We start from the raw sequence: 144,179 nt of genomic DNA on the forward strand, positions 1-144,179 counted from the left end.
CTAAAATTTCTTGTGTTTAAAGCGTTCTTAGAAATGAATAAGAGACAAAAATACAACATGAAAATAAGAGATATCAACAGAATGTGCACAGAAGAATTACAAATAGTTTTTAAATACGTGAAAAGATTCTCACTTATAGTACGGCAAATGAAAACATAAAGTACATACAGACTGCTAGAATGTTAAAAAATCTAAGTGTTAAAAAATCTAAGTCTGATAATATAAAACATGGAAAAGCTTGGGGAATCAGTCATCCGTAGATTTTACTGGTGAGAGTGGAATTTCCTACAGAAAGCAATTTGGCACTATCTATAAAAATTAAAAATGCTTATAATTTTTACCTTATAATTCTACTTGTACAAAATAATACTTGAAATATACTGTAAAATATGTAGAATGAAATGTGCTTCCAGTAATTCACTATGGCATTGTTTTCTTTCCCTAACTTTTCTTCTTTTTTCCCTTCGTTTTTATATACAACTTTTTAAGATACAACTTACATACCATAAATTTTACCCATTGTAAGTGAACATACAATTTAATGCTTTTTACCAAATTTACAGAGTTGTGCACGCCCAAGAAAATGCAATTTGTTAACATTTTCATTCCCCCCAGAAATTCCCTTGAGCTTGTTTGTGGTCAATTTCCATTCCTACCCCGACCCCATGCAAACATTGGTCTGTTTTCTGTCTCTGTAAACCTGCATTTTACAGACACTTTATTTTTTAATTTTTTTTGCATGAAAAACTCAATTTATTATGATTGATAATGCATATAAAATAGTTTCATTATTTGAAATATGTAGTCAGAATCAATAAAAATGATGTTCTAGTGATTTTGCAAATCTTATACCAAATTTACAAGACTGTTTTATGGGGATTTCCTTTTGTTGGTACAGGGAGCTTTTCCTTTTGATTGCCTATAATGAAGAACACAAGACATGTAAATTAAGAAAGATTGGTAATCTTCTAAATAATCAGATACACCTGACACTACATAATATTCAGGCTCACAAAGTATAAACAAATGCTGAAAATACATGTTCAGATACAAAAACTTAGAAATGATTTACTCATTCAACCATATATATTGCCTTAAATATATATATATATATATCTCTTATCTCACTTGTTTATTATTCTTGAGGAATATATATATTTTTAAAATTTTTTCTTGAAGTATAGTTGATTTACAATGTTGTGTTAGTTTCAGTTGTACAGCAAAGTGATTCAATTATACATTTCAGATTCTTTTCCATTATAGGTTATTACAAAATATTGAGTTTAGTTCCCTTTGCTATACAGTAGGTCCTTGTTTCTCTATTTTATATGTAGTAGTGTATATCTGTTAATCCCAAACTCCTAATCTATCCCTTCCCCTGCTTCCCCTTTGGTACTATAAGATTGCTTTCTATGTCTGTGAGTCTATTTCTGTTTTGTAAATAAGTTCATTTGTATCATTTTTTTTAGATTCCACAAATAAGTGAACTCATATGATATTTGTCTTTCACTGTCTGACTTACTTCACTTGGTGTAATAATCTCTAGGTCCATCCATGTTGCTGCAAATACTTCATTCTTTCTATGGCTGAGTATTATTCCATTGTGTGTGTGTGTGTGTGTGTGTGTGTGTGTGTGTGTGTGTATGGAGATAGATAGATAGATATAGATAAATAGATAGATAGATCCATTCATCTGTCGATGAATGGATAAAGAAGATATGGTATACCAACTATTTTTAGTTTTTAAGCAACCTCCATACTGTCCTCCATAGTGGCTGCACCAATTTACATTTCCATGAACAGTGTAGGAAGGTTCCCTTTCTTCCACACCCTCTCCAGCATTTACTATTTGTAGACTTTTTGATGATGAGACTTCTTGGTGATGGAGAAAAGACAGTCTCTTCAGCAAGTGGTGTTGGGAAAGCTGGACAGACACAGGTAGTGAGATGAAGTGAGAACACTCCCTCACACCATACACAAAAATAAACTCAAAATGGATTAAAGACCTAAATGTAAGACATGACACCATAAAACTCCTAGAATAGAATATACACAAAACATTCTGTGAAACAAATCATAGCAATGTTTTCTTAGGTCAGTCTCCCAAGGCAAAAGAGGCAAAAACAAAAATAAATAAATGGGACCTAATCAAACTTATAAGCTTTTGCACAGCAAAGGAAAGCATAAACAAAATGAAAAGCTAACCTATGGAATAGGAGAAAATATTTGCAGCGATGCATCTGACAATGGCTTAATTTCCAAAACATAAAAACAGCTCATACAACTCAATATAAAAAAACAAACAGCCTAAACAAAAATGAGTAGAAGACCCAAACAGGCATTTCTCCAAAGAAGACATACAGATGGCCAACAGGCACATGAAAAAATGCTCAACATCGCTAATTAGAGAAATGCAAATCAAAACTACAATGAGGTATCACCTCACACAGGTCAGGGTGGCCATCATAAAAAGTCTACAAATAATAAATGCTGAATATTTTATATAACTGGAATCATACAATATACAGTCCTTTGCATGTGACTACTTTCACTTGGCATACTGTTTTTGAGATTCTTCTATGTTGTAACAAGAACAGCATTTTGTTGTTTTTATTTCTAAATAATATTGCACTGTATGAATATATATCTTTTTCTTATCCATTCCCCAGTTGAAAAACATTTGGATTGTTTGCAACTCTTATTATCAGAGAATCATGTTTCTATGGACATTAACATTCAAGTTTGTGAAAATATATACTTTCATTTATTTTGGATAGAGCTCTAGAAATTCAATCACTTAGATGTAAGTTAAGTTTACCTTTAGCATTTTTTAATTTATTTTTTTATACAGCAGGTTCTTATTAGTTATCCATTTTATACATGTTAGTGTACATATGTCAATCCCAATCTCCCAATTCATCACACCATCATCTACCCCTGCCACTTTCCCCACCTTGGTGTCCATACACTTGTTCTCTACCTCTGTGTCTCTATTTCTGCACTGCAAACGGGTTCATCTGTACCATATTTCTAGGTTCCACATATATGCGTTAATATATGATTTTTTTTCTCTTTCTGACTTACTTCACTCTGTATGACAGTCTCTAGATCCATCCATGTCTCTGCAAATGACCCAATTTCGTTCCTTTTTATGGCTGAGTAATATTACATTGTATATATGTGCCACATCTTCTTTATCCATTCATCTGTCGATGGGCATTTAGGTTGCTTCCATGTCCTGGCTATTGTAAATAGTGCTGCAGTGAACATTGGGGTGCATATGTCTTTTTGAATTATGGTTTTCTCTGGGTATATGCCCAGTAGTGGGATTGCTGGGTCATATGGTAATTCTATTTTTAGTTTTATAAGGAACCTCCATACTGTTCTCCATAGTGGCTGTATCAATTTACATTCCCACCAACAGTGCAAGAGGGTTCCCTTTTCTCCACACCCTCTCCAGCATTTGTTTGTAGATTTTCTGATGATGCCCATTCTAACTGGTGTGAGGTGATACCTCATTGTGGTTTTGATTTGCCTTTCTCTAATAATTAGTGATGTTGAGCAGCTTTTCATGTGTTTCTTGGCCATCTGTATGTCTTCTTTGGAGAAATGTCTATTTAGGTCTTCTGCCCATTTTTGGATTGGGTTGTTTGTTTTTTTAATATTGAGCTGCATGAGTGGTTTATATATCTTGGAGATTAATCCTTTGTCCGTGGCTTTGTTTGCAAATATTTTCTCCCATTCTGAGGGTTGTCTTTTTGTCTTGTTTGTAGTTTCCTTTGCTTTGCAAAAGCTTTTAAGTTTCATTAGGTCCCATTTGTTTATTTTTGGTTTTATTTCCATTACTCTAGGAGGTGGATCAAAAAAGACCTTGCTGTGATTTATGTCATAGAGCGTTCTGCCTATGTTTTCCACTAAGAGTTTTATAGTGTCCAGCCTTACATTTAGGTCTGTAATCCATTTTGAGTTTATTTTTGTGTATGGTGTTAGAGAGTGTTCTAATTTCAGTCTTTTACATGTAGCTCTCCACTTTTCCCAGCACCACTTATTGAAGAGACTGTCTTTTCTGCATTGTATATCCTTACCTCCTTTGTCATAGATTAGTTGACCATAGGTGCATGCGTTTATCTCTGGCCTTTCTCACCTGTTCCATTGATCTATATTTCTGTTTTTGTGCCGGTACCATACTGTCTTCATTACTATAGCTTTGTAGTATATAGTCTGAAATCTGGGAGCCTGATTCCTCCATCTCTGTTTTTCTTTCTCAAGATTGCTTTGCATATCCAGGGTCTTTTATGTTTCTATACAAATTGTGAAATTTTTTGTTCTAGTTCTGTGAAAAATGCCAGTGGTAGTTTGATAGGGATTGCATTGAACCTGTAGATTGCTTTGGGTAGTATAGTCATTTTCACAATATTGATTCTTCCAATCCAAGAACATGGTATATCTCTCCATCTGTTGGTATCATCTGTAATTTCTTTCATCACTGTCTTATAGTTTTCTGCATACAGGTCTTTTGTCTCCTTAGGTAGGTTTATTCCTAGGTATTTTATTCTTTTTGTTGCTATGGTAAATAGGAGTGTTTCCTTAATTTCTCTTTCAGATTTTTCATCACTGGTGTATAGGAATGCAAGAGATTTCTGTGCATTAATTTTGTATCCTACAACTTTACCAAATTCATTGATTAGCCCTAGTAGTTTTCTGGTGGCATCTTTAGGATTCTCTATGTATAGTATCATGTCATCTGCAAACAGTCACAGTTTTACTTCTTCTTTTCCAATTTGGATTCCTTTATGGTACGTGGGCCTCTCACTGTTGTGGCCTCTCCCGTTGCGGAGCACAGGCTCTGGACGTGCAGGCTCAGCAGCCATGGATCACAGGCCCAGCCGCTCCGCAGCATGTGGGATCTTACTGGTCTGGGGCACGAACCCGTGTCCCCTGCATTGGCAGGCAGAGTCTCAACCACTGTGCCACCAGGGAAGCCCTGGATTCCTTTTATTTCTTTTTCTTCTGTGATTGCCATGGCTAGGACTTCCAAAACTATGTTGAATAATAGTGACGAGAGTGGACATCCTTGTCTTTTTCCTGATCTTAGAGAAAATGCTTTCAGTTCTTCACCACTGAGAAGGATGTTTGCTGTGCATTTGTCATATATGGTCTTTATTATGTTGAGGTAGGTTCCCTCTGTGCCCACTTTCTGGAGAGTTTTTATCATAAATGGGTGTTGAATTTTGTCAAAAGCTTTTTCTGCATCCATTGAGATGATCATATGGTTTTTATTCTTCAGTTTGTTAATATGTTGTATCACATTGATTGATTTGCATATATTGAAGAATCCTTGCATCCCTGGGATAACCCACTTGATCATGGTGTATGATCCTTTTAATGTGTTGTTGGATTCTGTTTGCTAGTATTTTGTTGAGCATTTTTGCATCTATATTCATCAGTGATAATGGCCTGTAATTTTCTTTTTTTGTAGTATCTTTGTCTGGTTTGGGTATCAGGGTGATGGTGCCCTCGTAGAATGAGTTTGGGAGTGTTCCTTCCTCTGCAATTTTTTGGAAGAGTTTGAGAAGTTTGGATGTTAGCTCTTCTCTAAATGTTTGATAGAATTCACCTGTGAAGCCATCTGATCCTGGACTTCTCTTTGTTGGAAGATTTTTAATCACAGTTTCCATTTCATTACTTGTGATTGGTCTGTTCATATTTTCTATTTCTTCCTGGTTCAGTCTTGGAAGGTTATACCTTTCTAAGAATTTGTCCATTTCTTCCAGGTGGTCCATTTTATTGGCATAGAATTGCTTGTAGTAGTGTCTTAGGATGCTTTGTATTTCTTCTGTGTCTGTGGTAACTTCTCCTTTTTCATTTCTAATTTTACTGGTTTGAGTCCTCTCCCTCTTTTTCTTGATGAGTCTGGCTAATGGTTTAGCATTTTAAATTAAACTGAAAAAAAGCTTTCACAAAATAGCAGCTCATTTATACCTTCCCACAAGCAATGTGTGAGAATTCCAGTTTTTCATATTATCAGACACCTTTGGGACATATACCCAGTGTGCCGACATACATGCAATGTCAGTCTTAGAGAGGAGAGAGAGAGAAAAGTCTTTAAAATTTATGATAAAAATAATGGCTGAAAACTCCCAAATTCAAAGAAACATGAATCTACAAATCCAAGTTCAGAATGCCCTAAGTAGGATAAAAGCAATGAAGTCATAACCAAACTGTTGAAATCCAAAGACAGAGAAACACATGAAACTAGCAAGAAAAAAACTACTCCTCATATACATAGGAAAAATGACAAATAGGTAACTTCTCATCAGAAACAGTGGAGATCAGAAAGCAATGAAATGAAATATGAAAAGTGTAAACCAAAAATTCTATATGTAACAAAATGATTCCTCAAAGATAAAGAATGTTTGATTTGTGGTATAAAAAGATTTGCACATATTCATTTAATCTAACCATTGATTCTAAGATGCCCATTTATTTAATATTCTAATAACTAAGAAATCTATGTATATATTTTTTAATCAATGACATCTTAATATCAGTGGTAGTCAGTGAGCAGTTGTGACATAGCAGTTTGGCCATTTGACAATGAGCAAAATCACTTGATACAGTGGCATGATTGGATAACTACAATCTCTCCTTGGCTTATTATAGACAATTTGAAGAAGAAATCATCATTATTTTCAGAAATATGTTTACTTTAAAATATCAGAGAATCAACTGAAAAATTATTAAAAATAAAAACATTGGTTAAAATATCAATCACCCTTAAAAAATACAGAAATATAATAAAATTTCCATGTAAACAATCATCTGTTAATAGAAACAGACATAAATGAGACAATGCACATTAAAAAGAAAAGCTCAAAAAAATAAATTCTTAGTTACAAATTTAATGTATATGGCTTATATAGGGTGAAAACTGTAAAACTTTGATAGAAAGATATGGCTTTTTCCTGGAGAGGAAGACTCAATCTTGTAAAGATGTAAGTTCCTCCAAAATGAAACAATAAAATCAAATCAATGTATCTAAAGTACTGACAGGACTTTTCTTTTTCTTGGAAGAATGTATTTTCAAATTCTGTAGAAAGAATAAACAATCAATGATACAAAAGTCCTCAGAAACAGGAGTAACACTACTGTAATTAAATTGTATGGGTCTAAATAGAAATACATAGTAAGAATATATGAACAAGACCTTGAAAAGTTCTTTGCGGAAGAATCCTGCACTAAAAAAGCACGTGTCAAATATGTGTATGTACAAGTAGAAGAAATTATGATTATTGGTTAACCCAAACACTACAAGTCTTAAACTTTGTTATATTTTGAAGTAACAAGAGAAACTTTAAAAATATTGTGCAATAAGAAACATTCCCAGTTATGATATAACTGTCTTGGGGGCAAAACAGAGCCCTGCTATTTGAAATTGGCATGGGAAACATTAAGTTCAAGTAACGGATTTGTTTCAAGGCTGCAGTTTCAAGGCTGCAGGTGAGATGCATAAAACACATGTTTTTACTCTCTGACCTTCCCCATAAAGTCCCATGTTGGAGACATAGTTCAACCAGGTCTCCACTGTTAAACTCCTAAACAAAAAATCCTAGTATGAAGTCCAGGACTAAAATCAGATGATGATGGTATGAGTGTCCTCTCTTTGAACTATTATAACCCTCTTGCAGTATAATAAACTTTAATTGTATAATTAAGTGTACACTGTATAATATATTTTAATTGTTCCTCACAGCCAGGGAACCACTTCTTCTGCTACTAGTGAAATACTACTTGGACCATCCATGATGCATATTAAATAAACAGAATAGAAAGCTCAGAAATCAACAAAAGATTTCAAGGACATTTTGTATATAATGGAGGTATATTCAAAATCTTTAAGGATCTGATTAATTATTCAAAAATGAGAGTTAAGACAATGAGCTAGCTATTTTGAAAATGAAACCTGGATTCCCAGTTCACTGTTCAGTTCAAAATAAATTTCACATTCATAAAAATGACAATAATAATATGAGAACACCATAAGAAAATGTTGAACATGTTTGTGTCAGTGGATAGTAAAAACTCCAAAATAAAACCAGAAACGATATAGTTGAAAGCCAATATATTTGACAATCTAAATGTGACTTTGTCACAATAAATAAAATAAATATAAGTAAAATACTAATAACGAAATAGTAAAGCGATTGCAAAATACATAAAAATATCAAAGAAAACATTAAAATTCTCATGTACAGTTTTTACGAATAAATTATGAATTTAATTTAGAAACATGACAAAAATGGGCAAAGGAAGAGACAGACAACTCCTAAATTAAATGAATTAGCTAACAAACATGAAAAGATATTTATTGTTGCTAACATTCAAATAAAAGCAAATAAAATTTGATAGTAGAAAGGCAAATTATTATAGCCTTACTGGTAGGTGTTTTTTCAGCTTATCTAAAAATATAAACTACATATACTTTTTGATCTTGTGAACTCACCCTAGGAGTATACTCATAAGGAGAATAATTACATTAGTACAAAAAGATATGCATCATACAGTACAGTTTCTCATAAAAAGTTGGAAAAAAGCCTAATGCACATGAACAAATAATTGATTATATAAATTATAATATAAAGATACATTAGATACTATGTAACCATTTTAAATGGAATTCATAATCTCATTAGAAGACAAAATCAAGAAAATTTTTTTAAAGGAATTAATAAAAAACTGGCTTTCACTTTGTTATCTGATACAATGCAATAAAGAAATGGCTACGAAAAAAGTTCCCTCTGGAAAAGTTCTCCTTTTAACTTCCAACAACAGAGATGATAACTTGAAAAGAAAATCCAATATCAAAGGTATTTAAACCTCACACTCACACACACACACACACACACACACACACACACACACACTCCCTCTCTCTCTCTCTCTCTCTCTCTCTCTCTCTCTCGCTCTCTCTCTCTCTCTCTCTCTCTCATTCATCTACTACATAGTTACATATGCATGAATTTCTGCAAAGCTTCTGACTTGCTAGTTATTTGCTAGCTCAAGTTTTCTATGTGTAGCCTATAGGTCAGCTGGGTTTTCCCTGCCCTGACAGTTCTTAAAAAAGTACTTGACTCACAGGAAACTCCCCATGCCTTAGAGACAGTCCAGATTTCTATGATACATATAAAGTCTTGCAGGCTGATATGTTCTTGTGCCCTTTCTATAGTGCCTGCATTTCACATGCTCCTCCTACTTTTCTCTAGTGTCAGACAGAATGTAAAATATAGCCTCTTTACAGTTTTAAGAAAAATTAAATTGCAACAAGCATTTTGTGAATTTAGTAACTTTACTCAAGACTTGAAGATTTATACAAAGAGGTCACCTTTTTCAGGGTTTGTACTCTGATACATCTCTGACTCTCACCTCTTGTCTAGAGAGTTAAAAACTTCCTCTCACACAGAGTAGTTTTGGTTTTTTTTCCCTTGTCATCTGGGAGCAAATTTATCATCCATTCCACAAACAGACACACCTACTGCTAGAAAAAAAATTCCCCTCCCCAGAAATGGGTTTCAACATAAAAGCAATTTTCTACCAGATGCAGCATTTATCAAATATTTTCAACTTTTTATTTCTGGCAACAGGTGACCCCAAATCAATAAATCCTCATCCTGTGGTTTGCTTATACTAGTGATTGCAGATCGTGTGAACTTGCAGCTCTGACATTAGACACACTGCTTTCTCTCTTGCCTTCCTTAAGTAGGTGGAAACGTAAATACTAACCTTCCCAGATCCTCATGCAGTTAGGGGTGACCATATGACCCAGTGTTCACTATGAGGTAAAAAAATCAGTACGTGGGTAGAGCTTCATCCTGGAAAGCTTGTTAGGCAGTTGAAATGGCACATCAGCCATCAGCTCTTTCCTTCTTTACACGTCTTCCTGCTTGAAAAGCAAAAGCAATATCTGGAAGACTGCATCAACACTGATTCTACAAAGATGAAAGTCCACACACAAAAAATGGCAAGCCAGGATGGCAGGAGGATATTGAGTCCTAGATGTCGTTGCTGAGCTGCCATACAATCCCAGAACTATCTCGCCCTGACTTTTTTTTTTTTTACATCTTTATTAGAGTATAATTGCTTTACAATGGTGTGTTAGTTTCTGCTGTATAACAAAGTGAATCAGCTATACATATACATATATCCCCATATCCCCTCCCTCTTGCGTCTCCCTCCCACCCTCCCTATCCCACCCCTCTAGGTGGTCACAAAGCACTGAGCTGATCTCCCTGTGCTATGCAGCTGCTTCCCACTAGCTATCGGTTTTACATTTGGTAGTGTATATATGTCCATGCCACTCTCTCACTTTGTCCCAGCTTACCCTTCCCCCTCCCTGTGTCCTCAAGTCCATTCTCTACGTCTGCGTCTTTATTCCTGTCCTGCCCCTAGGTTTGTCAGAACCATTTTTTTTTTTAGATTCCATTTATATGCGTTAGCATATGGTATTTTTCTCTTTCTGACTTACTTCACTCTGTATGACAGACTCTAGGTCCATTCACCTCACTACAAATAACTCAATTTCATTACTTTTTATGGCTGAGTAATATTCCATTGTATATATGTGCCACATCTTCTTTATCCATTCATCTGTCGATGGACACTTAGGTTGCTTCCATGTCCTGGCTATTGTAAATAGCGCTGCAGTGAACATTGTGGTACATGACTCTTTTTGAATTATGGTTTTCTCAGGCTTTATGCCCAGTAGTGGGATTGCTGTCGCCCTGACTTCTTAATGAAGGAGAAGCACAAGTACTTCCAGCACAAATCCATGTTAGTCTTAACAGATGCAGTAGGTTTCCATAAAATATGTGATAATCATGATGTCAGGTGCAATATTTATAAAGAAGCTCCTAGTTTCTTTTACTTCATAGTTACACTGAATATTCCATCTGCACATCTTATTTCATTTAATTGATTTTCTCCTCATAGTTCTAAAGTAGCAATCTTATTACACTAATTTGCTTGGTTATCTGATTATTGCTGATTGTTAGCATATGCAAGTATTAATAAATGCACTAATAATGTAAGGTCACATGTGATAATTACATAATGATTAATTTCATGTCATTTCAAATGCAACAAACTGCAATGACCTACAGAACCTCATAACACTGTCTGCATTGGTTAACATATTGTGTTAGTTATTTCTCGAAGTAGGCTTGTAATAAAAGCAACAATAACTCAAAGCCTAGTTTGTTATAAGATTCTGATAACATTTGTATGTCTACCTTCTCAAAATCATAGTAATTTGAATTATAACAAGGAGAGGGTCATTATCATATTGGGAAGTCAGGCCTCCCTTTCACCTCTAGTTTAAAAATAAGTCATCATCAAAACACGTAAATGTAACACCACATTCACACCACAACCTATGATGATTTAGGTCAGATGTACAGTGTGTCAACATTAGGAATTTTATCTCCTTTTGGTGTGTTATGTTATACTGGTTAATTTCTTAAATTGACATTAGAAAAACATATCAGAAAAGGAAGTCAACACAAAGCTCATTTTTTTGAAATGTATTTACCAGGAAAAAAAAAGCCATGTCAGAACCTAGTATGTCTTTGGAAATAATCACACGATACAAACTGAAATTGAGGAGGGGAAATACATCACCATGTCACTAAGGTGCTCTGTTTTACAGTGTAACCAGCACAATCCTTACTACAGGATAAAGCTTTAACCTTCTAATGATTTAATAGTTTAAGAACTTTTGCTTGTTTTCTTCTGAGGTACTTTTTCATTGTTACTATGTGAACCGAATCCTTAGGATTCTTCCTTCTTATACTAAAATTCCCCTAAGTATGGATATATATGTAGTGAGATATAGATAGAAGTTTGCATGACAGACATTAAATTAGTTTTACTTTCCGAAGCTCATTTTTTCCTGTTAAAAGCAGATAATACACAGAAAAGTATATTCCTGCAGGTGTATTCCAGGACTCTAAAAAGAATTAATGTTACTCTCAGATGGTATGTCGTATGCATAAAATGCCCATGGTATATTAAGCCTAGAGAAAAGACTGGTTTAGTGGATAATATTTTGATTTATTCTCTTGTGTATTTTTTTCCCAGTAATACCTTTAGCTATGTGTCCCTTTTTTGAATTTAAACTAGATTTTGAGGTAATACTCCGTCATCCAAAACTATAACAAAAATAGTGTTAATTTCTTGGTCATAAGGTCCAAAACAGTCTTGAAAACATACTCACCTTCTAGACTTTTGTTCAGTAATAGGTGACCATTTTATCTCCAGGATCAGTACTTGAAAAATATAATAACTGTTTGGTATTCCTAAAGTTTGGCTTAGAATATCAAAAGCAAATCTTCAACAAATTATAGCATAAAGTTTACACTATAAACCACAGATTCCCAAAACTTTAGCAAGAGTACAGTTATATTCCAAGAATGGGTCATAAATGTGCCAGGAAATATTACTGGCTGTAGAAGTTTTAGAGTGATAAGTTAATAGTTATACAACAAATTTAATTTTCAACCATTCAAAAATTTCCAGCATTGAAATAATAATAAAAGTCTATTTATGGGACAATTAAATTTCCAACCATCAAAAATGTAACTGGTATCTTATGTGATCTCCAACTATAAATAACTATAAAATCAGGCAAAATATATGAGGATTTTTTAATGTACTGAACTATAGGCAAAGCAGTACTGTCAGTTTTAAGAGAAGGGACACAGCAGTACTCTAAGTACAGATACTTCCTTTACTTGTATCAGGGGAATGGAGCCCAAGTGACGTAGTGGCATTGCTGAGCTATAGAAGCAGAGATCAGAAATCTATAGTGCTGAAGTGGATGGAATTTTCAGGGCAGGTTCCTGGAAAGGAAGAAGTTGAACAAAGGAGCCAGAGAATTTTCTGTGAGGGTTCACCCTGAGTTTTTGGCTGAAGGCTATGCTATGCATGCTGACAGAAAGACCCTACTTGCCTCGGCAGAAAGTAGATAGTGCTGGACTAAGACTGAATGGAGAAAACAGTGGTCACACAAGGATCGAAAATACTGCAGTTATGGCCCATTTAGAGACAAGACACATTGCTGAGGATTTCAGATACTCAACTGAGAGCTCAGAAAGGACATTCTTTTGGAATAAAGGTAACACCCTCTAATTAAGGACAAAATCAAATAGACCTATCTTGACAAAGTCTAAAACCACACTAACAGAATCAGTAAGAATCCACAAGTAATTTAACTGCCTACCAAATAGGTAAAGTACAGAGGATTTTTTAGAGCCATGATTCTATTCTGTATAGTTCTCTAGTGGTAGATAGAAAGAGTGAACCGTAATGTGTACAAATTGAAAAAAGAAAAGATCAAGTAGAGGGTGGTGGTCTAGAATGGAGTGCCCAATGGATTTGTGACAAACAACTCTGTGTTAAAAATGTATGATATAACCTAACTATAGGAGGTGGAAGAAGAGAGGTGCTGACCTAATAACTTTGGAAATGACTAGATCATAAGACTGAAGACAAAAGAAAATGTACATAATCTTTACTCCAGCTCTACAGTTATTTTCTCATGATGGTACAGGTTAAGAATTTTGAAACCACCGTATGTGTGTGTGTGTGTGTGTGTGTATAGAAATAATTATGGATACAGGTTTATACATCGGTTAGTATACATACATATATGTCCTAGTTATGTCCACAAGGAGGGCCTAGAACCAATGACTCAATAGCAATGAGTAGACCTAGAAGCCAGATGTTAAGTTTTAATACCATTCTTCAATAAAAGGAACCAAGGCTCCCTGAAGAAGAGCTGAGTCTGGAACTGTGGCAGATAACATACGAAATGAGCCTGGAGCATTTTGTAGTGCCAGAAAGTAAGTGCTTAAAATCCAAAATGTTGGGGTTAAGTCAAGGGACCCTGAAAGTTCCCCCAACAGCCAAAGATGGAACAGTGTGCACAACAAAATAAATATCATAGTATTGTATTATAACTTAAAACATAAAATAAATATCCATGAGTCAATATTGATATAAATTATTTAGTAAATCAGTAAATTTGGGAGTAAAGACAAATCTAAAGATAAAGACAAATAATTTATGTAGATTTTCCCCTCTCAAGGAGGTGGAATATAATTCCCACCCAATAAATGACTTTCAAAGAGTAAACTATGAAAGGTGTTTGTGTGTGTGTGTAGTTTACAGTACAGAAACCTGGCAAACACCACCTTAGATGGGTGATCAACATTAACATAACCAATGGTAAATCATGTTGATAGCTTGTACCCTTTATATGATGTGCTATGGTCTTCTTCCACAAAACCACTAAGCCTTGTTTAACCATAAGGAAATCATCAGACAAATCCCATTTGAGGGAAAGTCTAGAAAATACCTGACCAGTACTCCTCAAAAGTGTCAAGGTTATCAAAAACAAGGAGAGTCTGCAAAACTACCACAGCCCAGAGAAGCCTAAGGAGACATAATGATTAAATGCAAAGTGGTATCCTAGATAAGATCCTGTATTAAAAAAAGGATATTAGGGGAAAACTAATGAAATCTGAAAAAAAGCATAGAGAGTAGTTGATAATAATGTATCAGTATTGGTTCATTAGTTCTGACAAATGTAGCATGCTAATGTAAGATGTTAATAATAAGGGAAACTGGGTGTGGGGTATACTCCTTGCACTATCATTGCAACTTTTCTATCAGTCTAAAACTATTCAAAATTAAAACTTTTCTAAAATATTAAGCAAAAATAAATATGCAGCAATAGCAGCGATTGGCCATAGTATAGACAAAATAATTCACATCATGGCTGAACTCGGTGAGAACAGAGAATAGCCCAAAAAGCAAACGCCCCTTCCTTAAGGTCACCTCCCTACCTCCATCCTGGATTTAGGTGGCCTTTGGAGATTAAAGAAAGAGGAATAGGAGAGAATCATATTAGTCCTAAAACTCTCCATTTTAAACTGGAAGAAGCTAATATACTTTGATTGGCAAGATTATTTCTAGTGCTAAAGGAAAATTACTGTTTAATTCACTTATGGGTGATACAATAATGCTCATTTTGGATTTTGTGGCAGTCATAAATTTGAAAGTATATACCTTCTACCCAGAAATCAAAGGAAAAATTGATGAAGAGTACAAAAAGGGAAGGTTGAGTGTACTATATAGAGTCAGAACACTGGGGGTTAACCCGCTCTGCTGATTCAGTAAAGATCGCTCCTATTTGTTCGATGGAAGGACTTGGGTTTAGCAATAAATGAACTATGGTGAGACAGCATAAGTGAAATAAGTATATTGTAATGCCTCAGAAAAGCAGGATTAAATATACCTGGTGGGCTTCCCTGGTGGCGCAGTGGTTGAGAGTCCGCCTGCCGATCCAGGAGACACAGGTTCGTGCCCCGGTCTGGGAGGATCCCGCATGCCGCGGAGTGGCTGGGCCCGTGAGCCATGGCCGCTGAGCCTGCGCGTCCGGAGCCTGTGCTCCGCAGAGGGGGAGGCCACGGTAGTGAGAGGCCTGCGTACCGGAAAAAAAAAAAAATATATATATATATATATACACACACACACACACACACACACACACACACACACACACACACACACACACACACACACACACACACACACACACACACACACACACACACACACACACACACACACACACACACACACACACACCCCTAGTAATATAATTTGGGGTGTTGTGTAGCATCAGGAATCCAAGTCCATGGTAGGGGGAAGCAGCTTGTAATTTTAAATGGAGCAGTCAATGAAGAACTCATGGAAACACACTGGAACAAAAACTTGAATGAGATTTAAAAGTTAATAATATGGAGATCTGGGGTAGGTTTTCTTGGTAGAAGGAATAGCCGATGAAAAGATGATAAGTCAAAAGTGAGTGTGGTATGTTTAAAGAACTGCAACCAGAACAGTGTGACTTAAGAGCTAGTGAGAGAAAGAAGTAAGTGATGATTTCAGAGAAATGATGGGGGTAGATACTGTAGGGTCTTGAAGGACAAAGAATTTTAACTTTATTCCTAGATAGAAAGCCACTGGAAAGATTTCTCTAGAGGAGTGACATGATTTAACATTTTAACATACTCATTTATCCTAGAAATGATTTGGGTTGGTTTAAGAAAATATATGTGGAAAACAAAGAAACAGCTAGGAGGGATTATTTTAGAGTACACCTAATATAAGCATGGATATATTTAACCATATGCATCCTGAAATGTATAATATATAATTTCCATGCAAGGAGACACATTTCCAGGAAATAAGGGGAACAATTGCTTCTATGGATATTACATTGCTTTCCCTATCTTTGACCTTGTCTAACTCTGATGATAATTCCCCGTTCATTTAATAAGTATTTGCATATCATAATTGCAAGTAACACCAGTAAAAATTAAGTTCTTTAGAGTGTGTTTAGTTACACCACCACATATGAGGATTACATTGAAGAAAGTTGGTGAAAAATATAAAGCATATATCAGGGGTTGAGATTGTGCCCACATGAAATCAGTAAAAATAAATAAAAATCCTCTAACAAAAATGCAGATGCGTATTTAGGCAAATAGGGAATATACAACCACCCATTTTGAACTAAAAGTCTAACTTTCGGTTCTAGCTCCTACCTACCTTGTCAAATCTATTCCCAATTGAATTGATGAAATCTTCAGACAAGACAACCCAAGGCAGAGCATCTCTATGGACTGTATCATGTTGAAGTCCCACAGAGAGCTCTCATTTTCTTTCTTGATGGCCAGAGGCTGAGAACTTGCACTACCACACATGTAAGACTGCCTGGTACAGCAATAAGCAGGCCATTGAAGAATGAGCTATTCCCAATAAGCAGCCATGGGTTTCTCCCTTCTCACATATTTCTGTATGTCAAGAAAATTAAAGAGAGGGAGAAAAAAACATAACCCAAAATTATATGAGCAACAAGCCATTAGCTTTGATTTTGCTTTCTTCCTAACTAGCCCAAGGTAAAATTGCCTACTATGGAGAAAACTGAAGGATCCATTGAAATTCAAATTCGAGACATAGCTATGAGAGAAAAGATCTATTAAGGGACACAATGAAACGATGAAATGTATTCTAATAATAAAAACATTTACACAGTACATTAAAATGTACAAATTTTGTTCTGTATTCTGCATTTAACATTTACCACAACACTATGAATAAGGCATAACTAAATCAAATTTAAATAAAGTTATTGCAACTCTGTGAAGAGATTTATCTCGAATTGTCCCTTACATGATAATGTTACAGCTATCATTTCCGCCCTGAAATTAAATGTATTTCCATCTCTCTGTGTTAACGTTTCCAGCTATATTTAGAGATAATAAATTTAACAAGTTTAGCTCAATATTTCAAGTTGCCACCATAATAACAAGCCCCAACCTAATGCTTTACTAGAGCATCTCCCTGAAATTCCTTCCTTGATAATTTCTCCGAAGAGAATAGCACTTTTTTTTCTTTCTTTTTTTTTAATTGAATGAAAGATTCTTTAAATCCTACACTGGCACTTTTCAAGTTGTGTTGTTCCTTGCTTGAACCTTAAGGCTGAACATTGGTAACCTGATATGGGAAGCAACGATAAGGAGATACAGAGCTAGATGAACCTTCTCTTGAAAGTTTATACATGTTAAGTCTAGGTTTCAAAAGGTGGATATGTATATTTCCTTGTGGATTGATTTTTAACCCACAGAGAAAATAACTTCTTTAAATTGTGAGTCACGACAATTAAGGCAATGATGCCTAAGATCAGGATCCCATTTTCACAAATTACTTCCATGGAAAACAATTCTCAAAGATAGCAATTTTCAAAACAGAAGTAAAACACTAAAATTGGGAGTAGGAGTTGGTTAATAAAATACTTTAAAAAAATCATAATTGGAACAAATCTTTGTGCAAGGAGGAGAAGCAAGAGCCTACAGAGTTGTTAACATTCTCAATAAACAGCCAAGGGACTGCATGGTTTAACATATAATTTATTTGATGAGGTATTTTATTCTTAAAAAAATTTTAGTATCTCAGTTTCTCCATTTCTTATAAAGTTGAATGGTAATCTTTTTGGACTTTAGTCTGCTTTGAAAGAAATACATGCATTTTAATACACCCTTACTCATGATATTACTAATTGGCTTTCCCCATATATATTCAACTTTTTCAGATATACTACTTTCACTGTAACTTTGAAACAAAAGTCAATTTTTCATCTCTCAAGCAATTATATGTACACTATTCAAAATGAAGAAAATAAGGCAAATTGATCGAATTGATGTACTTAAGGTCACAGAGCAATATAAAGGCAATAATCCCAAAGCACCTATACATGCTTCACACATCCTGCATGTCTGATTCCTATGGTAGAGTATAAAAGTAAGAAACGAAAGCTGAAAAATTAATTCCAGATAAAGTTTGAATTATCCATTAATTCATGCATTCATCACTTATATTTTGAGTAAGATATAACAATTACCAAGAAGAAGTGTCTGACCTACTTTTACTTAAATTCTAATGAGGGGGATAAAGGATAATACATAAACAAATGAATTGTTGCAGATAGAAACTGGGTATACAAATAAATTAAGCAAGATAAAGTGAGAGTAGAGAAAACAAAGAGGAGGCTATTTTAGGTAAGTTCATTGGAGAAAACCTCTCTAATGAGATAGGTGAGAAGAACCTGAATTTTCAGAGAGAAAGAACCCTGTAAAGATGTGGGAGAATTGTATTTCACACTAACTGAATAACTAGTTTAAATTGTCTGAGATGAGAGCTAACTTGTCAAGGAACAGCAAAAAGGACATTGTGGATGGAGCAGAGTGGATAAAGGTCAAGATGGAGTTGGAAAGGGAGCCAATTGTCATATTATACGGAACACTGTGGCCTAAGAGTTGAGATTTTGCACTAAATGTCAAGGAAATATATTAGAACTTTAAATGTGTGTGTGTTGTGTGTGTGTATGTATGTGTGTATCACTCTGTCTGTTCTAGGTCAAATGAACTATAGAGAAGAAAGTGTGGAAGTAGAGATACCAGGTAGGGGACTATTGCCACAACTGAGGTGGGACATGATGGTGGCATGGTCATGAGGTAGTGGTAATTCAAGGAGTGAAAAATGGTAATGCATTTGGGTAATACATCCCCAAAATGGGATGCATTTTGATGTCAAGTGCACAGGATGCTAAAAGATGGATACAGACATAATTAACAGAGAGAACTCAAGATTGAGTCCTAGACTTTTGGATTGGCTATCTGGTTGAACAGTGTTATGAGCTGGAACAGGAAAAACAGAGAGAAGCATTTTTATGACAAGGATGGAGGGAAAATCAAAATTTGTGTTTAAGACATGTAAAGATGTTTGAGATACCCAATAGATAACCACATGAGGATATCATCCAGGCAGGTAGACGTGCTACTCTGGAACTCAGTAAAGTGATCGGAACTCAGGATCTAATTTAGGAATTGTTTGAACAAAAGAGAAATCAGATTCTTACTCTAAGTCTTTAAAACACACATATGAGAGTAGAATATATGCTTAAATATATAAATTGAGATTATTAGAGAGGAAAAATACAAACCCTATTTGGAACTTTCTTGAGTTTAAAAAAAAAAAGGTTTGGTTAAATTCCAGAGCGGTGTGTCAGAGTAAATGTGTACGTGTTCATGTGTTTACTGAGTCCGGGGGAGCTGTTTTACCAAAGTATCTCTGGACATATTCTATTCCTTCTGATGGTGATTGATGCAATTCCATTTATAATATATATTATTTTATTATTGTTATTATTTTGTTATTGTGATTCCTTATATTTATTCCAAGTAGTGTTACATTTTACCACAAGTTTTAAAAGGTATTTTACATTTTTCTTTTATAGGCATAAGTTCACTTTTCACTGAGGATCAATAAAAATAATCTAACTCATTTGATGCACATCATATTTTTTAATGAAGTAACGTAAATATAAATCCAACAAACTTCTTTGTATAGGAAAAGCTAGAAGCTTTTCTTCCAAACACTCGCTTTTCTTTCAGTAGACTGAAAAGTTGTCAGAAAGATTGTTGAAGATTAAGGGAAGGAAATTTAATTAAGACCAGATTTTTTGACCTGTGGACTCGATTGGGAATTTCATTCAATCCCAACAAAAGATATTCCTCTCAGTAGGACAGAATCAAACTCCATGGGGAAAAAAAAAAAGGTTGTTCCAGCGTCCATATTAAGAAAGCATTGTACACAGATGTTTTCAGCCATTTGAACAAAGCATTTGTCAAAATTTTTCTTAAAAAATTCCCAATTTAACTTTAATGTCATTTGAGGATAGTTTTGTGTACATTCCAATAAATTAAGATATGTGCCATGGGCTTCCCTGGTGGCGCGGTGGTTGCGAGTCCGCCTGCCGATGCAGGGGACATGGGTTCGTGCCCCGGTCCGGGAAGATCCCACATACCGCGGAGTGGCTGGGCCCGTGAGCCATGGCCGCTGAGCCTGCGCGTCCGGAGCCTGTGCTCCGCAAGGGGAGAGGCCGCGGCAGTGAGAGGCCCGCATACCGCAAAAAAAAAAAAAAAAAGATATGTGCCATTCTATCATTTAAACCAACAATGATATATATCATTACATCATTTTAAAATACGTATTTTAAAAGTCTCATCTGAAGACTGTTGTTTACTGTGTAACTGTTACCAATCAATCTTTATTTAGAAAGCTGTTTTTATTCACATCACATCTTAAAGGCTGCAGGATAAAAGGCGTAAAAATACCATTGACAGATAAAACAGAGAAAATTGCTCTGAACAAACTTTTCTAGATTAGTGTGGTGCATATAAATTATGAAAACACTAAAACTTGATCAAAAAGGAAAGTCTTTAACTTTCATTTAAATGCATGAACAGATGTGGCAGACCTAATGTCAATGGATAAATGGCCCCAAAATGTGGAATGTGAGAACGAGATCTCTGAATGTTTTTAAACTCATGCCAGGCACGGCTGGATTCCTCTAACAATAAATGAGTCAAAGACCTAGAGTTCATGTAGGGTAGTTGTCTGTCAAGGTTTATAGGATTTTGGCCACCAAAGGTTTTAGCTAGTGCTGTGAAAAAAACAAATGATTATCACTTAAAAATTAACTTGCTGCTTCCTAGTTACCTACGCAAATGAAGACAAGTCAAGCCTCACTTTAAAAATGGGTACGATGTGAATCCATTTTGAATTATGCCTCCAATTTTATTCTTATAAATTTTATTCTTATAGCTAAAGCACTATGAAAATTTGTCTGTAACTCTACTACTTCAATAATTCCTTTAGTTTAACCCGATTGTGTGTGTGTGTGTGTGTGTGTGTGTGTGTGTGTGTGTGTAAACATGTTGTATCTTCTGGTAAAATCTTAAGGCTTGGTAAATCTGATCAGATGTTGTAAGTATACAAGAAGCTTGAATTACGTGGAAACAGTTATCGAGGTGGCATATGTTCCCACAAATATACTAGGATTATTAGGACAGTCTCTAGACAAAGATTGAAAGATTGTATTTTAAAATACAATTTAAAGCCTTAAAATTTTTAAGAGTAGACAACAGTTATATTTTGTCGGACAAATATTGTGTCTTTAAAGTCATTGATTATATAATCTTGAATGTGGATAACAACTGAAAATCATACACAGCTTTATATTTTACAAAGCACTTTGATTTAAATATCTCATTTCATTTGTTCTGTCATTTTGTGAGGTTTTTCTTATTGCAACCCAAACAAATCCTATCAATTTGATGCCTTATGTATTTACCACAATTTTTCCTTTCCTCCATCTTCAGTGCTATTGTATTAGTTCATGAATCTATGATTTCTCACCGGACTAAAACAGTCTTCGTGTTACCCTTCCTGCCCATGGTTTTATAACATTTCATTTCACATTCCATTCCTCCACATTGATTCTAGATAACCTTTCCAATATAAAAATCTCTAAAAACCCTTCAATGACCACAAAATTTTTTCCAGCCTCTCCTCCATCCCATCCTCAGATTGTAGACACGTTTTCTTCCACTCTAGCTATAATGAGTAACACAACAGATAACGAATACAATGTTATTTCATACCTCTATTCTATCATGCTCCTCTCTCCACCTAAAATATCCCTCACTCCACCTGTAACTACTGACAAGCAATATGTATTCCTCTTCTAAGTCCTAAACAAAGGGTCACATTCCCACAAAATTTTCCCTTCTCTGCACACAAAACTGACAGCTTCATTTTGAGTATGCCTACTGAATTCTATGCACATTTTTATGAGTTCTCATAACCCTTAATTATATGAGTTTATGTTTATCACTCGATCTCCACTAAGTAGCTCCTTGAAAGAAGAATTGGACCCCTTTATCACTGTACCTTAACTTCCAAACACAAAGAAAAAAAAACCCTCAATATTTACTGAATATAGGAATAAGTGATTGAAAACCAGAGTCATTTGAGTTCAAAGATCAGTATTTCTCCTACATCACTATAAAAATACGTTGTGTTTACTGAATACTTAATGCCCAACATTCTTTTAAGTAGTTTACATTTTATTTTGCTTTCACAATTCCTTATAAGGAAAGCACTATTTCAATGCCCATTTTACAGATGAACTAACTAAATCTGAGCTGTTACTAGAATCGCCCAGGGTCATACAAATAGTAAGTGGCCCAGGTTAAAACTTCAGTGTCCCTGGATTTAACTGCCATTTATGCCTTTATAACAAAAATGAATATAGAAAAACTTACTGCTGAAAGAGACTAGAGAGTAGATGTAATGAGTTTACTGTATTGAGACCTTAATGCAAGCAGTTATTGGCATCAAATCAGAAACCAGTAAGATCTCTCCCACCTTTCTCCCATTTCTTTTCTTCTTCCATGTTGTTGTTCCTTTAAAAAACCAACATTATACAGTGAGATCTGTATAGAATTATAATGTATTCTGTGTAGGGAAGAGTGGTAAAAAATGAGTAAATCTTTGTCAGCTTGCAAACTGCCTACTTTAAGCCTGAAACTATTAACTTGACCTGTCTCCCCTGCATCAGCAAGTGTCAATATGTACAGTACCAAAGATTGGCTTGATTATTTCAGGTGTAAGAAGAGAAGTTTAAGTTTCTTTTTCTCTTAGCTCATCTTGATTTAAGGGTATATATATATATATACTTTTTCTTGTATTCTACGCCGTACTTTGTTTATATATGTAGGATTTATGGGAGCAAGTATCTGGGGGCTAAGAAAAAAAGCTGCCTTGTTATTTCATTAAAATTCCTGAGGAAAACTTATCAAACCAGAGGTAAACACATGAAAATATATCTAGAGAAACATCTGCTTGAATTAAAAATAAAGTGAAAAGGCAGGCCCACAAAGGAAAACTACAAAACAAAGTAACTCCAGGAACCTGACATCTGATCTAAAGAAGATTGGTGGGCTTCCCTGGTGGCACAGTGGTTGAGAGTCCGCCTGCCAATGCAGGCGACATGGGTTCGTACCCCGGTCCGAAAAGAACCCACATGCCGCGGAGCGGCTGGGCCCGTGAGCCATGGTCGCTGAGCCTGCGCGTCCGGAGCCTGTGCTCCGCAACGGGAGAGACCACAACAGTGAGAAGCCCGCGTAAAATAAAAGTTGGTAAGAGCACTATTTTTGACCAGAAGAGAATTTCACTGCACAGACTTATTTCAAGGGCACATGCCACTTGTATGTTTTAAAAGAAAGCTTTTTTATAAAAGCCAATAAATTTATTTACATTGGAATCCTTGAGATTGTGCGTGGGATGCAGACAGGCTCTCTCTCAGAGAAAAACGCTTAACATAAATACAGAAATATTACATTAATTTTTAACAACGACTTAAAACCGCTAAATCTAACTTGCCTAAGTTCATTCCTTTTTATTTGTTTCTTCTTTCTTTCTTGTCATTAATATTTAGCCCTCAGTATATCAAGAAAATTATCACCATCATTTTTTATGTGGACCCAATGAACTCCTAAAAATAATTTTTTCATTTAATAAATAATTCACAGAGGTAAGAATAAAAAGATAGTCGAAAACAGCTATATTCAAAATTTTTAAATAAATTTAAACATTACAAACTTCTTTGTAATATGTAAATTTTGGCACACGAACATCATAAAAGATGAATAAAGATGAAAACACCTACTTTCAGCAAAATAGGATAGTCTAGGTCCTTACTGTAAAACATTGCCTGATGAAGTATTTCCTATTTAACAAGAACTGGATTAAATCACCTACTCCCTTTGTTCTTGGAAATATATTGTTCATGTATATATTCTAGAAAAATTCATCTAGATATTGTCATCTGAAGACTCATTGTCTAATTGTCTAAGACTCCACTTACACGATCCATTTCACATCCATAATCCATTTCACCATTATCATTAGAGTACTGTTATCTGTTTCTTTGAATTTATCTTCCAATTGATCTAATAATTGTGAAGCATCCTCCTCTGTCAATTTTCTTCCCTATGCTATTAAAGGTAGAAAATGAAGATTTCTGAATTCTCAATTGTGTTCAATAAAAGCTAAAAGCAGATTATAGAGGTGGTATCTCCAGCTTCCTCTTATATCCTCCAGAAAGATAATGCAGTAGTCGGGCAACAAAATAATAAAAGTGAAGGATAATAATAATTCTTTCTCTATTATTTTGTCCTTCTAACAGAACCATAGCAGTAAACTTTTTCTTAAAGGACTATATAGTAAATATTTTAGGCTTACAAGCCATATGGTCTCAGTTGCAACTACTCAACTCTGCCTTTGAAGCAAAAGTAGGCACATACAATACATAAATAATGGTGATGTTCATATGGAGTGAGTAGTAGTAAGATAACAGTAGACAGTGATGTTCATACAGACTGAGAACTGGGTAAAGTTAGGGTAAGATAACATAAGAATGATGTTTTAGCAAATATAAAAAAGTGAGGCTAGAAGACAACTAATGATCTCTGACAATAGGGACAAATCAAGTTTCTGGAATTCCTCTGAGAATTGAAAAGCAAAGAGCGGTTTCAGGTAAACGAAGGAAAAAGAGGTAATATGAAATGAGTTTAAGTCAAACAAGAGAAACCAGAGTTACTTTAATAAAAAAGAATCTATAATTAAACTGTGAGAGATTCTGAGATACCCTCATGTTAGTACCTAAATTTGCTCTTAATTCTACATTTACCAGGATTTTTGAGAAGAAAATTAATCTCTCACATGGTGGCCATTGCCAGATGCCTGTCTGTGGACTATAAGAAGTAAAAGCATCCCACCCACCAGTCTAACAGCTTGACTTAAGAAAATATGAGACAGTTCTCGATGGGAAAAGATAAAAACAAACCTAATGGACATTAGTCAAATTAGAAAAAAGTATGGTCAATTAATTACAGGAAAACTTCTCTATAACTTGAAAGCAAAGAACTACGGAAAAAGAAGGAAAAAACATAGAAAGAAACAATGTTGCACTGAACAACTTAAAACCAATTTGTTGAAAAACTTCTAAAAATATCACTACTTTCAGGCAGTAAAAACTTTTCTCTGAACATCTGATTCTTAAAACTCTCTCAAAATACATTTCTAAATTAAGTTTATGATCTTTTGTGGAATACATGGTTTCTTAATCTGAAAAATTCTCCTTTTAAAGTTCTAGCATAAAAAAAATTAAAGAGCACATTGTGTAGAGCATCACTTTATGAGTTTTAGCACCTTGTGGATAAGCAAAGAATGATTAAAAAATATTTTATGCTTTTGGCCGCTGGTGCATGCTACATTAGCAGTAAGATTTTTTTTTTTTTTTTTTTTTTTTCGGTACACGGGCCTCTCACTGTTGTGGCCTCTCCCATTGCGGAGCACAGGCTCCGGATGCGCAGGCTCAGCGGCCATGGCTCACGGTCCCAGCCGCTCCGCGGCACGTTGGATCTTCCCGTCCCGGATCAGGGCACGAACCCATGTCCCCTGCATCGGCAGGCGGACTCTCAACCACTGCGCCACCAGGGAAGCCCAGCAGTAAGATTTTGATGTATTACATATTAACACTGACTCTAAAGTGTTTTTACCAAATACATTATAGGAAGTAGTCACTACTGACTTTTTTGAAATTAAAGTATGTACTGGAGACACCATTGTGTAACAGAAAGAAAATTCGGAGTTAGAAACCTTAACATCTAGTTCTAATTCTTCCACCAACTAGTTGGACAATTCATTTAACATCTCTGGCCTTAATTTTTTTAATCAGACTTGAATATATTATTATAGTTTCCTCCTTTTACTACTATTAGACTGCTTAGTGAAGAAAGCCATGATTTTATTTTCAATGATTCCTAAGTTTAGATGTTACTTTCCATTGGTTTACTCTGATGTGTACTAGCAACCAAAAGGCATGTTTTACTAATCAGGACAGGCCCAAGCAACAGTTTACATCATGATAGAAACTCTTCGTCAGCCTTGAGGGTTATATTTCTGAAAAGTACTGTGCTTGGCAAAACTAGAGTTAGCGAGATCAAGATCTCCTGAAGTACATGCGTTAGCAGGGAAGGAATCAATATTACTGTCATTAAATATATCTAAAAATGGATGTAATAGAAGTTCCAGAAGGCATCTATGTCAAAAAAAACCCTGACATGTCAGCATTGCAAACTTACCCTGGTAGATAAACTTTCTTCATCATCAACTTTATTTTCAAGCAACATTGCTACAGCATCCTGATCTGCTAAGATATATTTTTACCATAATCAAGGCTTTAATTAGGGAAATTGCATGTCTTTAAAAATATTTTTTATTCTACTTATATTCTATTGAAATGGAATGTATTTGAACTTGTGTACAATATCCTTTTATTCTCAAAATTCTCTGCTATATAACTCTTCCAGATTAAAGGAAACTGAATAGACACAGTAAGTAAAGGCAGTATGTAATCTTGGATTAGATCCAGGGGAAAAATTACTGTAAAGGACATTATTAGGACAATTGGAAATATTTGTATATGAAGTTTATTTTAGACTTAAGATATTAGGTAATTCCTAAACAAGTCAAAATCCTAAATTCGCTCATTGTATTGTGGTGATATAAAAGAATGCCTGTTCTTAAGGCACACACACATTGAATATTTAGGGATAATAGGGAATGATATGTGCAATTTACTGACCAAATAGATTAGGAAAAATAATAGTTCAGAGTAGTTTGTGAAAAGGAAACCTCAGCGAGGAGGGGGCAGCGGTGGGGTGTGGGAGGGGAGATAGAGAGAAAGAGAGAGAGGGAGGGAGAGAGATGGAGAAAGTAAAAGGAGCAAAATGTTAAGTAAACTTGGGTGAAGAGTAGGTATATAGAAGTTATTATTTGTAATAGTCTTGCAACTCTTTTGTAAGCTTGAAATTCTCCTAAATAAGGTTTTTTTTTTTTAAGTCTCTGTTAATTGTTGCCATATCACATCAGCATTGCCTAATCAGAAATTATTTTCAAGGACTTCCCTGGTGGCCAGTGGTTAAGAATCCGCCTGACAATGCAGGGGACATGGGTTCGTGCCCTGGTCCGGAAGATCCCACATGCCGCACAGTCTAAATAAATAATTTTTTTAAAAAGAAATCATTTTCAGTGTTTAAGTTTAAATTTTTCTGGGCCCATCCTTATATTCATATATAAGGTAAACAGATATCCTTCTCTGCACTACCAGGCCGACTCTCTCACATAGGGAGAGGCCAGCAATAATTATTATATTTTTATTTAAGAAATAGCTTATAATCTTCAAAGGCAGTGTCACAAACACTTGAAAAATATTTTTAACATTTTCCTGTACATGCAAATATGTGGAAATAATTCCAGAGAGCCTTTCCGTAGATCAAAATGATGCTGATCAATTATCTATCAAAAGATCAATTTTTTAAAAAAGACTGTGTTATGCTAAGTCCTAAAATGTTATTTTAGATTAGCATACTACCCTACTTACTAACTGTAGTTAGCTCAGGAGTACAGGGTTTTCTTCTTTAGTAGAGCGTAAGCCAGAGTTGTCATAAATGCCAAAGTTCACTGTCACCTTGATTTCACAATTGAGTAGGGCAGATTAAAATCATAAATTTATTTTTGACATTGCAATTTTAGCATGGCACCCTTATCTAATATCAAATTTTGGCATCTCAGAATCTCATGCAAGTCATGATAATCAGTTTTTAAATGCAAATCCTGAAGAATGTATTTAAGCAGGGGATGGATTTGAAACTTCAAGCTGGTCATGCCTAGAAAAACATGTGAGTGTTTACTGTTGAGCTATGACACACATATATTTCTTTTAGCAAATTACAGACAAAAAGGCATAATACTATATAGCTTATTTCTGACATAAAGCATGGTCCTGTGAATAAAAGAAGACAATATAGTCAAATGTTCTCTCTCTCTCTGATTTACTATTCACTTACCTTAAAAACCTAGGTAACTAAAGAAAAGGAAGTAAAGTTTTAACTAATATTTTATAGATGAAAATGGATTTCATAGGAGTCAAAATCACTAGATAAAATCAAATTTTCAACTAAAAGTGACCACATACAGGTACAGGCAACATCTTCAGATGTTAGGCAAGATAATTACAACACGCACCCGGTATTCAGTAGATGAATAATGCCCTTAACCCAAACATGTGGAGATGCTTCAAGATGCCCTAGGTAGTACAGCAGATTAGTTTGGGGTAAGAAAACCCTCAGGATCCAACATTTGAACTTTGTTGGCCAGTACATAAGAAGTGACTTGACCCTTCATTTGGTGAAATCTATTTCCTCAGATTTCTTTTTTTTTTTTTTTTAACATCTTTATTGGGGTATAATTGCTTTACAATGGTGTGTTAGTTTCTGCTTTATAACAAAGTGAATCAGTCATACATAAACATATGTTCCCATATGTCTTCCCTCTTGCGTCTCCCTCCCTCCCACCCTCCCTATCCCACCCCTCCAGGCTGTCACAAAGCACCGAGCCAATATCCCTGTGCCATGCGGCTGCTTCCCACTAGCTATCTACCTTACTACGTTTGTTAGTGTGTATATGCCCATGACTCTCTCTCGCCCTGTCACAGCTCACCCTTCCCCCTCCCCATAACCTCAAGTCCGTTCTCTAGGAGGTCTGCGTCTTTATTCCTGCTTTACCCCTAGGATCTTCATGACATTTTTTTTCTTAAATTCCATATATATTTGTTAGCATACGGTATTTGTCTTTTTCTTTCTGACTTACTTCACTCTGTATGACAGACTCTAGGTCTATCCACCTCATTACAAATAGCTCAATTTCGTTTCTTTTTATGGCTGAGTAATATTCCATCGTATATATGTGCCACATCTTCTTTGTCCATTCATCCGATGATGGGCACTTAGGTTGTTTCCCTCTCCGGGCTATTGTAAATAGAGCTGCAATGAACATCTTGGTACATGACTCTTTTTGAATTTTGGTTTTCTCAGGGTACATGCCCAGTAGTGGGATTGCTGGGTCATATGGCAGTTCTATTTGTAGTTTTTTAAGGAACCTCCATACTGTTCTCCATAGTGGCTGAACCAATTCACATTCCCACCAGCAGTGCAAGAGTGTTCCCTTTTCTCCACACCCTCTCCAGCATTTATTGTTTGTAGATTTTTTGATGATGGCCATTCTGACTGGTGTGAGATGATATCTCATTGTAGTTTTGATTTGCATTTCTCTAATGATTAATGATGTTGAGCATTCTTTCATGTGTTTGTTGGCAATCTGTATATCTTCTTTGGAGAAATGTCTATTTAGGTCTTCTGCCCATTTCTGGATTGGGTTGTTTGTTTTCTTGTTATTGAGCTGCATGAGCTGCTTGTACATTTTGGAGATTAATCCTTTGTCAGTTGCTTCATTTGCAAATATTTTCTCCCATTCTGAGGGTTGTCTTTTGGTCTTGTTTATGGTTTCCTTTGCTGTGCAAAAGCTTTGAAGTTTCATTAGGTCCCATTTGTTTATTTTTGTTTTTATTTCCATTACTCTAGGAGGTGGGTCAGAAAGGATCTTGCTGTGATTTATGTCATAGAGTGTTCTGCCTATGTTTTCCTCTAAGAGTTTGATAGTTTCTGGCCTTACATTTAGGTCTTTAATCCATTTTGAGCTTATTTTTGTGTATGGTGTTAGGGAGTGATCTAATTTCATACTTTTACATGGACCTGTCCAGTTTTCCCAGCACCACTTATTGAAGAGGCTGTCTTTTCTGTATATTCTTGCCTCCTTTATCAAAGATAAGGTGTCCATATGTGCATGGGTTTATCTCTGGGCTTTCTATCCTGTTCCATTGATCTATCTTTCTGTTTTTGTGCCAGTACCTCCTCAGATTTCTTGATTCACAGAAATTTGGTTTTAAAAGGGATATTCAGAAAACATGAGTCCATGTTTTCACAAATGTGAATTCGCCTTTTTGCCAAAGGTCACCTGATAAGTTAGTGGCAGAAAAAGGACAGCAACTCAGGTCTTTGGGCTCCCAGGTCTATTCCTGAATGCACTCTGCTGTCTCACTGTTTTATTTTATGTGAATACAAAAAAAAATACATGGAATTTCAGTCTTTAATAAAAACCTTTAAATAATTTAAAAGATGCTCCTCTTTGCAAAACCTGATTCTCCCACTGCATATATTACAGTTATTGAATGGGAAGAGAATAATCAAAGACAATTAAATTTCACAATACGATTTTACTTCCCTTAATTTGTACACTAAATGTTTTAAGCATATATGATGTACATATTCTTTGAAGATCACTCTTTTATGAAGAATCAACCCCTGTTACTTGCTTTGTATTGAGAAAAATGATTTAGATAATGGAGAGTTTCTATTTTAAAAAATATTTGCATACCAAAGGCTTAAATACCTTCAACTCTATTAATTGCAGGGGAACGAAGTTCTTTCTAACTTCATTTTGTGACATGTCATTGATTTAACATAAAGAGTTTCAGTACGTTTTAACAAGAAGTAAGGCCATCTTAAGTGATACAAGTAGAAGAGAGGTGACAAGGTGACAATGAGCATAAGTACACATTTTCAGTGTCATGAGAATGTTCTTTTTCTAAGAGTAAATATAATAAAATACAGGAAATCTAAACCTAGGCATAGTCCTGATTATCTGAATTTCAATTAATATTATGGTCTCTTGTATATATTTTGAAGTAAGCTTTATTGACTACCACTCTGCATTAAATAAATTGCAGATTTGAGTTCTAACTCTCATAAGGAGGATTTAAAGGGTAGAAAAACAATCACTTATTCTTCTTCTGTCAAAATTAAGCATGCAAAGTCTCTCATGATAATTTGGTGAGAACAAATTTTATCGGAGTCAATCACTATGAAGAAAAGTTGCCCACTATCAAGCCCTTTTAATTCCTTGCTACTCAAAGTACGGTCCACGAACCAGCAGCATCAAATATGTTAGAAATGCGAAAACCCAGGTCCTACTCCAGAGCTAATGAATCATAATCTGCATTTTAAAAGGATCTCTGAGTGGTTTATATACACATTAATATTTGAGAATCATTGCTTTAAATTAAATTTGGAGAAGGCATGGGAGAGGAGTGAGTGGAAATGATTGTATTTACATCTGTATCTTCTTACCTAACTAGACATGTAATAGATAGGTAAACAATATTATATACTATTTGTCAGACACTTTGTGAAGACTTTTAAATTCATTGTCAAGTTTAAATCTCACAGCAAACTTTTATGATGGGAATTGTCATTGACATTTTACAATGAGAAAACTGTGATTTACAGAAGTACATAAGGCAGGTTCACATAGAGAGTACCTGGTAGGAGGGAGGCAGTCTGACTCAAGAACTTATGCACTTGATCATTATATTTTGTGGCTTAGCACATGGCTATATGCAGATTTCAACTTATATCAAAACATGATACCAATTTTTGAATGGAGAATGTATAAATTACACAAAGGCTGCAATGGAGGAAAAAAAGTTATGTCCCAGATAAAAATATTCTTGTCATGCATGGGTCTTAAATAGCTTAGGCTTTCAAATTCCTCCATATCTGCCAGTTTTTGTTTTTTAGGATGATAAAATACACAATCAGAAAATTTGTATGGGTACAAGTACCAGCTAAGTACTCCTAAACCAATAAGTTAAACTGGTACTTAACCTTCTACTCATAAAAATATAGAGTAAGATATTAAGAATGAACTCTAAAACTAATAGTGTTCGGATGATCATATACATTAGAAAGTTTTTATTTGTATCTGGAAAGATACATGTCTATATTTTCCTTTACTCTGGAAAGGAAATTATAGAATCAGACAGATACAAATATGTATTGTTTTTTAAATTTTGTTTCTTTGGCTAGAGCTATATTTTAATAAAGTATAAAGGTACAAGAGGCTGCTCTATTTCACAGTGGTGGGGGTGGAAACTAACAAGATACAGGAAAATTTTCTTATATTCAAGTCCATAACTGATATGATTAAAATAGCTGACAGTTACTGAATGCTTACTTACATGTAAGAAGCTGTCACAAGAAGATTTTTTTAAATATCATTTAATTTTAACTATTAAATGGGAACTAGCTTTATCCAGATGAGGAAACAGAACTGTTAAATGTTGGATCTAGGATTTAAACCCAGGTAGACTGGCTCTAGATCCCACAATTCATGCAGCACAATTTTAGGAAAAGATTCCTTTACCTCCCAGTGTATTTAACATATTTCAGGTTTCCTCCCTCTTCAATAGAAAATATACATATAATTTTCTCTTTGAATTATTTTAGAGATGTACAGTATATGATGATCTAGTTATAATCACACTGACTTAATGGTCTTATAAATGAAATAAATGCCTTAGGTTCATGTGATCAATATATATGAATTATGTCTTTAGTGCCTAGTTTTTCTTTCAAAAGAAGACAGAAAGATAAACTCGTGTAATTTGTTTCCTTGCACCATCTAGTGGATTTAAATGACAACTGCGGCAGTAGTATAAATGATTGTAAGTCAATTATATGTCAAATTTTCAAACGTATCCGTCAAACGTATCCGGAGAACTAGTCCTAAAACTGTACTTCAGATCATTACCACAAATGTGCACAGTTGTCATTTGCCTTTTTCAAGAGGGAATCGATTAAGCATGGACAAAGAATTCATTAGCGAGTGTTTAAATCTGCAAAAAAATTAACATAAAACAGCCTCCTTATCATCTTTTTACAATTAAAGGTAATGACAGTCTGATACGTTTTAGTTCTTCCCATTCGTTTTCCTAAAACTACAAGGCTTTCCAGGCAGCTGCGCGTAGGGAGGAACCTGGCGAGTCTGCGCGGGGCCAATGCGCAGGCGTGCTGAGGAGCGGAAGTGGGGAGGCTGGGCTAAACCCGGACCAGCAAGCGGAAGAGGCCGGGGTAGCGGAGAGAGGCTCCGAGACCGTTTGGCGGCGGTGAGTCTGGGGCCAGCCCGAGCTGAAAGTCCCAGATCCGGGGAGACGCCAAAAGAAACGGAGATACCTGGGGTTCCGGAGCAGTCGCTGCTGGTTGCTGCAGCTGCCCTGCCGCTGCCACCGCGACGCCTCCGCCCTCCCTGCTGAAGACGCGGCCCTGACAGGCCTGTAGGCCTAGGCGCGGCCGGCCGAGCCCGACGTGTTGCCGCCCGTGCAGCTGTGAGTAATCCGAGCGCCCTCTCCACGGTCGTGTACAGATTAAAATGGAGGAAATTTCGTTGGCTAACCTGGATACTAACAAGCTAGAGGCCATCGCTCAGGAGATATACGTAGACCTAATAGAGGATTCCTGTTTGGGCTTCTGCTTTGAGGTGCACCGGGCAGTCAAGTGTGGCTACTTCTACCTGGAATTCGCAGAGACTGGTAGCGTGAAGGATTTTGGCATTCAGCCAGTGGAAGATAAAGGAGCGTGTCGCCTGCCGCTTTGCTCCCTTCCTGGAGAATCTGGGAATGGGCCTGATCAGCAGCTGCAACGCTCACCTCCGGAATTCCAGTAGCTGCAACATGAGAGTCTGAGGGTGACCAGGACAATAACATAGACCAGTCCTGTGGTTTTGAGAAGTTAGATAGCTAAGTAAAAAAAAAAAAAAAAAAAAAAAAAAATCAGACAAAAGTCCCAGTTCCCATTGAAGAACCTAGCCTTTAAAAACTTGGAGTGGAGAATTTAGGAAATCGGATCCTTGTTTAAGTGTATTACCTTTGGATCAGCTTTGAAATCCTGGACAGGAGGAGCTGTGCTGTGCATCCTGCAAGCCACGCAGTGGTTGATTTCTAAACACACCAGAAAGTGCACAAGAACCCTGTACTGTCCCCAGTGCACAGGTGAGCATCTGTGTGCTCAGCATGTAAAGTTCTTTGGTTCCTCAGCCTTTCTGTCTGCCTTGATGTCAAGGGCTTTCTGGATAACTGACCGTTTGGACATAACTGATGGTCAGGCCTTAATTGTTGGGCCTCAGTGGGACTGCACCTCTGATCTCAGAGCCTCTGATTTGGGCTTCTCCAAGACAAATGAAAGTCAGTTATGAGATCTGGATATTAATCATTCCAATCTGGGAAAGGCAAGAAAAAGAATTCCCAGCTGAATCTGGTAGGAGAAGCTCTGTGTCTTGATGCCAACAAGAAGAAAAGCTCAAAGCCACCAGTTTCCCAAAGGTCCAGCATTTAACAGTGACTTCAGCGGAGTTGGGGACATGGGCTAGCGTTTTGCTGAACAAAGCCCTGTTTCTTGCAACCCACCTGGTGGCATAGGCTTAGCAGATGAATAACTTGGTTATCCAGGCAGGCTGAGGATTAAGTTATGATCCCTTGGGGAGGTAGCAGGGCCTTCTGCGACTATGCACGATCTTTCAGACTGCAGGATTCATATCTGGATGTATTATGCTGTGGACAACAGTTCAGTGGGGCGTTTTCCTACTCTGAGTTACTCGTGACCTAGCCAGTCCATGGGTCTGACTTGGTTATTGTGCCAGGTCACTACCTGCCTCCCATTTTCGGGGCAGGAGTGAACTATGGAAGAGCATCATGGCTGTGCAGGAGGCTGTGGTTTGAAAGCTGAGCCCAGAGGGGACCTTTTTCAGCTGCACTCACTAATGTGAATGGGTCAGTGCTAGGAGCCAAGGAGCAGGACTGGGTCAACTCTCATCTGACTGTGCAGCATCCTATTGAATGCCCCTGTTCCTTGGGTTGGGCAGTCACAGAGCTCCGTTGCAGTGAACATCTAGACTGTCACCACCTTCTCTGCCCCTCCCGAAGGGCAGCCCTTTCCACTCAGTTCCCTTTGGACCTCTTGACAACAAGAGCTGTCCTTTTGTTGGAAGTCAGGAAATGGCCCCCAGAAACCCTCTGGTTTTAGGCAATGGGATAGGGGAGGATAGGAAGTGTGAGCTGGGTATCAAAAGTACCCTCCACTTGACTCCCTGATTGAAGTTTATGAAGTGTATAGGGGTGGGAGCCCCAAGGTGAGCGGTGCTGCTTTATTTGAAATGTTTTCTTACCTCATTCTGTGCCCCAGTAAGGGGCCCAGCCTTCTTTTTCTGGCTTGGCCCCATGTTCCTCCAGTCCCCTGCTCCATGCCTATCTGGTGCAGCTCATCACCCCGGGTGCTGCCTGCCGCTCTACATTCACGCTGACCAGTTTCAATTTCTCTCTCTTGATGCTCCTACTTCTGAAGCCTGCCCAGTTTCCCTTTCCTTGGCTTCTCTTAAGTTTGTTTTGTTTTGTTTTCTTGTTTTTGAGAGAGAGTCAGAGCAGAATCTTTCTTACGGCTCCCTCTATTGGGATTAGGATGGGAAGAGAAAGTAATTTTTTGTGTATGAAAAGCAGTGTCATGCCTAAGCATTTCCTCTGTAGGACTGCCTTGCTGGTATGCCTTCCTGCTGTGTCTTACTTCCTGAGGAGTTACATCTTCCCACCTCCACTTGGATACTGCCCCTTAGGACCTAAGCAGAAAAGCAGTAAAGGCTGAGTGACACAGGGACAGAGTAGGTTCTGATCCATTTTCTCTAACCCTTGCTGTGCATGTATCCTTCCTTATCCCAGAAGGAACTTTTTGGACTGTATGGACTGATTCGGGTTACATACTCTAGAGGGTTAAGAGGGAAGCATAGTAATAGGGCCTCAAGACTGTTTCTTATTGCATTCTCCCTCTAGAGTTGTCCCGCTCAGGGTGAGGGCCTAGCTACAGATTGGTCTTCAATCCAAGAGTTGTAATAACTGTTTAAAAAGTCAAACCTTGGCAAGAACTGAAATAATTTTGGGTTATCTGCCCTTGCCTTTTTTAGAGACATCTCCTTCTGAGGGGATGCAGAAGGAAAGGAGGGTCTAAGTGAGACTCTGGCCTACTTAAAGATAATATCTGGGAAACAGGCTGAAGGTAAGGCCATGGTCCACTCCTCCTTCAGAGAGGGAGCTCAGATTGTGACATTACTGTTTCCTTGGTCTTTTCTCCTGGTTAGAGGAGGGAGAAGTGGAAATAGTTTTGAGTAATGGTTGGTTCATATTACCTCCCTCTTGGTTTGTGTTTTTGTTTTTTTGCTCCCCGTTATTAGGGCAGTAGCCCCCGGTCCTGGTTGGGTATGAGGTGGGCTAGGTCCAACAGGTGCCCTGAGGGGACAAACTAACTCTTCTTTTTGGGGGAGAGAATGCTCCCTACCATATAGTTAACAGTGGTTAGGAATTCTCCCTTTCCCTATCTTTCCTCTTAACAGCAGAATTCCTGTCCTAATCTCCTCAATTAAGTGTATTGATCACCCTGTAATTCTATTATGTATCTGAGTGTGTGTGTGTATGGGGGGGAAGGGGTTCTTTACAAATTTCTGTGGTTTGTGGCTTTTTCTTCCATACATTAGTTCACACCACCGCATGCCCAGGGGCCATTGCCTGGCATTATCGCATGCTGGGATCATCGGGGAAGTGTAGTGAAGCTCACCATTGTCCTTTGTTTTGGAGAGTCTTATTTTTGCATAAGTAGTCCATCCTATACAGGTTGCTAACTAACTGTGTATTCCCCTTGCCCCATGGCTGCTGGTGTAAATAAACTGCGTCTCCCCATTGGTAAACAATTACAATAAACAAAATTTTAAAAAATGACTTTATTTGGACTCTATGTTCATCTTTTAAAATTGTACGTTTCTTGGGTATTCACATAGTGAAATAAATGTTGAACCTTAGTTACTTTCTCCTGAATGAGTTTTATCAGATAGAGGAATTTTGCCCAACTTTGTTTCTCCATCTAATACTGCACATTTAGCTTTCTGCAACATCCAGTGAAAGAAACAAACTGTATACAATCTTCCCTTTACCATAACAAGAAGGTGGTAAAATAAATACAATGCAGTCCTGTCACTGAGTCCAGTGTGAAGGATAGTTCAATTTAAATGGCACTCAAGCTATCAATATATACACTTTGCCACGATTTTGATCTAATACTGCTCTTGCTCTCAAGAGGCAAATGATTCATAGCAAAGATGAGTCAGCCTTTCTAAAGGTAATTGTTTCCAATACTTTTCATTTTACTCCAACTATTTAGGTCTGTCATTTTGTTTTTAGATAATTCAGAGATTTTTCATTTATTCCAGTTCCTATTCCAAAGTTGGAGCACTTCCCTAGAAATTGTACATATTGCTCCTTAGTGTTGATCAAATCACTAGTTTGCTAAATGTTCTAGTTCTTTAAAGAAACAGTCCCAAATTGGAAATAATATTTAGATGAATAAAAATTATAGAAATGGGATCAGAGGAAACCAGTTGCAGTAGGATATCTCAGGGGACTTCATTGACATGTGACATGGTGTTAAGTCATCTAACACTCATACGCAGCTGCAGCAAATCCTTTTGGATCCTATTTCATGTTTAGATTTGAATTGATATATTTCATGCTAACCTACTTTTCTGAAATGAGGTATTTGCAAGACCTCAGTGCTCTACTAAATCCACTTGACAGTACGACTTTTGAGATTATTTTCGTGTTTTCTAACTAATGATCATTATATTTAAAAAGAAAAAGAAATCACATACCTTTTAACTCCCTACATACTTGGTTTTAACTGGCGGGTAGCATGAGGTCAGGAACCTAATACATGGTTGCTTGATGTTGACAAAGAAAATGAAGTATGCTCAAGTAGTTAAGGATTCTGGAAGAGCTTTCTTTAAACATCTTTTCATATTAGTCTTCAATTATCATGGTTAGTGAATTGCTGGTTCTCAGAGATAACATCACATGTGAAAGTTTCACCCTGCTGTGGAGGGCACAAACTTTTTGATTCTTACACATGTTCCCAAAGATGCCCGTGATGCTCTGAAAGAAAATATTTGTTATAAGGGAGGCAATTGTTCAGAAAGCTATTGTAGACAAACCTGTAAATCCTTGGTTTTGTTTTTTCCATTTTGAAAACTTCAATCATTATTACTTGAGCCTTAGTGGAAATATGTGAGCTGGAAAGGAAATACTAAATTCATTTCAGAAATGAGAAAATATGTTTGGCAGCAAAGACTTGCCCACAGTTCAAAAACAAAAGTACAGAAGCAACAGAAGCAAAAGTAGAATGCTAGTGCAAGGCCAGTGCACTTTGTTGAAGCAAGAAAATTTTTAATAAATGAAAGGACTAATTTTTTTAAAAGACAAATTGCAGAGTGAAAAAATTGTGATACTGATGAAAACTTTAAGACTGAGTGAAAACACTGAAAATGGAAAATATATTTAACAATATAATTTATCAAAAGTGACTCAAGGAGTTTTTATTTTTAACCTTAAAATTTAATAAATGTAGTAATTTAACTACTAGAACTTAAAAAAAAATCCCATCTCTACCCAAATATACAAAAAAACTCTAGACACTGAGTTTTACAAACAATATAGCAAGAAACAAAAATCATTATAGGCTAAGTGTATTATGAAGATGTTAGGCAACCAACTCCTTTAAAATATCAAAAATAAACTTTATCAACAAATCAGGTTAACCCTAGGAAAGATTTTGACTCAGAAAATCATTGCATCATGGGGCGGGGTGGTGGTGGTGCTGTGATGAATGATATTGGGATTGACATATATACACTAGTATGTATAAAACAGATAACTAATAAGAACCTGCTGTATAAAAAATAAATAAAATTCAAATCAAAAAAACCATTGCATCACCATTAGAGAAAAACTATGTGAAGATTTCAATACAGAAAAATAGTTTGTAAAATTCAATACCAACTATTAACTTTAAAAATACTCATTAACCATATAGAAACAAGGCCTAAAGAACTTCCATACACTGATAACATATGTATCAAGATCTACAACTGCTTTGCTTAATGGTAAATACTTGGAAGCATTCCATTTAAAAGCAGGAATGGAAGAAACAAAATTCTCATTCTCAGATGATACCTAAATGGATAATTGTGTACAATCTATGAACATACCACTGCAGGTAATGATAGAATGCAGTAAAGTTGCTGGATATTAAAGTTGCTGGATATAAGATCAGGATCCAAAATCAGGACAATAAAAAATTTTAAATGGTGCATTTATAATGTAATGCAACAAAAGTACATATGGTCCTATGTAATACTAATGTAACAAGAGTGGTATAAAATTTTGTGGAGCAAATGAGAAAAATTTCATCTGGAATGTTAAAGGAAACTCAAATGAAGAGTCATAAGAAAGGAAACCCAAATAAATGGAGACTAATGGGATGTTCATGGATAGGAGGCTCAGTATCATCACTCCAAATATATGTAAGTAACCTTGATTAAAATCCAAATGGACATTTTCATGGAACTTGATAAGCTAATTTTAAGATTTATATGAAAAGCAAGGCGCAAGTATCGACAAGATCTTTTTGATGAACAGCTAGTGTGGTTGTAGTGCAGAAACAAACAGGAGAATAGAAGATAGTTCAGAATTAGATGGAAAAACAAACACATTTTTGTCATCTTGATGTATGACTAAACTGGTAGTATAGTCAGTAGACTATAAACTGTTACATTGTTCTGGAATAGATTAGCCATAAATACTAAAACTGTACTCCAGACACAAAAATTAATTTCCGTGAGGATTTAAGACTTACTGTAGTGAAGTAAAACATCAAACATTTAGAGGGACATATACGAGGATATGTTCATAATTGTAGGCAAGGGAAATTTTCTTAAGTAAATAAAAGCATCAAACATAAAAGATTGGTATGTTGAGCCGTAATAAAAGTAAAACTTTCTATGCACTGTCATACTAGAAACACACAACAACAAAATGCCATAACATGCTAGTAGAAGTGTTACAGTTCTTATAACCGATAAAAGATTATGGGCAAAATAATTATACAATTGACAAATGGACGAAGTAAAAGAACAGCTCATTTATAGATTTAAGAAATCCAAATGACAGAAAAGATGTGAAAACTTCACTTAGTTTTGAAGAAATACAAGCTAAAAGCAAATTAAATACCAATTTATACCACTCAGAATAGTTAAGAAAGGGTGATGATATCAACTCTGACAGGTACATGGAGCAATTAAAAGTCTCGTACATTGCTGGTGGACTGTAATATAATAAAAATATTTGGGAAAGCAATTTGGAAATATCTATTGCAGTTGATATGCATAACCAATACACCAATATTTCCACCTCTTGTAGCACTGTCTGTAATAGGAAAAAATTGAAAGTGGTATAACTACCCATTAAAAATATATAGTCCCATGCAGAAGTGAAAATAACCAGGGCTGCACAAATAAAATATTTAGTAAAATATTTGTTCTTATAATTTGATACCTTTCATTTGAAGCTTAACAATATGCAGAACAATGCTATATATTGTTTAGGGATATGTACATATGTAACAAAATGTATACCAAAAACGTGAACTAGACTTCCACTTCTATGTGTATCGTGGTCTAGATATTGGAAAAAGACTTCTCAGTGCAAAAAGAACCTGGATGCTGATTAAACTGGAACAAAGATGCTATTAAGTGTTTTGCTATCCTCCCAAGAAAGTATGGGAAATAGCTCTCTCTTCTACACACATACATACACACACTAAACACAGAGCAGAGACACAAGTGAAAACAGAAAATGGGGCTGCACGGGAGGACATACGGAAACCAGGAACTTCCACATGAGAATGGGAGATTAGGCCTCCATCATCACAAATTGAGACCACTCATTACACTCCCCATAAATACAGGATACCTGAGATAATCTTTACATCCTTAGTGAAAGGATGGGCAGAGTAAAAGGAGAGAAACAGAGATCTTCCTGACTGCAGAAACAACAGATAAGAAAGCCTCTGCCCTGGCCTGAGGTGAAATAAATAAATTAAAATAATAACATTATCATCATCATCATTTCCTCTGGAAATGGTACTTATACTCTTGCTTTCACATAGTTACCCTACCCTGTTAGAGAAACCTCTGCCTGAAAATTATATAATGTGCCCAAGATAATATACTTCTTGGCCACCTAATAGAGTTTGGGTCCCTCAGCATTCTCACAAAATATAAATTTGCAATAAAAGAAACATCTATTTTTCAAAAGAGTTTACTTACCGCTATCATGTTCTGCATCTAATCATTCTACTTTCAAGAAAAGAGTTCTAATTTTGATAACACTGAAAGTGAGATTTGATGAGATTAGGAGATGGCTGATCATAGGAGTGGTTGACACTGCCAGCATCCTAGAGACCCAAGGTATGCAGCCAGAGGAACTTAATGAAGGTGGAATTACCAACATAAGTGAGGAAACTGGTTGTGATAAAAAGGACAAAGATGTTTCAGAGGAAGTGAAGTGCCCAGTATACTTGACCTTAAAGGATGTTGCAAAGATATTTCAAAATATCGAGAGTACAAAGAATGCTCTCAGTATTTTGTGCCATAGATAAAATGTTGTGTGGCAAGCAGAATTCTAAAGACTGTCCCCTGAGATTCTTGTCTTCTGGTTATTCAGTTAAACAGTAATCTAAATATTGCTGTAAAGGGATTTTGGAGATGTAATTAAATCCCAAATCAGTTGACCTTAAGATTTGGAGATTATTTGGCTAGACTTGTCCCCAGTCAGGTGAGGACTTAAAAAACTCAGTGTTCTCCATCTGGTAGGAGAAGACATCACAGAGATTTGAAGTGTGAGAGGGGTTTGATGCACCATTGCTAGCTTTGAAGATGAAGGGGGCCAAGTGAGAAGGAATGTGGGTGCATCTTGGAGCTGAGAGTAGCCACTGGCTGCCAGCTAGCAAGGAAACAGTACCTCAGACCTACAGCCACAGAAACTGAATTCTGCAAACAACCTGAATGAGCTTGGAAGCTGATTCTTCCTCAGAGCCTCCAGATAAGAGCCCAGTTTAGCTGACACTTTGCCTTTGGCCTTGGAGACTCTTAGTAGGCGGCTCAGCCAAGCATTCCCTGACCTCTGACCTAGAGAAATGTGAGATTCCTAAGTGAGGACTGTCTTAAGCAGCTAGATTTGTGATAAGCAGTTATGCAGCAATCGAAAACTAATACAGTCATGAACTGATACAGACTTAGAAAGGATTATTCCGTTAGATGGTCACCCTTATTATTGGCATAAACCCCTTACTTGGATTTTATCAGGTAAATAGATAAATCATAATTAGGGATATAATTCCACAGAGCTCTAAGAAAACAAACTCACATCAATATAATAACACCTTTCACCTGCAAGTTTAACCTTAGATCAGCAAGATGATGTGCTGATTTTTAAATACAAGGTGACCTCTCCACTTCTAATGTGATTTTATCACCTAAAGTTACTCTGCTCCCACTGCATTCTTATCCCCCAGCTCCTTCTGTTTTCAGACATACACGCACAAGCATGCACATACCCGTAAATACACACAGGAGTTATAACTTTAAATCCACCCAGTTCAGAGAAAGGCTAGCTAAGCTGCTTCCGCTCTTGCTGCTGTATGAATTATTACAGTTCAAGGCCTTATTTGCAGAGCAGCCATTTCTATAGTTTGAAGGTAGATGAGTGCTGGTCTCTTAAGTACTTCCCTTACAGCTAAATTTTCTTTTGGAATTAAATGTGCTTGTTGTGTTATGTCTGCTTAGTACTGGATTCAACAGTGATTCAAAAGCTGATTTAGATGTTGTATAACAGATGGGAAAAAACATTATGATCAGTTTGACAACAAACTCTGTGGCCCCAATTAGGTCACTTCATCTCTCTGGGCAAGTTTCTTCACTGATAAATTAATAAGCTCGAATGAAACGATTTCTTGGTTGCATTCCACCTGTGACATTCTCTGATTCCATGATAAAATGTTGAAAATAACTACCCAAGTCATCTTATTCCCAAGATCAGTTTTACCATCTAAATGCAGAGAATTTGGCACAGTTAAGTTATGGGCTCCTTCACATGAGTCTTTGTAATTCTGCTTTGTAAATTGTTCTATGGCTTTTGCTCTAGATCTCAAACACCTCTTTTTGGTTAGAAATGTGCCATTCTAAACCAAGCTCCCATCTCTGCTTCAGATCTGCCTGTCCAAGGAAATACTATATATTTCCAACTGTGTGTCCCACAAGCACCTCATATTTCATCTTATGCAAAGTGAGGTCTGAGAAGCTGCATTTTCAACGTATGCCTCAGTGCATTCTAAATGTCGAGAACTACTGCCCTAGAGAGAAAGCAGAAAATAAGTCTGCATTCATCCTGTTTTTTAATCTCCAATAGCATATCCCTAGAATGTTTGGGACCCTGGAATTTTTTTTTTTTTTTGGCTGAGCTCTTCTATATATAAATTATGTGATTTAAAATTATGAGAATTTAAAAACATGATATCATGCACATTGTAATGCCTTTATAAAGGTTGATGTTTTAGAACTATTTATTTCTTAAATTATAACCCTGAGATTTTTTTGCCTCTGGAATGATAAGAGAAATATATCATCCTTCTGCCCCTAAGCATTTAAAGGCAATATATATTCCAATAGATGGCACTAGTCTTCTGTTTGCATATCTTTAGATCAGTTGTAAAGGATCCATCCTTTTGTTAAAAAGTTTAATGTTCATTTAAGAGGGCTCTACAGTGTGGACAGAAACGGCAGTCTGAAAAGATAAGTGGAAAGTATGAAGTAATTCAGTTTATCATTTTATCACTTCAGAATGACTGCCTATAATGAACTGCTCAGTTGCATTTGCAGTGTAGCAGTTAAAGTATTTTTTAACTTGTCTCATATACTATTTCCCAGTTTCTCAGCATCAACATTTTTCCCACTTCCCATTCAGCTAAAATTTTAGTTCAAGAGCTTTGTATTTACAGTCAGTGAATTACCCCCAATAGATTTAATGACTCTTCATAAAATTTTTAGAGACTTTGATTTTTGTCATCATCAATTTATCAGCAACATTATCTGTAATAACTCTTTTCTTCTGAGTAATGTCAGTGGGCCACAAAAACAGTAGTTTAATAAAACCATTGCTATTAGAATAATATTCTCACAGAGAATATATAAAAAAGTAAAAACTCCAACTGGTTTGTCTAGTGTTAATTATAGGTTGTTTCTTATTAGCTAGGGAAAGAATAATCCATAGTATAGTCCAAAATCCACTCCCCATAAAAGTAATGCTAACTGATCTATAACAGTTATAATTTTTACTATTGGGAAAGCTATGAGATAGGCCTAAGGGGGGACTTCAGGCCCAGAAAGTGGTATATTAGGAACATTTATTAGGTTCAGGTGGAAAAAGATAATTAAGCTACTTTATCTTGTGGGTGTGTGCAAATATTTATCAGACTTCCTGCCTTAACAAGACCCAAAGAATGACCACATATCCTGGTCTTCCTGGGAGAGTCTTGGTTTACAACTGTTATTCAGTTATTATTGATATCGTCCCCCTGTCCTTTCAAAAGTGTTATGTTTTGGAAAATAAGCTATCTGTTTACCCTAGTTGTAACTCACAGAAGAATTGAGAGATGTTTTTAAAAGAGATTGAGGGCCAAACTGTGATGAAGGTTGTGAGACCAAATCTACAAAGAAAGTGTTGTCTACTTGTAACATTCTGTTTTGAAAATAGTATGTAATCAGAAGTTAGAAATAAAGGTATGAACTGCATGGACATACAGTCAAAAATGTACAGTGGATTAGCTAATGGAGTAATTTGAAATATATGGAAAATCAAAGGGTTAAAGATATCTGAAGCTGGAGCTTCCGTGCTTGATGTGAGTAGGAGTGAAGAATGGACAGGGATGAATTGGAACAATCTAACCTTGAACCATTATTATATGCTCTGGGAGTCCCATATGAGCACTTGTGAGTGAACGCAAATTGTTCAGACTTCAAGCTTTACCTGTGTCTAGGTGGCAAAACCACAGGCAGTTTGTAATATGAGACCAAATCACATAATTTGTGGTGATACTCATAAACAATGCTATACGGCAGGTAACACTTAGCAACTCATAGGTATTGGCAGGCAGTGTCATTAAGCAGAGCTTGGGCAGGAGTAATTCAGAACAGCTTGTTATATTCAGTTTATGGTTAGTCATGGTGCTTGGATGAGGATAATGTTCCAGGCCTTGAACGTTACCTTTTATTGATGGACATAAAATACTATAGATTGTGTTATTTAATAAAATTTTCTGCGAAGATGGTAAGGCTCTGTGTCTAGAGCTGTGCATAACTGTGAGAATGCAGAGAAAGTTATGGCTACTTCAGAGGTAATGGTATATCATGCAAGTAGAGAGGTGGGATCAGCCTTTTTGTCACTCTACCCCTCGCCCTCTCCCAAAAAAAGTGGCTCTCGGCTTCTAGAGCCCACCTTCCCATTCTCTCACAACACGAAAGCTTACAGCCAACAAGAGAACATCTCTGTTGCTTCACTGTCTTTTAAGGACTGACATGATTAGGTCAGGCCCACGCGGGGTAATCTCCCTTTTTATGAACACAAAGTCCACAAGTAGCTTAATTGCAGGAGTGATATCCCATCGTTTTCACAGCCCTCTCTCACCCCTTCAAGGCGTTGGTTATAAAAAGTGTGTAAACCAGGGGGCAGCTGCCATGTTTAGAAGCCACCCGTTTACAGACTGTGCTTTCACTTTGCCCCTTAGTACCCTGGTTGCTACGCTGTTATGAGGATAAGGATGGAGTTTCCAAGGACAGCATCTCCTGTTTACTCTCTTTTCTGGTCTTCAGGGAGCAGGGTTGTACAAGTTCAGTGTGACTAGGTGTCATATAAGTAATACACAAAAAGCCCCTATCTACCAAATCGTGGAGTTCTCCAGAGCGTTTATGTTTATGGAAAAACAGTGTTATCCCAGGACCTGCAGCCTTGTTTTGATCGAAGCAAGATATTTAAGACTCTTGGTTGGGGACTTTTATTTCCATTCATAGGGAAAATTTATCAGTAATATGTGAGATGGGAATAACAACAGATTGTGACAGCACCACTCTTTGTGGCACTTACTTGGGCACTTTTGAATCATCACTCCCCTGCCCACAATACCACACCACGCTACCACCTCAGTCTCAAAAGTTCTACCCACATCACTCTCATCTCCCCCATTACTAATGGAGATGAGCATATTAAGCACAACTCCTTACAAACTCTAGAATTTTCCTTTGGAATTTAAATTTCATGAGAACTGATGATCGTTGTCTTATATACTGCTCAGCACAATATCTGGCACATAATAGATATTCAATAAATATTGATAGAAGAAATGATAGAATAAAAAGTAAATATTGAATTGAATAATATTCTGTTATGTTAATTCCAAGAGTAAAACGATGGATTCATTTTGCTCTTGTCAAGGAGGAACAAAATTCTTTTACCATTATTTTAATTATAAAATCTTCCTAGATATTTGTATATTCCAGGCTTTTATTCTGCAGAATTTAAAAATTAGGTTTTTTGTTTTTAATCTACTTTTTTTTTTACAAATGTAAGATTTCACACATTTAAACAAATTCAGTATCTCTTAAAAATCACGACATTTTAAAGTTATTTTTAAGAAATAGCAATGTACTACTTGTCCTTTTTTGCCTAATACATTGTGAATTTAAACAGTGAAACGTGAAGGTTTCTGTTTGGTTGCAAAAAGCAAATGAGATAATTTACTATTCATCTCATAACTTTCATTTTCTAAAAAGTATCTTGGCAATTAAAGTTTGATTATTTTCTCTTTTTTGGGGACAGCATTAATGAGATCATCACAACTTTTGTAAAAAGCTGAAGTGCTAGGTTGCAAAGGTAGACTATTATATGATGATTTAGTCACAAATTGTACATTTTAATTTTACATAGAAAAACAAACATGATTTGGTAGCTGAATACTACAAAAGGAAAGCTTATAACAAAACATACAACACCACAACAAAAGCAGCTAACAAATCTTAGAGAGCTACAATGAAACCATTGGAACAGGAAAAAAAACTGGCTTTAAAACATTTCTCCATTGATCTGCATTGCTTATATATCCTACTGTTTATTTTTACAGTTGTGCTTGCTAAAATTAAATTACTCCTAAGATTTTAACAATTCCAGTGTATCTGTTCTTGCCATTATGGAAACTGAGTGAAATTTTAAATCTTGATTCACTTCTTTCAGTGACCAAATAATAGTGGCCAAATCTCAGGTCTATTTAGAGCAGCAGATAATTTCATGTGCCTGATAAATGTCATTTTTGAATAGAATTTTTTAAACAATTACTTTTCAAAAGTGTTCACACATTGGCAACATTATTTCTGAGACTTGAGAACAAAGACAATTCATTTATTATGAAGATAATAACTAGATTATAAATCACTTAAGCTATGATTTTAAATGCTCTCCGTTTTCCCCCAACGATTTTGTTCTTTCTTTTTAATTCTGTGGTTTTGCCACAGGTCAACCAATTACTGAACAGTTCAGCTTGAGAATCAGTGAAATGGTTTCTGAGTGTCATTTAATGAAAAGAGCCTCTGATCTAAAAAAAAAAAATTCAAGTGCAATCACACAGAGGGATCAAATCAATTTATTAGATTATTTCAAAGTAAAGGTTTGGGATTGAGTGAAAACTCCAGAGTAGTCATAAGGAGCATGTGGTAGTCACAGCGCTGCCACAAAGGAGTCTTGTGATCTTTGGCATATCGTCTCTCAGACTCAGGTTTTCTCACTTCTAAAAGAGGGATAAGGATTTCAACCGTTACACCCTCACAGTGATGTCAGAATTAATTACGGACTCAGATATGACAGGACTTCAACCTGCTTTATTCTTGTTATTTGCCTCAGGCCAGCCAATGCACATGAATATTGCAACTGCATATCTGATGTTCACTCATACCTTCAGCAGGAGAAATCTGCTGGAACATTCACGAATTACCCTTTATTGTGATGTTATCTTTCATTGAATTTTAATTGTGCTCAAAGGCTACATAACAATTATATTCTCTAGAGGAAAAAAAAGTTAATTCTCTGCATGTATTATTTCTTTATTTGGTAACAGACATGTATCCATGTACTGCAGTGATTTCATAGTGAGATTGTCTAACAGAAGAATCTTTCAGAGAGAACTTGACAATTTATTTTGCTCTTAAAATATTTTTTTAAGTGTGTAAGATGTGTAAGTATAATTATAAAACAAATTTTAGTGTGTGACATGGGAAGGAGCACAGCTTGTGGCAAAGAGAGCTTACTCACTCTCCTTTCCCTTTACATTTTCTCCATTAAGTACTCGGCTTATTCTAAAGGCCTATTCTACTGTTGTCACAAGATTGCCAATATCTGTGCTATTCTAAGTGTCTAGCTCAAAATAATACCAATTTCAGTAAAATGTAACAAGTTGACTTACCCCTTTCATCATAATTTTTGTCCGTGTATTTTTTTTAAACATGGAAAAAGTACAATTACATAATTTGCATAGTTTCCCTCTTCTGTGTTTCCTCTCTTTTTCTCTATGGACTTGGGCTGTGTAATGATTCCTTTTATCAATAATCCATTCCATTATCACTTAGCAATATGAAAAGTAGGTGGTCTCTTGTAACCAAAATATGTAAATGTACAAACCATAGTTTGGAAATCTAAAAAAATAATGTTTTCCTACATGCACAGTTCAATTAATCCATTTAAATATTGCATAATATTTACTGTAATTTTTTATAAGTGTAAATATTGCAATTATGACATACCTTCGAGGAAAGATCTCTCAAAAACAAGTTTCGGGCTTCCCTGGTGGCGCAGTGGTTGAGAGTCTGCCTGCCGATGCAGGGGACACGGGTTCGTGCCCCGGTCCGGGAGGATCCCACATGCCGCGGAGCAGCTGGGCCCATGAGCCATGGCCGCTGAGCCTGCGCGTCCGGAGCCTGTGCTCCGCAACGGGAGAGGCCACAACAGTGAGAGGCCCGTGTACCGCTAAGAAAGAAAAAAAAAAAAAAAAACAAGTTTCATTTCCCTAGTCTTATACTTTTTGGGGAGAGGTCATTGAATTCAGTTTAATCATTCATGCTAAAGTTTAAATGGAGGAAAACCTTAGGATATAAATATCATGGGGTTAGAGTATCTCATTTAAGATTGTACACTGAGATAAATATGATATTTTTCTGTTATATCATGATTTTTCGCTACATAATCATTCATTAATTTGCAAGTAATTTCCTGTTCCATCACTTGTCACTTATAACAGAAGTCATTCTTTCTGCTTTCAGTCTTAACAGACTTTCTTCCAATTATCAGGACTGCTTTTGTGTAGGTGCAAGATACTCGGTTATAAATATAATCTAAAGTGAAAGGATTACATAGCATATCCTTTTATTTAAAACTTCTGGCCTACTCAGCACAATTAGAATTGGCAATTCTTATTAACTCTACCTCTCATGCTACAAATATCTCTGTCCAAATAAGAGGAGATTTTAACTTCTCAGTTTGAGTCACCAAAATAGTATTCCTAAGAATATGTCACGGTGACTATTGATCTGGGGGTTCTAGATAAAATAACGATGTTATTTATGGCATCTCAGTAAGTGTTGCATGTGTCTTTGTACAGGCAGTCTCACAACCTCTATTTATATTTCTATTACACTACAGGATAACTATCTCATCCCTTGAGATAGTTCTCTCACAGATCTCAAAGCAAATTTTTGTATGCCGAACCATTACAAATGTATTTTCCAATTTTGGGAAAAACTGTCTGGCTCTTTTTGCCAGATGTGATTTACAGACAAATGGACAAAAACTTCATTTGTAACAGAGATCCTATTTAAGTTGAATGGTTCTAAATTAGTGTGGCTTTAAGATGCAGGAGAACCCTGCTATTACCATCGGTAGTAAGCACAGGTGGTCTTATTTGCTGTTCCCTTGCTGAGATTTTAAGTCTTATAACCTCTTTTGACTCTCAGCCTACCTGAACTGAATTTCTCAGTTGAGTCACCTCCATAAGTTTAACAAAAGCACTAGGTTATTGCCTGCAAATACGAAAGATGAAAAGAATATTTCAGAGAGTCTCATTTAATAATTTTCTCATGAGTTTGGTCAAAACTGAGTTTAGGCTTTAGAGACATGGTCCTATGCAATGGCAAGCGTAAGGATTTTGAAATAATAGAAATCTGGTTTTTAAGTCCAGCCCTATGCCTATCATCTTGCCATCTTTCACATCACATAATTTTCTACGCCTTGATAGTTTTATGTGTGCAGTGGGATTTATAAAACCAACTTTTTATGTTGGTTGTAAAGATAAAAAATTACACACATACATTCATGCAAACAAACACACTTAGTGTATAATGGCTTTATTAAAACTTAACATATGTCGGTCCTCTAGAGTAGCAAAACTGTCTACTCATTGATTTCTTCCCTTTAGCCTCTGAAAACCATCAAAGTCATCTGCTTGTAGCAGAGGCCCTTACTTGAGTTTGAGGCACGCTGGGTACGTCTAGATATTTAGTACAGCAAGGCCATCAAGATTCTTCTAGGAGCTATGTCATGAGGAAATACTATTGTTATAGGCTGAACTTTTGTCCGCTCAAAATTTATATGTTGAAGCCCTAACTCCAGTACCTCAGAATGTGATTATATTTGGAAACTGGGCCTTTAAAGAGGTAATTAAGATAAAATGAGGTCAGATGGGTGGGATAGATGGGCCCTAATCCAATATGACTGGTGTCATAAGAAGAGGAGATTACGACGCAGACTCACAGACAGATGGACGTCCACATGAGGACATAACACAAAGATGGCCATCTGCAAGCCAAGGAGAGAGGACTTAGAAGAAATAAAACCTGCTGATATTGGAATTCTAGGCCACAGAAGTGGAGAAAATACATTTCTGTTGATTAAGCCATCCAGTCTGTGGTATTTTTGTTATGGGAGTCCCTACACACTAAAGCCAAGAGTTTTGGTTTAAGGTTGAAAATTCAACATCTGAAGAGAGGGAGGATTCTCAGTACAGCCTGGTGCTTATAACTCAGATTGGTACTGCCAAGTTCTCATAGCATTATGACCAACGTTCATTGATTGCACTGAAAAATGAGTGATAAAAATTGATTTTTTTTTACCATATTTTGTGCAAACGTTTGACAGCTTTAACACCGGTAGCAGACCCAGAAGCAGAACTCAGGACACCAGATGGATCACACGCAATACATTGAAGAAATACAAGCACATGACTAGAGTAGGGAGAAAATCAGAAGCATCAAAAAGAAGACAAAGTGGATGTCAAGTATTTTATTTGTAGATTTTCAATGAATCTGTTAGTTCTGATATCTTAGAGAGCACAGTTACATATAATTACGGTTCATATTGAAGATGGATTACTATCTAACATAAAACTTGAGTTAGTCAAAGAGCATGTCTGTAGAGTTGGTAGTAAGGAACACTGAAGTTATTAAAATGTATCTGTAGCCAATTTGGCAATGATTTGATTTTGACTTAGCTATCAATCTGGAAGGTATTTAGAAATAAATGATCCTAATAAATTTACACAGATGAGCAGCCTGATAAAATGAAGTTGTCAAATTCTGGCATTATTCCCCATTCATGAAAAGCTAGAAATGGCCTTTTTAATGAGCAGTATGTTTGTTTGGAAAAATACAAAGTCTCTGAAGCCAAGTAAACAGCATGAGGCTATTGGGTACAATAAAATATAAACAAAGAAGTGGGGCTAATCAAGAACAGATTGGTGAATTAAAGAAGTTTTCTCATGTTAAATGCTCAAGCTATTTTTCCTCTCCTATTGCCATTTTGGTAACATTTGACTTCCATTCACCAACGCCTGGTGCCTAAATATTGTTCAGTTTTCGTTCATGTACTTTTTCATTCATTTATTCATTCAACAAGTGGTTATTGAACCCTTCCTACGTGTCAGTCACTCTCACAGTTCTAAGATTTAGGGACTTTGAGATAGCATAGAATCTCTGTTATAATAGAGCTAAACTGGACTTCTTGCTAAGACTAGAACAGTCTTATTTCTATTTCAGGGCATTTATACTTCTTACTGTCTCTGCCTGGACCACTCTGTCCCCATATCTTCGCATTTCTTTCAAGCCTATCCCTATATTATTTTAGAATACTCCAACAAGTAAGAATGCTGGAGGCCTGAGGACCATACAGCCAGGTCTCACAGAAGAAAAGGATGAGTTTCATAGCCAGAATTATAATTTAAGGATTTAGAAAACCCTGTGAAATAGAACAGATCTCAGTGAAAGTAGCTGCTACCTACTGTCCATTTCTGGTACTATTATGACTCAGTCACTTTCCCAGATTTTCTCTCACTACTACAGGTGTTACTGAAGGCAATACGGTCACAGTGCTCAAGAGTATGGGTTCTGGGGCCAAAGTGTTGGGTTCAAACAGCTATATAATCTTAGATGTGTTTGTTTGCCTGTTTTTAATGTCCCTGAACTTCCGTTTTCCACATCAATAGGATTTGGACAGATTCTATAATACTTGTAGGAGTGCAGTGATAACTGAATGAGATGGTATATGAAATGATCTTCCTACAGTGTCTGGCTACATATCTATGCCATTATTATAAATTAGCAATTCACTTCTCGCTCTTTTGCTCCACTTGAATTTTCTGTTTATTTTCAACCACTTCTGCTTCACAGATTTTACTTACTACTTTCTCTGTTCATTTTTAGCCTTCTGCCTACCCTCGTCCTGCCTTACTCCTTATATGCCTTTATTCATCCCTCAAAAAGACAATCTTGATTTAATCATTACCACCCACGCTTGGCCAAGCTTTTATGGGAAGTGGGGCCAGTCCCTAGTTTCCTGTCTACTCCTGGCCTCATGGCAGCTGTGACTTAGGAGCCAAAGACACGTAGCCTCCCATCCTAAAATCTACTTCAGGCACTGAGACCCTAATAGGCTCCTCCCCAAGATGTCACCACTCATGAACGACACACATTGCCAGAAGTCTAAATAAAGTTTACATGTGCTGACTCCTATTACTCAGGAAGATTGTGTGGGTGTTGGAGATACTCCTAAAAGAAAGAGGTGTCAGAAAACTAAGGGAAGAAAAGAATAATAGAAAATGAGATGGAAATAAAGCAAAATGGGAAGTTTTCTTCCCCCTACCCCCAGAAAAAGTAAGTTATGTTTCCATAACTTACAGCTAAAAACAGCTGTATTATCTATAGCCTATTGAATGGAGATCAGTCATTAATATTTTACTCATGTACACACTTCATTTTGATGCAATTTTCCTGTATAACCAGCCAGAATCATTTGCAGGATATTTAACAAAAATGATGGAAATACTCAGCTGCATCTGTTCATCATTTGGCTAACCATATTTTTGCATAAATTTAACATGGGCTTACGCCACTGCCATTATTTTCCTCATCCTTTTCCTTCACTGTTCAAATCTGCATGCCAAAATTTATTATTATTCCACGCTGCCATCCCGGCTACCAAGTCAAAAGCAGCAAAGAGAAATGGAGAAGCTGTTTTCTAAAACTGTGGGCATGTACAGTACTTCCCTGAGACAACAACCAGTGGTTATTGCAATGACAAACAGCTTTAATAATGAAAATAGACTCTTGGTTTTACCTACACAGATGCAGTTTAATTTTCTTCTTCCTTGTTAGAATCCTCACTAGCTCTCCTCCCCCACCCAGCCCCCAGTTATGAAAATGAGTTGGCAAACACAACAGTTCTATTCATCCTCAGTTTAATATACAACTTCTCATATACACAAGGGGGTGAAACGGTTTCTAAAAACATTGGTTTGTAAAGATGACAGTAGAATCTAATTCCCTCAGGTGCTCGCTTAATACTTAACTCTCCACTGGAGAGTGTAATAAGGTCATCAGGATTATTGAAGTTGACAGAGCACCAAGCTCAGATTAATTACATCACAGACTTCAGAAGGAATCAGAAAAAGCAACAATACTGCCCCTGGCAAGTGCATATATTTTTTATAGCTCTCTAAGCACTCTGAGTATAATATAATACAAATGAGTGAAGGGTGGCTGGTATATTGATTGTAGATTTTGTGATACAGATTCTGAAAGATTAATTATTCTGAGAGCAAGGAATCACCATCACAGATTCAGAGAAGATACTCAGAATGGAATATCTTACATAAGGGACGAGTAATTGAAGGGTGAGTAAAGGGTACTAATATATATAAATCTTCTTCTGAATTTCAGAAGAAGATTTATATTCATTGCAACATATAATTCTTACGAACAGGCAAAATAGATATTGTTCTTTAAATAATGGAAAGTGAGGCTGAAATAAGTTTAAAAAATCTTTCTCCAAATCTCATATCTAGTAAGTGATCAAGCAGCATTTGAAGTTCTAACACAAATTCCAATATCTTTCCTCTTAAAAATAGGGTATACCAAAGCATTGTCCTTGAAAAGGTACAATGTTAAAGGAAGAAAATTTTACATAGGAAAAACTCATATGCTTAATAAATAAATACATGTTGAATGTCTTTTCCAAACAATGCTGAAAACTTAATATATATTTTATTTGATTACAATATAAGAAATTTTAAGAATTCAGTGAGTCACTTATAATTAGCTTGGGGTTTGAGACATAAATCTAAAATGTTAAAAAAAAAAATGATACAGGGAAGCCTACACCATTACACTTACCAAAAACTAGAAACGTATCAGTACTGCAGGTTTGAAAATCTAAAATACACCAGGATATAAAATAAAACAAAATGAAAAAGGCTTCTGGGAAACTAAGATATTACAAAGTAATTGCTCCTTAGTTCACACAACATACTTGTAACTGGGTATCAAATGGGACTATTCCTATTGTCTAGGGGGATTGACTGAGGCTGCAAAGTTCAGGACAAAGAGTAAAAAGTCCAGGTCTGCATTTTAAAGAGAGGTGATCACACATTCCAGAGTAGTCATTAAGTGGTGGCCAAGCTGGTCCTTGTCAGTAGCCATCTAGTCTCCAGGTGGTTTTTAAAAAGGCTGGAGACTCATTAGAGATAGAAACTATTATGGCATTTTCATTCCTCCCTCTCCCAGGGAGGCAGGAAGGAGAGTCCTTCCTCTACACATTAAAAAAGTAAAGGATCCTCCACCCCAAAAACAAACAAATAAACAAAAAACTACTCATAGAGCTCAGAGTTGTCGCCACAGAAGAGACACAGCCAAGCTTCAGAAACTTGCATGTGTTCTTGGGAAAATAATGGTCATCTGTTCCTACAAGTTTAGAAGGGAAGAAAGAACAGGGACCTGACCTTCTCTGGAAGAACCTGCAAATCACAAGCTGGCTGAACAAACCTGTAGTGGAAGGTAAGGAGTGAGGGTGGAAGGACAGGAGTGTTAGCAGACCTGAACTTCCCCTGTTTTGTGGGACAAGGATTTGTGAGTTTTCCAATGGCCCAAACGGAAACCATGGAAGTTGCCCAAGAGGTTTGCCTCCCAGGACAAGGGAACCCTTATCTGTAAAGCCAGGGCAGGAGCTCATGAGGGTGATGTGTGATCTCATAGAAAATAAATCCCCCAGAATCCCCTGTTGGTATTCTCCAAAGAAACCACTAATATCCTCCAGGAAGTAAATCAAATATAGACACCTGCCAAAATCAAGTGAGAACTACAGATAGGAAATTGTTGGGGTGGAGATGAGAGAAGAGGCATTTGGAATAAAGAGAGTGAAATAACAGACCAGGTTCCATCTCCCCACCCTCACCCCTTCCTCTCTGCTGGGCCTACAGCACATTGGTTAGGCTTCAACTGGTGACAGTAAAAACTTTAAACTGAATGCAAGGTTCAAGTTTTGATTTAGATCGGATCACACCTTTTAGTATCTGAAAGTGACTCCTAAATTATAGTATATCCTGAAAAGGCATCCCAGGGCAGAAAGGAGACTTCAAAATAGTGTGGTTAAGGCAATGGGGAGACAAAATAAAGCTGTTCTCATTGTATAGACAAAATAAAGCTCTTCCCTCCCATTAAATAAGCTGGTTACATATGCACAAGAGAGCCCCTTGGGCCTACACTTAGAGAATATGTACTCGGCTCTTGCAAATAAATTTATCATTTTTGCAATATTTATCATTTTTTTAGAATACAGCTACATTAGACAGCAGGGGAAGCGTTGTTACTAGCTGGTGCGCTGGCAGCAGTGAGCAATGACAGACACCTGCCGGCCTCAGAGCAAGGAGAAAACAGCAACACGGTAAAAGGCAGCTGTAAGGACTGTAAAATCAGATCAGCAGTCACCATTTTGCATCAGGGCAAACTTTCACCCATGCAGCCTGCCTCCCCCCGCCACAGGCACAGTCAGGTGGTTTCTGGGAGGGTCTGATTCAAAAAGTCCACGGTAAAAGTCAGGAAGCTTAGTTACTCTCAAGGTGATTTTGCCCAGATTTGCCAATTTTGTAAGAAAAAAGAAACTGAAAAAAAAATTGTTAAATCCCTCCAATAATGGTGTTAGTAATATTTTTATGTCCCCCATGTGCTTCCATTTAGTATCTTAGAATCAGGCATATACACATTTTAAAAGATGTCTATTCAAAATTAATTTTAAGGCTTTGCTGCTCATAAATGCATGTCTTCAGCTTTTCAGAAAACTCAGTTGATCAGAATGATGTGTTTCCTACATGTATCCAGTAGTCAAGATTTTCCTAGATGGATATAGTAAGTGTCATACAAGAGCTCATGAAATTAAAACCAGAGATATTCAACGTAAGACCAGGTATGCTAGGCTGGTGGGACTTTTTCAGGAGCTTGGACTTGATTTCTGGATTTAAAGACTAAGTAAATTAAGAGATTATGTAAATATCAACCAGCACTGAACACAGTGCGAAACAGATCTAAAACGGGGAAGTAATTGCCCATCTAGTCCTCAGGGTGAGTAAAATTATTGTGAAAAGGGATTTTGTACATTTTTATCTCAGCTTGCTCCTGCAAAGGGAGGACAAGCTGGGGAAATGGCTGGGTGTATTTATGAGATCGTTGAAAGGATACATTACACAGAAGATAAACTAGAGAAATTGTATGGTTGTGTTTGCCCATATACAATCAAAAGCTCTGCACAATTGATGTATCCAATAAAATCATGAGGTGCTACACAGACTACATAGACAAAAAAGCAGAATGAGGGCATTGTGCTTGGAAGATGGCCAGGAGAGAGTATATGAAATAATTTATTGCGTTGCCTAAACCCTGAAATCAGAGATGTCTGAGGGAGAAAAGAAAAAAACACGAGGAAGAAAAATATAAAGGAAACCACTGATAGAAAATCATGGAAGCCAAAGTTCTTGCCCATAAGAGATGGCTGCAACTTTTTGTTCATTGAGCATTCCTATTTCAGAGTGCACAGTGCACAGTGAATATTGGAAAAGTCTACTGATGCCAGATATTATTAAAATAATTCCCTTAACTTAGTAAGTTAAACTCCATTCACTAAAATGAGTGGCTAAAGTGCCACTTAATAAATACATGTGGGTTGATGAGTACTTGGTTCTTTTTAGGATTCCTTGCCATAGCATAGAAAATGCAGGCTGTTTAAATTTCGTGAAGCACCACTGCTTTTGTAAAGCAATATTATTCACATATAGATAACATTGAAGAGAAGATGAAATTTATTATTATGCCTAATACAAACTTTCACTGGAGCGTCTTACTTTTTCTAACCAATGCAGTCTTTTTTATTTTCTACTTCATCTGTCAAATGAATGATCTTAAATGACTTACTCTATTGATCCTATTTGTCCCTTTTGGGTAAATTTTCCAGAGGACTGAAATATCCTAAAAATCTTCTTCACTCTGATTGTTCTATATTCCTTTTGATGTGGTCTCTTCTACCTTTTGCCTCCTTTTATATTTTAGTTTCTTTGTACAAATATTTTTTGAGTATTTCCTGTGTTCAGGCACTGTTCTAGATCATGGGCACACAACAGAGAGAATGCCATTGGAACTCATAACCTATCAGTTAAAACAGACACCCAGCTATACTTGCCTAGGGGTGAAGGTGAGAAGGGCTGAAAACAAAACAAACAAATAAAAACAGGAAATTCCTCCACTCTATCTCAGAGGGCCTGCATTTCCTACACCTCTGACCAGAAAGAAAGGGCTTATTTAGAAACTACTTCTTTCTGTAAGCAGCATGCACTTTCAGGCTTCAGACTGTCTTTGATTTCAGGCTTGGAGATAACAGGAAAAAGAACACAAGACCAACACAGAAGGCTCACCACCTGTATGTCGGGACTTTGAGCTTCCCGTCCAGCTGCTAGCATTTGCTGCTAGCACAGCCCACAGCAAATAGCTTCACGCATATTGTCCCAGAGTTTCAGTTGTATTCAGTGGGGAAGTCAGGATCACATGCCCTTATCACATCTTAGTGGGAACTCAAGTCCCCAGTGAGTACAACTTTTGTAGTTCTCCAACAATACATCTCTGGACGAGTCCCTTGAGCAGCATCCAGACATTCCTTCTCCTGCCAAGAGATGTTTACAGTGACATCCCTATACTTCATTCTTGGCAACAGACCTCAGTTTTAGAAGTGGATGAGCTGATCAGTTCTCCTTGGAGTTTCTTTTCTAGAATAATTCAAACTCTAGAACATCCAGAACCTCCGGGCTGGCTCAGACTCAGCTTCGTTCTTAGTGCACCCAGTTCTCCCTGACATGCCCCGTGAGGATGGTGATACTCACCACATGAAGCCCAACCAAGAGGACACCCCAACTCATATTAAGTTGAAAACTACCTTATATCCTATCTCATGGATATATCATAATGTATCCATATATCCAGGCCTGAAGAGATGAGCATGCAGTTATCTCCAGTGCTTGCAGACACCTGGTGTTAAAACGGCTTTGCTGCATTTGACAATTCTGTATACTGCACTGCATAAATGTTCTCATACATGTGTTGAATAAAATCCTAAAAGTGTAATATAATTTTGCACGTTAAAAAAATTAAAGTGTGATGTGTTATTCACTTCCATTTTTTTCAGTTACCCTAAAAATAACATTTTTGAGACTCTATTTTCCAGCACTTTTTTTCTCATTATATCCCTCACCTGCAGCTCTGTTATCATTTATAGAATTGTATTGCAATAGCTTGACTTTATCCATTCTTCTAGACCAGTGCTGTCCAGTAGTACTCTTTGAAGATGGAAATACATGCTGTATAATATGAGAGCCACTAGCCACATGGCTACCAAACACTTGGGATGTGGCTAGTGTGATAGAGGATCTGAACTTTGAATTTTATTTAATATTAGCTAATTTAACTTTTAAGTGTATTTGGTGCCGCCATACTGGACAGCACAGTTCTACCTCATGAGTCCTTGAGGGAAGCAATTTGATGGTTCTTTTCTTTAAAATCTCTAGCACCTAGGATAGTCAGGACAGGCTAGGGTCTGCCATGGTCACAAATCAACCTCAATGAATGAGTGTTTTAATATTACAGAGTATTATTTTTTGTTTATCGTACATGTCCAGTGTGAATTAGTAGGAGCTTTACTTCCCACCATCATTCAAGATCAGGCATGTGAGATCTTCCTGGACCAGGGCTCAAACCCGTGTCCCCTGCATTGCAGGTGAATTGGGAAGATTGATAGTTATACATTTGGGGCAGATAGATGAAAATGGTGGATGCTAGGTTAAGAAATTTAAAATATACTTGGAAAACAACCACCAGTGGATGATTTGTTTTGGGTCATCAAATCACCAGATCTTTTAAAAATGTTTTTACATTAAGTTTAATATAAGATTGGAAAGGAGGAGTCTTCTTCTTTTTCCAAGACAGCAAAATAGAATGAATATGGATGAAAATTTAGAGGAAGAAATTTTGAGAGCACCAAAAATGTGGATGTAGAGATACAAAAATATCAATAACACAACAATTAACATATTGGCCCTTACAGTATCCCAGGGATCTCTCTGATGAAATATTTAAAATCATTTAAAAATCAAAACGAAGTAACTACGTCTCAGGCATCCAAAATGGAGCCAGTTGGCCATTGTGGATTTAGTTTCAGACACATTCCTTGAAGCACCGAGAACTTGAATTTTCTCTAAACTGTATCAAACTCAAGGACACAGCCAAACAATGTTTGCTAGCAACTACTAGCAGCAAACTTGTAGTTTCAAAGTTCCTTTCCACTTTGCAACTATGTAATCATTTCAGACCACAATCAATCCTTGCATAACAAATACCCTTCTTGTCAGCTCCAATCCTAATTCTTGGCAATCAATTTACGTAACCTTGTAGGTTTTTTGCCTTTATAAGCCTTCCACATTATGTAGTCCCTCAGAACACAATTCAAATGCTTCTTGTATCTATTTCCTGGCTGCAGTCCCAACAAACCCCAAACAAATGCCTCTTTATTCCAATCAGGTCTCTGTTTCTGAAATGTTGGTTAATAGCTCTAAACACTTTATTGTTTCATTAAACCCACAAGAAACTAAACCCACAAGATGAGAGTAAAGGATTAATAGAGAAGTTAAGAAATTACCAAAAATCATATAGCACATAAGTGGTGATGCCTTTGGTCCGCAAAACAAGAATTATAGAATGCACTGAGAGAATAAGACAAAACACACAGGTTTGGAATGAGGCTTTGAGGAACTGTAGAGGATGCTTGAATCGTCACCCTAAGGAATACAATAAGGTGGCAAGCCCTCTTAGATTTACTGAGAGCTATGTCCTGTCACTTCAATTTTCCACCACAAAACCAGTAATTGAGTAAAGAATACTCAACAAAGACAAAAGGAAATACTAAACAAAGACTTAGCTGAGGTAACTATTGTTTTGCTCTATTAGGGCTGATTCTTCTTTGTAGAAATTTCAATGCCCATCTCTCTCTGATTTCCTTTTACCCACCTCTTAGGTAATCACCACTCCACAATAAAGCTCCTCAGAGATAACAATGTATCCAGTAAGTAAGTACTTACTTTTGTTGACTATTTGCTCCAACTGGTTGTTATTTTCAGTAGTGTTGAAAAAAAAAGAAAATTGGTGGGGAAGGAAATTGGTTTAGATGTAAAGCCATTTGTATCTTACTTGTCAATATTTGGGTTCATCAACTATCTGCTCACCATTGTCATGGATAATTGGAAGTTGATGCTATGCTCTCTATATAAAAGTATATAAATTCTGCTACTTTTAAGATCAAGTATATTTTCACTTTTAATTATCGCTATTATTTATTCATAGCATTATTTATAAAAGGATTTCCAGAGCAAAAAGAAAGCTAGTCAAGGAAAAGATATAGGCCCTTGGTTATACCATTTTGTTGATCTACAAAATCGGTGAGAACTCGGAAGAAAATGTCTCTGGTACTGGAAACTCACAGAGTTGCACATTAATTATTTGCTGGGTGGCAGTACATTTTTTGGAGAACAACTGACATCCGTAGAAAATCAAATAAGGCAAGGCAACAACTTTGAAAGTGCCACTCGAGTTTTCATGCATTCCTAATGTCATGTTTTTCAAATTGCATCATGTTCTCAATCCTTCTGCATGTTGTTACTTTGGAAATAGAAAGCAAAAATTAAACTACATTTTGAAATGTTACCTCAATTGAGAAAAGAAGTTGTCATTACCCTTATGGTAAGCATCACTATTAATCAATACATTTGATTTCCTGATGAGCCAGGTACTAAAGATATTTTCAGGGACATTAAATGGTCTTTGCTGCTCCCACAGAGAAAGTGTCCTCACCCATCTTCTGTAGTCTTAACATTGTCCATAAACTTCATAAATGTGTATGCAAATGAAATTGTATATGTGCATTTTTTCCTGGGACAGGGTCTATCATGGTAAGATATTCAGTTTGTAAAATCAGCTAATATTACCTGCTGTCTTTTAACAAAAATTACTTGCTCACTCTTCTATCCCCTTTTCTCCTTCCATAAGAAGCTTAAACCCAAGAGAAATGCTTAGTGGCTGTGAGCAGACTCTTAAGAGAGCCAATAGAAACCCTAGATTAACTAGGCAAGAATTTAAGCTAGATTCCATCATATCTACTTGATATTGGAGAACCTGAGAAATGATCTAACAAGGAGACAGCTATCACAAGAAGACACTGATTTTCATTTCATTGAAAGTTTCATTTGGGACTTGCTTTTAAACAATTCAGGTGCAGAAAAAATAGAAAACACATTCACAGTTCACATATTTTTGTTGAGTGTTATACGAAAGCAAATCTGGGAAGTGAGAAGGAACGAAAACTCTGTGTGTGTGTATGTGTGTGTGTGCGCATGTGTGCACACGTGCATGCGTGTGCACCTGTGTGAAAGAGATACAGTGGCTTACTAGGAAACAATGTAGGAGAAATTTTTAAAGAATAATTAATATATATTTATATCTATTTATTGAGATATAATTTACATATAAAATAGTCATTTTTTAAAGGGTACAGTTGTTGAGACTTGACAAATGTGTGTAGTAGTGTAATCAATAGCACAATCAAGATATGGACATTTATTTCCAACACCCCCAAAATTTCTCTTATATCTCTTATCTGCCCATACCTAGATCCTGGCAAAAATGATTAACTCTCTCTGGTTTCATAATATTGACTTTTCAAAGTGTCATATGAAGGGAACCATACCATTTCCAGTCCTTTTGTCCATCTTCTGTCACTGTTAACAATTCATCCATGTTGGGCTTGACAACATATGCCTTTACAATTCATCCATGTTGTAGCACATACCATCAAGCCCAAGTTCGTGTGCCTGACACACAGTGAGGCCAAACAGAAACACTGGAGTTTGGAGCAGAGAAAGGTTTATTGCAGGGCCAAGCAAGGAGAATAGGTGGCTCATGCTCAAAAAGCCAGAACTCCCCAGTGGTTCAAAGAAGAGCTTTTATAGGCAAGATTTGGAGGGAGGGCAGCAAGGGTGTGTGACTTTCTTCTGATTGGTTGGTGGTTAGGGTGGTGTTCCAGGAGTCTCCCTCATCAGTGTTCTGGTTCTAACCAGTCTAGGGTCCATGTGCTGTGCTCAACCTGGAGTTACCATCCTCCCCCTGGGTGGGAGCTCCAGCTCCTGCAGAAGAACTCAGAGATATGTATCCGATTGCTATGCACATCCCCTGAGGAGGATCCAGAACCCTGCCCCATTGCAATACTATTGCTTCTTGACTGCTCCTCCTTTGTTTCTGTATTCCCTCACTTCCCTAATTTGTAACTATTTGAATCTGCCTTCTAGGACTCAGGAAAGGTCTAGGAGGCTGAAGACTTATTTCCTACAGAAAAGAAACTGGGGACACAGGAAGGCTTTTGTACCTAGGAGTGCCCCATGGGGTCCTGCTTGGTTTCATTAGCAGTCCATTCCTTTTTATAGCTATTATTCTATTGTATGAATATACCACAATGTGTTTATCCATTTCCCAGTCGATAGACATTTGAGTTGTCTCCAGTTTGGGGCCATTTTGAATACAACTGCTTAAACCACTGAGTACAGGTCTCTTTGTGGATATTTGTTTTCATTTTCTTAGTAAATAAATATCTATGAATAGAATTTCTGGGTCTCCAGTATATGTTTAGCTTTTTAAGAAACTCTCAAACCCTTCCCCAAAATAGTTTTACCATTTTGTATTCCCAGTTGCTATGTTTAGTATCCCAATCACTCCACATCCTTCTTAACACTTGGTGTTGTGAGTTTTTTTTTTTAAAGCCATTTTAGTGGGTATGCAGTGGTAAGTGAGTAACTTATCACCATTTTAATTTTTGTTTCCATGTTAAGTAATGATGTTGAACATCTTTACATTATTTATTGACCTATATTATTTGGGGGGAAGAACCTGTTCAAACTTCCTACTCATTTGTTATTTTCTTTTTAATGTTGTGTTATAAGAGGTTTTTTGGTTTTTTTTAAATATATATTCCATTTTTTTCCCTTTATCAAATATCTATTTTACAAATATTTTTTCCTAGGCTTTTCAGAAACAAGTTGGAAAAAGAAGAAAGCCAATCAAGGACTCAATGTATTGAATTCCAGGCTTGCTATAGAGCTTTAACAATTAAACGAGCAAGACACTGGTGTAAGGGTAAACAAATAGAAAACTGGAACTAAATAGGAAGCATTATAAATTTTACAATTATAATACAACTTCACATATATCACCTAATTATCTAATTTAATCCTCCATTTTTCTTTTTAAAGCAGAAGTATAATACACATCTTTAATTTTCTTCAGCCACCAAACCAATGCAATTTCCATAGATTGTGTTTCAGTGTCTCATAAGATAAATGTTTTTGAGCTTTATTATTTTCCCTTTATTGTTAAACATCCATTTTGCCATAATGTCATTCCTCTTCTGACTTGTTCTACAGACTAACCATAATGTGTTGTTAAGCTTCTGTGGATTTCTTATTCTAAAAGCATCTTTATCTTCAAGACCCTGTCCTGTTTTAACCTAAATTTGAAGTTGTAATTATTTTACAGCCCAAATAATATTACCTTAGGGTTCTAGGTGAAGTCCATTCAAGGCTATCCAACCTTATTCTATACTTGGGAGCAAAAAGTGGGCAGAGCATTCACTGTACCCAGGTAAGCCTAAGAAAATAGCTGTAACAACCTTCCTCTCAAATTTTCCTTGTGGCTAAAGTAATCAAAGAGAGGAATTCAATCTAGAGGGGGGTAAAAAATCAGCCATTAATTTCTTCTTTGAGATTCTTTTTAATTATGCACAAAATCTTGTGTTACAATCCTGGAAATGCCTAAGATCTAACATGAAGCCAACTCTGCTTCCGGCCTTAAGGAAAGCGCCCTGGTTTGTAGGTCCCCCTGCCTCTAGTAAAGACAAAAAGCAATCCTACTTAGTCAATCTTCACTAACTAGGGCTCTGCACTAGAATTTGAGACCAAATCCTTATTATACTCTATACTTAGCTTTGGGGACCCTGTGGGTTAAAGTGAAAGATCAAAGGTGCTATTATGGCATCCCTGTATCCCTAGGTCAAGTATTATTTTAATCTTGCCTGATTTACTCCCAGCATTAATTAAAAATCTGATTTATGTGATTTCATGTCTTCCTTTACTCACATACTTCACAGGGACAGGTGGTGGCTTAATTTTCCCAGAAATTTAACCAGAAATATATTCCTATGTTAACTAACTCCACGTAATCCCCTAACACTGTCTTAATACATATAATATATTATAGCCATGGGAAACTGAAATAGTGTTTGAGAAGGAACCCTGAGACTTTTGAGTGTGTGGAGGTACTGGCAAATTGTGGGGTCCTCTGTCATGAGTGAGGGCTAAAGCAGCACCTGAAAGGGCAAGGAGAGGAGCTGTTTATGGCTTGTCTTTACTGCCTGACTCTAGCCAGAGGCTGAAATAACTACTGCGGAGCAGAATAAAGAAAAAAGAAGAATGCAAAGAATTGAGGACAGTCTCAGAGACCTCTGGGACAACATTAAATGCACCAACTTCCAATTATAGGGGTCCCAGAAGAAGAGAGAAAGAAAGCGACTGAGAAAATATTGGAAGAAATTATAGTTGAAAACTTCCCTAATATGGGAAAGGAAATAGTTAATCAAGTCCAGGAAGCACAGAGAGTCCCATACAGGATAATTCCAATGAGAAACATGCCAAGACACATATTAATCAAACTATCAAATATTAAATACAAAGAAAAAATATTAAAAGCAGCTAGGAAAAAACAACTACTAACACACAAGAGAATCCCCATAAGGTTAACAGCTGATATTTCAGCAGAAACTCTGCAAGCCAGAAGGGACTGGCAGGACATATTTAAACTGATGAAGGAGAAAAACCTACAACCAAGATTACTCTACCCAGCAAGTATCTCATTCAGATTTGACGGAGAAATTAAAAGCTTTACAGACAAGCAAAAGCTAAGAGAATTCAGCACCACCAAACCAGCTTTACAATAAATGCTAAAGGAATTTCTCTAGGTAGGAAACACAAGGAAAAGACCTACAATAACAAACCTAAAACAATTAAGAAAATGGTAATAGGAGCATATCAATAATTACCTTAAATGTAAATGGATTAAATGCTCCAACCAAAAGACACAGACTGGCTGAATGGATACAAAAACAAGATCCATATATATGCTGTCTAAAAGAGACCCACCTCAGACCTAGGGACACACAGACTGAAAGTCAGGGGATGGAAAAATATATTGCATGCAAATGGAACTCAAAAGAAATCTGGAGTAGCAATTCTCATATCAGACAAAATAGACTTTAAAACAAAGACTATTACAAGAGACAAAGAAGGACACTACATAAAGATAAAGGGATCAATCCAAGAAGAAGATATAACAATTGTAAATATTTATGCACCCAACATAGGAGCACCTCAATACATAAGGCAAATACTAACAGCCATAAAAGGGGAAATCGACAGTAACACAGTCATAGTAGGGGAATTTAACATCCCATTTTCACCAATGGACAGATCATCCAAAATGAAAATAAAGAAGGAAACACAAGCATTAGATGATACATTAAACAAGAATTACTTAATTGATATTTATAGGACACTGCATCCCAAACAACAGAAGACACGTTCTTCTCAAGTGCTCATGGAACATTCACCAGGATAGATCATATCTTGGGTCAGAAATCAAGCCTTGGTAAATTTAAGAAAATTGAAATTGTATCAAGTATCTTTTCTGACCACAGGCTATAAGACTAGGTATCAATTACAGGAAAAAAATCTGTAAAAAATACAAACACATGGAGGCTAAACAATACACTACTTAATAACCAAGAGATCACTGAAGAAATCAAAGAGGAAATAAAAAAATACCTAGAAACAAATGACAGTGAAAACATGATGACCCAAAACCTATGGTATGCAGCAAAAGCAGTTCTAAGAGGGAAGTTTATAGCAATAAAATCCTACCTTAAGAAACAAGAAATATCTCAAATCAACAGCCTAAACTTACACCTAAAGCAATTAGCGAAAGAAGAACAAAAAAAAACCCCCAAAGTTAGCAGAAGGAAAGAAATCATAAGGATCAGGTCAGATATAAATGAAAAAAAATGAAGAGAACAATACAAAAGATCAATAAAACTAAAAGCTGATTCTTTGAGAAGATAAACAAAATTGATAAGCCATTAGCTAGACTGCTCAAGAAAAAAAGGGAGAAGACTCAAATTAATAAAATTAGAAATGAAAAAGGAGAAGTAACAACTGACACTGCAGAAAAACAACGGATCATGAGAGATTTCTACAAGCAACTATATGCCAATAAAATGGACAACCTGGAAGAAATGGACAAATTCTTAGAAATCCGTAACCTTCTGAGACTGAACCAGGAAGAAATAGAAAATGTGAAGAGACCAGTCACAAGCACTGAAATTGAAACTGTGATTAAAAATCTTCCAACAGACAAAAGCCCAGGACCAGATGGCTTCACAGGCGAATTCTACCAAACATTTAGAGAAGAGCTAACACTATCCTTCTCAAACTCTTCCAAAATATAGCAGAGGGAGGAACACTCCCAAACTCATCTACAAGGCCACCATCACCCTGATACCCAAACCAGACAAAGATGTCACAAAGAAAGAAAACTACAGGCCAATATCACTGATGAACATAGATGCAAAAATCCTCAACTAAATACTAGCAAACAGAATCCAACAGGACATTAAAAGGATCATACACCATGATCAAGTGGGGTTTTTCCCAGGGATGCAAGGCTTCTTCAATATATGCAAATCAATCAATATGATACACCATATTAACTAATTGAAGGAGAAAAACCATATGATCATCTCAATAGATGCAGAAAAAGCTTTTGACAAAATTCAACACCCATTTATGATAAAAACCTTCCAGAAAGTAGGCATAGAGGGAACTTTCCTCAACATAATAAAGGCCATATATGACAAACCCACAGCCAACAGCATCGTCAATGGTGAAAAATTGAAACCATTTCCACTTAAATCAGGAACAAGACAGGGTTGCCCACTCTCACCACTGTTATTTAACACAGTTTTGAAAGTTTTAGCCACAGTAATCAGAGAAGAAAAGGAAATAAAAGGAATCCATATTGCAAAAGAAGAAGTAAAGCTGTCACTGTTTGTAGATGACATGATACTATAAATAGAGAATCCTAAAGATGCTACCAGAAAACTACTTGAAATAATCAATGAATTTGGTAAAGTAGCAGGAAACAAAATTAATGCACAGAAATCTCTTGCATTCCTATAAACTAATAATGAAAAATCAGAAAGTGAAATTTAGAAAACCCTCCCATTTACCATTGCAACAAAAAGAATAAAATATCTAGGAATAAACCTACCAAAGGAGACAACAGACCTGTATGCATAAAATTATAAGACAATGATGAAAGAAATTAGAGATGACACAAATAGATGGAGAGATATTCCATGTTCTTGGATTGGAAGAATCGACATTGTGAAAATGACTCTACTACCCAAAGCAATCTACAGATTCAATGCAATCCCTATCAAACTACCACTGGCATTTTTCACAGAATTAGAACAAAAAATTTCACAATTTGTGTGGAAACACAAAAGACCCTGAATAGCCAAAGCAATCTTGAGAATTAAAATGGAGCTGGAGGAATCAGGCTCCCTGACTTCAGACTATACTACAAAGCTACAGTAATGAAGACAGTATGGTACTGCCCCAAAAACTGAAATATAGATCAATGGAACAGGATAGAAAGCCCAGAGATAAACCCATGCACATATGGTCACCTTATCTTTGATAAAGGTGGCAAGAATATACAATGGAGAAAAGACAGCCTCTTCAACAAGTGGTGCTGGGAAAAAGGACAGCTACATGTGAAAGAATGAAATTAGAACACTCCCTAACACCAAACACAAAAATAAACTCAAAATGGATTAAAGACCTAAACGTAAGGCCAGACACTATCAAACTCTTAGAGGAAAACATAGGCAGGACACTCTATGACATAAATCACAGCAAGATCCTTTTTAACCCACCTCCTAGAGAAATGGAAATAAAAACAAAAATAAACAAATGGGACCTAATGAAACTTAAAAGCTTTTGCACAGCAAAGGAAACCATAAACAAGACCAAAAGACAACCCTCAGAGTGGGAGAAAATATTTGCAAATGAAGCAACTGACAAAGGATTAATCTCCAAAATTTACAAGCAGCTCATGCAGCTCAATATCAAAAAAAATAACAACCCTATCCAAAAATGGGCAGAAGACCTAACTAGACATTTCACCAAAGAAGATATACAGATTGCCAACAAACACATGAAAGAATGCTCAACATCATTAATCATTAGAGAAATGCAAATCAAAACTACAGTGAGGTATCACCTCACAGCAGTCGGAATGGCCATCATCCAAAAATCTACAAACAATAAATGCTGGAGAGGATGCAGAGAAAAGGGAACCCTCTTGCGCTGTTGGTGGGAATGTAAATTGATACAGCCACTAGGGAGAACAGTATGGAGGTTCCTTAAAAAACTAAAAATAGAACTACCGTGGAGCCCAGCAATCCCACTACTGGCATATACTCTGAGAATACCATAATTCAAAAAGAGTCATGTACCAAAATGTTCATTGCAGCTCTATTTACAATAGCCAGGACATGAAAGCAACCTTAGTGTCCATTGACAGATGAATGGATAAAGAAGATGTGGCACATATATACAATGGAATATTGCTCAACCATAAAAAGAAACGAAATTGAGTTATTTGTAGTGAGGTGGATGGACCTAGAGTCTGTCATACAGAGTCAAGTAAGTCAGAAAGAGAAAAACAAATACCGTATGCTAACACATATATATGGAATCTAAAAGAAAAAAGAAAAGGTGATGAAGAACCTAGGAGCACGATGGGAATAAAGACACAGACCTACTAGAGAATGGACTTGAGGATATGGGGAAGGGTAAGGGTAAGCTGGTACAAAGTGAGAGAGTGGCATGGACATATATATACTACCAAACATAAAATAGATAGCTAGTGGGAAGTAGCTGCATAACACAGGGAGATGAGTTTGGTGCTTTGTGACCACCTAGAGGTGTGGGATAGGGAGGGTGGGAGGGAGGAAGATGCAAGAGGGAAGAGGTATGGGGACATATGTATATGTATAACTGATTCACTTTGTTATAAAGCAGAAACTAACACACCATTGTAAAGGAATTATACTCCAATAAAGATGTTTAAAAAAAATTAAAATAAAAAAATGGATGATTAAGTGGAAGATAAAATACTTCTAAATAAGTTCACCTGGGCATATTTTACTTTTAGGGACATAAGGGGCCTTTATTTAAATTAATTTCTCAGTTAATCAATACTATTATCATATTTTCAACCCAATTTGACTAAGAATCAGAGTTTAAAAGTGTCCCTTACATACCCTTTTCTGATATTTACTTGATCTATGAATTTTGAGCTCATTTCAATAGACTGAGTAAAGTGTTTCCCTAAAGCAAGCTCTGTATCAATGGTTTGTAGGTCCCCCCCAACTCTACCTTTACCTCCCACCCCATCCATCACCCATACCACAATATTATTTTATCAGGCAGGAGTGAGCATCTGTGGAGTTTGTGCCAATGAACTGCAATGATAATCCCTTGGATCCCTCAAAAACCTGTGGATATTAGCCTTTTCCCAGTTGATCAGATAATGCTCTTAATGTGAGGCAATATTATAGAGGTTAACAAGAAAACAAATCATAAGCATACACACAGAAAGAATATTTATGAAACACTGACTATTAATTCCAATGCAAATTAATAACATAGAACCTTGGAGTAAGATACTAAATCCTTCTCAAATCACGTATAAACAATGCCTTTGCTTTCTTCATCGTACTCATTTCTTTTTTTTGTTTTGTTTTGGCGGTATGCGGGCCTCTCACTGTTGTGGCCTCTCCCGTTGCGGAGCACAGGCTCTGGACGCGCAGGCTCAGCGGCCATGGCTCACGGGCCCAGCCGCTCCGCGGCATGTGGGATCTTCCCGGACTGGGGCACGAACCCGCGTCCCCTGCATCGGCAGGCGGACTCTCAACCACTACGCCACCAGGGAAGCCCCATCGTACTCATTTCTTAAATGCTGTATGACTTAACTCACTTCCGAGGTTTTTTTTTTTAATGGTGCATTTGCCTGATTAGAGATTTTTTATAAGCCTCCTTTCATACTTCATGTACCTACACAGCAATGAGGATTACAATATCCATGGCAAAAACTAAATTTCTTATGTTGAATTACAAATAAATATATTTGGGATAAGCTTTAAAATTGAATTAATCAGAAATTTGTGACCTATGTCCACAGAACAGAAACAATAATATAATGATAGGTTACTGTAGCTCACTACAACTTGAATAATCAATATTTTTTTATTTATCATAGTGGATTTCTGCTTAATATTAAATGAAAAATACCACTAGCCTTCATAATAAGATGGTATTTCAAGTAAGAATACATCATACACTATGGTCTGAAACAGCTATTGAAACATCTTGAGTCCAGTTGAGAATGATGCACAGATGGCTAAAATGAGCAGGCAAATTTGTAAAGCATTAATGTAGGTCACGAAATGATGAATTTTTCTCACTCTTAATGTAGAAAAGCTTATAATTTTAGTTAGTATAGAATTCAAAATATCATCGCTATAGACCTTGACTTGTTCATATCCACTTATCTTTTACTTCAAATATTTTTCATTTAGGTTAATGAGTTTTCTTTTTTCCCTACAGAAGGTATTGCCTGTATTATAAGCCAGGTCAACGGAACAAAAAAAGGTAAAAGACAGGTAATTGTCATGTCAAATAAAAAAAATTTAAATGAGAAATATTTTGGGATGGATTATTGTACATTTTTTATTCAGTGACCTTCCATATCTCATATTATATATGACATTGTCATAAGTAAAAGTACTGACCATCTACTCAGAGCTTGCTTTCTGGTTACTTGCAAGTTCAGTTAAATTCCAAAGGATGACAGAATATTCTTCATTAAATAATACTCTTCAAGATAGATATCATGTCTAAGCAAATGTGCATTTGAAAATGCTGTAGTGCTAATGATTTTTTTGAGAATGAGTAATTATGTGTCACCATTTTGGCCAGAAAGATAATTTTGCTTTCTACTCTGGGCTGAATGCTAAGGTACTGATTCATATCAGCTTATTAAATTCCACAGAAGAAAATGTACCTTGCATTTTCAGAGAGAGGAAGTTTCCTATCTTCAAATGAGACTTCATGCTTCCCTTTCAAATTAGCTTTTAACTTACGGTTGTGCTAAAGTTTTCTTAATAAAATTCATTTAATTTTTCATTTTTTTTCTACTTTGTAAATTATTTTTCATGGAGATTTCCTGAAAGGCATCAAAAGATTGAATATAAGGCAGTATATATTAACAAAATCAGCTTGTTTCTCTGGTAGTGATGTGTATGTATGTGTGTGTGTGTTGTGTGTATGTAGCTCTGCATCATTTTTAACTGGTATTTGCCAAAAGTTATAAAAATATTTACCTGTCAGTCACAAATCCAACTGAGATGTAAATTATCCTTATTCCAATTGGTAGGTGGTTTTGAAAAATAAAGAAAAATAGCAAACTTTTCTTCAAATAAATTAATAAAATAAAACAACATCATGTGAGGCATTTTAGGTGAATAACACACAAATCAAAATACCAATAACTTATTTTATAAAATGATATATTTAAAGTTAGGATACATTCTTGGAAAGAACCACTAATACTACAAAAATGAAATAATTAAACAAGGTAACAAAGAAACCAAAAAATAGCAATCTAATGTTGCCTGAATGCCCAAGAGTGGGTGATTATCAGCTTACACCCTCTGGATATTTGCTATGGTCTAGTGGATTGCTAGGAAGCTATTCTCTTTGTCATTTCCAACAAAGAATAAATTCTACAGACAGTGTCATCAATATCACTACTAAAAACTTCCCCTATCAGCCATCTGATCTTGTTGCTATTCCTACTGCAATTTAACTTTTATGCTTCATTACATTATTTATAAAATGAACACACATTGTTTAACCTTTGGAGAAAGGGACTATGTCATTTTCAAGTTAGTGATAGCTCCAAGGGGGAATGTAATAAATATACTTCGAACTTGAGAAAGATAAACTATAAAAGTTGAGACTACAGATGGGTGTAGACTAAGACCCTAAAGAGGAACATCAAACTATTGGAATGAAAGTAGTTAAAGAATGAACTGAGGGTATATGCCCAGTAGTGGGATTGCTGGGTCATATGGTAGTTCTATTTTGAGGTTTTTTTTGTTTTGTTTTGTTTTTTTTGCGGTACGCTGGCCTCTCACTGTTGTGGCCTCTCCCATTGCGGAGCACAGGCTCCGGAGGCACAGGCTCAGCGGCCATAGCTCATGGGCCCAGGCGCTCCGCGGCATGTGGGATCTTCCCGGACCGGGGCACAAACCCGTGTCCCCTGCATCGGCAGGCGGACTCTCAACCACTGCGCCACCAGGGAAGCCCCTATTTTGAGTTTTTTAAGGAACCTCCATACTGTTCTCCATAGTGGCTGTATCAATTTACATTCTCACCAACAGTGCAGGAGGGTTCCCTTTTCACCACACCCTTTCCAGCATTTATTGTTTCTAGATTTTTTGATAATGGCCATTCCGACCAGTGTGAGGTGATACCGCATTGTAGTTTTGATCTGTATTTCTCTAATAATTAGTGATGTTGAGCATCTTTTCATGTGTCTCTTGGCCATCTGTATGTCTTCTTTGGTGAAATGTCTATTCAGGTCTTCCATGAATTATACTCCAATAAAGATTTATTAAAAAAAATATCTTTTTACAATATAGAATTAATATATAATTAAAGTCTATTAATCATTAAAAAAAAAAAAGAATGAACTGAAAGCTCCTTTTGAAACCATGCAACTCAGATTGGGACTTGAACCCATGGTCTTTTAACTGAGATCCCACACCTAGTCTCAGGACTTAATGAAGCTCAGGTTCTTGATGTCTCATCACAGGAAGAATTCAGCGAGTGACAAAGTGATAGGTAAGAAGTGGATTTATTTAGAGAGAAACACACTCCACAGACGGAGTGTGGGCCATTTCGGAAGGTGAGAAAGGCACCAGGGTATGGAGTTGTCAGTTTTCATAAGGGTAGGTAATTTCATAGGCTAATGAGTGGGAAGGGTATTCCAGCTAATTTGGGGAAGGGGTGGGGATTCCCAGTAATTGGGCCACCGCCCACCTTTCGATCTTTGATAGTGGGCCTCAGAACTGTCATGGTGCTGGTGAGTGTGTCATTTAGCTTGCTGATGTGTTACAGTGAGCATCTACTGAGGCTCACGGTCTAGTGAAAGTCAACTCCTCGGCCATCTTGGACCTATTTGGTTCTAATCAGTTTGTCATGTCCTTGGGCTATGTCATTCTTCTAAAGGTTGTGCCCTGTCCCCTTCCTTCCTGTTTCACTTTGAGCTCAGATTTTAAAGATATATTTTTAAAAATGAGATAAGGACAAATAAGCAAAGCTGGAAGGTAAATACTATTCTTAAAAAAAAAAGGAAGGCTGAATTGAAGAATAATCTACAGTATTAAATATTGCTTAAAACCAGGAGGCAGATTAGCCTACTGGTGAAATGCATGAATTCTGGAGTTGACTGCTTGGGTTGGCATCTTTACCGTTTGCTACTTAGCCTTAAACAAATAAGCAAACTCTCTGAGTCTAGTTTGCTGATCTTCAAATCAGGGGCAATACTAGGACTTTCCTTTGGTTTTATTGCGAAGAAGATAGAAGTAAATACAGTCTGGCAAACAATGCACAATATATGTTACTACTATTGAAGAAAAATACTTAAAATTTTTTTTTTGGTAGTTGTAGCTGGGTTAATTATACCAAAGAAAAATTGTGCCAGACAACTTAAATAGGTAAGGAAGATATTATTCAAGGCTGTTGCAATAGGAGAAAGAGATTCACTTTAACTCCCATGAAACAAAAGGCAGAGAGTGTTTTATGCTGGGCTGAACAAGTGGAAAAATGCTAGCCTATATTAGCAGGGAGTTTGGGCAAAGTGATTAAGTCGATGTGTTTGCTAATTGGTGCCTACTGAAGTTATGTTCCTGCTTTGGAGATTGGAAGACAGGGGTACTATCTTTCTTGATGATTACATTTCAAAGGAATGGCTCCCAGGTCCTTAAAAAAGACATTCCTGGGTTGTAAATGATTTTACAAGCCTCCAAGGAGTCTTGGAAAAGATTTACATCTCAAAGGGGCAGAGAAAGATTTACAGTTGCAAGTTTTCTGAAGTAAAAGCTCTAAGAAAAGGGAGGTCAGGGGTCCTCTGTCAGGAAGAAACCTCTCTTAAATTTAGTGAAGGCTATAATAGTAAAGCCATCTTGGCCAATGGGAACTAATGACCTAATAATAACTAAAGTACCACTTTTTAACTCCTAATCTGTACCTTTTTCTTTCTCAGGAATAAGGACATACTGCCATTCAGTCTGAGGAAACATTCAGATAGAGTTGAATCCCAAGATGTATGCAGGATTCTAGGTTTGCTCCTAGATGTTCTAAATGAAGTTTAAATCTTGTTTGCAGAAATTAAATCTCAAAGCACTGGGAAAAAATTTGCATGAGAAGTTACTACCACTAACCACAATATTTTCATAATCTTGTGGAATATGAAGATTAGAGATGAAAAAATAGAGCCACACTTTTCAGGAAGGTAGAGACGTTAGATGCAAGGTTTGTAATGTTTAGCCAGGTATATATGTAACTGATATTTAACCAGGGAAATATTCAAGGATTAATTTTCTAACAGTGTTGTGTGTGTACTTAGAATGGAGATAACTGGCAAACCCTAGGAGCCAGCTCATAAACTGACTATTGCAAATACTTATGTGGGTAAAAGCTGGTAGATGAGGGGAATTATTCAGGGGTCTCAAACTCTAATACTTTAAGGGGTCAGATCAGAAACATAATTTTGTGAAGCAATAAGTGTAAATCAATAAGGAGTACAGAGGCCTATGGAAGGTGGAGAGTACAGTCTCTCCTAAAGTCATTGAATTTCTATTGTCTTTAAACACTTTGAAGTCCAAACATTATATATCTACTATGAATTCCACCTCTGTCTGTGGGTTTGTTGTCCCTGGTTATAATCTGGATTTTGTCATGAATTTTACCAATGTCTATTGAAGTATCATGTGGACATTAATGGAGAAATTTAAATTTGGAATAAAGTTAGAAGAATACAAACTGGTGGAATACTGCCTCCAAAAGATTATGAAATAATGTATTTATATTGAGTAGTAAAAGATATCTGATAGTATATCAAAAAGTGCTTGTTCTTAATCATTTAGAAGATACAGTTTATGAAGGAACAGCAAACGATTTGGATTGGACAAAAATGATCATATCAAGTTTGAATATGGAATAAACCTAAAAAGAAATGTAATATGGATAAATATGGAGTTCTGAAACTAGGTCTAAAAATAAACTGACAAGCAAAAAATTGAAAGTACAATTTGACTGTATGGAAAACAAATAAAGAACCAGGATTTGTCATTGCTTGTGAGCTTAATAAGTCAATTGTATAGAACCATTGTCTCAAATTTGTCATTCCTATACTTCATTACAAAATAATATTTTAAGAAAATATGAAGTGATAGACCTGCTCCACCTCTGTGCTGGGCAAAGTTTGGATTCATGTTCAGGCAAGTAACAGAGAAACACAGGAAGAAGAGTTACGAAAGTGGTGAAGGAACCTAAATTCCTGTAATGTGAGAGCCCACTGAATAAACATAGGATGCTTAACCATGACAATAAAAGGATTATGAAATACTGATCTTGAAATATGTAAAGATTTCATGTGCAACAAATATAGGCTTATTCTGTGTTACTCTGTAAAACAAACATTCAAAGATGGGGGAGATCTACACAGCAATAACAAGGAATCAGTTTTATCAACAGAAGCCTTTACGAATCCAATGGTCTTCAGGGAGTAGACAACGTCCTAAACCTGGATACATTTATCAGTTAGACAGGCAATTCTATGGTGTTTTGAGGAAGGTATTATAGCATCAGACTAAGGTCAGATTACATTTGTCTATGCTGCTTGTGAGGGTCTGGAATGCTATGAATGACCTTTTATGCAATCTAATCAGAATGAAGAGAAATTCAATGAACAAATTTAAATTTCTATGAGAAAAATTCCAGCAGACATTTCCATAGAAAACCAGTTTTGATTTTGATTTGGAGAATTGTGTGTTATTTTCAATTGTATAAGCATACTAAGTACCAAAACAGCACAAAACAAAAATCAATTTACTAATTACTTGTAAAGGCAGAACATTGACTTTGGGAGAATACTTGTATATGAATATCAGTTCTGCTACTTACATTAGTTTGCATAAACTCTTTAGCTTTTCTATGACTCAATCCAACGTAAAATGGGAATAAACATATCACATGATTTTTTGTGATTATTAAATTATATAAAAAACAGCATATATTACTCTGTCTTTAATATATCATTTTCAGTAAATTAAAAAATTTTATAGAGAAGTCATATATCATAATCCTCACCTTAGATAACTGAGGCTCAAAGAGGCACCCCAAAATTTAGATCTAGGGCTTCCCTGGTGGCGCAGTGGTTGAGAGTCCGCCTGCCGATGCAGGGGACACGAGTACGTGCCCCGGTCCGGGAAGATCCCACATGCCGTGGAGCGGCTGGGCCCGTGAGCCATGGCCGCTGAGCCTGCGCGTCCAGAGCCTGTGCTCCGCAACGGGAGAGGCCACAACACTGAGAGGCCCGCGTATCGCAAAAAAAAAAAAAAAAAAAAAAAAAAAATTTAGATCTAATAATTAGAATAACGAGAACTAGAACTTGGATTTCTCATTCCTGGCTTCTTTTCCTTCCACATCACCATGCATTTCACTTATAAAGAAAAATGGAATAAATAAAAGGGAATGAAGCTGGTTGAAGAGGCAAAAAGCAAATATGGTTTGTTACCTGCATGAATCATGCAGATAATCCTTCTGTATTATGGAGAATTAGTCAATATTAGCAGAAACCATTGTTTAAAGGATGACTCATCTGAAAAAAATAAATCATGAAGATCCTGATTTCTTCTCTGCCAGGTATCTCCTTTTCTTCATGTGTATTTCACCCTTTATAAGTACAAAATGTCAATGACTTGAAAATTGACCTAGTAAATTCCTTTTAATCCTTGATTCCTCTGTTGCTTCACTGATTTACAACAGTCTTGGGCATCAATTTGCCTTCCAATATAATCCTGTCATAACTAAAGGATTACATTTTTTTCTCCTGAACACATTTCAGTGCCACTGTGCTAGGAACAAGAAAATATATAATATGGTCTTTGCTCTCATTATAAATTCAATAATGGTTAAGAAGACAGGAAACTACACAAATACTTGGCAGATAGGTAGATGGATAGAGAGGGAGAAGGAGGGGGGGCAGAGGGAGAGGAAGAGGGAGAAGAGGGTGAGAGATAATAGAAAAATAGATGATGAAACAGAAGGAAAGGAAGAAAGAAAGAAAGAAAGAAAGACCATAAGAAAATAGGAGAGAAATAAAGTTAGTGGGCTAACTGTAACACTAGCACCATAACATGTACAGCACTGTTAGCTCATTCCTGTGGACCAGAGAATAGGTAATGTCTTAGAATATTTGATGCCAAGAAACAGCCTTGTGTCATAAAGTGTATAGTATTAATGTCATGTAAGGTGAAATCAGGTATTCTACAAGATAGTACAGTGGAATGAATATGAACTTTAGAGGAAAACAATCCCAGTTATGTCACTCACAGGTTATGAGAACTGAAAATAGATATATAATCTAGCCTTATTGCCTTTATCTGTAAGACAGATACAATATCTTTTATATAGGTTATTAGGAAGGTTAAATGAGATAATATTTGTAATGTACGGGGCCTGGCATAAGTATATATATGCTTTATTTTCCTAATCCATATTTTTTATTGTCTCAATGGCTGTCATTCTTGGGGAATCTGTTGAGTTCAAATTTTACAACAGTACAAGCTTTAAAAATAAAATTAATATCAGAATTTATCTTTTTAATTAATAATATCTTATACTAGGGGCTTCCCTGGTGGCGCAGTGGGTTGAGAGTCCACCTGCCGATTCAGGGGACTCAGGTTCGTGCCCCGGTCCGGGAAGATCCCACATGCCGCAGAGCGGCTGGGCCCGTGAGTCATGGCCGCTGAGCCTGCGCGTCCGGAGCCTGTGCTCCGCAATGGGAGAGGCCACAACAGTGAGAGGCCCATGTACCACAAAAAATAATAATAATAATAATAATAATAATAATATCTTATACTAAAGCCCAGAGAAGAATTTTTTTGTGAATTCTATTTATATAATTTGTTAGTATACAGAATCTTTTGGCAGATTTTATCTTATAATAAATTATCTCTTTATCAATGTTTGTGTCATTGTATCCATAAAGGCCTATATTAAATTTCAGCTACTTTACTCTTGAAAGAATCTCAAATTTGAACCAATTTGTGGGACTGTTGTGTTGTTAGATATAGTTATACTTTGATTCTAAGATCTGTATAGAAATGACACAATTATTTCATTAATTACTATAACTTTTCAATTTTCCATTTCTTTTAATGTCATAAAAAAGCTTTACAAAATCAAAAAATAATTTTTAAGTAAAAAATAAAAAGTAGATGGGCTCATACCCACCACATCCAAGTTAAGTATTGCCTCTAGAAGTCATGTCTCAGTGGCGTTTGAAGGACAGCTTTCAAGATTCATGATATCCCTTTTACAAAATGAATTAAAGACAAGATAAAATGAAGATATTTTATAAGCCTGGAGGTCTTCTGAATGGCAGAGACTGCAATCAACTAAATGACTAGTCAAAGGGAAGACAAAAGAGAAAGGAAAGCCTGGTTTACAGCTTGTACTGTGTGTTTCCTCTAAGTCTGGCAATAAAGTGAGAATATTGCTTCTGTGCTCATTAATTATTTATCACCAGCTTCCGAACCTCTGAACAATTTCTGTTGAAGGAGCTACAATACACATGGAGTTATTCATCAAACGCAGATGTTCACACATTCCCTTTAAGGTTATAAACACGAATACCAGCTGTCCAAAGAAAATCAGCAGAGTTCTGATTTATTAAAAGTAGTGAATTCCTCCATATATTGAAAAGAGCAAAAATATCAAGTTCTGATAAATTAATATGGATAAAATACATATATCACCACTTGTAAAAAAAGGGTTAAAGATATTACAGGACAATGTGAAAAATGTGTCTTTCTATTGGATAAATAAAGACAGATAAAATATATCCTGGTGTTTATATCAGTATAACTCAAACTAATACTCCTTTGGTTTTTTACTTTAGACTCATTCTACCAATTGCACAAAATCAGAGTTAAAACAAAAATCCTTTTTACCCAAATGAAAAAAAAATACGATTCTTTAATAATTTTAGTTTCTTAATTAATTAATGAAAGATTTTTGAATGCAGTTTACAATTACCAGCTTAATGGCAATTGCCAATCTCTGCTCTTTCCTTCAAAATTTTTCCATGTTACTTTTTACTTTCTTCCTCAATATTTACATCTCTTATTCACTCCTTCCACTACGACAGATTGATTTTTGACTCTATATCTGTACTGAAACTACCCTGTAAAGTAGTGATTTTCTAATTTAGTGTGCACGGAAAGCTTGTTAAAAATACAGATTCTTGGGGCCCATCCTGACAAAGTCTGATTAAGCAGGTGGGAATTGGAGTACAGAGGTGGTGAGGCAGAATTAGGATTCAGCATTTTAAATCTAGGTGACCAGTATTCCAGATAAAATTAACTGCAACTTTCCCCCAAATCTACTTGTATTTTACATTTTTAAAATGAAGTGATACACCTTTTATTCTTAAAAATTCAAGCAGTATAGAGGTTATAATAAATAAACTGAAAACTTTCCTCTTACATTTTCTCACTCTTATAACCTAAAGGTAACTTGCGTTAACATTTGGATGTGTGTCCTTATATATATTTTATTTTAGTGTATGAATATGTATAATATGATTGTATTGACATAAAACAAGAGGAAACCATATAGGCAGCCACATTTCTAGCATTGCTGATTAATTTTAATAGATATTCAATTGATCATCTTGACTTTTCCAGATAGAAAATTATCTGCAATTCATGAGAATTTTTGTACCCTCCTTACCATATTTCATCTAGTTTTTCCATGAGTGGTAATAGCAAAAAGTCTTGATTTTTCAACTATTGAATAACCTATGTATCGTAAGTTTTGTAAGGTAACTTCATCTATGTGGAGAAGACTCCCCAAATCATAATGCCATTCGTAACATATTCCCTAAGGCTGAGAATGTTCAGCTTTCTGTTTGATATTTTCATATAGATGTTATATCAATACAGTAATCTTCAATGTCTTTGAAGTTTTGGAGAAGGATGAAAATGGTGAGAATCATGTCTTTATTTGTTCTCATGAAGTATAATCCTGCCTCGCCTATTTCTTTATACATTCTATCCATTTCTTATATTCAACTAAACCTTAATCTTTCTATCCTCCATTATTCTACCTTAGAAATCTACAACTCTGAGAGGCCCTATGGTCAGTAGGTGAGTCCCTAGTGGCTACAAGCTGCTCCCATGACAAACTGAAACACTAGAAACTTTGTTGAGTTTGAAGCCCCTGTATTGGAGGTCTTGTCACTCTAGGTTCCCCTAACAGCTATACAGTTTAAAGTCTTATGAACAACCTCATCCTCCATCTTTGTCTTTCAAATCTGGCTTCCATAAACTATCCAGTATATTATAGAAAGTATATTATAGAAAGTATAGTGGTTATGGCCAAGGGACTGGAATTCGTGCTTGAGTCCAAAGCCCGGCTCAGCCACTCAATAGCTTGTGCCTTTGTGCAGGCTGCTTAACCTCAATTTTCTCATCTTTAAAAGGAGTTGATATTGGTGCTGACCTGTCTTATAAGGGTGAAAGGAACAAAAGGAATAATGTATGTGATGCACTTAGAATTGTGCTGAGCACAGAGTCGGACACCTGTGTGTGTTTAGTGTTTATTGTTCTAGATACTGAGCATAATCATTTAAACCCTCTACAAAGAAAGGGAAAGCCTGTGACCTCAAATAACCCTTGATCTCCACCTTGCTGTAACGAAGGCAAGAAAGGTCAAGGTAGAACTTCCAGCCTGAGGTAGAGTAAGAGAATATTTATGAAAATTACAAATTCATATATTTTTAAAACCTATCCTGATATACTAGATTATGAAATAAAGGTAAACATTAAGACTGCCATGTCCAAATTAGATCATTTGTTGACCTCACGGCAAAGAGAAAGTTAAAGACTCAGATTAAAAATTACACAAGAAGAACATTCTAAACATTTACAAGCAAGACAATAAAAGTACCCAACTGGCAATATAGTAGTATTTGATACATTTTGTTCTAAGCACAATATAGATGGAAATACTTGCAACTGTAGCTATAATGATATTTTGTGATCTCTTTTATTCCTTCTCAAAACAGTGAACTCATTTCAATTAGTTCTCATTCTTGGCATATATTAATTCAAGACATAAACTGAAAAGACAGACATTTAAAATAATCCTTTCTGCCATCATGAGTAATTACCCGGGCTTGCTGGAAAATGTAAATTCTCTAAGGAATGGTTACAATGTAAATACTATACCATTCATTAGATTTTTTTCATAGTTAATTTTACAAGGTCATCATGAACATTCAACTGCATAAGAATTTGGGAATTAGTCAGAGTTTAAACTTGGCTTTATAAAAAGCTGTAGCCAGTGAAATATAAAATCTTACATCAGATTTAAGATTATGCATTAGTGCTTTAAAACCTTGATAAAAATCAAACACTTCCCTCTAATATTTAGGGATTTACCATTTTGCAGCCTCACTGGACCTAAATAATTAGCACTGATTTATGAAGAAAAAAACAACAGAGGTTTAAGATCACTTGTTTTCTACTATATTTGATTAGCTAATGGTCCATCAAGAGCTCCAGAATTTAGGGAATTTAGTGGGGAAAATATTTTTGAAAACTTTAATGAAATAATGAATGATGCATAACGAACTGAATTTGTTAAACATGAAAGAAAGCCACAAGCAACAGCAGAAAAAAACCCTAAGCTTTCAAAAAAAGGGGGGGGGGGAGGTCAATACAAAATGGCTTGTCAGTTTATAAAATCAAGTTGGAGTATTATAGATCATATCTTTGTCACATGGTTTAACTCCCAAGCTATTAAACTGAAACTACAATGGTGATGGCATTATATTGATGCACCTTACATCTGAAAGACAGTCCCTGGTTCTTCTCAGTGGTGCTACTACCAATAAGAGGAATAGGTGACATGGATTTAGAAAAGCTCTATTCTCTAAAAAGCAGGGCCTTCTGACTGCACTCCTTTCTTATGTTCTCTTCAAGAAGTCACCAGCTTCTTCAAGCCAATAGACAGTAGTCTAAGTAGAATATTTTGGCTCTAGAGGAAAACTGAGTACAAATTACACAAAGGTAAAGAAACGGGGAAAAATTCCTTTTACTGGGTTTCCCTGGTGGCTCAGTGGTTAAGAATCCTCCTGCCAATGCAGGAGACATGGGTTCGAGCCCTGGTCCTGGAAGATCCCACATGCCATGGAACAACTAAGCCTGCGTGCCACAACTACTAAGCCTGCACTCTAGAGCCCGCGAGCCACAGCTACTGAGCCTGCGTGCTGCAACTACTGAAGCTCACGTGCCTAGAGCCGGTGCTCCACAACAAGAGAAGCCACCGCAATGAGAAGCCCACGCACCACAACGATGATGAGTAGCCCCCGCTCACGGCAACTAGAGAAAGCTCTCGCACAACAATGAAGACCCAACGCAGTCAAAAATAAATGAATTAATTAATTAAAAAAAAGAAAAATTCGTTTTACTAATTCCTATGTATAGTAGTTTATGGAGTCTGATATTTAAGGTCCTAGGACTCTATTTCCTGGGCAATGATCATAACTCATCATTAGATGGCTTAATCGTCCCACTGCAGGTTCCATGTCATTCTTGAACACCAGGGTGATATTTTCTCTGGATTCAACTCTTCTCTAACTTGGCAGTTCCTATCTTCCCCAGAATTTTGCTTAACCCTTCTTTTCAAATCTTTTTCCCTATGTCATTCTGATATTTTTGCATGCAAATCAACAAACAAACCCTCAGCTGCTTTTCACTGCTTTCAAACAATGAAGTGATTCTCCCCCAGCTAATTGTATAATTTGACGTACATCAAAACATGCTCTGTCACTGAGAATTCCTTTCCAGGCTTTTTATTTTTAACGTCCCTGCCTTTAAGTGCTTCCAGACTCAGTATATTTATTTTTCCTAATTTTTATATTTTTGTATTTACGTTTTACAGTACGATTTCACATCTCATATTTTCTTTGATTTGTTATCTTAATACAACATCATTATACTTAAAGTCTATATCTGCATTTAAAATTGTTGCTTAGAATATTAGTGGAAAATAGATTCACAATTACTTAGGAAGCGGATTTTCACCACAGACCAAAAGTTTAGTTTGACATGATATGACATGAAACACAAGGGCAATCTCATAAATTTCCTTCCTGTTCTGTTTCTAGAGCTATGCACACCAGAAGATATGTGTTGGATCAACTAGTCACATATGGCTTAGCCTGAGTTATATATTAGATTTGTTAAAACAGTATCTTTCATCTGCAAGGTATTTCACAGCTTACATAACATGTAAAAACATGGTATAATTTATATTACTTAATTTTTATAAAAACACTGTTGTAAAGATTGTATACCAAGCTCACTGACAAAGCATCAGTGCCCCTGGTTATTAGTCTCCAATTTGAAATCAGTTCCAAGTCTTCAAATGCATACTCTGCTACTCCTTCCCCCAAAGTGCACAACTTAGCTGAGTGAGACTTCTTGTATAAGTTGACTCTTACCCAAATAAAACTGAGTTAAGAAGGTTAGAATATTTTTGTAATTTCCATTTAAAAATCTATAGATAATTAAATTATATTTTTAGGAGGCTTAAAGAGAATTTTTAAAAACATAGAGTAAAAAAATATATTTTCCTACGTGAGTTTTCCTGATTTCCAAAAGCAGAGACCTGGGGATAGATATATTAATTATGTTTCTCTAATTCCTTTATTTCTGCTGCCACATGTTTCATAATAAAGGAAATGAATAATAATAAATGAAAACTCCTCACTTATCTATATATCTTTCCCAGTTCTCAAATTTCCATATAATATTACATAACAAAAGTAAATCTTCATTAATCAAAGGAAAAAGGTCCTCAGCATGCTTCCTGAATCCAGATTCTATATGATTGCCAACCCCAGAAGATTCTAATGGCACCCAGGAAATTATCTATGCTGTTTTTCCTGAAAGAAAGTAGATCACCAAATGCTAGATTTCTAGCATAATTGATAGGGGAAAAAAGAAAAGAATCAAAAGACAATTTTACCATATTTTATAAGTAAATATATGTGGAGCCTGGAGGACCAAGTGGTTTAATCAACATTAAACAAGAAATGAGCCTGGGGCTTCACTAGTGGCACAGTGGTTGAGAGTCCGCCTGCCGATGCAGGGGACACGGGTTCGTGCCCCGGTCCGGGAAGATCCCACATGCCGCGGAGCAGCTGGGCCCGTGAGTCATGGCCGCTGAGCCTGCGCGTCTGGAGCCTGTGCTCCGCAACGGGAGAGGCCACAACAGTGAGAGGCCCGCATACCGCAAAAAAAAAAAAAAAAAAAAAAAGAAAGAAATGAGCCTGGACTCAAGCCCATCTCTCCTGATTTTCAGTCCAATTATATTTCCTTTTCAATAAATTGTTATATGTTAAGAACAAAAAAGAAAGGTTTCTTTGAATATCTGACTTAAATCTGTGGTATTACAGCTGAAAATACAAAGCGGCCTGACTAATTTAACATAGGCTATTCCTTAAACCTTAAACCATGAAGAACAAATGAAGGAGCAGTTTTATTATTTTGGTGTAGAAAATTTTCGTGAAGATTAAAATACATTATGCAACACATTATACTAAGAGCTACTTTGAAAATAAAGTGGAAATCTAAGCGGAATTCTCATCTATTTCCAGAAGGGTTATAAAAAATAATTGCTTTTCAAAATTTAACATTATTAACAAAGCAACTGTAATATGTACTCTCCATTTGCTGACAATTTATTTGCTCATGTCATAGTCAGAGGGTAGACAGAAATGAATGAATCAAGTGCCCTTTCATTTCACTAGCCTTCAGATTTAATTGAAGACTGCTTTGCTAATCTCCATCACTGGGACTCTGTGAAATTGCTTAATAGGTTATCTTTCCATTTTAAACAGTTTCCAGAGTGAAAAGGCTAAAGCATCTAGCACAAGGATTGAAGAAATACAATATTGCTAATATAGAGAGTTTCCCAATGATTATGTTTGTAAAACAGAAATACCATTCATATTGAATTACAAGACTATGCTTCTGATTTAGTCATATGTAGCTCAAATGATAAAAGAATAAAGCCACAATAAAATTGGATGACACCTTCGCTAAATAATCATTAAGGGGAAAATCACAGGCTAATTCCTTGATACAGCAAAATATATTTTCAGGTAGCACTGTGCTTGTCCGAATTCTGTATAAATTGCTGTTAATGAAGGTTTTTGTCAGCTTTCCAGATCCTCAGTATATGTATCTCTTCCTTCAACTCAGGTCATTGGACACAGAGTACTAGAAATCTACATTTTTGTGTGTGTGTGAAAGATTTTCTATAACACATTAGTGCATGAATATATCATTCTTCTATCACATGGCAACAAAAAAGGGCAACATATTACCAACTAGAGAAAAAAATGTGTGTGTATAAAAATACATATGTATGTATGTATATATATATATATATATATAGAATATATGTTTCCATTTTTAGAATTGTTTTCCCTTCATAATTTGACACTGCAAATGTAATCATTTATAGTAGTGATCATCTCATTTTTATCAAAAGAACTAGATAGAAATTATATTTTCCTCTACTTTGAATAAAGTAAACTGTTGACAGCCACCCATAAAATGGTAGTAATTAGGTCGAAACATTATAAGAATTCTGTGATTTGGAGTCCACTTCATAGTTTCTTTCCTTTGGTTTGTATTCAGATTAGAGCCAATGACTTTCTAGGGGAAAAATTCCATAGAATGATAATAAAATAGCTATCATTTTTGATCACTTCTTTCCACAAATTTGGCTGAAATGATAGGAGTTATGCAACATATTCTCTCTCATTTACTATACACAGCATTCTGTAATAAGCAGCATTAACCCCTTTTTACAGATGATGGGACTGAAGAATAGAGACATTAAATGTGTAACTTTCTCCAGAATACATAGTTGGCAAATGACAGAGCTAAGTGTGGGGATCACATTTGTCAAATGCTAAAGCCTGTGCTGACCAACCTTGACCAACAGCTGCCTGTCCTGACAAGGTTAAATTCAGTGAGACGTTGATTTCAGATAATCTGATCAAAATTTGAGAAAGAGTCTCACAACTTATCTCCCCTCTCAGAAATAACTTCACAACATTCTCTAGTGAGGTATCTTGGGTAGGAAGATATACATTTCATGTGTTTGTATGGTTTACGTTATGATTTGGAAAAGAGCAATATTGAAACCAAACCATTAAAAAATCGGTCTACTTGTGTGTTTGATATGAAGAAGCTAAGAGATCGTTTAAAGCTTAAATATCATGGTTAATTAATATTTTTTCTAATTAAAAAGTAATATTAGTTTTCATAGGTAACTTGAAAAACAGACAAAAAAATAAATAGCAGGGAAAAAATTACTAGCCAAAGTTTCATGATCCGGGAGCAATTTACACAAATTTTCTGCTAAATTTCCATATATATATATATATATGTTTCATATGTGTATATGAAATACATATAAGCATATATCAGATTATACTATTATAATATATACTGTATATACTCTAGAATATAATATACCATAATATTGTTATAATTATATGTTTATATTTATTTAAAGGTAGATAGAGAACAAAAATGTAAATCTTACATACTTGCCTATAAATCTTTGTCATATATCTGATAATTTTATTATAAAAAAAAATTCCGGAAGCAAATTGGAAAAAATTTTGATATAAATTACCAAAATTTCCTTACAGGAAATTTATACCAATTTATACTGCCAACAGCAGCATAAGAGAGAAATTAACATCTTACAATAGGGTGGATGCTAAGGTGTGCAGCCCAGATCCCCTTTCAGAGGAAGGTTCTCACCCCACAAGCTGCAGGGAATACTGGTTGCTGATAGTTTGCACCGGGTTCCTTCCCTAAAAGTTGCCCAAGATTAAGCTGCATCTCCAGAGCACCTGTTTACAATGCCTGGCTAATGTGGAGGGACAAAGGTCCAGACCCCTTGCCTCAATTCAAGACAACTCTAAAGGACCACCCCAGCTCCAGACATGCCCATGGGATTGGCTTGGACTAATCCTCTACCTAATCCTGCTTCCCATTTCCTCACAATGGTGTTTTGGAGTTGTTACCAAAAGCAATAAAGTGCCTTCAAACAAATCTTGCTCTGAGAATGTTTCCAGCACAACCTGACTTAAGACATATCAGTGGTTATCTGTACTCATAAACATGCTATCCCTCTCCTGTTATTTAAGACTATTTTTTTCTAATAGCCCTTGGCAAGGTTTTGTGCTTTTCTTCCTAACAGTCTGAGTTTATAAAGCTATTGCATATTTTGGTTATAATGAATAAAATAAATTCATACATTTTCCTACCTAAAAATAACTATTTCTTGTCATTACAAACCATCGAACAAGACTAAAGATAAACTAGGAAATATTTACAAAGAATACAGTGTTAATATGTTAAAAATGTGTAGGGCTGTTAAAAATTAGTAATCAATTACTAACACTAAAATATAGTGATTGCCAAGCGTCTTCTGTACATTTAGCTTTAGATGAAGCCCGAATTGTAAAGTAGGTGGGGGCAGACTTGCTCAGGTCAAATTCCAGAGTCTGAACACCCACTGGGCTCCTTTTCTTTGCCCACTTGCTTGGCTTCCCAGGGCCCATAAACATAGGTCCCTAGATCTCCATGAAGCATAGTTTAGAAACCTTTCCTCTAAAAGAGACATTAACTCCAAAGATGAACAATGCATAGAAAAATTAAAATTTAAATTAATGAATTTTCTATAATTCTTATTAATAACATAAATTCTTGTTAGACAAGAAGGTATAATTTTCCTATAATTCTATAGATTTAGACACAGAAAAATAATATCAATAGAGTATAGTGGGACACATAATCATAAACTTTCAATATTGAGAGCCTTAAATAGATCACTTTCAATAAATCCTTTTTAATAATTTATCTAAAGGAATTTGAAATTCAGATAAGTATTTACATTCATAATTTTGACCAAAGCATTATTTATCATATCAGACAATTTTGAACAATCAAAATGCTCATGGAAACAATAATTGATTATTTTCAAGAGCTTACTATGATTCAGATATTATGCTCAGTGCTATCACATGGTATATCCATGTGATAGAGATTAATCCATGGGCAGGGATGTAAAAAGCATGTGTTCAGAAGAAAACAAAAGTGGATAAAGGTCCACATAAATTTAAAAACAAATACAAGAGTTTATATAGAATGACTATGATCTTGATAAAACCAAAAATAAATAATTGTGTTTATACTTGCACAATTCATTTGCATTGTTGTTCTTGATTTGTCTTTCATATAGCTTCCAAATTTTAAACATGTATGTATCTTCTTACAATCAGACAAAATTTTTACTTAAAAATATAAAACATAATACTCAAGTGTACCCACTTATTTAATCTCTGAAGTAGAAATTTGCTTCTTGCTGTTGATTTAGTTGGTTGTCAAAGCATTATCCTAACTTGAATATGCTGACTTCGTTAGGGGATTACTATAAGCAGTAATGTCTCGCTTAGTCCATGTCTTACTTTGTCAGTAGAAAGTCATTTATGAAATTCCCTTAGAATTCCATTCCCAAATTCTCTGCATGGGCTCTGCTTTGGCTTCTCACACTTGGGATTTGTCAAGACTTCTCATAGAATGTGTGTTCTCTAGCATCATCTGTGCCATTTGGGTCACTAGCCTTTTTTTTTTTTTTTTTTTGCATCGTAGTGAAAAAGTACAAAATGCAATTTGTCTGTTAGTAGAAAATTGTTGGTCCAGGTTGCCAAGTGCAAATGGAGAACTGACCAGCAGGTCAATTGTGATGTAATTAATTACAGTCTTGTAACTTAGAGTTCAGACTGATACTCATTCAGTTATGCAACCGAGGACGGGGGATGGGGGGAGTTGGTGGAGAGAGAGAACAAGTTGATTCTGTCCCAAATAGCCAAAAAGGTCATTGTGTCTTACTCTATTCTGTTTACAAGTGTAATTCATGAGAAATTATCTTAATGGAAAAAACAAATTTATGTATTTTTCAGTAAATTTTATGTGAATTTGTTTCCACAAGTTATCAGAGGTGAATGCATCAGTGTTCTTCGCTATTAAGAGCTGTGAGATTTTCTCTTTCCATTCATGAAATAATATAAAGAAAAATACTCAATTAAGACACATTTCCTAACATTTTTCTACTCTTTTTAAAAATATATAGCATTAGTAAAAATAGCTAAAAGAAAAACCAATCATTTAATATTTTCATAAACTCATATAAGTTTACTTCAGTGAATGCATTTGAAAGGAATGAGCACTTATATTAAATAATTTATTCTCATGATGCACTAATATGTGTTCAGTTCTGAGTCACAGTTTAATTTGTAGGATATAAAAATCTAGTTTCTACACTGATATAAATTAATGATGTATGTTGAATATACACAAGAAACAATGTCATTTAAGATTTTAAAAATTTTAATAGAACTACCATATGACCCAGCAATCCCACTACTGGGCACATACCCTGAGAAAACCATAATTCAAAAAGAGTCATGTACCAAAATGTTCATTGCAGCTCTATTTACAATAGTCAGGACATGGAGGCAACCTTAGGGTCCATCGACAGATTAATGGATAAAGAAGGTGTGGCACATATATACAATGGAGTATTACTCAGCCATAAAAAGGAATGAAACTGAGTTATTTGTAGTGAGGTGGATGGACCTAGAGACTGTCATACAGAGTGAAGTAAGTCAGAAAGAGAAAAACAAATACTGTATGCTAACACATATATATGGAATCTAAAAAAGAAAAAAGAAATAAAATGGTCAGAAGAACCTAGGGGCAAGACAGGAATAAAGATGCAGACCTACTAGAGAATGGAGTTGAGGATACAGGAAGGGGGAAGGGTAAGCTGGGACGAAGTGAGAGAGTGGCATGGACATATATACCCTACCAAATGTAAAACAGATACCTAGTGGGAAGCAGCTGCATAGCACAGGGAGATCAGCTCGGTGCTGATCCCACCCTGGAGGGGTGGGATAGGGAGGGTGGGAAGGAAGGAGATGCAAGAGGGAAGAGATATGGGGACATATGTGTATGTATAACTGATTCACTTTGTTATAAAGCAGAAACTGACACACCACTGTAAAGCAATTATACTCTAATAAAGATGTTTAAAAAAAAGATTAAAAAAATTTTAATAGTTAAAAATGCAAAAATTGTTTAAAAGCATGATTTTTCCTATGCTTTCTTCCATTTTTCATTTCTATAGCTCTCATTTTGAGTCTCTTACTGTTTCAAGTTCCCCCTAAAACTTTCAACAGTCTTAGAACCAACCTGAAATTTATTCCTACCTAGGAAAACTTAAGAAAGTAAATGAGTGCTTCCTTATAAGGTTTTATTTTATTATGCTTATCATTCAAAAATATTCCATAATATTTCCAAATATTTTTTTCTTTGATTTTGTCCTGAATGAGGTGAAACACCACTCTGAATACATAGATCCTATTTTTAAAATGTTGAATCAATGTTACCTAGATTTTATATTTTACTTGTTTTCATTTCTCCTTAGAATATTTTCTCCCCTGTCTCTCTTTTCCTATGTTTAATGCCATCTCTCACTTTATTTATCTCTTTGTCCTCTTCCTTTGCAACCTTGGAGAACTTTTCAAACTTGACCTTTAGGTCAGTGATTTGATTTTTCTCAATGTAAATTTTATCTTTTATTGATTTCAGTGAGGATTTAATTTTGCCACTGTGTTTGTTGATACTCTCTTTCATAACCATGTCAGATTCCTTTTTCAGCTCATTCTGAAAGCATCCTTTTTTCCTGTTGATTTTTCAACTAATCTTAAAGAATTTCCATTTCAGTGTTTTCTATCCTAATAATTGTTTGCTCCTATTTTATAGAGGCCAAGTCATTCTAAATTCTTTTGAGGATACAAATAAAAACGTTCCTGACATTTTCTTCTAGATTTTTCAGTAGATTATTGTTAGAGCTATGTTCTTCTTCCTTTTCTTTTTCTTGGTTGTTAGTTTCTTCCCCACTCATCCCCTCACTCCATACAGTTTTCTCAAAAGCATTTATTTCTTTTTTCTTTCATTCTTTTATTTTTTTAAATTTGTCCATTCTCAGTGTTGCCAATAAAAACCATTTACTCTTGTTTTGGGGTTTTGTTCTATTGCAATTTTCTGGTAATCAGGAACTCTGATCCAATCTAGTATATAAGGACATGCTAAGAATTACATGTCCTAGAAATATTACAACCAAAGATTTTTCATCTCCCTGCCTATAGTATTTTACTTTTTTATAATTCTCTTTCCAGAATATTCTCAACCACATATCAACCAGGTTATGCCTATTTATTCTGAGAACTGTTGTCCATTCCTATATATAAAATAGAGGTTTGCAATGAAGGAAACTGATACTATTGTATTTTTTTACTTATCTCATAATAGAAAGATAATTGCACAAATTATATGTTTTTACTAATACTGATTCTGAGTCAAATAATTGACGGTAAAATATTTGTGAAATAATTTCCTATGTGTAGTTAGGTGGTATTGATTTTATAATAAATATGCTGAATGTTCTATGGTGAAATGCTTAGCCAAGTATTTATCATGGTTAAGATTTTCTTTCCAATAATGAATGGAAGTTTTTCCAGACAGCTGCTTTCAATTAGCTAATAGTATTTGGTATCATGAGCTCTATTCCTTTAAAGCTACCTAGATATTTAAAGTCTGCCTAAATCTTAACGAATTTGGGTTGTTGAGAGTAGCTGTAAAGGGAGCTGTTAGCCAAATTTCATTTTAAATCAGTAGTGTGGTCTTGACTTCTGCAATAGAGTACATTAAACACACCATGACCTTTTCAAATGTCTTTATCTGGAGAACTTCTGAAACTGTCTTACAAATGTTACCCAATTTAAGCCTACAGGTGAATCTAACTCTCAATCATGCTGATATGCTTGGCCACAGAACACATGAAAAGTATTTGAGAAACTTTTTTCATTGATTTTAAGTTTTATAGGATCAGAACTGTGTTTCTCAGGGAAGAGAATGCCAGGAATACAACCTCTGTGTATGTGTGTGTGTGTGTGTGTGTGTGTGACATATACATATATACATTTTTCCATATATATATATACATATACATTGTGATACAAATGTAGTGGTGCATATATATAATATATACTATATATACACTATGTGTTATAGATGTTATTATATAGTATATTGTATATATATCACAATATATATGTATATATATATAGACATATTGCTTTAAACATGCTATGGTTTATATATGTAAACTTATAAAGATACAAGTCTATTTGTTTAAATAATGACATTGAATTTACGGTAGTACTTTTATGAAAAAATACCTTCATAGAGATAGTAAATATCTGTTCTCAATAAAATGTTAATAAGGGAAATAAAAATATTAATAATTAAAATACACTTTGAAGTACCTGTTTTAAAGTAATTCAGTAAAATAAGTAATGCAAATGTTAAAAAGGTTGTCCCTTAGGGTACCAGATATCTAAAAGATTAAAAGCATACCTTTTGGAAAAAAGATAATCTATTATCTCTAAAGTACCCTCATACTTTGGAAATGACCATATCCATTACAAAAATGCTCTGCAAATACACACCATTCTATATTTACAAGAACTGTGCTTCCCTGCCCGCCCCCCAAGTCTATTTGCAATGATTCCAGAGAATGAAAGTCGCTTCCGAGGCTTTTTTTTTTGTGACAAACACAGAGCTGTTGACAATTATTGCCGTGAGCATTTTTAATGGTAGAGAAATGAGAAGTATAATGAATATGTTTTTTTAAAGCTCTAGTGCTTAGGGAAATGTTACATTGATATAAGATTTAAAGTTGCCATACTGGAACATGATACAGTTGCCATATTGGAACATGACCCAGAAAGAAAATACTACTGATGAAATTTGTTGAAATAATATACTCTTCTATTAAACTCAGTTCTTCTAAACGACAACTACATGAGCAAAATGACAACTTCTTAAAGATATTTTGGCACTGTGTACAGCCATTCCCTAAAGATTTGTTTTCTTTATTAGTGATACTTACATATCAATAATTCTTTAAAGCAAACAGTACAGAAGGAAATCTGGTACTTGTCTTTCTTTCTGTACAGTTAACCAGATGGCAACTTTGCTGACTCTAAATATTTCATTTCTAATTTCCTCCTGAAGTTTTATTAAAAACATCATTGAATATGATAAGAGCAATGTAATAAGTGTTTTGATGAATAAAATAAATTATGAACCCTTTCTTCCAGGCTTTCATTCTAACTAGGAACATAATGAGTGCTCTTTTACAAACTTTGATTGAACAGAACATATTATGTGTTAGTTACAATGCCGTTCTTAGCTCAGTGCTTTGTACATAATAAATACTTAGTAAAGTTATTCAATTATTGAATAAAAAATTTTGTACATATGTTGCTGAAGTATTTCTATTATAGTTCTAGAACTAAATATTTTCTCATGTTCACTTAATCACCATAAAAACTGAAGTTCAGAGAAATTTAGCATCTTATCCAGGGTTGCACAATAAACAGTGGGAATAAGCTGTTCCACCTTAATTCGCCAAATACCACAAAAAGTGCTATTTTCACTGTGCTACAGCTGGCAGAAAAATAATCATAATGCATGGTAGAATGCAAAAAGTGATACATGACACATATATGTAAAATACCGTGGGGAAGTGAAGAGGTGGCTACTCTCCAAATAAAAGTTGGGGTCTGGCTATAAAAAAATGTGCGAATTATTTTGGGATAGACCAAAATAGATGTCTTCTAAATCAACGTTAGACATACATGTTTTGACCAAGGGACAAATTAGCATATCTGATGATAATTACAGGTTAAAGTCTAAAATTCCAGCATCACGAAATTAGCATTTACTTCATAGAAAATGGAAAATGATTGAACATATTTTACCTGTAAAGTGATATCATAAGTAATTGTCTAGGTAGATTAATTTGGCAGGAGTTTAAACAATGGATACAAAGGAATAGAGATTTAAAATAGGAAAAAAAGACATCTTTGTGAAAAAATACAGATAACTTTCAGAGAAATATATTTGGGGCTAGGCAAATGGAAGAGGTGTTATTTTTTAAAAAATCATCATTAACAATCAGTAACCAATTAGAAATGGTGGCCAGAGAGAGGAGGTAGTTTTTTATATAAAAATGTTCAAACGTCAATGCCTCTTGGTTTTGCTGAGCTACATAGATTTTTAGTTTGGTTTATACACCTAAATTGAGCTCAATATGGTGAGCTATTTGTTTTTGTCTTCAATTTTTTAATATATTTGTGAACAGAAAAGGCTACACCTCTTTTTCAAGAATTATAAGGAGATAGATGAGAATGGCTTCGATTCCTTGTTAAAGCAAAGAACTTGAGGGTTTGAATTGAAATTATTTATCATCAACATTTCAGGTTCATATTGAGTGCCAGCATTGCATTGAGAGTTGACACTAAACCTTTAGTTAAGGACTGAAGGATAACATCAGAATTGCATTCTTAATAGTTTCTTGTAGAGACTTTTATAATAAGCTGCATATATGTATTGAGTTCTCTCCTCCTATAATTATTTGTCATCTTCAAAAAGTCCTTAGTAATAATCCAACTATTTTAGATATTAGAGAGAGAGATGGAAAGATAGATAAATGTAATAAGAGAGAGCGAGAGCAAAAAGAGACAGAGAAACAGGACCAGGTGGATCATAAATGGCTATTAGAGACATTAGTTTCCAAACAGCTACTTCAACATCAACGATATAATTCTTTCATATGATAAAGTTGATTTCTATATGAGTTCAGTAAGTGTTAGTAGAGCTAATTTTCTGTCCTTCAGTTATCACCTTTCACCTAAACTATAGAAGTAGAGCCTGTAACCACTGAAAAGTTTTAATTTCTAATTGTATAGGAAAGTTCCTTGGGGGTGGGGTGGGGGAGAAATAGATGGAGCTAGATCTGGTAGTTCTTTCCTATAACGTTCTTCTAAAGTAAGCACGTAGAAAGATTTTACCTAGGCTTTATGAACCTACAAACAATCTATGGGAAAAACAATGAAATGGTGACAGAATCGGGTGAATTAAACACTCTTGAGTGAAAGTAAATTTAAAACTGAACTGTGCTCCTTACTTGAACAGTTACTGTCTAAGACAATGGGAAGATTCCTAACAATGTATTCATATGACCAAGTATTATTGTAAAACTTGCAAAAGTAGGATATTTTAACTGCAATTGGTTAAGACCATTACATCTTCCCACCCTGACTTCCTCTCTCAGGAAGTTGGCATTGAAGTGACCAGAGACATTTTTAGGCTCATGTTAAGAGTTGGTAATACTCAATTTCAACTGCCATTTGTAAAGACTATTTTGAAAGTTTCAAGACAATAATGAGAAGTTGCAGACTCCTTGTTTGGACATTTGTAAAGGATTTTTTTTTGTTATTTTAAAATTTATTATTAGGAACTGAAAAGGACCAATAAAAATAATGAAGTACAAAACAAAAATGATGAATTTGAACACTTCGATTAATAAAAAGTATTCTGATGTAAAGGCATGAATTGCTATAAACAGTTTTTCACTGTTGTGGCCTCTCCCGTTGCGGAGCACAGGCTCTGGACGCGCAGGCTCAGCGGCCATGGCTCACGGGCCCAGCCGCTCTGCGGCATGTGGGATCTTCCCGGACCGCGGCACGAACCCGTGTCCCCTGCATCGGCAGGCGGACTCTCAACCACTGCACCACCAGGAAAGTCCTGAATATTGGCAATTACAGTTTGTTTTATTACCCGAGTACTGGCTCTAGAAGTGGTTTATGCCCCAGGGTTTCTGTTTAGGTATTCACTCGTCTGTCTACAATTTTAGAGCAGCTGTTTGCCCTATGACCTCCGTTCTCTGGATCTAAGAAAAATTGTAGACTTTCACTTCAATCAGCTTTTTTCTTGTCTTGAGGATGGGAGTGATGATTTCCAAGGTCCTTCCATGCCAGTCCAGAAACCAGGACTGTGATTTTTATATTACTTTCCATCAAATCCTTCATCAGATACTCTATTACCTTGTCTTCTGGGAAACCACATATTCCTGGTTTTCTTCTCTCAGTGGTCACGCCTTCACAGCCTCTGCTCAGCCTCTAAGCCTTGCCTGTCCCAAGCTTCAATCATTGACTGTCTTCTTGTCATGTGCTTTATCTAAATGCTCTCACTAGAGGTCTCATTCAATTGAGTGACTTTCAATATGATTTCTGTGTTGTTGATTCCCAAATGTATATATTTATCCCTAATAAATTATTCTGCCTTTAAATTCCTGAAAGAACTTGGGTCTTAGTATTTTGATGTTTGTAAGCTGAATTCATTTAAAAAAATGTATTGTGTATTGGCTCTGTTCAGTGTCCATGCTTTAAGACCCACTGCCTACTCCTTTGCATCATGTTTTCCAATTAATAAATAGTTTTCGAGAAAAAGATCAAAAGATCAATTCCTAAGCAAGCATATCAAATACAATGCTCAATTTCTAATTGTATAGTATTTCAGTACATCAAACTAAATTTAGTATTTTCACATTTTGCACAATCATTAAGTATATGATTGATTCTCAGATAATTCGTATTTGCAGTTTAATCCTTGCAACTAAGCAAATATTTAAAGGTTTTTTAAAAAAAATTCTTCTAGAGAAGAACATATTTAATGCTTAAATATTTAGAGGTGAAGAAGTATCTGAAAGCTGAAAAAGAGTTACATAAAGCTTAAAGACCAATTTGTTGTACAGTTTTCCAGTACACATTTTACTCTGTTATTCTTTTTTTTTCTTTTTTCTGTTATTCTTTAAAACAAAACAAAACAAAACAAGCGAACAAACAAAAAACAAAGCCAAACCCATTAAAATCAACGTAGCTCTTTTATTTCTAAAGTTGTTAAATTGTGCATGCATTGTGTTAGGCACCCTCCACTGAAAAGGACCTGCTTTGTGGAGTTGTTTATTATGAATAGAGTTAGTAATAATACAGACATTACTAAAACACCCATGTTTCCTAGAGTAAAATTTGATCCAGAGCCACAAAGGTCAGTTACCAGATGAAAATAAAAAACAAAGAGACAACTTTCTATGTAACCGCACTTTCTTCTATTCCTAAAGGGCAATGGCTCCTCCCAATGGACAGAGAAGAAATTAAAAAGCAATCAGCTTCATTTTTATACCTGTTATAAAACAAACCAGCTATTGCTAATATCAGCATAATACAGGAGGTTGGGGGATATTCTACTAGGGTCCTTAGATTGTACTATATATTAATTACCTAAGGGAAGCAATGAATCCTCTTGGTGAACAATCTAAATAGGTGAATTAATGAAACAGGATACAAGAGAGCATTTTGTTTTATTTATTTTTGCCAAATTTGAATGTGGCATAATAAATTATTATTATTATTATTTTGCGGTACGCGGGCCTCTCACTGTTGTGGCCTCTCCCGTTGCGGAGCGCAGGCTCCGGACGCGCAGGCTCAGCGACCATGGCTCACGGGCCCAGCCGCTTCGCGGCATGTGGGATCTTCCCGGACAGGGGCACAAAACCGTGTCCCCTGCATCGGCAGGCGGACTCTCAACCACTGCGCCACCAGGGAAGCCCCTATATTTACTTTTTAAAGTTCTTAAAAAAACTGCTCAGAGCACTTTAAATCCATGTTTCCAGGTAAGGACAGAGATTACATAATCAAATTAATTTGTATAGCAGTATCCCATGTATGATACTATTTGTGTCGAAGTAACATTTATTTTCACATTCAGCAAGTGTCATTAAATGTATTACAATGGATCATCAGAATTGGGGGGAGGATGTAATTCTGAAGACAAGATGGTGTAAGAGGGCTTCCCTGGTGGCGCAGTGGTTAAGAGTCCGCCTGCTGATGCAGGGGACACGAGTTCGTGCCCCGGTCCGGGAAGATCCCACATGCCACGGAGCGGCTGGGCCCGTGAGCCATGGCCGCTGAGCCTGCGCGTCCGGAGCCTGTGCTCCGCAACGGGAGAGGCCACGGCAGTGAGAGGCCCGCGTACCAAAATAAAAAATAAAAAAGATGGTGTAAAGAAATATGCAGTTGATCCTCATTATTTATGAATTCCATGATTCCATTATTATGAATTCACCGATTTAAATTTATTTGCAACCCTAAAATCAATACTCCAGGGTTTTCACAGTCATTCCATTCATGGACATGCACATGCTCAGTGTAGCAAAAAATTGAGTTGCCCCATGCACATGGTCTCAGCTGAGGTCAAATAAGGTTTCTCCCTGAAATCTTATTTCAGCTTTCATACTGTAAAATGTGTTCTTTTCATGCTCTATTTAGCGCCACATTTTTCACACTTTTGTGCTTTTTCTTGGCGATTTTGCTGTTTAAAATGACCCCCAAGCCTAATGCTGAAGTGTTATCCAGTGTTCTTAAGTCCAAGAAGGCTGTGATGTGCCTTATGAAAAATAGGTGTTAGATGCTTTATTCACTCATGAGGTATAGTGTTGTTTTCCAGGAGCTCAATGTTAATGAATCAACAATGTATATTAAATAAGATGTCTTGAAATAGAAGCACACATAAAACAAGATTACCTATTGATCAGTTAAGAAAACTGTAATGACAAGAGGCTTCCAGACCTCTCTTTATTCACCTTTATTTCACCAAGAAGCAATGATTCATATTTGCAGTGACTTTACAGAACGTAACTACCATGAAATGAGAACTGACTCTAAATACCTTTCTTATAGTGAAGCACAAACTGTAAGACTACTGCAGAATTTAGAATTAGAAGAATTTTATTTCTGGGATAGGTTCATGAAGGTATGGTCTTGGTGAAAGTAAGTTTTAGCCTGGTCTTCCTGGAACTTTTGTATAGGTAGAGTGAAGACTACTGGGAAATAAGAAAATAAGAAAGGAAAAAGCAAAGAAGTGGGATTATTGATCAAGATGTGTTGGATGTTGCTGGGTGGCCTAGATCAGGATTTCCAGGAATATGGCGAAATTAGTGGAGGTACCAGGGTCTAGTGATAAAAGACACTGAGTACTAAGCTGGGAACTTTGCATTTACTTTAAAGAGACACATGTTATTATGAAGTCTTGGGTAAGGGAAGGCTTGTTTAGGATTTAGATATATCTATTAAAATGCCCTCGGTGGAATAATATGTCTATGGCATCCATAACAAATGAATCAGTTTGATATTTATTCCAGTTACAGTTATTAGATCCAGGTACAAACAAATTTAATACCTACAACCTATACTCTGCAGTGACGTTTTTCCTAGTTGGCTAATATTTACTGATGAAGATTCTTAAAAAATAATATGTATTGCTTCCCCACAGTACTAGTCCAATAACTCAATATAACTGAATAAATATTAATCCTCTCCATCTTTTTCTTTTCTGCTTTATTAATAATCATTCTAAATTAAACACCTTTCAAGCCTATATAGAATTGATATTTTGGAGGGTTTGGGGCTGGCTTTTATTGAGAGGATTAAATATTTTTATTACTTTGCAGGAGAGACTAACCAAATAGTTGCAATTAGAAGTTAACATTTATTATATTTTCTTTTGTTTTACTCTATTTGCATATCTTAAATTAAGTAATTTGTTAAAGATTTATATCATTAATTTAAAAAATAAGATGTTGTAGAGAAGCCATATCTTAGGATAAACTATGTTCCTCTGTGATTCATTACTAAAAGGACCATCTGGAGACATGAAAAGAAAAATCTATTCCCTAAACTCCAGTGAAAGCATGATTATCTCCTCCATGTGAAGAGAGAATTGGGAGGCTTTCTCTAAATGTGCACTTCAAAGATTGAAGAATCGTATATCCCACTGAAGAGCAGAAACAACACCGAGGGCATGGCAAAGTTAAATGAATTCCAATTACTAAAAGCAAACATATAAACATCTGTAATTCTAATGGCCATAATAAATCTTTGCAGTTGAAAAAAGAAAAAAAGTTCTAGCTGGCTTGATAATTGGATCAATTTTTCACTTACGGGCTGTCAATTACTTGACATTTTAATGCATGCCAAATACAGCTAAAAGTATTTTAATTAGAATAACGTTGCAAAAACTAACCCTACAGCTTTAATTGTGGTTCTGAAGCACAAAGTGTGCATCTTAATACCTATTTCCTGAGCAGAAGTTAATTAAAAGCATGGTTTTTATATTGAACGTGTAAAAAAAGAGAGGGCAAAAAGAGAGGGAAATAATTGGCAATTAGGAATGTGTAAGAGTCCACCCTATAAAGCTAAGCAAGATTGCCACGAACTTTAAACAAGCTGAGAATTTCATTATTATTTTGGGTAGTAACAGAAGTTGTAACAATATGTTTTACATAGAAGTACAACACTTATGGCTGTTAGTTTCAAAAGCTTCCATTTTACTATGATAACAAGTTACATTTATATGATGATTTATTATTTTCAAGCTACCAGAGCATAAATTATTTTATTTGGTTTTATGAAATGCTGAGGTTGGTTTGAGAGTCTCAGCAAATAACACCTCCCTTTTCCCATCTAAGTTTGGAACCAATTGAGCACTAAGTCAAAGGCAGAAGGTAAATCAAAACATCTCCTATATGTTTGATAAAAACTAGTATGGAAGACATAGTGTGAAGCCCAAATGGGACTACTCACTTCCTAGCTGGTTGTAGAACAATCAAATCACACACTCCACTCTTCTAGAGAGTTTATAAAACTGGAAGAACTAATTTTCTCAGAAATTAGAAGGCAGAATCTTAAGTTTATATATAGTGTGCTGGTGATCTCTTTAAACAAAGTCTCAGTAAAGAAGATAGAAAAATACTGAATCCCAAGAGAACATGTTGCCCAAACAGCAAATGCTTCAGCCATTGTTCAGCTGTTTCACGTTGGTCCAGAGTAGAAAAGAAAGGATAGAACAACAAATACCTCCCATTTAGAACCATTTCTAGGTTATCCCCATTCAATCAAGAATCATAAATTAATGACTCTCACCTACCATCAAGGAAACTCATTCCATTGCCACAAGAAGTAAGGACAGGATAAGAGGCTAGGAGTGTTCAGGGAAAAAGACCCATTTTATGGAAGCTAGAGCAATGGGAAAAGGTCTCTTCTAAAGTGAATCATCTACGAAAGTTAGTCTTTGAGAGGTAAAGAAGTTATGCTCTATGAAATGGCACATTTAAGACAAGAACTGTACTGCCCAGTTACAAATCTAATACTCTTTCCATTATACCTAGTTGCATCTTTGTCTCATGTCTGTATTCTTTACTTTGTTATCTGAATTATTCCAAGTTTGCCCATCAGGAGCTCTTTCAGTTAGCTCCTGTGACCCTTTGATATATCTTGTCACTATCATTGTGGGTTTTTTCCCCCTTATGTCATTTCCTCATTTTCTGCTATGATAAGATGCTCCAGGCTCTATCTGCAAATTTGACCAAGAATTTTTTTAAAGAAAGAATACAGTTAGCCTCATTACCTTCAGCAATGGATAGGTATCTAAATTGCTTTTAAACTAATTTGTGTATGACCAAGGATTTCCTTGTATTTAGGTTATATATCAATGTTTCTAACATCCTGATAATTAACTACTTAACACCAGTGTTATTCCCTTGATCTATGGTTGCCTAAACTAATCCCTAAAAAAGGTAAGTTGCACAAAAGCACATTAACACAAACCTATACATTCAATTGATTATTTAAATCCTTAGGACAGGCAAAGGACTTGAATAGACATTTTTCCAAAGAAGATTTACAACTGGCCAAGAAATACATGAAAGATACTTAACATCATTAATCATCAGGGAAGTGCAAATCAAAATCACATTGGGATACCACCTCATACCTGTCAGAATGGCTATTATCAAAAAAACAAGAAATAACATGTGTTGGCAAGGATGTGGAGAAAAAGGAACCCTTGTGCACTGTTAGAATTTAAATTGGTTCAGCCACTATGGAAAACAGTATGGCAGTTCCTAAAAAAAATTAAAAATAGAACTAGCATGTGATCCAGCAATTCTACTTGCAGGTATTTACTCAAAGAAAACAAAAAAAAACCACTAACTAGAAAAGATATATACACCCCCAAGTTCATTGCAGCATTATTCACAATAGCCAAGACATGGAAACAACCTGTCTAGTGACAAATGAATGGATAAAGAAAATACATATGAATATTATTTTTTAAACTAATGCAACATTTTTATAGTGAAGAAACCTAAAGAGACTTTTTTCTACCAAAGATCACAGACAAAAAGTTCCATCTAAAATAACATGTATAGTCTAGTTTTCTAGTAAAGTTGCTGCCACATAAACTCCCTTACCAGATACTAATGTACACTTCAGCTCCCTTTGCTTCTCTTTTTCTTAAATAAATATTTATTATTGAAAGTCACAATCTGTTTCTTAAGAGCAAAATTTGTGAATTCTACAGCTACTTAGTTTTTGGGTTTTTTGAATATTTCACTTATTTATTTATTTGGTTGCACTGGGTCTTAGTTGTGTCAGGCAGTCTCCTTAGTTACAGCTCGCGGGTTCCTTAGTGCTGGCTCTTTAGTTATGGCACGCATGTGGGATCTAGTTCCCTGACTAAGGATCGAACTAGGGCTTCCTGCATTGGGAACTTGGAATCTTAACCACTGCATCACCACGGAAGTCCCTCCCTTTGCTTCTTTGTGTGCACATCATATATGTATATATGAATGGTGCCTTATTATTTAACAGAAGATGATCTTACTAGCTATAAATAAATATGTGCAAAAATATTTATATATATTAAATATATCTAATGGAATATTATTCAGTCATGAAAAAGAAGGAAATCCTGCCATTTGTGACAGCATGGATGAATCTTCTTCAGGGCATTAGGTTAAGTGAAATAAGTCAGACAGAACAAGACCAATATTGTATGATCTCACATATGTGGAACCTAAAAAAGCCGAAATCACAGAAACAGAGAGTAGGTTAGTGGTTGCCAGGGGCCAGGGGTGAGAGAAATGGGGCGATGTTGGTCAAAAAGTACAAACTTTCAGGTGTAAGATGAATAAGTTCTGAGGCTTTAATGTACATCATGGTAACTATCATTAACAATACTGTATTGTATACTTGACATTTGCTAAGAGAGTAAATCAAATATTCTCACCACACACACAAAAATTGTAACTATATCAAGTGATGGATGTGTCAACTAACCTTATCATTTCACAATATATCAAGTAATCATATTATACATCTTAAACTTATACAATGTTACTATTATTATTTTTTTGCCAATTTTATTTCAATAAAGCTGGAAAAAATCCCCAGGACAAAAAATATAAGACATAATATTTGGGAAAATGAAGGCAAGCTGTGTTCTAAAAGAAGGGACCTACAGAAGAATCCTGAGGACACATGGTGCCTTGATTGGAAGCTTTCAGGTCCCACTTCTCCAAAGTTTATTTTTTCAAGTCTGAGGCCAGTTTCCAGGAGCCATTTTTATCAGAACTAATTCTGACCTTAGGCAGAAGAAACTTAAATTAAAAGCAAATGTTCTTGCTTGTTATGAAATCTGCTCTCACTACTCTAGCCGTGACTCCTGTATTGGTGTCCAGCCAAGTCTTAGTCATTGTCTCATAGAATTCTGGTACTAAGAACCCTGCCCTTACTGTCTATCTTAACAACATGCCACATGGTTCAATTCCTCTTACACTGGTGTAACAACTTCCTCTTATTAGTGTCTAAGTCTCCTAGCCTTGAACAAATACCTAGCAGCTTAACTGGGGCTCTGATAACCGCTAAGGGAAGTGTCACTTTTTATTGCATCTTTTGTCCAATACTCTCTATCTACTCTTGGTACAATTCTCACTATGATTCTTCATACCGGCTATCTGCCAATCAGCGGCCATTTACTCTGGAAAGCTTGTGTTGCCAAAATATAGGCCACTCTCCCCTCCTTTCCCCAGATCACACTAAAGGTATTGGTTAATTAAGTTAAAAGTAGACATTTCAACTTTAATAGGTGATTCTGGAATTCTAAAGTCTTCAAATAACAAGCCTAGTAGATGCAGAAAGGGCAGGATTCACTTGAATTTCCTTTAACAATAACAGATTTTCTCCTCACATTTGCCTCACCTATTTGTCACTCTTGATCCACATGATTTGTTAAAATAGAACCTCACATTAAGGTTGGTCTTGCTTTAGCTAAGGGAATCAGTATATCTTATTTCCCTGGCTAGTTGTTATATTTCAGGGATGCAGCTATTGTAAAAATGGAGAAATAGGATATGATAAGGTCTTTGCTGGAGAATTTCAGAAAAATGAAATACCAGCATTTGATTAGATGGTAGGTAAATATAAGACTTGTTTCTGCAGCTAAAAATGGAGCTAACACACGAAAAAGCAAAGCTGCAAGAGTATGAGGGTAAAACTGGATAATGAAGTTATCTTTTGAGCCCCAATATCCAACTACACTAGAAGCCAGCCCTACTTCTTGAACTTTTAAATACATGAGTTAATAAAATTCTTTTTTGCTAGTCTCTAGCATGTGGTAAAGCAGGTAACATAGTGTGAAGGTTATAGGAAATTGGAATCAGACAAACCTCGATCCTATTTTGCTATTATTTATTTATATTAACTTAGTCAAGTTTCTTAACTGCTCTGCACGTGTAAAATCAATACCCACCTTACTCAAGATTCTATCTCATACAATCATTAGCATTCTTGCCTTATATTGTTTAAGACAGTTTGGCTATTAGAGTGACAGTCTTTTAAAAGACAATTTAAAAATGTATAATTGAGTAATTGATTTAGATTAGTGTCTAAGCTGAAGCCTTACTAATTTTTAAATAGTGATATAAGTTTAATCTATTAGACTTATAAGAATGTTTTAAATACTTAGAAATATTTTTATCATAGACAACAAGTATTTGAAAAAGAAATCTAATATAATAATAGAAGACTGCTTAAAGTTCGAGGATGCATGATTAAATTTAGAAACAGGAGTACACATTATTTAAATCCTCCTTAGAAATAATTATCAAAATCTGATAAACTTATGAATAGAATTAAAAATTTGTAAAATAAGCTTAAAGCAGGAGGGAAATATATTTTAATTTTAATATTTAGTCTTAAAAATAATTTTTCTAAATTGCTTTTTCTGTATATAAAAGTAACACTCGAGTGTATCAAAAAAACTCATTTCAATGTCACTCAATTCATTTACCCATAAACAACCCTTTAGTGACAGTATAATGACAAAAGTATGCCTGGTGCATCATCTTTCCTTTTGTCTACTTTATATTATTTGCATTGTAAAAGTGAAAAAAAACTATTTAAGAAATACAATGAAAAATACATCTTTCATTCAACTATTTCTCCCAAAACATAACTCCTTTTCCCAAAGATAGTGTTACCAGTTGTTTGTTCATCCTTCCGTTCTCCCTAGACATTCTATGCATATACATCTTCTGTTTACATGAGTAGAAACACATTAAACCTTCTCCACATCTTACACTTTTTACCCAACAGTATATCTTAGAGATCTTTCCATATTATGGATCACTTCATTTTAAAAATTGCCTGATAGTATTTCAGAGTATGAATTTATTATTCTTTACTTAACCAATTCCTTATTGCTAACTAGTTAGGTTTATTTTTCCTTCTTTTGCTATCACAAACAATATTTCAATGAATATCTATGTACATAGGCATTTTCATACATATTTGTGTTTACGTGAAGAACAAATACCCACAAGTGGAAATGCTGGGTTAGCAGGTATGATCATTTTTAATTCTGAAAAAATATTGTCTAATTTTCCTCCATAGAAACTATTCCACTTTACAGCCCCACCAACTCCCACCAGCTACAGATAAGATAGTATGTCTAAAAAAGTTTTAGCTAGACTCTCAATATTAACCAGTTATCAAAAGTTCCCCTAATATATTTGGGGTTTTTTAATTACAAATTTTAAAATAGTAATACTAATTACTGAGGGGTTAATACATGTGAGGCAATTTATAAAGTTTATATTTCTTTACTCTCACAATAATCCTTTACAATAAATAATAGTCTCACTTATTTTCTATAGATCAAAATTGAGGCAATGGAGAAGTTTCCAAGACCACATAACTAGAAATTGGTGAAGACTGTAGCCAATTTTTAACAAGGTATATTGACTTGCCAACATTTATTAGTCAGAAACGCCAAGTTATGATATAGTAAGATCAACTTCCAGATCTTAGTAACATAAAAGAACACGTTTATTTTTCATGCACACAGTACACCACAGGTCCAGGAGATACTCTGTAGCAGCTCTCCCTCTGCGATGGCTCAGCGGCCTTCACAAAAACATGTGCTTCCTTAATCACCAAGGCAGGGGAAGGAAGTACTGAATCGTTCTTTTCAAATGCTATGGAGTCATCACACAAGACAAGAAAATATATACCCACTGATGATGATGATGATGATAATAAAAATAGTAATAGTTTACCTTTTGTATAGCACATATGTATACAAGTCACTGTTCTATAGGCTTTGCATGTATCTGATACAACACTTTAAGTAGGCAATGTTGCTGACCCCGTTTTACTGTTGAGAGGACTGAAATACCAAGGGATGAGGTCACCTGCCCAGGGTGATACTACTACTAATAAATAACAGATAAAGGATTTTATCATAACTTGTCAGGCTCCAGAGTTCACACTCTTAATGTAACATTGTATTCTTGTAAATAAAGCATATGGCATATTGAAATATCAAAGATTAGGATGATGTTTTTCTGTATTCTGACATTACGTTGTACACCAAAATGACTGAATAATACTCATAATAATAAAATTATGGCAGAATTTATGTATATATATCTCAAATTTTCTTTATCCATTCATCCATTGATGGACCTTTAAGAACACCTGCAGTTGACCTTGACCCCCACTACTTCGTGTTTGCCTGCTACAGGCCTCTGCCACTACAAAGGCATCTGGAGCTGGCTCTGCAGCCAAATATGTGCATAGCACTGGTTCTGGCCACTACCCCTGCCTGCTCTGGTCTGTAGCTGCTAGATTATGAGGTGCTGCTGAGAGTCCAACAGCCATAGTAGCCACTGTGGGGCGACTCACAGTGCTCACAAAGGACCATGCATGTCAATGCTGTGGATCCTAGTGCTGTGAGCTGACATCTTGACACCTGGACTGAGAGCTGCCACACGCACCTGTACCACCATATCCAGGGTCAAAATATGCTCCCGGACACATAAACCAATGGAACAGGACTGAGAGTCCCAAAATAAATCCTCACATATATGTTCACCTAATATTTGACAAGGAGCCAAGAATACTCAGTAGGGAGAGGACAGCCGCTTCAATAATGGTGTTAGAAAAATTGGATATTCACATCAAAAGAATGAAACTGGACCCTTATCTTACAGCATTCATAAAAATTAACTCCAAATGGATTAAAGACTTAAATGTAAGACTTGAACCTGTAAAACTCCTGGAAGCAAACATTGAAAAAAGCTCCTCGACATTTGTCTTGGCAATGATGTTTTGACTATATCAACAAAAGCAAAAGCAACAAAAGCAAAATTCAACAAGTGAGACTACATCAAAATAACAAGTTTTTGCACACACACACACACACACACACACACAGAAATCAACAAAATGAAAAGGCAACCAGTGGAATGGGAGAAAATTTTTGCAAACCATGTGTCTGATAAAGAGTTAATATCCAAAATATAAACGAAACTCTTACAACTCAACAGCAAAAATGCGAACAATTTGATTTAAAAATTGTCAGAAGACCTGAATATACATTTCTTCAAAGAAAACATATAAATGGCCAAGAAGTACTTGAAAAGATGTTCAACATCACTAATCATCAGGGAAACACAAATCAAAACCACGATGAAGTATCACCTCACACCTGTTAAATGGCAATTATCAAAAAGACAACAAATAACCAGTGTTGGTGAGGATGTGGAGAAAAGGGAACCCTCGTGCACTGTTGGTGGGAATGTGAACTGGGGCAGCCACTATGGAAAACAGTATGGAGGTTCCTCAAAAAACTAAGACTAGAACTACCATATGATCCAGTAATCCTACTTCTAAGTATGTAGTCAAAGGAAATGAAATCACTATCTCAAAGAGATATCTGCACTCCAATGTTCATTGCAGCATTATTCACAATAGCCAAGACACGGAAACAACTTAAGTGTCTGTCAAAGGATGAAAGAAAATGTGACATCTATCTATCTATCTACCTAAATTCATCCTTCTTCTTCTTATTATTATCATTATTCAGCCATAACAAAGAAGTAAATCTGCTATTTGTGACAACACAGATGGTCTTGAGGGCATTATGTTCAGTGAATTAAGTCAAATAGAGAAAGCCAAATCCTGTGTGATCTCACATATATGTGGAATCTAAAAACATTGAACTCATGGACATGAAGTTAGAATGGTGGTTGCCAGGGACTGAAGGTGGGGGAGAATGGGGAGATGTTGGTCAAAGTTTACAAACTTTCCATTATAAGATGAGTAAGTTTCAGGATCTAAGGTTCAGCATGGTGGCTTTAGTTAACAACCCTGTATACTTGAAAGTTGCTATGAGAATAAAACTTTAATGTTCTCACCATGAGGACAACAACACAAAATGGTAATTACGTGAGGTTAAGGATGTGTTAACTAACCTCACTGTGGTAAACATTCACAATATATACATGTATCATCATCACATTGTGCACCTTGAACTTATACAATGTTATTTGTCAATTATATCTTAATAAATCTGAAAAAAGTAGAAAAGCAGTGTTTGTTACCTGAAGTCAGAAATACTTGGAGAAATCAATACCTGTGAAAGGAATAAATGAAAGGGTAAGGAATTGAAAATATTTTCATAATCAAGATAACTTTGTGATATAATGTTTCTGACCTTGAAAAATGAAAATAAAAAATAACAGATGAGTTTTAAAAAATTAAGGGATCACCAGCACATCCATATCAGACCTATACCTTAGCAGGGAAAATACAGAGAGGTGGATAAAAACCACGGAAACTATTATTTTACAATAGATATGGCAGGAAATAAGTAGGGTTTTTATAGATTTTAGTCAGAGTAATAGAACTGTTTTTAATAAGATAATTTTGTAAATTTTGTGCAGATCCTATTGGAGAGGAGAGAAATTGGAGGTTTTAAAAGAAGCAGAAAGGAGGCTGCAAAACCCAGGCTTTAGGTGACTAAAGCTGCGATGATGACAATGGAGAGGGAAAAAATGTAAGTTGAACTTAGAAGTCGAAACTTCGAGAATATAATGTGACTAAATTTTTATTTCTCCATTAAAAATCCTAAAGTTAAGCAGTCTGTCATTTTTACTACAATATCGGTAACTATTTTAATAAGAATGATAGTAAAATGGGAAAAATGGTAATACTTTCAAAAGTAAAATCTACCTCATAAGCAAATTGAGAAAAATAGCTTCCCAACACATTTCAGTCTCCATTAGCCTGAATATTTGGTGGATGAAAATGGATAAAGAAATAGAATGATTACATATTAACAAGAATAAATAAGCATCGTTCAGAGACAATCCTGAAGCGTTAATGGCTGCTATATAGAAAACCAAATGAAAAATTATAGGACTGAAGAAATTTTAAAATGGAAGCTATAAAAACAATCTTGGTTACATTCTTATTATGTTTTCAGGTGACTACTCTTTGCAAAGCTTATACTTAACCTGAAAATGATTTTGCACAGTGATGCTCAGAGAGATGGAGTGGCCTAAATGTACTAGAAGTTCACTTTAAGCTTCATGAAATCAAATGCTTCTGTTTTGCACTTGCAGAAACTAACTTAAAAGTTAGTTGAGGTAGTTTTTAAGCAATATTTTATGGTTCTTTTATGGAGTAGTAGAATAAAGCATAATTTAACAGAGGTATCACTGGGAAGAAAGTTGGACGTGTTTGCTGTTCAATATGTATATGCTAAAGCAAGCAAGTTTACATTTTGTTGACTTGTAATAATTTCAAGAGCATTTCAGATCCACTAAAATGAAATTGGCAACTTGTTTAATTTGATACTATTTTTATGCAAATATTCTGAGTAATGAAAAAGAGTAGTGCAGAAAATGCAATTTGGAAAACAAACCTGTTTCTATGTGCAACATCTGTCAAACCTTTTTAGGATTGAGCGATTCAAGAATTATTAATTGTGCATGAATGACTAAGAAAAAAACAAATTCAAATTAAAAATTGGTTCTAGCAATGATTAAGTTGGTAGATACCAATTTTATTATTTATTTTGTCATTGCTAAGTGAGGAGGGTGACTACATGTTGATTTATATGAATAAACATTAAGTACAAATCATCCAATTTGGTCCTAGTAAATTATAAATCTTTTAAAAAATGAAACTTGAAATCAATATTTCTCTACTAAATTTTAATATTTTATGGAAGTCAAAACAAAAATTTCTGTAGAAATTAAATGCAGGGGTCTGTAGGTCTACATTTTTAATTCATATCTTTAAATAAGCAGCAAATACCACAGAATTATAGAATTGGAATATTGAACATAAACTTAAGCCAGACCTCAAGAATATTAAGACATAGCAAAAAGGTTTAGGATGTGGGACTTTGGTCCTTCATAATTGGAGTAGCCGGTAACTGGTTACGTCTTAGTATGATTATATGGAAGTGAAGTGCTGCTCCTATGGATTTCAGGTAGAAGAAATGAACAGAAAGATGTCAATCTCATCAGATCTGTGTAGGAGAAGCTTAGTTGTACTTGTTTTCCTCTTTAGTTTACTTTGTCATCCCTGTTATCCAATTGCTCATGCTGCCTTATGGTCTACCCAGGCCTACCTTTCTCATAAAGCTTCCATTCTGCTCTGTTTTGCATGAAAATATCCCTGTCCATTTAATAATCTTGTCTGTAGTAACAAGATAATGAGTGGTGATGGGTTTTTGAGTTGCTATCACTGAATAATACATAGGCAGTCTAGCATATGTTCTCTGGTTGGCAAATATCGTAATCCAAATATGTGACTCCAGAAGTAGAAAATTTACATTTGATGACAAGATTTGGGGGAAGTCACTTTTGAACAGATGAGCCTTTTGGTATGTTTAATTTCATCCAGTTGATAACTAACTATTTCATCTAAATATGTGAGGAGGCTTTGGTAAGAGCTTATCAGAGGAGTCTTAGGTGACAACAGCAACTAAAGCAATGATGGTGTGGCAAACACTGTAATATGTCTCCCTCAACACAATTTCTGATCTCCACTTCCTTGCCTGTCTCTTATAAAAACAGGATAATGAAATACCAGCCTCTATGCTTTAGGGAGGGCATGTCACACAGTTCTAGCCACTGCAATGTCAACAGTAGTCCCTGGGGATGACATCGTTTCTCAAATGAAAGAATGTTAGAAGAAAGCTTTGATCCACCCTTCCCTCCTACCTGGTGTGCAGACTAAATAGGGATGCATCTTACAACAATGCAGTAGAAAATTACATGCTGAAGATAGTTTCTGGTTGACGTCCTTGAGCACCATGTGCAAAATAAGCCCCATGTTTAAACCACTGTTTGTTGGGTGTTCTCTTACAAACACATTATTAATTGACAGAGATAAAAAGTACATTTCAACTTTGTATAGGTCATAGTTCTTAGTGTCAGACAATTGAAATTAATCTAGCTGGTTTATTCACTAAGGCAGTGGTTAGTGGAAATCACATAACAGAATTGTTAGGATGGCCTTTCAGTCTGGGCACTTCATTTCTGGGAGAGATACATGAAGGACAACATATCCAGGAAAAATGCCCAATCATACCATGAGGCTATTCCAATGGAAAAACATGCCATTGCCCCTACAGTAGGAACTGGAAACTCTACCACAGCTGCCACGGGAGACCCACATGCAACAGCTACTTCATGCTGTTTATTTCCTCATCCACATTTCATGCAGGCCCATCTGCTTAGCAGAACCTAATTCCCATGCCTGAACCCCAGTTAAAAGGATGTTTGGAAAATGCAGCTTGTGGGCTCCCAGCCTCTGTTGTTCAAGAAAGCAAGCCCCAAAGGCATTGAAGTGAGTAGTGAGAGAGTTAATATAAGTGTCTGCACCAAACTGTGCCAGCCCTGATTAGTACTGACGTCCTGGAGTGTTGTTCTGAATATTTGCCAAACGTATGCAGGCTTAGCAAGAAAGAGTGACACTATTCATTAGTGATAGATGCTGATATACCAAGAGGGGAAGTCTGGATATGCCTGTCACCCATTTTGTCCCCAAGCAGAAAGAAGAACAAAGAAGCAGCTGGGGAGTGGCAACTGGGGATTGGAGACATAAATAATTATAGGAAAGTAAGATCCAGAGGATACTAAGCTGCTATAATTGTTGAGCTTCTCAGTCTCAGGAAAATCTGGAGGGACCCAGATAATAAAGGGAGGTGACAACAGTCTAATTAACTCTCTTCCCCTAAGCTGAGGTTATTTTGGCACATGTGTAGTCAATCCTCAGTTTACAGGCAGAAAAACAACAAAGAAACATGAATTAAATTTGGGCTGTGCATCTATTTTAGGCATACCTGCTCCTGAAGTTATTAAAGGGTCCTTAACTTCAAGAGCTACTGAACAGAACAAGCTAAGACATATAATATAGACATAGATTTCTAGAACCATAAACCTTATCTGACTGTTTTTATATGTGAAGAATCTGTGACCCAGGCATATACTGTGGCTTAGGCAGGGTAAGATTTTAGCAGAGTAGTGTTCATTTTGAGTATTTCTCAAGTCTATGCTTTTTCTATGTAACCTCAATTTCATTCAAGCATCTGAAAGATGGCATTTTGCTAAATACTATGAATGATACAAAGAATATATAACATAAGAGCCCCATGATCAAGCAGTTTATGATTAAATAGAGAAATAAAGACACATATAGGTCATATTCTCTACAAATTCCAAAGGAAGGGAAGTCACAGTGAAATGGAATTATGCAATGGAACAGATCAGGGTTTTTATTCAATTAACAGAAACTGGCTCTATCTAAAAAGGAAGAAAATAACTTTATTAAAAGAATCATTGGGGGCTTCCCTGGTGGCGCAGTGGTTGAGAGTCCGCCTGCCGATACAGGGGACACGGGTTCGTGCGCCGGTCCGGGAAGATCCCACATGTCGAGGAGCGGCTAGGCCCGTGAGCCATGGCCGCTGAGCCTGCGCGTCCGGAGCCTGTGCTCCGCAACGGGAGAGGCCACAACAGTGAGAGGCCCGCGTACCGCAAAAAAAAAAAAAAAGGAATCATTGGAAAGACCAAAGAACCAATTTTTGAATTAATCACCAGGGACAATGCATAAAACCACGCTGCAGAACTGGTATGTTGAAGAACATTTCTTCAAGCTTTGGACACTTCTGTTTCCATAAATGTCACCTTTCATAATTTACTACTATCCTCACTAGCTAAGAAAGGGAATTGCTTGTTTACAAGCTACTGAGTCAATGTCAGTGGTGGGGAGAGGTTAGATCAGGAGTAGCTAGCATTTTTAGTTTCTATAGAAGGAGGGTATTTATTTCCCCTCTACCAATATTTTTAAAGTAAGGAATTCTCCAGATAGGGTCAGAGGATCAAAGGCTAAGTGGTTATAAATTTAAAAAGATGCCCACCACACAAAGCTACATAGTATAATAATTCTCACAATAAAAATGATCATACTAATAATTCACACCAAACTTCTTCTTCCATGTTAAATCTCTCAGAATAATAATGATTGTTAGTTATTCCAAAAGCCCTTACTGTATCAAGTGAGTTATCCAGGCATTTTATATTAATTTATGTAAAAATAAATATATCTGAATGACAAAGGATGTGTAAGTATATACATGAAGAAAAGAAAGGTGAATATAATTTGGTCCCTTCTCTTAAGAAGAATGTATCCTTCTAAAATCAATCTCCAAATAATATCTATCATCTTGCCCCAAACCAACCAAGTCCCTGATTGATCTGAGCTGACTGATGTCCAGTACACCTTCTGGGAAGTGAACGGGCAGGCATTTCCTCTCGTCTAAACCTAAAACCAAACTCTGTCAAATGGATCTGTTTTGCATTTTAAGCAGATTTTCATGATGCTATAGATAACATAAAAGGCATCTAGATATTCAAGCCATTTTCTCTTTTCAGCTAATAATGTCTGCTTATATTGACTGTATTCAGCTGGCACATTAGTTCTAATCATTAGACATTTTATTATAACCTGTGCAAGTGTTACCTAATGACCCCTCATCAGAAAAGCAATTCACCTTATTGAAGGAAAATAGGGAGGATAAATCATGCATGGAAACATATGATGAAAAATGTTACCAATACCCACAAAACTTGTTATTATCTCCAGATCGGTAGTTTAACCTTTAGAGAAAGTAAATAATTGGTTCCTTTCTCCTGTGTGTCTATATCATTTTAGCAGCTTTAGAAAAAGCAGCTCTGTTTCCACTTTTCCAGTAGCTTTGCAAGCACAGACATATGTCACCAAATAACTTCCCAGAAGCTGTGACCAAATTGGATGAAAACATATTTGAGAAATTGTATTTATAAATAAAGACTTGCCTGAGATTCAATAATACTTTGCCTTTATCCTTCTTGTGGAAGTTTTATTCTGAAATCAATTGACTTTAAATACAACATTTTTCTTCTGATTATATTAAGGTACTGAAGGCTGACTTCATTTATAGTGAAACTTATATAACTCAAGAGTGAAATATTGTTTCTTGCTTTTTCTTTTGCAAAAGTCAACATTTTCTTTTTTTCCTTTAAATGACTTATATATATATTTTTTTCTTTTATCTTTTTATTAGCCACTTTACTGAGGTATAAATTGATACACAAAAAGCTCTCTGTATTTAATGTATTCAACGTCATGATTTAGGGATAACTTATACATTCATGAAATCATCACCACTATCTTTGCAATAAACATATCCATCCCTTCCAAGTTTCTGCCTGCCCACTTTATTTTTACTATTATTACTATTATTGTATTTATTTATATGTTATTATATTTTGTGATAAGACTATTAACATAGATCTACTCTTTTAGCAAATATTTAGATTTATAATATAGTACTGTTAATTGTAGGCACTGTGCTGTACGGTAGATCTCTAGGATTTATTTATTGTACACAACTGGAACGTTTTACATCTGTTGAACTACAACTCCCCATTTCCCCTCCTGCCAGCCCTTGGCAATCACTATTCTGAGTCTGACTGTTTTAGATACCTCATATAAGTGGAATCATGCAGGAAGAATCATGGCTTCTTTTACTTAGTGTAATGTCCTTTAAGTTTCTTCCTGTTGTCATACAGCTTCTTTTTTAAGACTGAGTGATACTCCATTGCATGTATATAACACATTTTCTTTATCCACTTATCTATTGATGGGCATTTAGTTTGCTTCCATGTGGCTGTTGGGACTAACCTGCAATGAACATGGGAGTGTAGATATCTCTTTGAGATCCTGATTTCAATTCCATTGTACATACCCAAAAGTGGGATTCCTGGATCATATGGTAGTTCTATTTTCAATTTTTTGAGGAACTTCTGTACTGCTTTCCATAGTGGCTGTACCATTTTACATTCCCACCAACAGTGCATAAGTGTTCTCTTTTCTCCACATCCTCACCAACATTTGTTATTGTGTGTGTGTGTGTGTGTGTTCATGATAGCCATCCTAACCTGTGTGAGGTGATATTTCATTGTGGTTTTGATTTGCAGTTCTCTGATGATTGGTGATGTTGAGCATTATTTCATGTAACTGTTGACCATTTGTATGTCTTCTTTGGAGAAATGTCTATTCAGTTCCTTGCCCATTTTTAAATCAGAGTATTTATTTTTTGTTACTAAGTTCTAAGAGTTTCTTATATATTTTGGATATTAGCCCTTTATCAGGTGTACAGTTTACAACTATTTTCTTCCATTCTGTAGGTCACCTTTTTGCTTTGTTTTCTTTGCTGTGCAGAAGCTTTTTTTGTTTGATGTAATCCCTTTTGTCTATATTTGCTTTTGTTACCTCAGCTTTTGGTGTCATATCTAAGAAATCATTGCCAAGACCAACGTCAAGAAGCTTTTTCCCAGTTTTCTTCTTGAATTTCATTGTTTCATGATTTACATTTAAATATTTAATATATTTTGAGGCAATTTTGTGTATGTTGTAAGATAAGGGTCCAATTTTATTCTTTTGCATGTGTATATCCAGTTTTCCCAGCACCTTTCATTGAAGGAACTATCTTTTCCCTGTTGTGTATTCTTAGCACCCTTGTCAAAGATTAGTTGGCCATATATACATGGGTTTATCTCTGGTCTTTCTATCCTATTCCATTGGCTTATATGTCTACTTTTATGCTAGTACCATACTGTTTTGATTACTGTGGCTTTGTAACATATTTTGAAACGTGGAAGTTTTATTCAGCTTTATTCTTCTTGTTCAAAACTGATTTGGCTATTCAGGGTCTTCTGTAGTTTCTTATGAATTTTAAGATTGTTTTCTTCTATTTCTGTAAAAAAATGGCATTTTGATAGAGATTACATTGAACCTGTAAACCATTTTGTATCTTTTCTTAATACTAACTTTATCCACTCATTCCAGGAATCTTAAAATGAAGTCAGTTATATTTCAAACTGTATATTTCAAACTGTATATGGATATATTTCAAACTGTAATCTTTACAAATGATATTGCAGAGATATCTTACTTTTGTACAAAATCCAGCATGTATTTTGCACTCATATCACATCGGACAAGCCACATTCTAATGCTCAGCAGACATGTTTGGTTGTAGCTACTGTACTGGACCTCAGAGGTCTATTCAGTAGAGTGGTGGCCAATCCCTCTTCTCCAAATGTTTCTTTTTATTTATGTTTTCTTGCAATCCCTGTATGTAGAATTAGCTGGAAGTGTTTAATTTAAAAAAATTGCTGTACCATGTCATGATACAGAACATTCCCATAGTCCAGAAAATTCCCTCATGCCCCCTCCTAGTCAATCCCTGACCCACACCTCCAAAAGCAACCACTATTTTGATTTTTTCTACCACAGATCAGTTTTTTCTAGAGTTTCAGAATTCCATAAAAATGGAATCATCCAGTAGGAAATCGTTTGGGTAAGGCTTCTTTCACTCTGCATGATGATTTTGCTCTTCATCCACATTCTTGCACGTATCAGCGAGTCATTCTTTTTGTTGCTGGGAAATGTTCCACTGTGTGAATGTGTCACAATTTGTTTATCCACTGATGGTCACCTGGGCTCATTCCAGGATTTAGAAATTGTGGATGGATCTGCTATGAATATTCTTGTTCAAGTCCTTTTCTGAATTTGGACATCTTTTTGCTACTTCAATGGATATGTCATGTTACCTTTAAATTGTCATAATTTTCATTTCTTTAATTGCCAGTAATGGTGTGCATTTTTACCCTCTGATGATAATAATAATCCCATTTCTTGAATGCTCACAATAGTGACAGGCCCTCTAACTTATCCTTGTAAGAATCCTGCAAAGCAGGTATAATTATATGCATTTTACATGTGAAGGGACAGATGTGGGCTCATTAGGTAACTGGGATGTGTGGACTCTGACTCATTATGGGTCCAAGGCTCTCTCCAGGCCAGACCACGGCTCCTGGCGGCCCTGAGTACCAGCTGGCCACGTCTTTGCTCGCTTCTGGGAGGAGCATCTAGACCTGTTTATTACACAGTTCTACCAATTTTAATAATTTTGTTAATAAGCTCTTCACAGGGACTTTCCTGGTGGCACAGTGGTTAAGAATCCTCCTGCCAATGCAGGGGACACGGGTTCGAGCCCTGGTCCGGGAAGATCCCACATGCCATGAAGCAGCTAAGCCCGTGCACCACCACTACTGAGCCTGCGTTCTGGAGTCTGTGAGCCACAACTATTGAGCCTGTGTGCCACAACTACTGAAGCCTGTGCGCCTAGAGCCCATGCTCCGTAACAAGAGAAGCCACCGCAATGAGAAGCCCATGCACCACAATGGAGTAGCCCCCGCTCGCCGCAACTAGAGAACGCCTGCGTGCAGCAACGAAGACCCAACACAGCCAAAAATAAATAAATAAATAAAAATAAGCTCTTCACAGTAATATTGGTGACATAATTCTCCCATTCTGTTGTTTTCCTTTTAATATATATTTTGTAGAATTTTATTGTACAAAGATTTATTTATTCAAACACATCTATCTTGTCTGATGACAGACTCAATTTTTCAATTTATCTTTGCTCCACTGCTGGAATAAATGAGATAGTAAGGTTTTAACCTCGATTAGTTTATATCTTGAGGTAAACTTTTAAACCCAACAATGAAGCTATTCTAATACCCCCATATTACCAGAGAGTCATGATTTGCCAAAAATGTCCCCAATAAATTGGGAAGAGAGATGCAGCAGAGTGTGTGTGTGCACAATGATAAGAGAAAAAAAAAAGTTGTCTTCTGTTTATGTGCTCCACGTTTAGCATATTCAATCATTTATAGGTGTGTTTCTCTGTCATTTAATTATAAATTTTTTAAGAGCTGGGAGAGGGCTTCCATGGTGGCGCAGTGGTTGAGAGTCCGCCTGCCGATGCAGGGGATGCGGGTTCGTGCCCCGGTCCGGGAAGATCCCACATGCCGCGGAGCGGCTAGGCCCGGGAGCCATGGCCGCTGAGCCTGCGCGTCCGGAGTGTGTGCTCCGCAACGGGAGAGGCCACAACAGTGAGAGGCCCGCGTACCGCAAAAAAAAAAAAAAAAAAAAGAGCTGGGAGAATTTAGTATGTAACACTACCTAACACATGGTTTAGCATCTCATATGTTATCTAAGTGATTTCAACTCTCTGAACAAGTAAATGAATGCATTTTAGAATGTAGAATCTTTTTTTCTCTGTCCTTAGTACTCTTTACTCTCAAGCCTTTAAGCCTATAGACCTTTATCTTCATCTAAGAGACACACATAAATGAGAATCAATATCTAATATTCCTAGAGTTTTTCCAGATATGATTGTTTGGAATTAAAACCCTGTATATTTATTTTGTGTAATATGCCAAACTGTGTAAAATGCTTTGAGACCTCCGCTACTTGGTTACCATTGAATGTTGTCTTAAAGTTTCCCCAGCAATTATTGAGCTCCTTAAAACACTGAGCACAATTGACCTTAAGAACAAATCTTTGTTCTCCACTTTCCATGCTGCTTCCTCCTCTGCCCGTGACATTCTTGAGATCACCTCTCTTTATCCAACTGTCTTTATCTCTTATTCTCACTTCCAGCTTAGGTGGAAAGATATGTCTCCCTAAAATATAATCTCTCTAAACTGAGACTACATGTAAGTTATAAAGAATATGTACTTTAAGTAATAAGACAAAAAAAAAACAACCCTAGAATCCATAAAATGAAATGTGTGGAAACTCTACTGAAGGACTTAAGTTTCTATGTAAATTAATGCAGTTTCTGCTTTTAAGAAGAAAAATTTTTAGAATAATAAAATTTTTCACTAATATTTTTATTTCATGATTATTTTATATTTTTACCCTCATCTCAACTTGTATGGAATTAACTATATAAATCTACATTGGCCTATTTATTAGCTTTATTAGCCTACCTTTTGCACATAATACAAATCTTTAATTCCCTTGATTTTTTTATTTATTTATTTTGGTACTCAAGGAATGTCAGCAACCAAATGACCACTAGATGGCAGCATAACTCAGTTCTTATACATTTCAACTGGAGTTTTGGGTTTTTTTTTCCTAATATTTGTTTCAAAACCTTTCATGACAAGACAATATCTTGAAGTAATATATTAGTTCATCTGAAATAGTTGTTGCACATTATTTTTAGATTAGGGCCAATGTATTTTTTATGCTTCAAGTAAGAAAGCAACAATCTTTCATTACTGAAAATAGGTTATGTAATGCTAAGATCTAACAAGGATATAGATTAAAGTGCATGCGTTTTGGAATCGGACATGTCTGAATTAAAACGTGGCCTTCTCTTTACCAGACACTAAACTTAAAAAATATGTTGTCATTGTTATTCTCTGTATCTCAGTTCTTAAATAATCTCTTTGCAATTGGCAACTTTGAAGCGGTCTTTTTGTGTGTTACACGGTAATTTTTATGCAGAAGATGACTTCTTTATTAATTTTTCCTGCAATGATTAAACTTCCATAGTATTAACCTTCTTATAACATAAATACTAGAATTTAAATAATATTGCTTTATTAATTTATAAATGCATTGTGCAGGTTATTCTTCCATTGTCTTTATACATATACTGTCTTTACTCTGTATCTCTCTTAATTCTCAGTGTTATATAACAACCACAACAGATGCTTGATATAAGTGCCTGTTAACGATTTGAAAGAGATCATTCAATATGAAGGTGATTGATTTACCTTAAGAACACTAGATATTTACTGCTGAAAAGGAATATCAAGATAAACGGGATGAAGAATTGGAGACTCCAGGTTTTAATAGACTTTCATAAGGTCATACAATTTGTTGAGGCAGATCCAAGATTAGAAACAAATTATCTTTCCAATGTACCACATACGGACTCCTGTTTTGTTCATGATCATCTACCATGACCCAACATAGAAAGTTTAGACATAATTATTCCCCCCTTCTTCCTCATCCACCAAACATAATCACAGATTCATGCCAAATCTATCTCCGAAAGCCTCTTGAAACTATCTTATTATATTCAGCTACATTTCCAATCTTTAGTTAAAGCCTTTATTAACTCACTGGTATAATTATAATGGTATCCGAAATGATCTCCTGTTCCTAGCCAGGAACCACTACAATTCTACTTCTCTCTTTGAAATATTCCAGCTTTCTTTGATTTAAATATAAGTGTAAATCAGACCTCTCAAGAGCATTTTCAGTTCTCTTAATTTGTAAGAAGTGTCCCACGTACTTACAACAGCAGGGAATAAATTGATGTGTGTTAATCCCCATGTTTGAATGTCCTAGAGACTAAGCATATGCAGCAACTCCTCTCTTTAGAGATGCTTTATGAAATTAAAAATTTAAAAAAGAATAAAAAGAAGAAAAGAAAATTGAGATTTTTTTTTTAATCTCTTTACTGTACAGCTGAAGCTTTAGGGGGAAGTTAGAGAATTCTTCTCCCACTAACTTAATACTTCTTTCTGCATCTACTCAGAGATTATATGATAAGGGAGACAAAAGTGGAGAGCTGCATTTCATCCAGAGGATAAACAGGCCAAAAGTAAAAGAAACAAACATAGGAAAGTAAAACAAGAAATAAAAGCCTGGGAGCCATGTCTACTGGGGTTGTTTTTTTTCAAATACTTCTTGTGTATAGCTCTGTTTTAGTTAGGTACATAGCTCTGTATAGTTAGTGACCATCTCTTCTGAAGTCAGCATAACCTTTCTACATGAAAGCTTAGGACAACTGAGTCATAACACATGTCGAAGCAAAAATCATACCAAAGATATGCAGGCAAGCGAAGCTTTATTCCAGATTATTGCTATAAGGGAGAGAGTCCTGAGCTCAACTCCAATGCACCAAAGGGCTGGTGAATATTAAGAACTGAGGGGAGTGGGGGCAGTGGAATCACAGGCCACCTGTGTTTGCTAAACTGGCCTTGTTCTAAGGAAAAGTAAACTTTGTCATGTTTTCATGACAGGAGGTACTTTTCCAACTGTGAGCAAGGTGCCTCTCAGGAAGTAGGGAGCTATCTTTCTTGATTATTACATTTCAAAGAGATGGCTCCCAGGTCCTTAAGAAAGACATTCTTGGGTTGTAAAATGGGCAAGAGGCCTTTAAAAACAATTGTTTCTCCAAGGGGCAGAGAAGAGATTTAAAATTACAAGCTTTCTAAAGTAAATGCTGTAAGAAAAGGGACGTCAGGAACCAAGAGTCAGGAAGAAGCGTGTTTAAAGGTTAGCCAACCTGAGAAGGACATTAAGGCATACTTGGTCACACGTGATTATCAACATGCTGTCCAGCTGCAAGTCTTACACAGAAATGAAACAAGCCTACTGTGAAAAAAAAAAGAAAAAACTACTGGAACAGAAATCCATCTGAACAACCTGAATAACAGAACATGCCGAGCTTAGCTGAATCTCTGCCTTGCTGAGAATATGAAGGACAAATATAGAGCCAAAAATAAACAACAGGCCTAGGAAGAATTACTACAAGGCAAAGGAAGGAAACAGCACCTTGGAGACATAGAGGAAATGAAAGCCCTGAAAATTATTTACTATTAAGAAACTAAAGAAAATTTACAAAAAAAAAAAAGTACATCATCATGATGTAAGAAGACACAGCCTGTACAAAAGAGGAATCAAAATTCTTAGTAATAGACAAATATGAATTTGAAATCTGAAAATCAATGAATGACAAGAAGGATAGTAAAGGTATTAAACGATACAAAATAATCTAAAATAAATCTAAATTTGTTAGTATATTAAGGTATTAAAATTTCCTAATATAATCATATAATAAATTTCATCAGTAGAATGAATAAGATTTAAAATAATGAATGATAAAACTTATTAAATTCTCTTTAAATGCCAAAGTCTTTTTTTTAATCCCCAAATACATGGTAGAAATATTGGAACATATATATATTGCAGTGTGTGTGTGTGTATATATATATATATATATATTCCAATATTTCTACCTTTTATTTTTACCTTTTACTTTATGGAAAAAATATATGAAAATATAAGCTTAGATCAACATTCCCCCTGCCCAACCTCAGTACTTTTGTATTCTTCAATTCCTTTGAGTGTCTTTCTTTTTCTAAAAATCTCATTTATTAATATTAGAGAATTTCCTCATGGTCTGAAAATACTTGGCTGTTCCCTCATACTTAAGAGTAAGCCACTATAGCAAACTCTTGTAGGGTCATCTAGTGATCTTTTTATTTCCTGAAAGGGTTTGTTAGTAAGGTGTGTTCTTATACTGTTCAGTTTTTCTTTAAATGAATCTTCAGGTCTGCCAGTCAGGAGTTGGGATGAAGGACAAGGGGAATGAGGGGACAATGAACTCCTAGTTACCTCTGTTCTCAGAGTCAGACTCTCTTGGTGCAGTATACACATTTTTGTTAAATCCTCCTGCTTTCAGCAAGATTCTCTGCCTGTGTCCATTATCTCTCCTGAAGTTCAACTTTTCCAGAGAATAAACATTCATTCTTCAACGAGGATGGGTGGGTGGAGGGGGAGACTTTGCTTACTACAAAGATTTTGTGAACTTGCTGAGAGCTCAGAACTGATGTGTTGGGGTATGGACTTTAGTTTAAAAACAAGTATATAAGAAATATCCCATTTTCATAATTTATGAATATTAGGTTATGATTTTTAAAATTTATGACCTATGACTTTAACTTCATTTTGAGCATACACATATATAATTATACACTTTATAAAACATATCATAATAGACTACTGTATCTACCACCCAGGTTAAGATATATCTCTTCTTGGATTCCTCCTCCTGCCCTGAAGGGACCAGCATCCTGAATATTTTTCCTTTTTTTTCCTCTTGCCATTCCTCTATTTTCTTTATATACTTTATATTATTATTATTATTGTTCTTTTGGTGACTAATTTAAAATTTATACAAATGGTATATTGCATGAATTCTCTAAATTTTTGCTCAATATTATACTTGTGAGAGTCACAAATATTGATAAATGCAGCTGTGGTTCATTTACTTTTATTATTATAAAATATTCCATTGTATGAATATTATGAATGCACTGGACATGTTTTGTCTCTCCCTCTGTTTTTATGCATCTAGTTTGTATCTAGATGTTTCCCACATGTAGTATGCTTTTTTTTTTTTTTTTTTTTGCGGTACGCAGGCCTCCCACTGTCGTGGCCTCTCCTGCTGCAGAGCACAGGCTAAAGACGCACAGGCCCAGCGGCCATGGCTCATGGGCCCAGCCACTCTGCGGCATGTGGGATCTTCCTGGACCGGGGCACGAACCCGTGTCCCCTGCATCGGCAGGCAGACTCTCAACCACTGCGCCACCAGGAAGCCCCACTTGTAGTATTCTTATGCAAGCATCCTGATGCTTGTGTGCAACAGTATTTTCTAGGTAACTATCCTGGTAAGGAAGTCTGTAAAGGACAGGAAAAGAAATGCTGAGTCACAGGGTAAGAACTCTCAGCTTTACTACATGTTGAAAACTGTCCAATTTATAGTACAAATTATAGTCCTCCAGCAGTGTAGAAGTGTTTTCACTGGATTCTATCCTTACCAACACTTAATACAGACATACTTCAAAGATATCTCCGGTTAGGTTCCAGACCACAGCAATAAAGTGAATATTGCACTAAAGCGAGACACATGAATTTTTTGCTTTCTATCTTAATTAAGAAATACCTTACTGCTAAAAACGCTAACCATCATCTGAGCCTTGAACAAGTCATAGTAGCAACATCAAAGATCACTGATCACGGATCACCATAACAAATATAATATTAATGAAATATTGTAATAATTAACAAAATGTGACACAGACACAAAGTGAGCAAATGCTGTTGGAAAAATGGTGCCAATAGACTTGCTTGATGCAGGGTTGTCATAAACCTTCAGTTTGTAAAAAAAAAAGCAGTATCTGAATCACGATAAACCCAAGTGCAATAAAACAAGGTATGCTTATATATTTAAAGCTTTTAATTCTTCTCAATCTAGGGGTTATTGTCAAAGATGAAGGAAGTTGAACACTAGTTAGAGTGATAAGGACAGATTTTAATCAGCACAACACTACTGCAGTAGGGAACAGTCTGTCCAGTGTGAACTGACCTCAACTTCGACCTTTATAGAGAAGACTGGTTATTATAAAGGGAGGATGAAGAAATGGGGAAGGGGATGAGTGGAGTCTCAGAAAAGTCAGGCAAGTGAAAAATTACAAAATGTAGGAAGGGCATGTTGGTCCCTGTGAAACCCATGTGCTAACTGGCATTTATCTAAATTAGATTCCTACCCTCCATAGAGACTGGGAGATGGGGCCTTATCTTCTGGTGTGGGCTGAAACAAACAGTAAATTCCTTTGACAGCCTTGAGTTTCCTTAGGCAAGCACTTAAGGAGGGCTAGGTCATCCTAGGAATGTTGCCTTGAGCTGTTAGAAATTTTGTTAGAATAATGAATTAGAAACCATGCTTCTTTTGGAGTGAGAAATTGCAATTCCAGATTTGGCTTATCTGCTGTGTGACCTTGGGCAATTCTTATGAACTCTCTGAACTTCAGGTTTTTAGCTACAAAATGGGAATATCATATGCCCTTCACAACTCAAAGAGTTGCTACAAAAATCAAATGAGATAAAGTGAACAAAAGTAAATTATCCACACAGAAATATTTTCCAGCTTTAATAGATTATTTTCTGTACGACTACAAATAGACAATTATGAAAATAAAGAGTTGTAGAAATGGAACAAGAAAATAAAGTGCTAATATTTAAAAAAAAAAAACCTTGTTTACTTGGTGATATAATTGTGGTGGAATTAATTTTGTAATAATTTTTCTACGCTCTCACTTTCAGTCCACAGTTTACATATTTCAATTATATATAATTCATATTTCTGTCAGATTCCCAGCTGGGTGAGATTCTAGGCCCAGTGTAAATATGAATGACATTCTTTGGCATTTGCAACTGGAGGCTTCAATACAGTTTCATTATCATATGGCTTAATGTTTTCCTCCCAGCAGTATGTGGGCCTCAAATTTGCAGAATGTAAGATCTCATTTACATTTAAGTTTTCCCACAACAGTTGAGACACCAGCCAACTTTAACTCTCAGTCCACCTGGTAGACCTTAAAGTCAACATTATGTGTACACCCATCTCTCATTGGGAAAGCAAACTTCAGAAGCAGGCTACCACTATGCAGAGCTTTTGTATCACAAGAAGACTTTTATTTTACCTGTTGGTTATTTTGTTTTGTTTTGTTTCATTTTTGTTTCAAATATTGGCCAATGAAGCTAGGAATCCGAGTATGTCTACCTCTGTCACTTACCAATTGGCAGCAAGAGAGAGAATATTACGCAATCTCTTGTTCCACCCATAATAATTAAATCTATCATTTACTAAGTGCAATCTTTGTGCCAAGCACTGGACCAAAAGCTTACATATTTGCTTAATTTATTTTATTTCTAAAATTAGTCCTCTGAATTAGATACTATTATGAGGTTTGATAAAGTTCACATAGGCAGTAAGTGGGAGAGACAAGTTTTACATGCAGATCTGTATGAATCCCAAATGCATTTTTCTTCCATATTCCTCTTTAGCACCTCTTTAATTTGGCAGTCATAGAAATTTTTTTTTGGAAAAACTAATTGCAGTGACTGCTTGGCACTCTCTTCTTCAAGTCCTCCAAATTTCCCAGCTGGGACCACTTAATTCCCACCTGCAAACTCTGTCCCTTCTCAGCAGCTGGGAACCTCTATTTAAAAAGCTCTAGGCCAACAGTTGATTGTTCAGCATTTCATATTATCAATTCTGTTGGGTTTCTGTACCTCAATAAACTTAATTACTGAATTGATTAGGTTCCTTTCCATCTATCCCATCAATTGGTACCTAGGTCCTAATACTGTTCTCTCTTCTTACCAATATTTCTGAAGCCTGGAGTCCCTTTCTTCTTTTCTTTCTTTCTTTCTTTTTTTTTTTAACTTTCACCACCATTGGATGTCTGGTAATTTCTTCCAAATTTGTATGATACTTACGACTTAGTCTGGATCCCTTAGAAATTGCCTGTTCCCTGACTCCCTATACCTACGTTTTGCCACCTGTCTGGAAACCTTTTCTGTATCCCATCCTAGACTTTCCAACACCACCAATCTGCATATCTGGATCATTGTCATCATATTCTCTGAAACCCATGCTTAACTGAAAACTGGATAGTCACCATTGTCTTCGCCAACTTAGCCTGCAAATCTTTGCTTCCATCCCAGGGTCTGCCAATTTATCTTTGGCCCACCTTATCAGAGACCACATATCCATTCTGACAACTGACATCTCTATTCAATCCTTCTGTTTCTCTTTTTAGTGACAATTTCCACCTTAAGGTCAACATCCAGCTGCCCAATCATTTAATTGTCTGTTAAATGATTGAACTTTTTCTCTACCTTCTAGTTACTTATTAAATGCAGTCCTTGGGTAATATTTAGAAAGCTCAGATAGTGAATTCACATTAAATTATAAATGAAGATTAAACACATAGACACACATATGTATGTATATATATAATCCTTTGCAGAGGTTTTTAACTTGGTATTTTGACATAATTTGAAACTTACAGAAAAATTGCAAGAAGCATACAAAGAATGCCCATATGCCTTCTACTCAAATCTGTCAATTCTTAATATTTGACATATTTGTTTTCTTCTTCTCTCTACTTATGCATATACAAAAAAAAAAAAAAAGCATTTGAGAGTAGGTTGTGGTCATCTTGCCCCATGGCCCCACTATACTTCAACGTGCATTTGCTAATAACAAAGATAATCTCTTGCACACAGTAATCAATTCAGAAATTTTAACACTGATATATTTCTATCTAATTTTCAATCCATATTCCAGTTTCAATAATCATTCTAGTAATGTTCTTCATAGCAATTTTTTCCAATATAGGAACTGTGTCGGGGGTTTTCAAGGCCACTTTCAAACTTGATGATTCTAGAAGTATTCACAGGATGCAGGAAAGCTATTATATTCATGGTTATAGTTTAATACAGTGAAAAGATACTTACTAAAATCTGCAAAAGGAAAAGGCACATAGGACAAAGTCTAGGAGAAGCCAGATATAAGCTTCTAGGTGTCTCTTCCCATTGGAATCGTACAGGAACACACTTAATATGTATCCCAACAATGAAATGTAACAACACATGTGAAGTATTGCCAACCAGGGACGTTCAACCACTGCGCCACCAGGGAAGCCCAATAATGTCTTTTTAAAGACTATAGGCTAATTATTTTATAGAACTTTCCTCAAACTGGCCTTTTCTGAGGTTTCCTCATATTAGATTCTGATTATGAATTTTTGGCTGGAATACCATAAAAGTGATCTCTCTCTGTCTCTCTGTCTGTCTCTCTCCCTCTCTCTCTATGTCTCTTCCTGTCTTAAATAGGCAGCAGAAATAAATCTCTATGGTGGAGTTCAGGCATCAGTGCAGGGACAGATCATTATGAGGGGGCCATATTCCTGGATCTCATCAGATGACAACACTTGGCCTCTTGCTAAATCAGTCATTATTTTAGATCAACCATGTCCATTATCTTAATGTCCAATTCCTGAACCACATTTTACTGAAAGAGCCTTTGGGTAGGTAGTATCCATTATTGAGGGTGACCATATAATTTATTATCCAAACTGGGAAAACTCTGAAATATGCAGAAGGGGACATATTAATTATGCCAGGAAAAACAGGTATAAATTGAGATGTATGATCCCTTTATCCCTATCAGGGTCATGGCTAAACATAAGTAGTAGTAGTAGTGCGGATTAAATCTTAGGTTAAAGATAAGCTTATTAGCAGCAAAACCAAGTTATATTCATCTTTATTTCTTCATGTTGAAAAAAACATGCTTCACATTTATTTTAGGACTCAGTAGGTTACAATCAGTTTATTTTTCCACTGGGTACATAGCTAAGATTGTCAAGACAAAATATGATGCATTCTGATAAACAGGAAAAATATTGTGACAAATAGAAAGGGGTGTTTTAGAGGTCATAGACAGAAAGTTCATCACAATAATGCTGGTGTGTACTTTACAATTTACACAAGGAAATTCAATTTCCTGCAACAAATGTAATTTATCAATCATAATTTTCTACACATTCTTAAGGTGAGTGTAACACAATTCCCTGCAACAAACATGTAAAACAAGCTTAGAAGCTATCCTAACCTCAAGGGTAAGACTTAATTCCACCCAAATAACTATTGACTTTTTGTAGTTAAAGGAGAATATACAGAACTTTTCACATTTTTCAGCAATTAAAAAATAGTAAAACAATCCTTTACACACTGCTTACACTGGGCAGGCTCTGTTCTAAATACTTTATCATCATCAATCCTCTGAGGCAGGTGTTTTTATTCCATTTTACTTCCATTTTATAGATGAGGGAACTAGGGCATAAATAAATCAACTAACTTGCTTCAAAGTCATGAAACTGGTTGGTGGTAGAGCTGGGTTTTTGCCCAATTCATCTGGCTCCAGTGGTCATGTGCTCTCACCCACTGTGCAATCCCACCTTTCTATTTATAGCATGCCAAAGCTCAATTTTACCATCACAGGGGATACAGTATGCATAATTCTTTTTTAAACAGTGTCCTCAGCACGTCAACACCCTGGCTAAACTACTTATTTGTTGTGTCTTTATGGTACCTGATTTGTAAATATTTTTCAGGTTCTTTTTGATACAGAAGAGGATTAATGACTGGCTCCCCTCTTATACATTCTCAAAAGCACCGTGTTAACATTATCCTCTGCTTCTTACTTCTCATTATAGTTTTGATTATAATGTTAATTAAAGAGGATTCAAAGTATTTGGCACTACAACTTTCTATTTCCATACCCACAATGTTATGTCCAATAATGTTACCTTTGGCTAAATTTCTGTATGCACCTGATTTCCACTGAAGAATTCATTGTACTTATCTTTTGTTTTAGAAAGAAAAAATAAATTAATAAATCGTGACTATCAAATTATGTCAAGACTTTTGTGTTCATTCCTAATGTAAGACATACAGTGCAATAAAGGAAGAAAATATACTGTTTGTAAAACCCCTGTGAGTACTCTTTGTCCAGAAATTATGCTTATTTATTTTTAATGCTTCAAATAGAGAACAGAAACTGATCTGCCAAAGCCAAAATAAGTTACAATTCATCCTGTGAAATTGTCTCTCAGTCTAGTCCTCAAAGCTGTTCTGTAAATTGTGGTCAGAGCCTTCTGTGTCCAAATGTGTGATAAGAGTTAAAAGATCTAAGAATTCTTAGACATTCACAACAATGCTGCAGCACAGACTGAAAAGAGTGTAGGCAAAATATGAATATTGACAGTAAATAGAGAGTAAAAATCCTGTGGGTTTTTTTTTTTCTATATTTAGTTGTTCTGAGACTATTGTCCCACTTCATTTAAAAGAATCAAGAAGGCCTCGCTCAGAAAAATGCAATTCTGGCAAGCCTAATGCACTATCTTTGCAAAGGCTATATTTTATCAGGTACATACCTATACAGAGCATACCTGTTATTGTTACAGTTGGAACGCATTCTGTTTGGGTGGTGCTTAGTGTTTTGAGGTTATAATTTATTTTTATTATTGTTTATTTGTCACTACTGAGAGGATAACTAAAAACTATAGTTTTGTTTTGTCATTTGAATTTGGATCAAGTGTGCTTCTGAAAATTTCATTTCAATTTAATTAAAACTTAGCCAGTGAAAAAGTTGAAAACCAGACAAAGGTCAAATAAAACAAACTTCATGTATCAAGGGTCATTTTTAAAAAAATAATTGAAAGAAAAAATATTTTTAGGGGCAAACAATATTTTCTGAGAGTATGCTATATTTAGATTATTTTTTTTAATAATTGTATTGAATTAGAATACCTACAGTAATTTGAACTTACGGAGATTCTAATTAGATGGTTCACATCCAGGATTTTCAATGAAGTAAAGGGCATTCTAAAATTATTTAGGAGGATCTATTTCTCGCTATACATTTTGACTCTTCTCCACTAAGTGATAGTAGTACCTTGTCAAACTTGGCTGTATTTGAATCCCCTGGGGAGTTTTAAAAACTACTTCTATTTGGGTCTTGCTCCCAAGTAAATATCACCACTTTACTTGGTTATGTTGCTTTCCCCATTCAGGATTTAGCTTTGCTTCATAAAAAGTATTCCCTGACTATCATCAGTATGGTATATTTGTCCTTACAAACTATACTATACCATACTATGGTATACTATACCATACTATACTGTGATATCCTCATACTTCAACAATAACACTTAAAACACTACATAGCAGTCCAACTCTCAATCCCTGGGCTTCGTTTGAATCATTTAGAATTTTTGAGTGCCATGCTATCATTATATTTCTATAGTCTCTCCTGCTTAGAAAATCCGTACTTGGCCCTTAAATTGAAGTGTTCAATAACAATATCGTCCATTTAGATGAAAGGAAACTATAAACCATTATAATTATGCTTAAATCCCTTTCATTTTCAGTTATTCACTTCTTTGTATTTTTCATCTGTACTCTAAGATATTTATTCTTTTACCCAGTCAAGTTTCTAGCAAGAGCCATTTCCTTTTTCAATTTTAAATCATAAGGTTTAAAAATCATTTCCAAATGCTGGAATGTTTTCTCCTTTAATTTTATGATAGTTTAATTTATGATAGTTCTCTAAGCTTCTCTTCATTTATCCAGACTGGTCATTACTTGTTTTGACTTGTCACATTGGGCTCCACCTTCAAACTGATAAATCAATTTAAATAGATAATTTTTTTAAACTACTGTGTGGGTTCACTGACAAATGGGCAGGTCTGACTTCTGGGGTCTCTTTTGCAGTTTTAATCCTTCAGCCAGTGGGAAAAAATAGCCATCTTTGTTTTAGTAACAAATATGTAATGATTTAAAAAATGGGGATCCAATCCCTGAGATGTGAAATGTAGGACTTGATAATCTAAAACCTTTCCCAGTACAAGTGAGAGGCCAGTTGCAAATGAGAGAGAGCCTTCCCAACTGCAGGATCAGATGTAATTCAAACTGGTAATGTGTTGTATAAGGGAGTAGGATTTGCCACCCCAAAATGGGTCTCTTTGGCATGAGGATTATTTTGAGCTGAAAACAATCAAGGCCCAAAAGACTCAGAAGAAACTTTAACCTTAATTCCCCCTAACTGCCTAAAAGAAATTAGGTACAGGGCCTGTTCCCAGAATAGAGCTATCAACAAAGAGACTTGCAAGGAATATGGGCTGGGTATGGTAGGGGGCACTCTGAGCAGAGTTCAGATTACAGGAAATTGTGATTTTCTTTGGAACTCCATCTTCTTAGAACTCCCCTAGGCACAGTGTAAGCCATAGGTGCACAATAAATGAACCATATTTGCACAACCGGGATAACCTGAGATATTTTAATAAGTATGTAAGTTTATATGGGGAAAAACTTTTTTCTTAATTTATCATTTTCAAAACATAATGATAATTCCTAGGTCTTTTTAATTAGGGATTATGCCAATATATTAACAAGTAATGCAACTTTCTCTCCTTCTGTAATACTGAGAAAATTCACTTTAATATCTGTTAATGATAGTGAGACAATTCTCTGCTGCACTTAATGTATACTTCAGTTAAAGACAAAATAAGCTGGATCCACAGTGTTATATGAGAAGATACAATTCTCTGGGGTTTTTTTGAGAAGTAAATTCTTTGCAAGTAACAGTAGTGAAAAAAAAAGTGGTTTCAATGATACCACACAACAAAATTTTCAGCTTCTATGAAAGAGACAAGGGAAAAATAATGTATCTCCTGTGCTTATTTTCTTTTGATACAACTGGTAGTATAACAATTTAAAGAATAAAATAGGCGTTAAAATAATTTGGGGTTAAGAACTATATTTAATTTAGAAAATAACTTTAGCAACAATCCAGCATTTATTTGCTATGAAAAATTAAGCACCTCAGCATGGCTTTTAAGAACACAGCCTTGGAAGCACGCTGCTTCAGTGTTTGAATCTTGGCTCTACCACGCACTAGCTGCGTGACCGCAGAGAGGCTCTTAAACACTCTGTGCTTCTGCTTCAGTTTCCTCAACTCTAAAATACAGAAGATGAGTGCCCATTTTTTCAGTTGTTATGAGGAATAAATGGCTTAATATTTGGAAAACACTTAGACAGTACCTAACACATAGCAAACGCTGTGTAAAGGGTTAATTCTTTCTCCACTGTTTCATCCGTCATGGTGTAAAGTAAAATTCATATTCTATGGCAAGACAAGAAAAATTTAAAAATGAAAAAATTTTCTCTGCCCTTTGGCTTCTTCTCTCCCCTCCACTGTGCACTGAGTATCAACCAAACCTCGCCCATCGGCAGAAATACCTGCTCAACCATAAAAAGCAACATTCTCCCAGCATCAACAAGAAAACTTAAAAGATAACTTTTCACCTTGATCTTGTCATGATGACTCACGACTTTATGGGTTTTTTTTTTTTTTTTTTTTTTTTGGCTGTACCACGCAGCATGCAGGGATCTTAGTTCCCAGACCAGGGATCAAAGCCATGTCCACTGCAGTGGAAGTATGGAGTCTTAACCACTGGACTGCCAGGGCCCTGATGACTCACCACTTTGTACTTGCAGATCTAGATTGTGCAAACTGTCAGTAATACATCATTTAATGTAGAGTCCTCTCAAAAATTTTATATAACTGTGCTTTGACTTCTAATGAGCAGAACAATTCTTGGAGCTTTCTGAGATGCTGTTCCTGAGTTATAATCCTCAATTTGGCTGATATAAAATTTCCATTTCTTTCTGAGATTGACTGATTAACTTTTCTTGACAATGGTGTCCAAGATCTGTGATTGATTATATGTTTCCCAAGGGTCTAGAATAGTGAACACAGTAGTAACTCAATAAATAGTGTTAACTAAATGAATGAATGTGCTATGTAAGTCTTCCCACTCTTAATACAATATAAAAAGACAATAATGATGTCATTTTTTTTCTGCATGAAATTTATTATTATGGAAACCAATTATTCATAACTATGCAGGGATTTAGCCCCATCATAAGAGAGTCACTTTCTAATACATCAATATCTATTGCCAAAGTAATGTATTATGAGCAATTTTAAGTAAAATTCCCTGGTAATGAAATATTAGTCCATCACTATTGTGACTAAATTATTAGGTTCATGTTTCAGTATGTATATCCACTTTCCAATCTTCTATTATAGATTGCAAAGATTTTTATTAAAATATTATTGAAAAGACCACATTGAGAAAAACTTAACTACATCTATTTACAAACCCATGTTGTATTAAAAGTTAGAACTATATTGTTTTTTATTACATAAAAAATAATTTTCTTCATGTTTTATAACATTTCAACTGTTCATTAAAATATTATTGTAGGTTTTATACATTTTAAAATGCATTCATTTTAAATATTTATAATTTTCTAAGACTTTACACATTTATTTCATTGCAAATACATTATAAAATACAAAATGCATAAAGAAGAAAATACAGGCTCACTTCAATCAGTGTAGAATATTTATAATCATATTTTTATAGACCTGAGACCATCCTCTATCTCCAGCTTTAAAGATAACAAAAAATAAACTTTTAAAACAATTAAAAATTGTAAAAGTACAAAGAATCACCAAAAAGGAAAACAAACTGTATTCAGAATCCAATGCAGGTATTCTTGTAGGTTTTGTTTCTGCTTATTTTAAACACTAATCAAAATGTTGATTATTATTTTGATCTGTATGTGTGTAATAAGTACAATAGGTTATTTAAAGTTAGATTAAAATTTGAAATTTATTAAGTCAGAAAATTTCTTCCTATACTTTCTTATAATTAATATTAATGATTATTTTATCATTTGAAAAAAAGAATGAACCATAATTAATAGACATAATAGTTTTGCAGATTGTCTAAACACCAAAACAAAAATATATAATGTATTCTTTTATGGAATGTGATAACAATTTATATAGCTCATGTGAAAATATTATTGTAATCAATAAGAATAAAAATTACTTTTTAATATAAAAAACAGAAGATTGTCAATCGCAGATTCCCAAAAGAACACACACACACCAAAAAAAAAAGAAGAAAAAAAGAAAGGAAGGAAGGAAGAAAGAAAGAAAAGAAAGAAAGAAAGTCCCATAACAACTGTTCATCAAGCAAAGCCTAGTTCATTACTGTCGTAAGGGAGAATATCTTAACTGAATCTTAGGAATGCCTCAAAAAATGTTTAGGGTCTGGGTTGGGATGGTCTAAGGCAGATCTTTCAAAGAAGGAATCTCCTTCCTATTGAGTAAAATCCTTGATATAATACTCTAGTATTGGTGGACACACCAAGTAGGGGAATTTTGAGCCACTTTTGGTAAGTAAACCATTATTTGATAAGAAAGCAAGTTTGCCCAGTTGTCCTGGAAAGAAAACCATTTACTCAAATGAGCAAGGTACTGTGCTGACAGGGGGCTAGTTGAGCAATCTATTGCTTGAATAAATGGATCTGGGGCATGTTCCTAAAGATAGAGGTGAAATTATTTACTGGTTTACCATCTTATTTTAGTAAGCAAGGATATCATGCAACACATTGTGAATTCATTGGTGTAGAAACTTTTGTTCTTCTGCTGACAATTAACCCATGGAGAACAGAAGTTTTCATTCTGATGATGAGAATTCCAGTTCTGGTACTCTCTTTAGCAGAAGAGGAAAAATGTCTTTTTCTGCTGATATGTGATTATTATTATAATGACTTCAGTGGTAGTTAAATATGAGTTCTAAGGTATAATTTTTATTCTTATTTTGAATTCAGCTATTCAGTTATGTGTATTGTTTTGGGGTTATCAAATAAGCATCACTTATTGACTATTACCAATAATAACTTAAACAAGAAGTTTTTGTGAAAAGTCTGTGAAAATATTGAGGATCTGTATTGGTTGGGAAGGGGGTGGATAGAATGTGCAGTAGGTTTTCAACTAGAAGAGATTTTATTGTAGTTAGCTAGGGGAGATGTAGAAACACTATATCCTTTTCAATTTCACATATTATTGGCCACATACATTAACAGTTTGAAAATACATTGTGTTTTAAGATATAAACTAGTAAAAAATTAAAATTGAAACTTTTAATACAATTAATTTTACTAGTAACCTAATATGATTTTGATGAATTTAAATATGATGAACAATCAAAGAAATTTCATTGGAAACAGTACTAAGTAAACTGTAACTAATACAACTGTTACTGTCCCATATATCAATATATACTGATTTCCGCATTTTAGGAGAAAAACATTCGAAGAGCAAATTATCACTGAAAGTGCAGCCATATTGGTAGTCACATTTTCAAGGATATAAAAATTAGCTTTAAAGGCAAAACAAAAATCACCATATTTTTTTCTTTGATTACCATACCGAAATGTATGATCAGAGTCAAAACTAAATTGAGAATTTTGCTTCTATTCCTGCTACCACACAGATTTTTTTTTTCAATTTGCAAGGAGTTTGATTATTTAATTGCCATAAAATTTTACTCAGTTTAAACAAATGTGGTACATTAAAATTAACATTTCCTTCCTAAAATAGACTGTCAGAAATCAGAAGCTAGAAAGGGGCCTTGGAGGTCATCTAGCCCAGTGTTTCTTAAAATTTGCTCATCATCAGAATTGCATGGGAGGTGGCTGCTTTTTCCCAGACTTCTGCACAGAAGACTCTAACTCAATAGATCTGGAATATGGCACAAAAATCAAGTTTGTCCTAAGGGTTTCAGGTGATCTGATGATAAGCCATATTTGGAAAATACAGATTTGCTTCAGTGGCACAGGGGGAAAGTACTATATTGGGGATAAAAAAAGCCCTGTATGTATTGTGGGTTTCCAAATGATTAAGACTTGGTTCTCACATTAAATGTCATTTTTTTAAAGTTCATGAGATAATGAACACTTCTTAAATTTTAAGGACATAATTTTGTTTTTGTAACAGAACATTGCAATCACTTGTCTAACATCTCCAAGTGTCTTGGTCCAACTGGGATCATGAAAAATAATTGCTTTAGATGCAAACTAGTATATATAAGATGGATAAACAACAAGGTCCTAGTGTATAGCACAGGGAGCTATATTTAATATCCTATGGTAAACCAAAATGGAAAAGAATATGAAAAAATAATATATATACGTATATCTGAATCACTTTGCTATACAGCAGAAATTAACACAACATTGTAAATCAACTATATTTCAAAAAATATAAAAAAAGAAAATAATTGCTTTAAAAATACTTATAATTTTATGAAGGATTCACAAAAAAAGTTATTTTAAATATTAATTTCTCCTTGTTCATTCAGAGATTATTTTTGAAACAAATTTAGATACAGATTTTCTGTAAATTTATTTTTATGAAAAAAAGTATCAGTTCATCCATTTGACAAATATTAGTTTTTGTTTTCTGATCAAAAACTTTGTGCCAATCACTGTACATTAAGTATTTATTGTACATTTATTATTGATGGCATTAGGAAAATATTGTTCCCATATTTTAATGGCAAATCTGGGACTCAAATGCAAGGTTGTAAGATTAGAAAGCTAAAGCTGTATTGAGTGACAAAGCAATGCAATTCAATAATAAATTTGGTTTTTACAGGTCGAGATGGGGGGTGTCTACCCAAACTGGAGTTTTGATCTCATTCTATAGAAGAAAGAGCTCCAGAAGAGAGAAGAAAGAGAAAAGAGAGAAATGGCTAGAGTCTTAAGGAGTACAAAGGAGAATATTAGGCAAGATTGGTAGGATATGTGAAATTTTGAAGTCTCAATGAATTTTATGATGTTTTATCACAGACTGTATTATAAACACAAGCCACCAACCACTTCCCCATCCCTCTATTTCTACCTTTATATGAGACTTCAGTCATCACTTAACGTTATTTTCCAATTTGTGGGCGAGTCGAATATGTGTTTCTCTGTAATGTGATACTTTGTAGAGTTGTGCCCTACAAGAGTGACCTTCAAAGAACAGATTTATCTTTCTTTATACATGTGCCAATTATTATTATTATTTGATTTATTCATTTATTTATTTATTTATTTTGGGGTGTGTTGGGTCTTCGTTTCTGTGCGAGGGCTTTCTCTAGTTGAGGCGAGCAGGGGCCACTCATCATCGCGGTGCGCGGGCCTCTCACTGCCACGGCCTCTCTTTTTGCAGAGCACAGGCTCCAGAGGCGCAGGCTCAGTAGTTGTGGCTCACGGGCCTAATTGCTCTGCGGCATGTGGGATCCTCCCAGACCAGGGCTCGAACCTGTGTCCCCTGCATTGGCAGGCAGACTCTCAACCACTGTGTCACCAGGGAAGCCCCCAATTATTTTTAAATGCTATAAACTCACCAGCCTTGTCTATACCTACTGAATACCAAACAACTGGGTAAAAATTGATGAGAGTTTGATCAAATATTCAGATATTTCCTTTCCACCGTTCCAAATATATGTAGAATTTTTGAAAGATTTTGCAACTTTTTTTCCCTCCTATGTCATCCAAATGTTCAGCATTATTCTAACATCCTCCGTAGCGCCAATAAAGTAGTCATTCCAATAGGTAGTTTAATGGTTAAATGGTTATCTGTTAAATAGGTTTTTTTCAGAAATGGCTCCAACATAAATACAACTGGAAAAGTGACCGTGGCCATTCCTAATAGGGCTTAGTTCATGCTTTCTGGTTTTACTCATAAAGACAGATCTTCAGGTCCTAAACCATGTGTGTTCCTGTTCCTATTCTAAAGGCTCTGTGAAGCAGAGCACAGGATGCAGGGGTTTATTATTAGGTGGCAATTAAATTGGAGAGGTTGTTTTATCAGTCTGCTCTATGAATTTTTGCTTGTCCCCATGTGAATCAATTTCCATAAATCTATTTAAACCAATAACTTTACAATCATAGAGAAGAGAAAACTGCCATCAATTCCAAAACATGTTGTTAGATTGCTCATGCTTTTAGGTTTCATCATCTCTATTAAAATGTATATGTAGCAATTTAGTGAGTGATATAAAATTTTATTGCAGATAAGTTTTAAACATAGAGATTGACTATACACATTTGACTCCTGACTTTTCTAAATTTGCATAGAAATAATCAAAAAGGAAAAGATATATTGAAAGTGCCTATAAAAATAAACAAGGTATAATGAACAAGTCCAATAAGTTTAGAAAGTTCTACAAGTATAGGGAAGATGAGGCCAGCGCATTCTAAATTAAACTGGGAAATAAGTGGGCAGAATCACAAATTACAGAACTCCTGCTAAACCCATGACTGGAGAAACAAGGACTGAAGATGAGGATGAGAGTTATATGAGTCAACTAGAGAAAAATCTAAGTTTTGTGAGACCAGGAGATACAATGGAAACCAACACTATGAGATGATCAACCCTACTCTTAACTAGCTAGAGTATACAAAATGTGACAGTAATCTTACTGTGGGAATGTTCAAAGTCTCATGGTCTCAAATTGCCAGTCCAGTTTTATCCTCCACTGCCCTATGGTGTTGTATCTATTCCCAGAATCTATTCTTCTATTATGCATATATGAAGAAAGAGCAGAGAGCTTGACTGAAGAGAAAGTAGGAGCACAAAATGTAATTATTTGGGTCAATATAGATAATAAAGAGCTGAGAAAAAATGGGAGAACAAACCAGTGTGCAAAGTTACAGAATATTTTATGGTTTTGACAAAAAAGGCTCAAGACTAGGGGATGTGAAAAAATAGGAGAAAATAGAAAAGGGTATTTAAGAAATGTTAAGATTATGACTTACACTTCCCTTTAATGTATTTCTAAGTATGGGAACAAAATTACAATATTTTTTAAAAATTAAAATTTAGCTATTAAAGTATCAATCTTGAATTAGATGCTGTTCATAAATCGAGCCATGTATCAATAGGTAATAACCTATTTTTTGAGTGCTAATCCAGGATTGTGTATTTAATATGCTTTCCAGATAAAAATAATTGATTTAGATGTTACTCAAAGCCAAACTGAGCATCTGGATTGCTGACATTGTAAGGAAATAGGAATCCTTTAAATAAGAGGCATAGTGTGCTCAAATAGCATCAAAAATACAAAAAGATCCCTGAAGACTTGCTGACTTGCAAGATGAAAATAATAGCATGATTGCCTTGAATATGGACACTTTATCCTGAGAATCAAATCTACACAGCTCTAATGTAAATCTGTTTCATGAAGAGGTATTGAGTATTCTGGGGGGGGGGGGGGGGCGGGGACCATGCACATCAGTTTTCAAGCTCAAACAGCAACTACTGCATCCCAATCAACAGTCAGCAAAATAAGACTTTTAGGCTCAAGAAACATAAACTGAATTCCAAAGGATGAGGAGTTAATATACAATGCTGGACATTGCTTCCATTCTCAGAAGCCATGTTATCTTAAATAAACTGAGCCTGAGGGAAAAGTATAGATGGAGCAAATGGCAAATATGGAGCAGGCTGACCTTGGCAATTCAGACCTAAGGCCCTAGGGCTGATTTAAAATGTTAAAAAAAAAATGGAGGTTATCACTTCACTCAACAATAGGCAAAGATCCAATCAGCAGGAAAAAATCAAAAAGTACACAAAATATACAAAGAAAGTAAAATGGCAAAATAGTAGAAAATCCACAAAAAAGCAAAAATAAAATGGTTTCAAATATAAATATCTCAGTGGTGAGAATAAATCTAAAAGGGAAATAAATCTATGGGAAAAAAGGGCTAAAAGATATCCCTAAAACATAATAAACATGAGAATTTTAATTACCTACAAACACTTAACTTACATTAACATGACTTTACACATTGCTTTACATTCTGCATTAAAATGATCTTATTAAAAACCAGAATATTTTTGCCCAGTTAAGATAAAGCAACTTTAGTTTCATTTCAGGAATTTCGTGAACATTCATTTATCCAAACAATAAAGCATTCAATCTGCCCTCATCAGGATAGCATCTTCTCCATTTTTAACAGTCAGTCCCTGAACTGGACTTAGTAGATGGCTGTTTGCTTGTAAATGCTCATGTCAAAACCCTCACTTTGCTGTGTACACCAACCCCAACTATTGTATTACAAATTTTGTCCAATCTCAATGGTGTTTCCATATTGAAAAAGCATCTTGAACCAGGTCCCCAAAATGGTACATCATATCCCTGACTTTCACTTTCTGTGGCACTACTACGACTCTGTCAAGATAGTGGTCTCCCTTACTGCAGTGAAAGTAAAGATATAAAAAACAATATATAAACAAACTTCTAGATCCAGTAATTCCACTCCTGGACATATGTCTGAAAAAACAAAAACACTAATTCGAGAAGATACATGCAACCCGAAATTAATAGCAGCAACATTTACCCCTACACATACACACTGTAAGAAAATTACTTGAAAGATAAACTATTAATGTGGTTCATCTTTTGAATATACCTATAAACAATTATTTGGAGAAGAAGTTTAAACTTGCTTGCCAATGGGCAGAAGATAACTGCTAGTAACACTGCTTCAGCTGGCATTTGCCAATAATAAAACAAAATGCCTGCAATTAATTGGATTTAGCCACCTTAGAAGGCAGTGTAGCAACCATCTGTAACTGATTGCCTCTTCCCTTGCCCCAAGAGTCTTCCTGTCCAGAATATAAAACGTCCTCCTTGAGAGAAGTCCTAATAAATGATTTTTCACCCTTCTCTTTACATATTCATGAGTGTTTTACTTCCCTTAGAATTAGTGTTTCCAGGAAACTGCCCACCTGTTCTATCCTTTAATCCAGCAAGATATATAGCTTCTAAACATTACAAAATGAATCACCTTGTTGTGTGAAACAGTACGTTATCTACATATTTAGGCAGTAGATAAAGCCTTCCTCCACTTCAGAAGCTTTTTGTTTTTGAGAAAGCAATTTGGCATTTATATTAGAAGAAAAATATATGTGGACATTAGGCTTGCTACAGTGTAAACTCCAGATGAGCAAGGCCATATTTGCAGGAGAGATTGTTGTAGATGAAGTTGAAGAACATGTCCCAGGAGTTGCTACGGTGTCTAACATTATGTAGAAGAGAAGTAAATTGCAACTGGCGAACCAGAAGCTGCTTCCATTTCCTATATTTTATTTTAATGAAGTTATATAATTGAACTTATTTTATCAGCTGGCTATGTTTAAGATTGCGTCCTGATAGACAAGATTGGATGATACACTTTTTATTACATTATTATGACCCAATCAATATTCATATCAAATATTTCAGTTCTCAGCTCTAATGCTCTTTTGGTTGACTTAGATAGTGAAGTTGTTTAAATTCCCTTTTAGCACCAAGAATATTTGCCGATAGAATCATTTAATCAGAAGCACACTTAACTGTAAATTACCTAAATTATAAGAATAATTAAGCACACTGGAGAATGTAGCCTATATTAAGCTGAAATGAAAACCCACTTTGTGCATATTCATAAATTTATGTTTTCAGTATTGAAAAACAAGTAGTGGCTTTTAATCAAGACATTATGTCAACTCAGAATGATACTATTTTTTGCTTGGATAAATAATTTAAATTAAGTTTAAAATCAGAAAATGGACATATTAAATACAATAAAATTAAATGTTATTATACTTTAAGAACAAGCAAATAGGAGAA

At 35.6% G+C, this 144,179-nt stretch overlaps 1 protein-coding gene across 1 annotated transcript; it reads left to right on the forward strand.

Annotated features, from left to right (window-relative positions):
- Nucleotides 1–33,376: 33,376 nt before the first annotated feature.
- Nucleotides 33,377–37,081, forward strand: ATXN7L3B (ataxin 7 like 3B). Its single transcript, XM_082666373.1, has one exon. It carries the CDS (start codon nt 33,697–33,699, stop codon nt 33,988–33,990), a length of 294 nt encoding a protein of 97 aa, XP_082522499.1. The 5' UTR covers nt 33,377–33,696; the 3' UTR covers nt 33,991–37,081.
- The last annotated feature ends 107,098 nt before the right edge of the window (nt 37,082–144,179 follow it).

Source organism: Grampus griseus (genome assembly GCF_964374135.1).
Source record: "Grampus griseus genome assembly, chromosome: 11".
Classification (NCBI taxonomy): Eukaryota; Metazoa; Chordata; class Mammalia; order Artiodactyla; family Delphinidae; genus Grampus; species Grampus griseus.

Coding starts and splice junctions, on each gene's coding strand:
- ATXN7L3B (XM_082666373.1), top strand. CDS start 33,697: ATGGAGGAAATTTCGTTGGCTAACCTGGATACTAACAAGCTAGAGGCC.